Source organism: Oncorhynchus keta, chromosome 9 (genome assembly GCF_023373465.1).
Source record: "Oncorhynchus keta strain PuntledgeMale-10-30-2019 chromosome 9, Oket_V2, whole genome shotgun sequence".
Lineage (NCBI taxonomy): Eukaryota > Metazoa > Chordata > Actinopteri > Salmoniformes > Salmonidae > Oncorhynchus > Oncorhynchus keta.
This window is the reverse complement of record NC_068429.1, coordinates 3,029,281-3,173,459: the sequence shown is the minus strand read 5'-3', so window position 1 is coordinate 3,173,459 and position 144,179 is coordinate 3,029,281. Positions and strand designations below refer to the sequence as shown.

The window sequence follows — 144,179 nt, the reverse complement described above, 5'->3', positions numbered from 1 at the left end:
TAGTTCTGTGAAGAGTAGGCGTACGGTCTTCATTCACACAGCTAGTTCTGTGAAGAGTAGGTGTACGGTCTACATTCACACAGCTAGTTCTGTGAAGAGTAGTTGTACGGTCTACATTCACACAGCTAGTTCTGTGAAGAGTAGGTGTACGGTCTACATTCACACAGCTAGTTCTGTGAAGAGTAGTTGTACGGTCTACATTCACACAGCTAGTTCTGTGAAGAGTAGGTGTACGGTCTACATTCACACAGCTAGTTCTGTGAAGGGTAGTTGTTCACGGTCTACATTCACACAGCTAGTTCTGTGAAGAGTAGTTGTACGGTCTACATTCACACAGCTAGTTCTGTGAAGAGTAGTTGTACGGTCTACATTCACACAGCTAGTTCTGTGAAGAGTAGTTGTACGGTCTACATTCACACAGCTAGTTCTGGGAAGAGTAGTTGTACGGTCTACATTCACACAGCTAGTTCTGTGAAGAGTAGGTGTACGGTCTACATTCACACAGCTAGTTCTGGGAAGAGTAGGTGTATGGTCTACATTCACACAGCTAGTTCTGTGAAGAGTAGTTCTGTGAAGAGGTCTACATTCACACAGCTAGTTCTGTGAAGAGTAGTTGTACAGTCTACATTCACACAGCTAGTTCTGTGAAGAGTAGGTGTACGGTCTACATTCACACAGCTAGTTCTGTGAAGAGTAGTTGTACGGTCTACATTCACACAGCTAGTTCTGTGAAGAGTAGGTGTACGGTCTACATTCACACAGCTAGTTCTGTGAAGAGTAGTTGTACGGTCTACATTCACACAGCTAGTTCTGTGAAGAGTAGTTGTACGGTCTACATTCACACAGCTAGTTCTGTGAAGAGTAGTTGTACGGTCTACATTCACACAGCTAGTTCTGTGAAGAGTAGGTGTACGGTCTACATTCACACAGCTAGTTCTGGGAAGAGTAGGTGTACGGTCTACATTCACACAGCTAGTTCTGTGAAGAGTAGGTGTACGGTCTACATTCACACAGCTAGTTCTGTGAAGAGTAGGTGTACGGTCTGTGACATTCACACAGCTAGTTCTGTGAAGAGTAGTTGTACGGTCTACATTCACACAGCTAGTTCTGTGAAGAGTAGTTGTACGGTCTACATTCACACAGCTAGTTCTGTGAAGAGTAGGTGTACGGTCTACATTCACACAGCTAGTTCTGTGAAGAGTAGGTGTACGGTCTACATTCACACAGCTAGTTCTGTGAAGAGTAGGTGTACGGTCTACATTCACACAGCTAGTTCTGGGAAGAGTAGTTGTACGGTCTACATTCACACAGCTAGTTCTGTGAAGAGTAGGTTCTGTGAAGAGTAGGTCTACATTCACACAGCTAGTTCTGTGAAGAGTAGGTGTACGGTCTACATTCACACAGCTAGTTCTGGGAAGAGTAGTTGTTCACGGTCTACATTCACACAGCTAGTTCTGTGAAGAGTAGTTGTACGTCTACATTCACACAGCTAGTTCTGTGAAGAGTAGGTGTACGGTCTACATTCACACAGCTAGTTCTGTGAAGAGTAGTTGTACGGTCTACATTCACACAGCTAGTTCTGTGAAGAGTAGGTGTACGGTCTACATTCACACAGCTAGTTCTGTGAAGAGTAGTTCTGTGAAGAGTAGGGTCTACATTCACACAGCTAGTTCTGTGAAGAGTAGTTGTACGGTCTACATTCACACAGCTAGTTCTGTGAAGAGTAGTTGTACGGTCTACATTCACACAGCTAGTTCTGTGAAGAGTAGTTGTATGGTCTACATTCACACAGCTAGTTCTGTGAAGAGTAGTTGTATGGTCTACATTCACACAGCTAGTTCTGTGAAGAGTAGATGTACGGTCTACATTCACACAGCTAGTTGTGTGAAGAGTAGTTGTACGGTCTACATTCACACAGCTAGTTCTGTGAAGAGTAGGTGTACGGTCTACATTCACACAGCTAGTTGTGTGAAGAGTAGATGTACGGTCTACATTCACACAGCTAGTTCTGTGAAGAGTAGTTGTATTCACGGTCTACATTCACACAACTAGTTCTGTGAAGAGTAGTTGTACGGTCTACATTCACACAGCTAGTTCTGTGAAGAGTAGTTGTACGGTCTACATTCACACAGCTAGTTCTGTGAAGAGTAGGTGTACGGTCTACATTCACACAGCTAGTTCTGTGAAGAGTAGTTGTACGGTCTACATTCACACAGCTAGTTCTGTGAAGAGTAGGTGTACGGTCTACATTCACACAGCTAGTTCTGTGAAGAGTAGTTGTACGGTCTACATTCACACAGCTAGTTCTGTGAAGAGTAGGTGTACGGTCTACATTCACACAGCTAGTTCTGTGAAGAGTAGGTGTACGGTCTACATTCACACAGCTAGTTCTGTGAAGAGTAGGTGTACGGTCTACATTCACACAGCTAGTTCTGTGAAGGGTAGGTGCACGGTCTACATTCACACAGCTAGTTCTGTGAAGAGTAGGTGTACGGTCTACATTCACACAGCTAGTTCTGTGAAGGGTAGTTGTACGGTCTACATTCACACAGCTAGTTCTGGGAAGAGTAGGTGTACGGTCTACATTCACACAGCTAGTTCTGTGAAGAGTAGTTGTACGGTCTACATTCACACAGCTAGTTCTGTGAAGAGTAGGTGTACGGTCTACATTCACACAGCTAGTTCTGTGAAGAGTAGTTGTACGGTCTACATTCACACAGCTAGTTCTGTGAAGAGTAGGTGTACGGTCTACATTCACACAGCTAGTTCTGTGAAGAGTAGGTGTACGGTCTACATTCACACAGCTAGTTCTGTGAAGAGTAGGTGTACGGTCTACATTCACACAGCTAGTTCTGGGAAGAGTAGGTGTACGGTCTACATTCACACAGCTAGTTCTGTGAAGAGTAGGTGTACGGTCTACATTCACACAGCTAGTTCTGTGAAGAGTAGGTGTACGGTCTACATTCACACAGCTAGTTCTGTGAAGAGTAGGTGTACGGTCTACATTCACACAGCTAGTTCTGTGAAGAGTAGGTGTACGGTCTACATTCACACAGCTAGTTCTGGGAAGAGTAGGTGTACGGTCTACATTCACACAGCTAGTTCTGTGAAGAGTAGGTGTACGGTCTACATTCACACAGCGAGTTCTGTGAAGAGTAGTTGTACGGTCTACATTCACACAGCTAGTTCTGTGAAGAGTAGTTGTACGGTCTACATTCACACAGCTAGTTCTGTGAAGAGTAGTTGTACGGTCTACATTCACACAGCTAGTTCTGTGAAGAGTAGTTGTACGGTCTACATTCACACAGCTAGTTCTGTGAAGAGTAGGTGTACGGTCTACATTCACACAGCTAGTTCTGTGAAGAGTAGGTGTACGGTCTACATTCACACAGCTAGTTCTGTGAAGAGTAGTTGTACGGTCTACATTCACAAAGCTAGTTCTGTGAAGAGTAGGTGTACGGTCTACATTCACACAGCTAGTTCTGTGAAGAGTAGGTGTACGGTCTACATTCACACAGCTAGTTCTGTGAAGAGTAGGTCCACGGTCTACATTCACACAGCTAGTTCTGTGAAGAGTAGGTGTACGGTCTACATTCACACAGCTAGTTCTGTGAAGAGTAGGCGTACGGTCTTCATTCACACAGCTAGTTCTGTGAAGAGTAGGTGTACGGTCTACATTCACACAGCTAGTTCTGTGAAGAGTAGTTGTACGGTCTACATTCACACAGCTAGTTCTGTGAAGAGTAGGTGTACGGTCTACATTCACACAGCTAGTTCTGTGAAGAGTAGTTGTACGGTCTACATTCACACAGCTAGTTCTGTGAAGAGTAGGTGTACGGTCTACATTCACACAGCTAGTTCTGTGAAGGGTAGTTGTACGGTCTACATTCACACAGCTAGTTCTGTGAAGAGTAGTTGTACGGTCTACATTCACACAGCTAGTTCTGTGAAGAGTAGTTGTACGGTCTACATTCACACAGCTAGTTCTGTGAAGAGTAGTTGTACGGTCTACATTCACACAGCTAGTTCTGGGAAGAGTAGTTGTACGGTCTACATTCACACAGCTAGTTCTGTGAAGAGTAGGTGTACGGTCTACATTCACACAGCTAGTTCTGGGAAGAGTAGGTGTATGGTCTACATTCACACAGCTAGTTCTGTGAAGAGTAGTTGTACGGTCTACATTCACACAGCTAGTTCTGTGAAGAGTAGGTGTACGGTCTACATTCACACAGCTAGTTCTGTGAAGGGTAGTTGTACGGTCTACATTCACACAGCTAGTTCTGTGAAGAGTAGGTCCACGGTCTACATTCACACAGCTAGTTCTGTGAAGAGTAGTTGTATGGTCTACATTCACACAGCTAGTTCTGTGAAGAGTAGATGTACGGTCTACATTCACACAGCTAGTTGTGTGAAGAGTAGTTGTACGGTCTACATTCACACAGCTAGTTCTGTGAAGAGTAGGTGTACGGTCTACATTCACACAGCTAGTTGTGTGAAGAGTAGATGTACGGTCTACATTCACACAGCTAGTTCTGTGAAGAGTAGTTGTACGGTCTACATTCACACAGCTAGTTCTGTGAAGAGACTCCATTCCTCTCTTTATTGTAATGGATGTATTACACATTCAATCCTATCCTTTACTTTTTCCCAACCTCCATATTATGATATTGGAGGGGTGTTCACACAGCTAGTTCTGTGAATAGACTCCATTCCTCTTTATGCTTCCTGTCCAACTCAAAGGTCTCTCTTATTTGAACAGATGTGGCCAGACGCAGCGCCCCCCCCCCTTTCCCCCATCTCCGCTGCACCCCAACGACCCTAACGTGCACTTCCTGTGCAGTAAGCTAACACCCAGCACCAGAACAATCCCACTTTGTACCCAATGCTACGCTAGACGTTCCCCTCTATAGTGCTTCCACTGTGGGCTCTATAAGAGAAGAGCTTCTACTGAAGGTGAAGGTCAGAGGGAGACACCATTACTCAGTTTCCTCTCTTACATGTATGACTCTGGTAGTAAAGTTAGGGTTAGATATATTTTTAGTCAAGCGTTAGTCAAAATAAATGAATGTTTATCTCCTGTGTGGTCCAGGGAGTTGTTAAGGTACACTACCTTCCCGAAAGGGTTGACACCCCTCCCCTTCTTCCCCATCTTGTTGTTACAAAGTGGGATTAAAAATGGATTGAATTGTCTTTTTTTGTGTGTGTCAACGATCTACACAAAACATTCTGTCACAGTGGAAGAAATCTTCTAACCTTTAAAAACAAATCTTTACAAATAAAAACATTCATATATCTTAATTAGATAAGTATTTACCCCCCCTCCCTCAGACAGTACATGTTAGAAACACCTTTAGCAGGGATTAAAGCTGTGAGTCTTTCTGGGTAAATCTGTAAGAGCTTTCCACACCTGGATTGCACAATATTAGCCCATTATTATTTTCACAATTCTTCAAGTTATGTCGAGTTGGTTGTTGATCATTGCTAGAAAGCTATTTTCATGTCTTGCCATGGATTGTCAAGCTGATTTAAGTCCAAAATGTAACTACGCCACTCAGGAACATTCAGGAACATGAATGTTGTCTTGGTAATCAACTCCACTGTTGATGTGGCTATGTGTTTTAGGTTATTGTCCTGCTGAAAGGTGAACTCATCTACCAGTGTCTGGTGGAAAGCAGACTGAACCAGGTTTTCTCTAGGATTTAGCCTGTGCTTAGCTGTATTCCATTTATTTCATGTTAGATAACTAATTACCACAGGTGTTTGTAGCATGCTAGATAGCAAATTACCACAGGTGTTTGTAGCATGCTAGATAGCTAATTACCACAGGCGTATGGAGCATGCTAGATAGCTAATTACCACAGGTGTTAGGAGCATGCTAGATAACTAATTACCACAGGTGTATGAAGCATGCTAGATAGCTAATTACCACAGGTGTTTGTAGCATGTTGGATAGCTAATTAGCACAGGTGGTCCCTCTGTCTTTGGTAAACACTCGCTGTAACATCGAGATATCGGCATGTGGGAGCACTAACCCTAACCCCATAAAGGTGTGTATCAATTAAATGTTTTGTTTTCTGGAAATGATTTCTCGCTGATATGAAAGATAAGTTCCTTATGCTTCCAAAACCGTAACGATGCGTGCTAATAATGTTCAGACGGAGCGTTGCTCTGAGCAAAAATCTCCCCTACAGAAGACGCCTTTGGCCAATGACTTTTACGCGTAATTTTAAAAGATCAGATAGTCATGATCAAGGGCCTACGTGAGCGTTTTGTTTTGTAATTGTTTTTACAGTCATGACTGGTTGTGTTTATACCACGTTAAAAGGTAGGCTAATACATTTTAAAAGTTCAACGACATATCAGGGCTACTAAACCCATAGAGATTATATTAAATGAATAGGGATTCTACATGTAGCCTAACTGTATGATTACAGGGGGGGGGGGGCCCACTCCAACCCACTAAACCTGGGTAGGCTCCTCTCCTTCCCCCCTCTCCTAGCTGCTGCTGTGTATGACTGCCAGAGATGGATCAGGTCAAGGTTGGCTTGAAACCCGACCACCTGGGTTCAAGAAGTAATTGTTTACTTTCAAATACCTCAAAACCTTAGCCGCCGCTCTTATCAAGCTTTCCTGTTGAAATCAAATCGATGGAACATATAACCGACCCATCTGACACTCCAGGCAGGCTATCTGAGTATTTTGAAAGAAAACAAACACTACTTGAAAGCAAAGCTGAGGCTGGGTGGAAACATGTCTAACTGTGCTGTAGCAGGGGAACTCCTAGTACCAAGGGAGGATGTAATGGTAGGGCAGATATCTTACTTTTTCCCTCTTTAACTTCCTCTGTAACCTTTCTACAGTGCAGCCAGTATGGGGATAGGAGAGGGTGTAACACTGCTCTATTCTGTCCAGGGGTCCGACCTGTTGACTGGGCTTGGCTACAGACAGTAACCACCTTCCTCCCAACCTGGGGAGAGTGATATCCTGCTGATTCCATGGGATAAGTCATTTAGGTCAAATACATTACAATTCAGGGTGTTATTTTCCTGTAATGAGCATGGGGCTGCCATAATGCTCAACGAAATACCTCTCCTCATACTATATAGTAGTTGATCTGATTAACAAAACAAGGTATTGATGAAATCATCACCCACATGTTCCTGGTTTTCTGACATCATCACCCACATGTTCCTGATTATCTGACATCATCACCCACATGTTCCTGGTTTTCTGACATCATCACCCACATGTTCCTGGTTTTCTGACATCATCACCCACATGTTCCTGGTTATCTGACATCATCACCCACATGTTCCTGGTTTTCTGACATCATCACCCACATGTTCCTGGTTTTCTGACATCATCACCCACATGTTCCTGGTTATCTGACATCATCACCCACATGTTCCTGATTATCTGACATCATCACCCACATGTTCCTGGTTATCTGACATCATCACCCACATGTTCCTGGTTATCTGACATCATCACCCACATGTTCCTGGTTATCTGACATCATCACCCACATGTTCCTGGTTATCTGACATCATCACCCACATGTTCCTGGTTATCTGACATCATCACCCACATGTTCCTGGTTATCTGACATCATCACCCACATGTTCCTGGTTATCTGACATCATCACGGGGCAGCAGGGTAGCCTAGTGGTTAGAGCGTTGGACTAGTAACCGAAAGTTTGCAAGTTCAAATCCCCGAGCTGACAAGGTACAAATCTGTCGTTCTGCCCCTGAACAGGCAGTTAACCCACTGTCCCGAGGCCGTCATTGAAAATAAGAACTTGCCTAGTAAAATAATATCACCCACATGTCCCTTATTATCTGACATCATCACCCACATGTTCCTGATTATCTGACATCATCACCCACATGTTCCTGATTATCTGACATCATCACCCACATGTTCCTGATTATCTGACATCATCACCCACATGTTCCTGATTATACCATCTGACATCATCACCCACATGTTCCTGATTATCTGACATCATCACCCACATGTTCCTGTTTATACCATCTGACATCATCACCCACATGTTCCTGAGTGTACCATCTGACATCATCACCCACATGTTCCTGATTATACCATCTGACATCATCACCCACATGTTCCTGATTATCTGACATCATCACCCACATGTTCCTGATTATCTGACATCATCACCCACATGTTCCTGATTATACCATCTGACATCATCACCCACATGTTCCTGATTATCTGACATCATCACCCACATGTTCCTGTTTATACCATCTGACATCATCACCCACATGTTCCTGATTATCTGACATCATCACCCACATGTTCCTGTTTATACCATCTGACATCATCACCCACATGTTCCTGATTATCTGACATCATCACCCACATGTTCCTGATTATCTGACATCATCACCCACATGTTCCTGATTATACCATCTGACATCATCACCCACATGTTCCTGATTATACCATCTGACATCATCACCCACATGTTCCTGAGTGTACCATCTGACATCATCACCCACATGTTCCTGAGTGTACCATCTGCTCGACGGGAATTCAGTCTTGCCACTACCGTAAAGGCCTGAGTACTGCAGAGTTGGTTGTCCTTCTGGAAGGTTCTCCCATCTCCATAGAGGAACTCTGGAGCTCTGTCAGAGTGATCATCAGATTCACATTAAGTCTCCCCGAATGCTCAGTTTGAACGGGTGGCCAGCTCCAGGAAGAGTCTTGGTGGTTCCAAACTTCTTCCATTTTTCGAATGATGGAAAACACTGTGTTCTTGGGGCCCTTCAATGCTGCAGAACGTTTCCGTTAGGGAGTTGCAGCGATGAGACAAGATCATAATTGGATCGCAATTGGATGTCACAAAATTGGGGAGGAAAAAGGTTTTACTTGCATGGCTTCATTTATTTCCACAATTAACGAATAATAACGTTGGCAGTTCATACGAAGGATTTTTTTTTTTTTTAACGAAGGATTGGTATTAAAAAATAACATTTTTGGCAAGCAATAATTATTTGTTGGCAAACAACTACTGTGATTCATCCAATACATTCCAGCATTACCCCATAGCAACAGATGTAGAATACATTCTATACTCTCCCTAACATCATTACCCCATAGCAACAGATGTAGAATACATTCTATACTGTCCCTAACATCATTACCCCATAGCAACAGATGTAGAATACATTCTATACTGTCCCTAACATCATTACCCCATAGCAACAGATGTAGAATACATTCTATACTGTCTCTAACATCATTACCCCATAGCAACAGATGTAGAATACATTCTATACTGTCCCTAACATCATTACCCCATAGCAACAGATGTAGAATACATTCTATACTCTCCCTAACATCATTACCCCATAGCAACAGATGTAGAATACATTCTATACTGTCCCTAACATCATTACCCCATAGCAACAGATGTAGAATACATTCTATACTGTCTCTAACATCATTACCCCATAGCAACAGATGTAGAATACATTCTATCCTAACATAATTTCCCCATAGCAACAGATGTAGAATACATTCTATACTCTCCCTAACATCATTACCCCATAGCAACAGATGTAGAATACATTCTATACTGTCCCTAACATCATTACCCCATAGCAACAGATGTAGAATACATTCTATACTGTCCCTAACATCATTACCCCATAGCAACAGATGTAGAATACATTCTATACTGTCCCTAACATCATTACCCCATAGCAACAGATGTAGAATACATTCTATACTGTCCCTAACATCATTACCCCATAGCAACAGATGTAGAATACATTCTATACTGTCTCTAACATCATTACCCCATAGCAACAGATGTAGAATACATTCTATACTGTCCCTAACATAATTTCCCCATAGCAACAGATGTAGAATACATTATATACTGTCCCTAACATCATTACCCCATAGCAACAGATGTAGAATACATTCTATACTGTCCCTAACATCATTACCCCATAGCAACAGATGTAGAATACATTCTATACTCTCCCTAACATAATTTCCCCATAGCAACAGATGTAGAATACATTCTATACTGTCCCTGACATCATTACCCCATAGCAACAGATGTAGAATACATTCTATACTCTCCCTAACATCATTACCCCATAGCAACAGATGTAGAATACATTCTATACTGTCCCTAACATCATTACCCCATAGCAACAGATGTAGAATACATTCTATACTCTCCCTAACATAATTTCCCCATAGCAACAGATGTAGAATACATTCTATACTGTCCCTGACATCATTACCCCATAGCAACAGATGTAGAATACATTCTATACTGTCCCTGACATCATTACCCCATAGCAACAGATGTAGAATACATTCTATACTCTCCCTAACATCATTACCCCATAGCAACAGATGTAGAATACATTCTATACTGTCCCTAACATCATTACCCCATAGCAACAGATGTAGAATACATTCTATACTCTCCCTAACATCATTACCCCATAGCAACAGATGTAGAATACATTCTATACTCTCCCTAACATAATTTCCCCATAGCAACAGATGTAGAATACATTCTATACTCTCCCTAACATCATTACCCCATAGCAACAGATGTAGAATACATTCTATACTCTCCCTAACATCATTACCCCATAGCAACAGATGTAGAATACATTCTATACTCTCCCTAACATCATTACCCCATAGCAACAGATGTAGAATACATTCTATACTCTCCCTAACATAATTTCCCCATAGCAACAGATGTAGAATACATTCTATACTGTCCCTAACATCATTGCCCCATAGCAACAGATGTAGAATACATTCTATACTGTCTCTAACATCATTACCCCATAGCAACAGATGTAGAATACATTCTATACTGTCCCTAACATCATTACCCCATAGCAACAGATGTAGAATACATTCTGTAATCTCCCTAACATAATTTCCCCATAGCAACAGATGTAGAATACATTCTATACTGTCCCTGACATCATTACCCCATAGCAACAGATGTAGGGTACATTCTATACTGTCCCTAACATCATTGCCGCATAGCAACAGATGTAGAATACATTCTATACTCTCCCTAACATAATTTCCCCATAGCAACAGATGTAGAATACATTCTATACTGTCCCTAACATCATTGCCCCATAGCAACAGATGTAGAATACATTCTATACTGTCTCTAACATCATTACCCCATAGCAACAGATGTAGAATACATTCTATACTGTCCCTAACATCATTACCCCATAGCAACAGATGTAGAATACATTCTGTAATCTCCCTAACATAATTTCCCCATAGCAACAGATGTAGAATACATTCTATACTGTCCCTGACATCATTACCCCATAGCAATAGATGTAGGGTACATTCTATACTGTCCCTAACATCATTGCCCCATAGCAACAGATGTAGAATACATTCTATACTCTCCCTAACATCATTACCCCATAGCAACAGATGTAGAATACATTCTATACTGTCCCTAACATCATTACCCCATAGCAACAGATGTAGAATACATTCTATACTCTCCCTAACATCATTACCCCATAGCAACAGATGTAGAATACATTCTATACTCTCCCTAACATAATTTCCCCATAGCAACAGATGTAGAATACATTCTATACTCCCCCTAACATCATTACCCCATAGCAACAGATGTAGAATACATTCTATACTCTCCCTAACATCATTACCCCATAGCAACAGATGTAGAATACATTCTATACTCTCCCTAACATCATTACCCCATAGCAACAGATGTAGAATACATTCTATACTCTCCCTAACATCATTACCCCATAACAACAGATGTAGAATACATTCTATACTGTCTCTAACATCATTACCCCATAGCAACAGATGTAGAATACATTCTATACTGTCTCTAACATCATTACCCCATAGCAACAGATGTAGAATACATTCTATACTCTCCCTAACATCATTACCCCATAGCAACAGATGTAGAATACATTCTGTAATCTCCCTAACATAATTTCCCCATAGCAACAGATGTAGAATACATTCTATACTGTCCCTGACATCATTACCCCATAGCAACAGATGTAGGGTACATTCTATACTGTCCCTAACATCATTGCCGCATAGCAACAGATGTAGAATACATTCTATACTCTCCCTAACATAATTTCCCCATAGCAACAGATGTAGAATACATTCTATACTGTCCCTAACATCATTGCCCCATAGCAACAGATGTAGAATACATTCTATACTGTCTCTAACATCATTACCCCATAGCAACATATGTAGAATACATTCTATACTGTCTCTAACATCATTACCCCATAGCAACAGATGTAGAATACATTCTGTAATCTCCCTAACATAATTTCCCCATAGCAACAGATGTAGAATACATTCTATACTGTCCCTGACATCATTACCCCATAGCAACAGATGTAGGGTACATTCTATACTGTCCCTAACATCATTACCCCATAGCAACAGATGTAGAATACATTCTATACTGTCCCTAACATCATTACTCCATAGCAACAGATGTAGAATACATTCTATACTGTCCCTAACATCATTACCCCATAGCAACAGATGTAGAATACATTCTATACTGTCCCTAACATCATTACCCCATAGCAACAGATGTAGAATACATTCTATACTGTCCCTAACATCATTTCCCCATAGCAACAGATGTAGAATACATTCTATACTGTCTCTAACATCATTACCCCATAGCAACAGATGTAGAATACATTCTATACTGTCCCTAACATCATTTCCCCATAGCAACAGATGTAGAATACATTCTATACTGTCCCTAACATCATTACCCCATAGCAACAGATGTAGAATACATTCTATACTGTCCCTAACATCATTACCCCATAGCAACAGATGTAGAATACATTCTATACTGTCTCTAACATCATTACCCCATAGCAACAGATGTAGAATACATTCTATACTGTCTCTAACATCATTACCCCATAGCAACAGATGTAGAATACATGCTATACTGTCCCTAACATCATTACCCCATAGCAACAGATGTAGAATACATTCTATACTCTCCCTAACATCATTACCCCATAGCAACAGATGTAGAATACATTCTATACTGTCCCTAACATCATTACCCCATAGCAACAGATGTAGAATACATTCTATACTCTCCCTAACATCATTACCCCATAGCAACAGATGTAGAATACATTCTATACTGTCCCTAACATCATTACCCCATAGCAACAGATGTAGGGTACATTCTATACTGTCCCTAACATCATTACCCCATAGCAACACATGTAGAATACATTCTATACTCTCCCTAACATCATTACCCCATAGCAACATATGTAGAATACATTCTATACTGTCCCTAACAGCATTACCCCATAGCAACAGTTGAAGGACACACACACACTCACCACTCTTCTCCCACAAACAACCACAAGCTCAAATGTTCAACAGTTGCTGCATCCTGAGCCTCAATGGAAGACTTAATGTCTGAATGCATATACAGTTGTAGCCTTTTGAGAAGGTATGCAAAATTCAGCAAGAATGGGGAGATTTGATGAACCAATGTGAAGTCCTAGCTGATGGAGAACAGATACACCCCCCTCTCGAGAAACACACACAGTCACACTGGTCCCCCATTGTGACCATTTCCCACCAGGGCCACAATAATTTGGCCCCTATCTGATTGTCAGAGTGTGACCCCCCTCCCCATATGTTACTGCTGCCAGCACTGCCACTACCTGGAAGGGGGGCAACCCACCGAAATTCACATTCCTACTGAAACGAGAGTCTCAAACAACTGCAAAATTTCCAACTCAAAATCAAAAAAATGGGGAATGAAGGGTAGGTTTCACCAGCCATCCAAGCGTTGGAAATATCAGGAGGAATTTACCAGTAACGTCACATGTGCCGAAATAACAGGTGTAGACCTTGAAATGCTTACGTAAAAGCCCTTAACCAAGCCCTTTAAGAATTTTTAAGAAATAAAAGTGTTAATAGTAAAAAATAGAAAAGTAACAAATAATTAAACAGCAGCAGTAAAATAACAATATGGAGACTATATACAGGGTATTACGGTACAGAGTCAATGTGGAGGCTATATACAGGGTGTTACGGCATCGAGTCAATGTGGAGGCTATATACAGGGTGTTACGGTACAGAGTCAATGTGGAGGCTATATACAGGGTGTTACGGTATCGAGTCAATGTGGAGGCTATATACAGGGTATTACGGTACAGAGTCAATGTGGAGGCTATATACAGGGTATTACGGTACAGAGTCAATGTGGAGGCTATATACAGGGGGTACCGGTACAGAGTCAATGTGGAGGCTATATACAGGGGGTACCGGTACAGAGTCAATGTGGAGGCTATATACAGGGGGTACCGGTACAGAGTCAATGTGGAGGCTATATACAGGGGTACCAGTACAGAGTCAATGTGGAGGCTATATACAGGGGTACCGGTACAGAGTCAATGTGGAGGCTATATACAGGGGTACCAGTACAGAGTCAATGTGAAGGCTATATACAGGGGTACCGGTACAGAGTCAATGTGGAGGCTATATACAGGGGTACCGGTACAGAGTCAATGTGGAGGCTATATACAGGGATACCGGTACAGAGTCAATGTGGAGGCTATATACAGGGGGTACCGGTACAGAGTCAATGTGGAGGCTATATACAGTGGGTACCGGTACAGAGTCAATGTGGAGGCTATATACAGGGGGTACCGGTACAGAGTCAATGTGGAGGCTATATACAGGGGGTACCGGTACAGAGTCAATGTGGAGGCTATATACAGGGGGTACCGGTACAGAGTCAGTGTGGAGGCTATATACAGGGTATTACGGTACAGAGTCAATGTGGAGGTTATATACAGGGTATTACGGTACAGAGTCAGTGTGGAGGCTATATACAGGGTATTACGGTACAGAGTCAATGTGGAGGTTATATACAGGGTATTACGGTACAGAGTCAATGTGGAGGTTATATACAGGGGGTACCGGTACAGAGTCAGTGTGGAGGCTATATACAGGGTATTACGGTACAGAGTCAATGTGGAGGTTATATACAGGGTATTACGGTACAGAGTCAGTGTGGAGGCTATATACAGGGTATTACGGTACAGAGTCAATGTGGAGGTTATATACAGGGTATTACGGTACAGAGTCAATGTGGAGGTTATATACAGGGGGTACGGTACAGAGTCAATGTGGAGGTTATATACAGGGTATTACGGTACAGAGTCAATGTGGAGGCTATATACAAGGGGTACCGGTACAGAGTCAATGTGGAGGCTATATACAGGGTATTACGGTACAGAGTCAATGTGGAGGCTGTATACAGGGGGTACCGGTACAGAGTCAATGTGGAGGCTATATACAGGGGGTACCGGTACAGAGTCAATGTGGAGGTTATATACAGGGTATTACGGTACAGAGTCAATGTGGAGGTTATATACAGGGTATTAAGGTACAGAGTCAATGTGGAGGTTATATACAGGGGGTACCGGTACAGAGTCAGTGTGGAGGCTATATACAGGGTATTACGGTACAGAGTCAATGTGGAGGTTATATACAGGGTATTACGGTACAGAGTCAGTGTGGAGGCTATATACAGGGTATTACGGTACAGAGTCAATGTGGAGGTTATATACAGGGTATTACGGTACAGAGTCAATGTGGAGGTTATATACAGGGGGTACGGTACAGAGTCAATGTGGAGGTTATATACAGGGTATTACGGTACAGAGTCAATGTGGAGGCTATATACAAGGGGGTACCGGTACAGAGTCAATGTGGAGGCTATATACAGGGTATTACGGTACAGAGTCAATGTGGAGGCTGTATACAGGGGGTACCGGTACAGAGTCAATGTGGAGGCTATATACAGGGGGTACCGGTACAGAGTCAATGTGGAGGTTATATACAGGGGGTACCGGTACAGAGTCAATGTGGAGGTTATATACAGGGGATTACGGTACAGAGTCAATGTGGAGGCTATATACAGGGGGGTACCGGTACAGAGTCAATGTGGAGGCTATATACAGGGGGTACCGCTACAGAGTCAATGTGTAGGCTATATACAGGGGGTACCGCTACAGAGTCAATGTGGAGGCTATATACAGGGGGGTACCGGTACAGAGTCAATGTGGAGGCTATATACAGGGGGGTACTGGTACAGAGTCAATGTGTAGGCTATATACAGGGGGTACCGGTACAGAGTCAATGTGGAGGCTATATACAGGGGATACCGGTACAGAGTCAATTTGGAGGCTATATACAGGGGTACCGGTACAGAGTCAATGTGTAGGTTATATACAGGGGTACCGGTACAGAGTCAATGTGGAGGCTATATACAGGGGGTACCGGTACAGAGTCAATGTGGAGGTTATATACAGGGGTACCGGTACAGAGTCAATGTGGAGGCTATATACAGGGGGTACCGGTACAGAGTCAATGTGGAGGTTATATACAGGGGTACCGGTACAGAGTCAATGTGGAGGCTATATACAATACAGGGGGTACCGGTACAAAGTCAATGTGGAGGCTATATACAGGGGTACCGGTACAGAGTCAATGTGGAGGCTATATACAGGGGTACCGGTACAGAGTCAATGTGGAGGCTATATACAGGGGTACCGGTACAGAGTCAATGTGTAGGCTATATACAGGGGGTACCGGTACAGAGTCAATGTGGAGGCTATATACAGGGGATACCGGTACAGAGTCAATTTGGAGGCTATATACAGGGGTACCGGTACAGAGTCAATGTGGAGGTTATATACAGGGGTACCGGTACAGAGTCAATGTGGAGGCTATATACAGGGGTACCGGTACAGAGTCAATGTGGAGGTTATATACAGGGGGTACCGGTACAGAGTCAATGTGGAGGCTATATACAGGGGGTACCGGTACAGAGTCAATGTGGAGGTTATATACAGGGGGTACCGGTACAGAGTCAATGTGGAGGCTATATACAATACAGGGGGTACCGGTACAAAGTCAATGTGGAGGCTATATACAGGGGGTACCGGTACAGAGTCAATGTGGAGGCTATATACAGGAGGTACCGGTACAGAGTCAATGTGTAGGCTATATACAGGGGGTTTCGGTACAGAGTCAATGTGGAGGTTATATACAGGGGGTACCGGTACAGAGTCAATGTGGAGGCTATATACAGGGGGTACCGGTTAGTCGAGGTAATATGTACATGTAGGTAGAGTTAAAGTGACTATGCATAGATAATAAATAAGAGAGTAGCAGTAGCGAAAAACGGTGAGATGTGGGGCAATGCAAAATGTCTGGGTAGCCCTTTGATTAGCTGTTCAGGAGTCTTATGGCTTGCTGGTAGAAGCTGTTAAGAAGCCTTTTGGACCTAGACTTGGCACTCCGGTACCGCTTGCAGTGTGGTAGCAGAGAGAACAGTCCATGACTAGGGTGGCTGGAGTCTTTGAAAATTCTTAGGGCCTTTCTCGGACACCGCCTGGTATAGAGGTCCTGGATGGCAGGAAGCTTGGCCCCAGTGATGTACTGGGCCATACGCATTACCCTCTGTAGTGCCTTGCGGTCGGAGGCCGGGCAGTTGCCATACCAGGCAGTGATGCAACTAGTCAGGATGCTCTCGATGGTGCAGTTGTAGAACCTTTTGAGGATCTGAGAACCCATGCCAAATCTTATCAGTCTCCTGAGGGGGAATAGGCTTTGTCATGCCCACTTCACTACTGTCTGGACCACAATAGTTTGTTGTTGATGTGGACACCAAGGAACTTGAAGCTCTCAACTTGCTCCACTGCAACCCCATTGATGAGAATGGGGCATGCTCAGTCTTCATGTTCTTGTTGTCCACAATCATCTCCTTTGTCTTGATCACGTTGAGTGAGAGGTTGTTATCCTGGCACCACACGGCCAGGTCTCTGACCTCCTCCCTATAGGCTGTCTCATCGTTTTTGGTGATCAGGCCTACCACTGTTGTGTTGTCGGCAAACTTGATGATGGTGTTGGAGTCGTGCCTGGCCATGCAGTCATGAGTGAACACGGAGTACAGGAGTGGACTGAGCACGCACCCCTTAGCAAAACAGTCATGTAGCTTAGCATCTGCTTCATCTGACCAATTTCTTGTTGACCGACTCACTCGTGCTTCAGTTTTTGCTTATAAGCAGGATTCAGGATGATAAAATTATGATCAGATTTGCAAAATTGAGGGCGAGGGAGAGCTTTGTACATGTGTGGAGTAAAGGTGGTCTAGAGGTTTTTTTCCCTCTGGTTGCACCTTTAACATGCTGGTAGAAATCAGGTCAAAAGGATTTGAGTTTTCCTGCATTAAAGTCCCCGGCCACTAGGAGCGCCACTACTGGATGAGCATTTTCCTGTTTGCTTATGGCCTCATTGAGTGCCAGCATTGGTTTGTGGTGGTATAGTGGCTTGCAAAAGTATTCACCCCTCTTGCCATTTTTCCTCATTTGTTGCCTTACAACCTGGAATTAAAATAGATTTTTGGTTGGTTTGTATCATTTGATTTACACAACATGCCTACCACTTTGAAGATGCAAAATATGTTTTATTGTGAAATAAACAAGAAATAAGACCCCAAAAAATTAAAACTTGAGCGTGCATTACTATTCACCCCCCCAAAGTCAGTATCCTGTAGAGCCATCTTATAAAGTATTGCAGCTGCAAGTCTCTTGGGGAATGTCTCTATAAGCTTGGTACATCTAATCACTGGGATTTTTGCTCATTATTCAAGGCAAGACTGCTCCAGCTCCTTCAAGTTGGATGGGTTCCGCTGGTGTACAGCAATCTTTAAGTCATACCACAGATTCTCAATTGGACTGAGGTCTGGGCTTTTACCAGTCCCTGCCGATGAAAAACATCCCCACAGCATGATGCTGTCCCCACCATACTTCACTGGGGATGGTTTTCTCAGGGTGATGGGAGGTGTTGGGTTTGCGCCTGACATAGCATTTTCCTTGATGGCCCAAAAGCCAAATTTTAGTCTCATCTGACCAGAGTACATTCTTCCATATGTTTGGGGAGTCTCCCACATGCCTTTTGGTGAACACCAAATGTGTTTGCTTGTTTTTTTCTTTAAGCAAAGGATTTTTTCTGGTCACTCTTTTGTGAAGCCCAGCTCTGTGGAGTGTACAGCTTAAAGTGGTCCTATAGACAGATACTCCAATCTCCGCTGTGGAGCTTTGCAGCTCTTTCAGGGTTATCTTTGGTCTATTTGTTGCCTCTCCGGTTAATGCCCTCCTTGTCTGGTCTGTGATTTTTGGTGGGCAGCCCTCTCTTGGCAGGTTTGTTGTGGTGCCATATTCTTTCCATTTTTTGTGAATACATATGTAAAGGGGCTGAATACATATGTAAAGGGGGAGAATACATATGTAAAGGGAGTGAATACATATGTAAAGGGAGAGAATACATATGTAAAGGGGGAGAATACATATGTAAAGGGGGAGAATACATATGTAAAGGGAGTGAATACATATGTAAAGGGGGAGAATACATATGTAAAGAGAGTGAATACATATGTAAAGGAGAGAATACATATGTAAAGGGAGTGAATACATATGTAAAGGGAGTGAATAAATATGTAAAGGGGTGAATACATATGTAAAGGGAGTGAATACATATGTAAAGGGGAGAATACATATGTAAAGGGGGTGAATACATATGTAAAGGGAGTGAATACATATGTAAAGGGGATAATACATATGTAAAGGGAGTGAATACATATGTAAAGGGGTGAATACATATGTAAAGGGGTGAATACATATGTAAAGGGAGTGAATACATATGTAAAGGGAGTGAATACATATGTAAAGGGGGTGAATACATATGTAAAGGGGTGAATACATATGTAAAGGGGTGAATACATATGTAAAGGGGGTGAATACATATGTAAAGGGGAGAATACATATGTAAAGGGAGTGAATACATATGTAAAGGGGTGAATACATATGTAAAGGGGTGAATACATATGTAAAGGGTGTGAATACATATGTAAAGGGGTGAATACATATGTAAAGGGGATAATACATATGTAAAGGGGTGAATACATATGTAAAGGGGTGAATACATATGTAAAGGGAGTGAATACATATGTAAAGGGGATAATACATATGTAAAGGGGTGAATACATATGTAAAGGGAGTGAATACATATGTAAAGGGGGATAATACATATGTAAAGGGAGAGAATACATATGTAAAGGGGGTGAATACATATGTAAAGGGGTGAATACATATGTAAAGGGGGTGAATACATATGTAAAGGGTGTGAATACATATGTAAAGGGAGAGAATACATATGTAAAGGGAGTGAATACATATGTAAAGGGGGATAATACATATGTAAAGGGGGTGAATACATATGTAAAGGGGGTGAATACATATGTAAAGGGGGTGAATACATATGTAAAGGGAGTGAATACATATGTAAAGGGGATAATACATATGTAAAGGGGGTGAATACATATGTAAAGGGGTGAATACATATGTAAAGGGGGTGAATACATATGTAAAGGGGTGAATACATATGTAAAGGGAGTGAATACATATGTAAAGGGGTGAATACATATGTAAAGGGGTGAATACATATGTAAAGGGGGTGAATACATATGTAAAGGGAGTGAATACATATGTAAAGGGGGTGAATACATATGTAAAGGGAGAGAATACATATGTAAAGGGGGTGAATACATATGTAAAGGGGGTGAATACATATGTAAAGGGGAGAATACATATGTAAAGGGAGTGAATACATATGTAAAGGGGTGAATACATATGTAAAGGGAGTGAATACATATGTAAAGGGGGTGAATACATATGTAAAGGGGATGAATACATATGTAAAGGGGGTGAATACATATGTAAAGGGTGTGAATACATATGTAAAGGGGGTGAATACATATGTAAAGGGAGAGAATACATATGTAAAGGGAGTGAATACATATGTAAAGGGGGAGAATACATATGTAAAGGGAGTGAATACATATGTAAAGGGGTGAATACATATGTAAAGGGGGTGAATACATATGTAAAGGGGTGAATACATATGTAAAGGGAGTGAATACATATGTAAAGGGGGTGAATACATATGTAAAGGGAGAGAATACATATGTAAAGGGAGAGAATACATATGTAAAGGGAGTGAATACATATGTAAAGGGAGTGAATACATATGTAAAGGGGTGAATACATATGTAAAGGGAGAGAATACATATGTAAAGGGGTGAATACATATGTAAAGGGAGAGAATACATATGTAAAGGGGGTGAATACATATGTAAAGGGAGTGAATACATATGTAAAGGGAGTGAATACATATGTAAAGGGAGTGAATACATATGTAAAGGGGTGAATACATATGTAAAGGGAGAGAATACATATGTAAAGGGGGTGAATACATATGTAAAGGGGTGAATACATATGTAAAGGGAGAGAATACATATGTAAAGGGAGTGAATACATATGTAAAGGGGGTGAATACATATGTAAAGGGAGTGAATACATATGTAAAGGGGTGAATACATATGTAAAGGGAGTGAATACATATGTAAAGGGAGTGAATACATATGTAAAGGGAGAGAATACATATGTAAAGGGAGTGAATACATATGTAAAGGGGGTGAATACATATGTAAAGGGGAGTGAATACATATGTAAAGGGGGTGAATACATATGTAAAGGGGTGAATACATATGTAAAGGGAGAGAATACATATGTAAAGGGAGTGAATACATATGTAAAGGGGGATAATACATATGTAAAGGGTGAGAATACATATGTAAAGGGGGTGAATACATATGTAAAGGGAGAGAATACATATGTAAAGGGAGTGAATACATATGTAAAGGGGAGAATACATATGTAAAGGGGTGAATACATATGTAAAGGGGGAGAATACATATGTAAAGGGAGTGAATACATATGTAAAGGGAGAGAATACATATGTAAAGGGAGAGAATAAATATGTAAAGGGGGTGAATACATATGTAAAGGGAGAGAATACATATGTAAAGGGAGAGAATACATATGTAAAGGGGTGAATACATATGTAAAGGGAGTGAATACATATGTAAAGGGGTGAATACATATGTAAAGGGGTGAATACATATGTAAAGGGGGAGAATACATATGTAAAGGGAGTGAATACATATGTAAAGGGAGAGAATACATATGTAAAGGGGTGAATACATATGTAAAGGGAGAGAATACATATGTAAAGGGGTGAATACATATGTAAAGGGGAGAATACATATGTAAAGGGGAGAATACATATGTAAAGGGGTGAATACATATGTAAAGGGAGATAATACATATGTAAAGGGGTGAATACATATGTAAAGGGAGAGAATACATATGTAAAGGGGGTGAATACATATGTAAAGGGGGTGAATACATATGTAAAGGGAGTGAATACATATGTAAAGGGAGATAATACATATGTAAAGGGGAGAATACATATGTAAAGGGAGAGAATACATATGTAAAGGGGTGAATACATATGTAAAGGGAGAGAATACATATGTAAAGGGAGTGAATACATATGTAAAGGGAGTGAATACATATGTAAAGGGAGTGAATACATATGTAAAGGGAGAGAATACATATGTAAAGGGGTGAATACATATGTAAAGGGAGATAATACATATGTAAAGGGAGTGAATACATATGTAAAGGGAGAGAATACATATGTAAAGGGGTGAATACATATGTAAAGGGAGTGAATACATATGTAAAGGGAGTGAATACATATGTAAAGGGAGTGAATACATATGTAAAGGAGTGAATACATATGTAAAGGGAGAGAATACATATGTAAAGGGGGTGAATACATATGTAAAGGGGGTGAATACATATGTAAAGGGAGAGAATACATATGTAAAGGGGTGAATACATATGTAAAGGGAGAGAATACATATGTAAAGGGGTGAATACATATGTAAAGGGGTGAATACATATGTAAAGGGAGAGAATACATATGTAAAGGGAGTGAATACATATGTAAAGGGGGTGAATACATATGTAAAGGGAGAGAATACATATGTAAAGGGGTGAATACATATGTAAAGGGAGAGAATACATATGTAAAGGGGTGAATACATATGTAAAGGGAGTGAATACATATGTAAAGGGAGTGAATACATATGTAAAGGGAGTGAATACATATGTAAAGGGAGTGAATACATATGTAAAGGGAGAGAATACATATGTAAAGGGAGAGAATACATATGTAAAGGGGAGAATACATATGTAAAGGGAGTGAATACATATGTAAAGGGAGTGAATACATATGTAAAGGGAGAGAATACATATGTAAAGGGAGAGAATACATATGTAAAGGGGAGAATACATATGTAAAGGGGGTGAATACATATGTAAAGGGAGAGAATACATATGTAAAGGGAGAGAATACATATGTAAAGGGGTGAATACATATGTAAAGGGAGAGAATACATATGTAAAGGGAGAGAATACATATGTAAAGGGGAGAATACATATGTAAAGGGGGAGAATACATATGTAAAGGGAGGTAAAGGGGTGAATACATATGTAAAGGGAGTGAATACATATGTAAAGGGAGTGAATACATATGTAAAGGGAGAGAATACATATGTAAAGGGGTGAATACATATGTAAAGGGAGTGAATACATATGTAAAGGGGGGTGAATACATATGTAAAGGGAGTGAATACATATGTAAAGGGAGTGAATACATATGTAAAGGGAGTGAATACATATGTAAAGGGGGGTGAATACATATGTAAAGGGGATAATACATATGTAAAGGGAGTGAATACATATGTAAAGGGGGAGAATACATATGTAAAGGGAGAGAATACATATGTAAAGGGAGAGAATACATATGTAAAGGGGAGAATACATATGTAAAGGGGTGAATACATATGTAAAGGGAGAGAATACATATGTAAAGGGGTGAATACATATGTAAAGGGGTGAATACATATGTAAAGGGGTGAATACATATGTAAAGGGAGAGAATACATATGTAAAGGAGAGAATACATATGTAAAGGGGAGAATACATATGTAAAGGGGTGAATACATATGTAAAGGGAGAGAATACATATGTAAAGGGAGAGAATACATATGTAAAGGGGGTGAATACATATGTAAAGGGAGAGAATACATATGTAAAGGAGTGAATACATATGTAAAGGGGTGAATACATATGTAAAGGGGTGAATACATATGTAAAGGGAGTGAATACATATGTAAAGGGAGAGAATACATATGTAAAGGGAGTGCATACATATGTAAAGGGAGAGAATACATATGTAAAGGGGGTGAATACATATGTAAAGGGAGAGAATACATATGTAAAGGGGTGAATACATATGTAAAGGGAGAGAATACATATGTAAAGGGGGAGAATACATATGTAAAGGGGTGAATACATATGTAAAGGGGTGAATACATATGTAAAGGGGTGAATACATATGTAAAGGGGGAGAATACATATGTAAAGGGGTGAATACATATGTAAAGGGAGATAATACATATGTAAAGGGAGTGAATACATATGTAAAGGGGGTGAATACATATGTAAAGGGAGAGAATATATATGTAAAGGGAGATAATACATATGTAAAGGGGATGAATACATATGTAAAGGGAGAGAATACATATGTAAAGGGGGAGAATACATATGTAAAGGGAGATAATACATATGTAAAGGGAGTGAATACATATGTAAAGGGGGTGAATACATATGTAAAGGGAGAGAATACATATGTAAAGGGGGTGAATACATATGTAAAGGGAGTGAATACATATGTAAAGGAGAGAAATACATATGTAAAGGGAGTGAATACATATGTAAAGGGGTGAATACATATGTAAAGGGGTGAATACATATGTAAAGGGGTGAATACATATGTAAAGGGGTGAATACATATGTAAAGGGAGAGAATACATATGTAAAGGGAGAGAATACATATGTAAAGGGAGAGAATACATATGTAAAGGGGTGAATACATATGTAAAGGGAGAGAATACATATGTAAAGGGAGAGAATACATATGTAAAGGGGGAGAATACATATGTAAAGGGGAGAATACATATGTAAAGGGAGAGAATACATATGTAAAGGGAGAGAATACATATGTAAAGGGAGAGAATACATATGTAAAGGGAGTGAATACATATGTAAAGGGAGAGAATACATATGTAAAGGGGATAATACATATGTAAAGGGGGTGAATACATATGTAAAGGGGTGAATACATATGTAAAGGGGTGAATACATATGTAAAGGGAGAGAATACATATGTAAAGGGGGTGAATACATATGTAAAGGGAGTGAATACATATGTAAAGGGAGTGAATACATATGCAAAGGGAGAGAATACATATGTAAAGGGGATAATACATATGTAAAGAGGGTGAATACATATGTAAAGGGAGATAATACATATGTAAAGGGAGTGAATACATATGTAAAGGGGTGAATACATATGTAAAGGGAGAGAATACATATGTAAAGGGGTGAATACATATGTAAAGGGAGATAATACATATGTAAAGGGGTGAATACATATGTAAAGGGGTGAATACATATGTAAAGGGGAGAATACATATGTAAAGGGAGATAATACATATGTAAAGGGGTGAATACATATGTAAAGGGGATAATACATATGTAAAGGGGGTGAATACATATGTAAGGGAGATAATACATATGTAAAGGGGGTGAATACATATGTAAAGGGGTGAATACATATGTAAAGGGGTGATAATACATATGTAAAGGGGGTGAATACATATGTAAAGGGGAGAATACATATGTAAAGGGGTGAATACATATGTAAAGGGGATGAATACATATGTAAAGGGGTGAATACATATGTAAAGGGGGTGAATACATATGTAAAGGGGGTGAATACATATGTAAAGGGGGTGAATACATATGTAAAGGGAGTGAATACATATGTAAAGGGGTGAATACATATGTAAAGGGGTGAATACATATGTAAAGGGGATGAATACATATGTAAAGGGGTGAATACATATGTAAAGGGGGTGAATACATATGTAAAGGGGTGAATACATATGTAAAGGGGTGAATACATATGTAAAGGGGAGAATACATATGTAAAGGGGTGAATACATATGTAAAGGGGGTGAACACATATGTAAAGGGGGTGAATACATATGTAAAGGGGATAATACATATGTAAAGGGAGAGAATACATATGTAAAGGGAGTGAATACATATGTAAAGGGGTGAATACATATGTAAAGGGGATGAATACATATGTAAAGGGGTGAATACATATGTAAAGGGGGTGAATACATATGTAAAGGGAGTGAATACATATGTAAAGGGAGTGAATACATATGTAAAGGGAGAATACATATGTAATACATATGTAAAGGGAGTGAATACATATGTAAAGGGAGTGAATACATATGTAAAGGGAGAGAATACATATGTAAAGGGGTGAATACATATGTAAAGGGAGTGAATACATATGTAAAGGGAGTGAATACATATGTAAAGGGAGAATACATATGTAAAGGGAGAGAATACATATGTAAAGGGAGAGAATACATATGTAAAGGGAGTGAATACATATGTAAAGGGAGTGAATACATATGTAAAGGGGTGAATACATATGTAAAGGGAGAGAATACATATGTAAAGGGAGTGAATACATATGTAAAGGGAGTGAATACATATGTAAAGGGAGTGAATACATATGTAAAGGGGTGAATACATATGTAAAGGGAGTGAATACATATGTAAAGGGGTGAATACATATGTAAAGGGAGAGAATACATATGTAAAGGGAGAGAATACATATGTAAAGGGAGTGAATACATATGTAAAGGGAGTGAATACATATGTAAAGGGAGTGAATACATATGTAAAGGGAGAGAATACATATGTAAAGGGGTGAATACATATGTAAAGGGGGTGAATACATATGTAAAGGGAGTGAATACATATGTAAAGGGGTGAATACATATGTAAAGGGAGAGAATACATATGTAAAGGGGGTGAATACATATGTAAAGGGAGTGAATACATATGTAAAGGGGTGAATACATATGTAAAGGGAGAGAATACATATGTAAAGGGAGTGAATACATATGTAAAGGGAGTGAATACATATGTAAAGGGAGTGAATACATATGTAAAGGGAGTGAATACATATGTAAAGGGAGTGAATACATATGTAAAGGGAGTGAATACATATGTAAAGGGAGTGAATACATATGTAAAGGGGTGAATACATATGTAAAGGGAGTGAATACATATGTAAAGGGGGTGAATACATATGTAAAGGGAATACATATGTAAAGGGGAGAATACATATGTAAAGGGAGAGAATACATATGTAAAGGGGAGAATACATATGTAAAGGGGTGAATACATATGTAAAGGAGAGAATACATATGTAAAGGGGTGAATACATATGTAAAGGGAGTGAATACATATGTAAAGGGAGAGAATACATATGTAAAGGGAGTGAATACATATGTAAAGGGGGTGAATACATATGTAAAGGGGTGAATACATATGTAAAGGGGTGAATACATATGTAAAGGGAGTGAATACATATGTAAAGGGGGAGAATACATATGTAAAGGGAGAGAATACATATGTAAAGGGAGAGAATACATATGTAAAGGGGGTGAATACATATGTAAAGGGAGAGAATACATATGTAAAGGGAGATAATACATATGTAAAGGGAGAGAATACATATGTAAAGGGGGAGAATACATATGTAAAGGGAGATAATACATATGTAAAGGGAGAGAATACATATGTAAAGGGGGTGAATACATATGTAAAGGGAGAGAATACATATGTAAAGGGGTGAATACATATGTAAAGGGAGAGAATACATATGTAAAGGGAGAGAATACATATGTAAAGGGAGTGAATACATATGTAAAGGGAGTGAATACATATGTAAAGGGAGTGAATACATATGTAAAGGGAGAGAATACATATGTAAAGGGAGATAATACATATGTAAAGGGGGTGAATACATATGTAAAGGGAGAGAATACATATGTAAAGGGGTGAATACATATGTAAAGGGGTGAATACATATGTAAAGGGGTGAATACATATGTAAAGGGGGAGAATACATATGTAAAGGGGTGAATACATATGTAAAGGGAGATAATACATATGTAAAGGGGGTGAATACATATGTAAAGGGAGTGAATACATATGTAAAGGGGGATAATACATATGTAAAGGGGGTGAATACATATGTAAAGGGAGAGAATACATATGTAAAGGGGTGAATACATATGTAAAGGGGATGAATACATATGTAAAGGGGTGAATACATATGTAAAGGGGTGAATACATATGTAAAGGGGGTGAATACATATGTAAAGGGGGTGAATACATATGTAAAGGGAGTGAATACATATGTAAAGGGGTGAATACATATGTAAAGGGGTGAATACATATGTAAAGGGGATGAATACATATGTAAAGGGGTGAATACATATGTAAAGGGGGTGAATACATATGTAAAGGGGTGAATACATATGTAAAGGGGTGAATACATATGTAAAGGGGGAGATACATATGTAAAGGGGTGAATACATATGTAAAGGGGGTGAACACATATGTAAAGGGGTGAATACATATGTAAAGGGGATAATACATATGTAAAGGGAGAGAATACATATGTAAAGGGAGTGAATACATATGTAAAGGGGTGAATACATATGTAAAGGGGGTGAATACATATGTAAAGGGGTGAATACATATGTAAAGGGGGTGAATACATATGTAAAGGGAGTGAATACATATGTAAAGGGAGTGAATACATATGTAAAGGGAGAGAATACATATGTAAAGGGAGAGAATACATATGTAAAGGGGGTGAATACATATGTAAAGGGAGTGAATACATATGTAAAGGGAGAGAATACATATGTAAAGGGGTGAATACATATGTAAAGGGAGTGAATACATATGTAAAGGGAGTGAATACATATGTAAAGGGAGAGAATACATATGTAAAGGGAGAGAATACATATGTAAAGGGAGAGAATACATATGTAAAGGGAGTGAATACATATGTAAAGGGAGTGAATACATATGTAAAGGGGGTGAATACATATGTAAAGGGAGTGAATACATATGTAAAGGGGAGAATACATATGTAAAGGGAGTGAATACATATGTAAAGGGGTAGAATACATATGTAAAGGGGTGAATACATATGTAAAGGGAGTGAATACATATGTAAAGGGAGTGAATACATATGTAAAGGGAGTGAATACATATGTAAAGGGAGAGAATACATATGTAAAGGGGTGAATACATATGTAAAGGGGGTGAATACATATGTAAAGGGGAGAATACATATGTAAAGGGGTGAATACATATGTAAAGGGGAGAATACATATGTAAAGGGAGAGAATACATATGTAAAGGGAGTGAATACATATGTAAAGGGGAGAATACATATGTAAAGGGAGTGAATACATATGTAAAGGGGTGAATACATATGTAAAGGGGGTGAATACATATGTAAAGGGGTGAATACATATGTAAAGGGAGTGAATACATATGTAAAGGGAGTGAATACATATGTAAAGGGGTGAATACATATGTAAAGGGGGTGAATACATATGTAAAGGGGAGAATACATATGTAAAGGGAGTGAATACATATGTAAAGGGGTGAATACATATGTAAAGGGGTGAATACATATGTAAAGGGGGTGAATACATATGTAAAGGGAGTGAATACATATGTAAAGGGAGTGAATACATATGTAAAGGGGTGAATACATATGTAAAGGGAGAGAATACATATGTAAAGGGAGAGAATACATATGTAAAGGGAGAGAATACATATGTAAAGGGAGAGAATACATATGTAAAGGGAGTGAATACATATGTAAAGGGAGTGAATACATATGTAAAGGGGTGAATACATATGTAAAGGGAGAGAATACATATGTAAAGGGAGTGAATACATATGTAAAGGGAGTGAATACATATGTAAAGGGAGTGAATACATATGTAAAGGGGTGAATACATATGTAAAGGGAGTGAATACATATGTAAAGGGGGTGAATACATATGTAAAGGGAGAGAATACATATGTAAAGGGAGAGAATACATATGTAAAGGGATGAATACATATGTAAAGGGAGTGAATACATATGTAAAGGGGTGAATACATATGTAAAGGGAGTGAATACATATGTAAAGGGAGTGAATACATATGTAAAGGGGGTGAATACATATGTAAAGGGAGAGAATACATATGTAAAGGGGAGAATACATATGTAAAGGGAGTGAATACATATGTAAAGGGGGTGAATACATATGTAAAGGGGTGAATACATATGTAAAGGGAGTGAATACATATGTAAAGGGAGTGAATACATATGTAAAGGGAGTGAATACATATGTAAAGGGAGAGAATACATATGTAAAGGGAGTGAATACATATGTAAAGGGGTGAATACATATGTAAAGGGGTGAATACATATGTAAAGGGAGAGAATACATATGTAAAGGGGTGAATACATATGTAAAGGGGTGAATACATATGTAAAGGGAGAGAATACATATGTAAAGGGAGTGAATACATATGTAAAGGGAGTGAATACATATGTAAAGGGAGAATACATATGTAAAGGGAGAGAATACATATGTAAAGGGGATAATACATATGTAAAGGGGTGAATACATATGTAAAGGGGAGAATACATATGTAAAGGGGTGAATACATATGTAAAGGGGGTGAATACATATGTAAAGGGGAGAATACATATGTAAAGGGGTGAATACATATGTAAAGGGGAGAATACATATGTAAAGGGAGAGAATACATATGTAAAGGGGTGAATACATATGTAAAGGGAGAGAATACATATGTAAAGGGAGTGAATACATATGTAAAGGGGGTGAATACATATGTAAAGGGGGTGAATACATATGTAAAGGGGTGAATACATATGTAAAGGGGTGAATACATATGTAAAGGGTGAGAATACATATGTAAAGGGAGAGAATACATATGTAAAGGGAGATAATACATATGTAAAGGGAGTGAATACATATGTAAAGGGGGTGAATACATATGTAAAGGGGTGAATACATATGTAAAGGGAGATAATACATATGTAAAGGGAGTGAATACATATGTAAAGGAGTGAATACATATGTAAAGGGGTGAATACATATGTAAAGGGGGTGAATACATATGTAAAGGGAGTGAATACATATGTAAAGGGGTGAATACATATGTAAAGGAGTGAATACATATGTAAAGGGGTGAATACATATGTAAAGGGAGTGAATACATATGTAAAGGGGTGAATACATATGTAAAGGGGTGAATACATATGTAAAGGGAGTGAATACATATGTAAAGGGAGTGAATACATATGTAAAGGGGTGAATACATATGTAAAGGGAGAGAATACATATGTAAAGGGAGTGAATACATATGTAAAGGGAGTGAATACATATGTAAAGGGGTGAATACATATGTAAAGGGAGAGAATACATATGTAAAGGGGATAATACATATGTAAAGGGGTGAATACATATGTAAAGGGGAGAATACATATGTAAAGGGGTGAATACATATGTAAAGGGGTGAATACATATGTAAAGGGAGTGAATACATATGTAAAGGGAGAGAATACATATGTAAAGGGGATAATACATATGTAAAGGGGTGAATACATATGTAAAGGGGAGAATACATATGTAAAGGGGTGAATACATATGTAAAGGGGGTGAATACATATGTAAAGGGGTGAATACATATGTAAAGGGGGAGAATACATATGTAAAGGGAGTGAATACATATGTAAAGGGGTGAATACATATGTAAAGGGGTGAATACATATGTAAAGGGAGAGAATACATATGTAAAGGGGATAATACATATGTAAAGGAGAGAATACATATGTAAAGGGTGAATACATATGTAAAGGGAGAGAATACATATGTAAAGGGAGTGAATACATATGTAAAGGGGTGAATACATATGTAAAGGGGGTGAATACATATGTAAAGGGAGAATACATATGTAAAGGGAGTGAATACATATGTAAAGGGAGTGAATACATATGTAAAGGGGTGAATACATATGTAAAGGGGAGTGAATACATATGTAAAGGGGAGAATACATATGTAAAGGGAGTGAATACATATGTAAAGGGGTGAATACATATGTAAAGGGGAGAATACATATGTAAAGGGAGAGAATACATATGTAAAGGGAGTGAATACATATGTAAAGGGGTGAATACATATGTAAAGGGGTGAATACATATGTAAAGGGGGTGAATACATATGTAAAGGGGTGAATACATATGTAAAGGGAGAGAATACATATGTAAAGGGAGAGAATACATATGTAAAGGGAGAGAATACATATGTAAAGGGGTGAATACATATGTAAAAGGAGAGAATACATATGTAAAGGGAGAGAATACATATGTAAAGGGAGAGAATACATATGTAAAGGGGAGAATACATATGTAAAGGGAGAGAATACATATGTAAAGGGAGATAATACATATGTAAAGGGGAGAATACATATGTAAAGGGGTGAATACATATGTAAAGGGAGTGAATACATATGTAAAGGGAGAGAATACATATGTAAAGGGGTGAATACATATGTAAAGGGGTTAATACATATGTAAAGGGAGTGAATACATATGTAAAGGGAGATAATACATATGTAAAGGGAGAGAATACATATGTAAAGGGGAGAATACATATGTAAAGGGGATAATACATATGTAAAGGGGGTGAATACATATGTAAAGGGGAGAATACATATGTAAAGGGGGTGAATACATATGTAAAGGGGAGAATACATATGTAAAGGGAGAGAATACATATGTAAAGGGAGTGAATACATATGTAAAGGGGAGAGAATACATATGTAAAGGAGTGAATACATATGTAAAGGGGGTGAATACATATGTAAAGGGGTGAATACATATGTAAAGGGGGTGAATACATATGTAAAGGGGTGAATACATATGTAAAGGGGGAGTGAATACATATGTAAAGGGGTGAATACATATGTAAAGGGGTGAATACATATGTAAAGGGGAGAATACATATGTAAAGGGGGTGAATACATATGTAAAGGGGGGAATACATATGTAAAGGGGGAGAATACATATGTAAAGGGAGAGAATACATATGTAAAGGGAGAGAATACATATGTAAAGGGGAGAATACATATGTAAAGGGAGAGAATACATATGTAAAGGGAGATAATACATATGTAAAGGGGAGAATACATATGTAAAGGGGGTGAATACATATGTAAAGGGAGTGAATACATATGTAAAGGGAGAGAATACATATGTAAAGGGTGTGAATACATATGTAAAGGGGTTAATACATATGTAAAGGAGTGAATACATATGTAAAGGAGATAATACATATGTAAAGGGAGAGAATACATATGTAAAGGGGATAATACATATGTAAAGAGGGTGAATACATATGTAAAGGAGATAATACATATGTAAAGGGGTGAATACATATGTAAAGGGGTGAATACATATGTAAAGGGGTGAATACATATGTAAAGGGGAGAATACATATGTAAAGGGGGATAATACATATGTAAAGGGGGTGAATACATATGTAAAGGGGGTGAATACATATGTAAAGGGGGTGAATACATATGTAAAGGGGGTGAATACATATGTAAAGGGAGAGAATACATATGTAAAGGGGGTTTTCTGTTTTTTATTTGTTATTTTTGAAACAAGTAATTTTTTTTTATTTCACTTCACCAATTTGGACTATTGTATATGTGTCCATTACATAAAATCCAAATAAAAATCAATTTAAATTACTCTCGGCGAAGGATCCTTACAAGGCACCCGGATCTTCGTCCTCAATACCTCCGTCTCTTTCTCCTGCGAATGACGGGGATGAGGGGGCTTGTCGGGCGCCTGAAGTAAATCCTTCCCATCCAACTCGTTGAAGAAAGATTATTCCTTCTTTACGAGGTGAGTAATCGCTGTCCTCATATCTAGAAACTATTTTCGGTCATAAGACACGGTGGCAGAAACATTATGTACAAAATAAGTTACAAATAATGCAAAACAACATACACAATAGCACAATATCGGGATTGTAAAATGGCTGCCATCTCCTTTGTCGCCATTCTCATTCAATGTGTTCTGGGCTCTGAAAGCAGAAACACCATGCCGATGAATCCATAGACTTTTACCAGAGGAAGGAAGGAGAGCTGGAGGGGCCAAGGGATAACTCAGCAAACCACAATCCCCACCAGAGCTGAAAAGGCATCCTATGAAGTTCAAGACCACAGTCCAAAAAGCCACATACAATGGGGAAAACCCTAATCAAGCCCGCTACAGTGGCCATGTATGGTGCTAAAATAGCCTGTGAGCTTAAACAGTCCTGCTGTATAATGACATTGTTGCTCAGTGTATTAATGACATGGCAAATGATTGACAGGGTGAAGGGAGGGAAACAACATGTTTGGCAGCTAGATGAGTCAGCTTGTATTCATCAGATACAGTTTTGATGGAAAACTTGACGAGGAGATCCACAGATGATGATGCAATCTCTATTGCACTCCACGTTGCCCTTTCCCTCTTGGACAAAAGGAACATCTACGTTAGAATGCTATTCATTGACTCCATTCAACACCGTAGTGCCCTCAAAGCTCATCACTAAGCTAAGGACCCTGGGACTAAACACCTCCCTCTGCAACTGGATCCTGGACTTCCTGAGGGGCCGACCCCAGTTGGTGATGGTAGGTAACAACACATCTTCCACGCAGATCCTCAACACGGGGGGCCCCTCAGGGGTCCGTGCTCAGTCCACTCCTGTACTCCCTGTTCACCCATGACTGCATGGCCAGGCCCGACTCAAACACCATGAATACGTTTTCTGATGACACAACAGTGGTAGGCCTGATCACCGACAACGATGAGACAGCCTATAGGGAGGAGGTCAGAGACCAGGTCGTGTTGTGCCAGGACAACAACCTCTCCCTCAACATGATCAAGACAAAGGAGATGATTGTGGACTACACACACCCCCAGCACACACCCATTCTCATCAATGGGGCTGTAGTGGAGCAGGATGAGAGCTTCAAGTTCCTTGGTGTCCACATCAACAACAAACTAGAATGCCCCAAACACACCAAGACAGTTGTGAAGAGGGCACAACAAAGCCTATTCCCCCTCAGGAAACTTAAAAGATTTGGCATGGGTCCTCTGATACTCAAAAAGTTCAACAGCTGCACCATCAAGAGAGTCCTGACTAGTTGTGTCACCGCCTGTTACGGCAACTGCTCGGCCTCCAACCGCAAGGCACGACAGAGGGTAGTGCATATGGCCCAGTACATCACTGGGGCAAAGCTTCCTGCCATCCAGGACCTCCATACCAGGCGGTGTCAGAGGAAGGCCCTAAACATTGTCAAAGACTCGAGCCAACCTAGTCATAGACTGCTCTCTCTGCTACCGCACGGCAAGCGGTACCGGAGCGCCAAGTCTAGGTCCAAGAGGCTCCTAAACAGCTTCTACCCCCAAGCCATAAGACTCCAGAACATCTAATCAGATGGCTACCCAGACTATTTGCATTGCCCCCCCCCCCCTTTTTACACCACTGCTACTCTGTTTATTATCCATGTCACTTTACCTACATGTACACTCTCGTTGGTTGGCCCTCGCTTCATACTCGTCGCTAAACCCACTGGCAACAGGTCATCTACAAGCCTCTGCTAGGTAAAGCCCCGCCCTATCTCAGCTCACTGGTCACCATAGCAGCATCCACTCGTAGCACACGCTCCAGCAGGTATATCTCACTGGTCACCCCCAAAGCCAATTCCTCCTTTGGTTGCCTTTCCTTCCTGCTGCCACTGACTGGAACGAACTGCAGAAATCACTGAAGCTGGAGATTCCCATCTCCCTCACTAGCTTTAAGCACCAGCTGTCAGAGCAGCTCACAGATCACTGCACTTGTACATAGCCCATCTGTATACAGCCCATCTATCTACCTCATCCCCATACTGCATTTATTTATTTTGCTCCTATTGCACCACAGTATCTCTACTTGCACATCCATCTTCTGCACATCTACCATTCCAGTGTTTAATTGCCATATTGTAATTACTTCGCCACCATGGCCTATTTATTGCCTTAACTCCCTTATTTGCACACTATTTGTATATAGACTTTTTTTTCTTTTTTTTCTACTGTATTATTGACTGTATGTTAGTTTATTCCATGTGTAACTCTGTGTTGTTGTATGTGTCGAACTGCTTTGCTTTATCTTGGCCAGGTCGCAGTTGTAAATGAGAACTTGTTCTCAACTAGCCTACCTGGTTAAATAAAGATGGAGTAAAAATATTTTGATTTCAATTTGGAGTATACTTTACAAATACTCGTAATATATACAAATATACATTGTTTTCCTCTTGGGCAACTGGCTGCTTTGATGTCACACACATACAACAACTCTGTCTCACACACACACACCACACAGACACAGACACAGACACAGACACACACACACACACCTGGGTGTGTGTTCACATCACCACTTCTCCAGCCATATGGACAAAACACCCTCAAACCAACTTTTCACAACCAACTACCATCAAATGTTGTATGTCGCCTAATATAACTTATCATTATAACCAGCTGAAATCATATCAGGTAACCTTTAGTCGATCTCGAGCAATACATTTGAAAAATGACTATTTATATGTGTTACCGTCAAAGGTAAGTGATTGTTCCCTTTTCTAAAAGTTGTCTGTGTTATCAGCATACATTTTCCACGTTTGACTGACACAAATTTAGGGAAAGCTTTGACTATATACAGACTCGGTGAGCATAGCCTTGCTATTGAGAAAGGCCGCCGTAGACAGACATGGCTCTCAGGAGAAGACAGGCTATGTGCCCACAAAATGAGGTGGAAACTGAGCTGCATTTCCTAACCTCCTGCCCAATATTAGAGACACAGATTTCCCTCAGATTATACAGACCCATATAAAATTTGAAAACAAACCCAATTTTGATAAACTCCTATATCTACTGGGTGAAATTCCACAGAGTGCCATCAAAGTAGCAAGATTTGTGACCTGTTGCCACAAGAAAAAGGCAACCAGTGAAGAACAAACACCATTGTAAATACAACCCATATTTATGTTTATTTATTTTCCCTTTTGTACTTTAACAATTTGCATATCATTACAGTGTAATTTTTACTGTTAATTTTGATTGTTTATTTCACTTTTGTATATTATCTACTTCACTTGCATTAGCAATGTTAACATATGTTTCCCCATACCCATAAAGATCAATGTTAACATATGTTTCCCATACCAGTAAAGATCAATGTTAACATATGTTTCCCCATACCAATAAAGAGCAATGTTAACATATGTTTCCCATACCAATAAAGATCAATGTTAACATATGTTTCCCCATACCCATAAAGATCAATGTTAACATATGTTTCCCATACCAGTAAAGAGCAATGTTAACATATGTTTCCCCATACCAGTAAAGATCAATGTTAACATATGTTTCCCATACCAGTAAAGAGCAATGTTAACATATGTTTCCCATACCAGTAAAGATCAATGTTAACATATGTTTCCCATACCAGTAAAGAGCAATGTTAACATATGTTTCCCATACCAGTAAAGATCAATGTTAACATATGTTTCCCATACCAGTAAAGATCAATGTTAACATATGTTTCCCATACCAATAAAGAGCAATGTTAACATATGTTTCCCATACCAATAAAGAGCAATGTTAACATATGTTTCCCATACCAGTAACATATGTTTCCCATGCCCATAAAATGTAGAGAGAGTCTGTCATATCTGAATGAATGTCAGTCTGATCATGACAACACTCCCACACCTTTACAAGTATTCCCTCAACTATATGTTTCTTTGGAATGCTAATTTCATCATGACCACCTCTCCCATCATCGGCTGATCACCAGTTTTCTTAGCTACAGATTGTTAGCCCAGATAATGTGATTTAACCCCTAGAGTCTATTAATGCACGGTGCATCAATCTAAATTACATAACAAATATCCCCATCAAAATCTGTCAGTTTAAGAGGTATCAGGTTTTCTTTTCAATGGATGAGTATCAATCTACTGCATCTGCCAGTGTCACACTTCCCCATCTGTGGTGAAAGGAGACAGAGCTACAGTAGAGTGGTATCTGAACAGACCAGGAGACATCCCATCTGTGGTGAAAGGAGACAGAGCTACAGTAGAGTGGTATCTGAAGGAGTTCACACATATGCTGAGCAGTTGTTGGCTTCTTTTCCTTCAAGCAATCTCAATTGGGTTGTGGTTGGGTGATTGTGGTGGCCAGGTCATCTGATGCAGCACTCCATCACTCTCCTTCTTGGTCAAATAGCCCTTACACAGCCTGGAGGTGTGTTGGGTCATTGTCCTGTTGAAAAACAAATGATAGTCCCACAAAGCCCAAAGCAGATGGGATGGCGTATCGCTGCAGAATGCTGTGGTTGCCATGCTGGTTAAGTGAGCCTTGAATTCTAAATAAATTACATATAGGTTCACCAGCAAACCACCCCCACGCCATCACACCTCCTCCTCCATGCTTCACGGGGGGAACCACACATGCGGAGATCATCCGTTCACCTACTCTGCGTCTCACAAAGACACAGCTGTTGGAACCAAAAATCATCAGACCAATGGATAGATTTCCCCAGGTCTAAAGTCCACTGCTCGTGTTTCTTGGCCCAAACAAGTCTATTCTTCTTATTGATGTCCTTTAGTAGTGGTTTCTTTGCAGCAATTCAACCATGAAGACCAAAAGCTCTTTGGCGAAAACAACATCAGGCTCCAGAGAAAACTTTAATTTCCTCAGAGAGGGAATTCATCATGCAGCAGTCATACACCTGTAAAACGGTAATCAGCAAAATAGAAAATGACAACCTTACATTTACATTACATTTAAGTCATTTAGCAGACGCTCTTATCCAGAGCCAGAACCTTGCAGAACCTTGCAGAACCTTGCATAACATCGATTGCCCTCTCAAGTTGAGATAATAAGAATAACCTCATACAATGAAAACTATATTCACCTGAAGTGATGCTTGATCCGTGCCAGCAGCCTGAAGTAGGGAGTCAGGTGTTGTTGCCAGTCATAAGCTATCCACCAGCACCGTACCATCCTCCAGTCCAACCAGCTGTGGGATGTTGACCCCTGTCACAGTGCTGTCCTTCACAACACCAGCAATCTCTCCACAGATTCCAGAGGGAAGGCAGCTGGACTACACGTACCTCTTAAAAATGTACAAATGATGTGAGATCCATAAAAGTAGTGCCAATCATATTGAAGGTCAATTAAATAATATTGTTGTTTATGCTTTACATACCAAGTGTTGTCATTGATTCCTTGTAGAGACGCCACACTGCAGCTTTTGTCACATCGGACGGCAGCAGCTTTCCACCAACGTGTTTGTGTCCTGGGTGGCGGGTTAGGGGTTAGGGTCCTTGGTAACACTATGGCATTATCCTCTGCGGAGTTGTTGATGAAGTTCACCACTCGCTGCTTGTCCTCATGCCTCAGGTGTGACCTGTGCTTGCTTGGGTCAGCTCTCTATTTGATGGGAGGCATTAGACCATTCTCCTTGTATGAGGAGAGTCAGGTGTGTTCTACAGGTCTTTCTGATGGGAGGTATTAGACCATTCTCCTTGTATGACTGGTGAGGAGAGACAGGTGTGTTCTACAGGTCTTTCTGATGGGAGGCATTAGACCATTCTCCTTGTATGACTGGTGAGGAGAGACAGGTGTGTTCTACAGGTCTTTCTGATGGGAGGCATTAGACCATTCTCCTTGTATGAGGAGAGACAGGTGTGTTCTACAGGTCTTTCTGATGGGAGGTATTAGACCATTCTCCTTGTATGACTGGTGAGGAGAGACAGGTGTGTTCTACAGGTCTTTCTGATGGGAGGCATTAGACCATTCTCCTTGTATGAGGAGAGACAGGTGTGTTCTACAGGTCTTTCTGATGGGAGGTATTAGACCATTCTCCTTGTATGAGGAGAGTCAGGTGTGTTCTACAGGTCTTTCTGATGGGAGGCATTAGACCATTCTCCTTGTATGACTGGTGAGGAGAGACAGGTGTGTTCTACAGGTCTTTCTGATGGGAGGCATTAGACCATTCTCCTTGTATGAGGAGAGACAGGTGTGTTCTACAGGTCTTTCTGATGGGAGGCATTAGACCATTCTCCTTGTATGAGGAGAGACAGGTGTGTTCTACAGGTCTTTCTGATGGGAGGCATTAGACCATTCTCCTTGTATATGACTGGTGAGGAGAGACAGGTGTGTTCTACAGGTCTTTCTGATGGGAGGCATTAGACCATTCTCCTTGTATGAGGAGAGACAGGTGTGTTCTACAGGTCTTTCTGATGGGAGGCATTAGACCATTCTCCTTGTATGAGGAGAGTCAGGTGTTTTCTACAGGTCTTTCTGATGGGAGGCATTAGACCATTCTCCTTGTATGACTGGTGAGGAGAGACAGGTGTGTTCTACAGGTCTTTCTGATGGGAGGCATTAGACCATTCTCCTTGTATGAGGAGAGACAGGTGTGTTCTACAGGTCTTTCTGATGGGAGGTATTAGACCATTCTCCTTGTATATGACTGGTGAGGAGAGACAGGTGTGTTCTACAGGTCTTTCTGATGGGAGGCATTAGACCATTCTCCTTGTATGAGGAGAGACAGGTGTGTTCTACAGGTCTTTCTGATGGGAGGTATTAGACCATTCTCCTTGTATATGACTGGTGAGGAGAGACAGGTGTGTTCTACAGGTCTTTCTGATGGGAGGTATTAGACCATTCTCCTTGTATGAGGAGAGACAGGTGTGTTCTACAGGTCTTTCTGATGGGAGGTATTAGACCATTCTCCTTGTATGAGGAGAGACAGGTGTGTTCTACAGGTCTTTCGGATGGGAGGCATTAGACCATTCTCCTTGTATGACTGGTGAGGAGAGTCAGGTGTGTTCTACTGATGCTGAAAAAAAAATTTCAGATAGAAATATTTTGTCATTATTATACAATAGGTGGCAGTAATCACCGTCAGACACACCTGGTTAACTTGATGAGTCGTGTCATCATCTGGCGAAGCTGAGACTTTTGTTAAGACATGTAGCTTGCCAGCTAAACAATGAACCACAATCCCAATCCATAGAGTACTATCAATACAAACCAAATGTCATAGCTAGCTAAAGTTAACCAAATAGGTTCAATGTTAGCTAGTTAGCCAGGGAGGGAGGGCCAGGGGCAGAGCTATGGAGAGGGGGCCAGGGAGGGAGGGGCAGGGGCGGAGCTATGGAGAGGGGGCCAGGGAGGGAGGGGCAGGGGCGGAGCCAGGGAGAGGGGGCCAGGGTGGGAGAGGCCAGGGAGGATAGAGAGGTGGGGTAGAAAGTTGTTGCGTAGAGAGAGGTAGAGAGATGTAGAGTTGGGGGTAGGTAGAGGTAGAGAGGTGGAGTAGAGAGAGGTAGAGCGAGAGGTGGGGTAGAGAGGTAGAGAGGTGGGTTGTGATAGAGAGGTAGAGAGAGAGAGGTGGGGCAGAGAGGTTGAGATAGAGGAGAAGTAGAGGTAGAGGTGAAGTAGAGGTAGAGGTGGGATAGAGGTAGAGAGAGAGGTGGGGCAGAGAGAGGTAGAGGTGAAGTAGAGGTAGAGGTGAGGGAGAGAGGTAGAGGTGAAGTAGAGGTAGAGGTGGCGCAGAGAGAGGTAGAGGTGAAGTAGAGGTAGAGGTGGGGTGGGATAGAGGTAGAGGTAGAGAGCGAGAGGTGGGGCAGAGAGAGTTAGAGGTGAAGTAGAGGTGGGGCAGAGAGAGGTAGAGGTGGGATAGAGTTAGAGAGAGAGAGGTGGGGCAGAGAGAGGTAGAGGTGAAGTAGAGGTAGAGGTGGGGTAGAGCGAGGTAGAGGTGAAGTAGAGGTAGAGGTGGGGTAGAGAGAGGTAGAGGTGAAGTAGAGGAGGAGGTGGGGTAGAGAGAGGTAGAGGTGAAGTAGAGGTAGAGGTGGGATAGAGGTAGAGGTAGAGAGAGAGGTGGGGTAGAGAGAGGTAGAGGTGAAGTAGAGGTAGAGGTGGGGCAGAGAGAGGTAGAGGTGAAGTAGAGGTAGAGAGGTAGAGGTGAAGTAGAGGTAGAGGTGGGGTAGAGGGAGGTAGAGGTGAAGTAGAGGTAGAGGTGGGGCAGAGAGAGGTAGAGGTGAAGTAGAGGTAGAGAGGTGGGGTAGAGAGGTAGAGGTAGAGAGGTGGGTAGAGAGAGGGAGGGAGGGAGGGGTATAGAGGTGGGTAGAGAGAGGTAGGGAGGGGTATAGAGGTGGAGGTAGAGAGGTGGGGTAGAGAGAAGTGGAGAGGTGGAGTAAAGAGAGGAGGGGGTAGAGGGAGGGAGAGGCAGAGAGGAGGGGGTAGAGAGAGGTAGAGGTAGAGAGAGGTAGAGTTAGAGAGGAGGATGTAGAGAGAGGTAGAGGCAGAGAGCTGTGTAGAGGTAGAAAGGGGTAGAGGCAGAGTGAGGTGTAGAGGCAGAGAGACGAGGGGAGGTAGAGAGAGTTAGAGTGGGCGTTTACAGCCAGTCTGTGTGGAAAGAAGGGTAATTGTTTCCTGGTGTCAAGTTTCTGCTCTTTGCCTGCTTCTCTAAATAATAGGCCCTTTTCCATTCCTCCGATATGAGGGTGGCTGGAGTTCTTTCTAGAAGTACGTGTGGGTGTATGTGTGTGTGTGTAGCAGTTTAGCGTGGCGCTAAAGATGCTAATCAGATTCATGTTTCAGCTGCTGCTCTACCCCATCTCCACTCAGTCTCCCAGTCAGACAGCCCACAGAATGACTCAACTCTGGAGAATGTAGGTTATTCTAACACAAGGCTAGCCTATCCCACTACTGCTACTGCTAGGTTACTGCTAACAAGGCTAGCCTATCACACTACTGCTACTGCTAGGTTACTGCTAACAAGGCTAGCCTATCACACTACTGCTACTGCTAGGTTACTGCTAACAAGGCTAGCCTATCCCACTACTGCTACTGCTAGGTTACTGCTAACAAGGCTAGCCTATCCCACTACTGCTACTGCTAGGTTACTGCTAACAAGGCTAGCCTATCCCACTACTGCTACTGCTAGGTTACTGCTAACAAGGCTAGCCTATCACACTACTGTTACTGCTAGGTTACTGCTAACAAGGCTAGCCTATCACATTACTGGTACTGCTAGGTTACTGCTAACAAGGCTAGCCTATCACAGTACCACTACTGCTAGGTTACTGCTAACAAGGCTAGCCTATCACACTACTGCTACTGCTAGGTTACTGCTAACAAGGCTAGCCTATCACACTACTGTTACTGCTAGGTTACTTTATATTTACTTCACCTTTATTTAACCAGGTAGGCTAGTCGAGAACAAGTTCTTATTTACAACTGCGACCTGGCCAAGATAAAGCAAAGCAGTGCGACACAAACAACAGAGTTACACATGGAATAAACTAACATACAGTCAATAATACAGTAGAAAAGTCTATATACAGTGTGTGTTAATGAGGTAAGATAAGGGAGGTAAGGCAATAAATAGGACATAGTGGCAATTTAATCACAATATACCAATTAAACACTGGAGTGATAGATGTGCAGAAGATGAATGTGCAAGTAGAGATACTGGGGGTGCAAAGGATAAAGATAAATAAATACAATATGGGGATGAGGTAGTTGGAAGGACTATTTACAGATGGGCTATGTAAAGGTGCAGTGATCTGTGAGTTGCTCTGACAGCTGGTGCTTAAAGCTAGTGAGGGAGATATGAGTCTCCAGCTTCAGTGATTTTTGCAGTTCGTTCCAGTCATTGGCAGCAGAGAACTGGAAGGAAAGGTGGCCAAATGAGGAATTGGCTTTGGGGGTGACCAGTGAAATATACCTGCTGAAGCGCGTGCTGCAGGTGGGTGCTGCTATGGTGACCAGTGAGCTGAGATAAGGCGGGGCTTTCCCTAGCAGGGTCTTGTAGATGACCTGGAGCCAGTGGGTTTGGGGACGAGTATGAAGCGAGGGCCAGCCAACGACAGTATAGAGGTCGCAGTGGTGGGTAGGATATGGGGCTTTGGTGACAAAACAGATGGCACTGTGATAGACTGCATCCAATTTGTTGAGTAGAGTGTCTCCTCCTTTGAAGAGGGGGATGATCGCGGCAGCTTTCCAATCTTTAAGAATCTTAGATGATACGAAAGAGAGGAGGAACAGGCTAATAATAGGGGTTGCAACAATTTCGGCAGATAATTTTAGAAAGAGAGGGTCCAGATTGTCTTGCCCAGCTGATTTGTAGTTGTCCAGATTTTGCAGCTCTTCAAAACATCAGCTGTCTGGATTTGGGTGAAGGATAAGCAGGGAGGGGAGGCTTGGGCCAGTTGCTGTGCGGGGTGCAGGGCTGTTGGCTGGGGTAGGGGTAGCCAGGTGGAAAGCATGACCAGCTGTAGAAAAATGCTTATTGAAATTCTCAATTTTAGTGGATTTATCGGTGGTGACAATGTTCCCTATCTTCAGTGCAGTGGGCAGCTGGGCGGAGGTGTTCTTATCCTCCATTGACTTTACAATGTCCCAGAACTTTTTTGAGTTTGTGCTACAGGATGCAAATTTAACCTTAACACTCCTAACTGCCTGTGTATATTGGTTCCTAACTTCCCTGAAAAGTTGCATATCATGGGGGCTATCCGGTGCTAATAGGATGTTTTTGTGCTGGTCAAGGGCAGGCAGGTCTGGAATGAACCAAGGGCTATATCTGTTCCTGGTTCTTAATTTTTTGGTGAGGAAAGCACTTTTAAAGAATAACCAGGCATCCTCTACTGACAGGATGAGGTCAATATCCTTCCAGGATACCTGGGCCAGGTCGATTAGAAAGGCCTGCTCGCTGAAGTGTTTTAGGGAGCGTTTGACAGTGATGAGGGGTGGTCGTTTGACCGCAGACCCATTACGGATGCACGCAAAGAGGCAGTGATCGCTGAGATCATGGTTAAAAACAGCAGAGGTGTATTTGGAAGGTCAAGTTAGTTAGGATGATATCTATGAGGGTGCCCGTGTTTAAGGATTTGGGGTTGTACCTGGTAGGATCATTGATAATTTGTGTGAGATTGAGGGCATCAAGCTTAGATTGTAGGATGGCTGGGGTGCTAAGCATGTCCCAGTTTAGGTCCCCTAGCAGCACAAGCTACTGCTAACAAGGCTAGCCTATCACAGTACTGCTACTACTATGTTACTGCTAACAATTCTCGCCTATTACAGTACTGCTACTGCTAGGTTACTGCTAACAATTCTAGCCTATCACACTACTGCTACTGCTAACAAGGCTAGCCTATCACAGTTCTGCTACTGCCAGGTTAGTGCTATTAAGGCTAGCCTATCACAGTACTGCCACTGCTAGGTTACTGCTAAAAGGCTAGCCTATCACAGTACTGCCACTGCTAGGTTACTGCTAAAAGGCTAGCCTATCACAGTGCTACTACTGCTAGGTTAAGGCTAGCCTTAATAGCACATCACAGTACTGGTACTGCTAGGTTACTGCTAACAAGGCAAGCCTATCACACTACTGCTACTGCTAGTTTAGTGCTATTAAGGCTAGCCTATGACAGTGCTGCTACTGCTAGGTTACTGCTATTAAGGCTAGCCTATCACAATACTGCTACTGCTAGGTTGATGGTATTACTCTGAGCAGACCAGTGGCTCCACAAGGTTATATTGTTGTGAGGGTAGCCTAGCGGTTAGAGCATTGGAATAGTAACCGGAAGGTTGCAAGTTCAAACCCCCGAGCTGACAAGGTACAAATCTGTCGTTCTGCCCCTGAACAAGGGAGTTAACCCACTGTTCCTAGGCCGTCATTGAAAATAAGAATTTGCTCTTAACTGACTTGCCTAGTTAAATAAAGGTAAAAAAGATAAATAAATAAAAGGGGTTGGGTCTGGTCCAATGTAACATGTTACACTGGTCTAATGGAACAGGGAGGTTGTAAACTCTACTCTGAGTTGAGTCATAGTGGCTGTCTAATGGATCAGGGAGGTTGTAAACTCTACTCTGAGTTGAGTCATAGTGGCTGTCTAATGGATCAGGGAGGTTGTAAACTCTACTCTGAGTTGAGTCATAGTGGCTGTCTAATGGATCAGGGGAGGTTGTAAACTCTACTCTGAGTTGAGTCATAGTGGCTGTCTAATGGAACAGGGAGGTTGTAAACTCTACTCTGAGTTGAGTCATAGTGGCTGTCTAATGGAACAGGGAGGTTGTAAACTCTACTCTGAGTTGAGTCATAGTGGCTGTCTAATGGATCAGGGAGGTTGTAAACTCTACTCTGAGTTGAGTCATAGTGGCTGTCTAATGGAACAGGGAGGTTGTAAACTCTACTCTGAGTTGAGTCATAGTGGCTGTCTAATGGATCAGGGAGGTTGTAAACTCTACTCTGAGTTGAGTCATAGTGGCTGTCTAATGGATCAGGGAGGTTGTAAACTCTACTCTGAGTTGAGTCATAGTGGCTGTCTAATGGATCAGGGAGGTTGTAAACTCTACTCTGAGTTGAGTCATAGTGGCTGTCTAATGGATCAGGAGGTTGTAAACTCTACTCTGAGTTGAGTCATAGTGGCTGTCTAATGGAACAGGGAGGTTGTAAACTCTACTCTGAGTTGAGTCATAGTGGCTGTCTAATGGAACAGGGAGGTTGTAAACTCTACTCTGAGTTGAGTCATAGTGGCTGTCTAATGGAACAGGGAGGTTGTAAACTCTACTCTGAGTTGAGTCATAGTGGCTGTCTAATGGAACAGGGAGGTTGTAAACTCTACTCTGAGTTGAGTCATAGTGGCTGTCTAATGGATCAGGGAGGTTGTAAACTCTACTCTGAGTTGAGTCATAGTGGCTGTCTAATGGATCAGGGAGGTTGTAAACTCTACTCTGAGTTGAGTCATAGTGGCTGTCTAATGGAACAGGGAGGTTGTAAACTCTACTCTGAGTTGAGTCATAGTGGCTGTCTAATGGAACAGGGAGGTTGTAAACTCTACTCTGAGTTGAGTCATAGTGGCTGTCTAATGGAACAGGGAGGTTGTAAACTCTACTCTGAGTTGAGTCATAGTGGCTGTCTAATGGATCAGGGAGGTTGTAAACTCTACTCTGAGTTGAGTCATAGTGGCTGTCTAATGGATCAGGGAGGTTGTAAACTCTACTCTGAGTTGAGTCATAGTGGCTGTCTAATGGAACAGGGAGGTTGTAAACTCTACTCTGAGTTGAGTCATAGTGGCTGTCTAATGGAACAGGGAGGTTGTAAACTCTACTCTGAGTTGAGTCATAGTGGCTGTCTAATGGATCAGGGAGGTTGTAAACTCTACTCTGAGTTGAGTCATAGTGGCTGTCTAATGGATCAGGGAGGTTGTAAACTCTACTCTGAGTTGAGTCATAGTGGCTGTCTAATGGAACAGGGAGGTTGTAAACTCTACTCTGAGTTGAGTCATAGTGGCTGTCTAATGGAACAGGGAGGTTGTAAACTCTACTCTGAGTTGAGTCATAGTGGCTGTCTAATGGAACAGGGAGGTTGTAAACTCTACTCTGAGTTGAGTCATAGTGGCTGTCTAATGGAACAGGGAGGTTGTAAACTCTACTCTGAGTTGAGTCATAGTGGCTGTCTAATGGAACAGGGAGGTTGTAAACTCTACTCTGAGTTGAGTCATAGTGGCTGTCTAATGGATCAGGGAGGTTGTAAACTCTACTCTGAGTTGAGTCATAGTGGCTGTCTAATGGAACAGGGAGGTTGTAAACTCTATTCTGAGTTGAGTCATAGTGGCTGTCTAATGGAACAGGGAGGTTGTAAACTCTACTCTGAGTTGAGTCATAGTGGCTGTCTAATGGATCAGGGAGGTTGTAAACTCTACTCTGAGTTGAGTCATAGTGGCTGTCTAATGGAACAGGGAGGTTGTAAACTCTACTCTGAGTTGAGTCATAGTGGCTGTCTAATGGATCAGGGAGGTTGTAAACTCTACTCTGAGTTGAGTCATAGTGGCTGTCTAATGGACACACTCTGTCCTGACATCACTACGTCTCCTGGCTGGAGAGTGATTAGACCAGACCGGCGAGGAAGAGGTGAAACACATTCAGTCACTGACTCCTCAGCATCTGGGCTGTGCAATTTAGACTGACAGACTGAAAAACAGTAATTACATAAAACTCTCTAAAGCCACAAGCAACTCAGAGCAAACTGAAGGAAACAACATTCAACTTGTTGATGATTCCTGACTGACGGCCACTGGGGATGCAATGTGCAAATCAAAGGAAAAGGAAGAACAAAAATACAGGATACCGAGAGACTGAGTTCCCCAGAGAATAGGGTGTCATATGGGACGTACCCTTAGTTCCCCAGAGAATAGGGTGTCATATGGGACGTACCCTTAGTTCCCCAGAGAATAGGGTGTCATATGGGACGTACCCTTAGTTCCCCAGAGAATTGGGTGTCATATGGGACGTACCCTTAGTTCCCCAGACAATAGGGTGTCATATGGGACGTACCCTTAGTTCCTCAGAGAATAGGGTGTCATATGGGACGTACCCTTAGTTCCCCAGAGAATAGGGTGTCATATGGGACGTACCCTTAGTTCCCCAGAGAATAGGGTGTCATATGGGACGTACCCTTAGTTCCCCAGAGAATAGGGTGTCATATGGGACGTACCCTTAGTTCCTCAGAGAATAGGGTGTCATATGGGACGTACCCTTAGTTCCCCAGAGAATAGGGTGTCATATGGGACGTACCCTTAGTTCCCCAGAGAATAGGGTGTCATATGGGACGTACCCTTAGTTCCCCAGAGAATAGGGTGTCATATGGGACGTACCCTTAGTTCCCCAGAGAATAGGGTGTCATATGGGACGTACCCTTAGTTCCCCAGAGAATAGGGTGTCATATGGGACGTACCCTTAGTTCCCCAGAGAATAGGGTGTCATATGGGACGTACCCTTAGTTCCTCAGAGAATAGGGTGTCATATGGGACGTACCCTTAGTTCCCCAGAGAATAGGGTGTCATATGGGACGTACCCTTAGTTCCCCAGAGAATAGGGTGTCATATGGGACGTACCCTTAGTTCCCCAGAGAATAGGGTGTCATATGGGACGTACCCTTAGTTCCCCAAGGAACTGACTCCCCACCCCCTCTACTGACCCTCCATCCCCTTCACTGACCCCCACCCCCTCTACTGACCCCCCACCCCTTCACTGACCCCCACCCCTCTACTGACCCCCTCTACTGACCCTCCATCTCTTTCACTGACCCCCACCCCCTCTACTGACCCCCACCCCCTCTACTGACCCCCCCACCCCTTCACTGACCCCCCCCCCCTCTACTGACCCCCACCCCCTTCACTGACCCCCACCCCCTCTACTGACCCCCCACCCCCTCTACTGACCCCCACCCCCTCTACTGACCCCACCCCTTCACTGACCCCCACCCCCTCTACTGACCCCCACCCCCTCTACTGACCCCACCCCCTCTACTGACCCCCCACCCCTCTACTGACCCCCACCCCCTCACTGACCCCCACCCCTCTACTGACCCCCCAGCCCCTACACTGACCACCCCAGCCCCTACACTGACCACCCTAGCCCCTACACTGACCACCCCAGCCCCTACACTGACCACCCCAGCCCCTACACTGACCACACTAGCCCCTACACTGACCACCCTAGCCCCTACACTGACCACCCTAGCCCCTCCACTGACCACCCTAGCCCCTCCACTGACCACCCTAGCCCCTCCACTGACCACCCTAGCCCCTACACTGACCACCCTAGCCCCTACACTGACCACCCTAGCCCCTACACTGACCACCCTAGCCCCTACACTGACCACCCTAGCCCCTCCACTGACCACCCTAGCCCCTACACTGACCACCCTAGCCCCTACACTGACCACCCTAGCCCCTCCACTGACCACCCTAGCCCCTCCACTGACCACCCTAGCCCCTACACTGACCACCCCAGCCCCTACACTGACCACCCTAGCCCCTCCACTGACCACCCTAGCCCCTACACTGACCACCCTAGCCCCTACACTGACCACCCTAGCCCCTCGACTGACCACCCTAGCCCCTACACTGACCACCCTAGCCCCTACACTGACCACACTAGCCCCTACACTGACCACCCTAGCCCCTACACTGACCACCCTAGCCCCTACACTGACCCCCCACCCCCTCTACTGACCCATACAGTCATGAGTGGAGGTAAACTGACTGTACTAAAGACAGGAGGCTGGTGGTATATTAATAGAAAAGGATGGTTCTCGTGGTAATGGAACAGAATAAGTGGAATAAGTGGAGTGTGTTTATGTAAACACAAACAGAACACAACTAAAGAGATTTATCTAGGTAATGTGTGTTTATGTAAACACAAACAGAACACAACTAAAGAGATTTATCTAGGTAATGTGTGTTTATGTAAACACAAACAGAACACAACTAAAGAGATTTATCTAGGTAATGTGTGTTTATGTAAACACAAACAGAACACAACTAAAGAGATTTATCTAGGTAATGTGTTTTTATGTAAACACAAACAGAACACAACTAAAGAGATTTATCTAGGTAATGTGTGTTTATGTAAACACAAACAGAACACAACTAAAGAGATTTATCTAGGTAATGTGTGTTTATGTAAACACAAACAGAACACAACTAAAGAGATTTATCTAGGTAATGTGTGTTTATGTAAACACAAACAGAACACAACTAAAGAGATTTATCTAGGTAATGTGTTTTTATGTAAACACAAACAGAACACAACTAAAGAGATTTATCTAGGTAATGTGTGTTTATGTAAACACAAACAGAACACAACTAAAGAGATGTATCTAGGTAATGTGTGTTTATGTAAACACAAACAGAACACAACTAAAGAGATTTATCTAGGTAATGTGTGTTTATGTAAACACAAACAGAACACAACTAAAGAGATGTATCTAGGTAATGTGTGTTTATGTAAACACAAACAGAACACAACTAAAGAGATTTATCTAGGTAATGTGTGTTTATGTAAACACAAACAGAACACAACTAAAGAGATTTATCTAGGTAATGTGTGTTTATGTAAACACAAACAGAACACAACTAAAGAGATGTATCTAGGTAATGTGTGTTTATGTAAACACAAACAGAACACAACTAAAGAGATTTATCTAGGTAATGTGTGTTTATGTAAACACAAACAGAACACAACTAAAGAGATGTATCTAGGTAATGTGTGTTTATGTAAACACAAACAGAACACAACTAAAGAGATTTATCTAGGTAATGTGTGTTTATGTAAACACAAACAGAACACAACTAAAGAGATTTATCTAGGTAATGTGTGTTTATGTAAACACAAACAGAACACAACTAAAGAGATGTATCTAGGTAATGTGTGTTTATGTAAACACAAACAGAACACAACTAAAGAGATGTATCTAGGTAATGTGTGTTTATGTAAACACACACAGAACACAACTAAAGAGATGTATCTAGGTAATGTGTTTTTATGTAAACACAAACAGAACACAACTAAAGAGATTTATGTAAACATATCTCGTTTCTGATGCCCCCCTCATCCCTGAAAACATTTCACCTACTGTTGCATAACATTAATCTAGCCATGTTGTTCAAAGCAAACGTTATCAGGAAATCATGCAGATATCTGTTGTCACCTGCTTAATTCAAAATAAAATATGAATTTTAAACTAATTAGGCATGCATGAGCAGCAGTTCTGTCCTAAATTAATTTTCAATTTGACTTGCTATGATGCTGCGTGATGTGATGCTCATTAGCATCACTGTAGACCTAACGTTTGCGTGCCAATACAAGGCTATTAAAAACAATCTTTCTATATATTTAACCTTAGCCTATAATATCACAAAGAAAAATAAAACTACCTAAATTCGAACATATAGGAAGCTAATTGGTAAATAATACAATCGCGTGTCTCTCCCCCTCGCGCTACAAAAAAAAAGAGTGTTTTCAATTATGCGCTCAAGAAAAAAGCGTGACGTCATTACAGCGGTCCAGTCCCGTCGAGTGGCTCTGAGACGCTGCAGAGGAGGGGACGCAAGGAAAGTAGAGAGCCACCAGAACTATGCAATCACAAAAACACACTCGTCTCTATGGACTGTAAAATGAAAATATCACACATCCTCCACTTGGATTGGAAGAAACAACACATGCGACTCTGATGACCAACACAATAACGGAATTCACTTTTTGGAGTTTGGGAGTTCACTCCGAAATAATCTTTTGGCGTTTCAAGCAACAGTTTGTAAATATCGCTGAGACAGAACGACTGTAAGTAGGAATTTATTTGTTTATCTCGAACATGAAACATTTTAATCTCCAACACGTAGCTATAGCTATATACGAGTTGTGTCCGTTTTTCCTTCTCCCTCGCGCACCTTCAGCTGCATCTTCAGGTGTCAATGCAAACGTAGGAAGGTTGTTTTCAAAAGTCGAACTAGTATGTTACCGGCCACAATCAATTGACAACTGTTTAATGGAAGTTACCGCCTATGTCGTGTTCCTGGTCAACGTCTATTTAATATGTCTGGATCTCACGGCAGAACACCGTGCAGCTGAATCATAACTTGATGCGCCTGTGCAGTGCCAGGAAAAGCTATTGCATTTTTACATTAGTTCAATAAATGAATCTTTGTTTTTCCATGGACAAAAAAACAACAGATGAAATGTGGGCTTTGGAAAATGGCAATAACTGTTACCTGGGTTGATCGATTTGGGCAACTTTTTTCACTTTTTCTTAGATGAATCCTTGGTAGACAAATTATTCAGAATAAAACACCTGGGTCCTGTAATCCCCCAGGCTCTATCCTGTCGTCCTGTAATCCCCCAGGCTCTATGATGTCATCCTGTAATCCCCCAGGCTCTATCCTGTCGTCCTGTAATCCTTCAGGCTCTATGCTGTCGTCCTTTAATCCTCCAGGCTCAATGCTGTCGTCCTGTAATCCCCCAGGCTCTATGATGTCATCCTGTAATCCCCCAGGCTCTATGCCGTCGTCCTGTAATCCTCCAGGCTCTATGCCGTCGTCCTGTAATCCTCCAGGCTCTATGCTGTCCTGTCGTCATGTAATCCCCCAGGCTCTATGCCGTCATCCTGTAATCCTCCAGGCTCTATGCCGTCGTCCTGTAATCCTGCAGGCTCTATGCCGTCGTCCTGTAATCCTGCAGGCTCTATGCCGTCGTCCTGTAATCCTTCAGGCTCTATGCCGTCGTCCTGTAATCCTCCAGGCTCTATGCTGTCCTGTCGTCCTGTAATCCCCCAGGCTCTATCCTGTCGTCCTGTAATCCTGCAGGCTCTATGCCGTCGTCCTGTAATCCTGCAGGCTCTATGCCGTCGTCCTGTAATCCTCCAGGCTCTATGCCGTCGTCCTGTAATCCTCCAGGCTCTATGCTGTCCTGTCGTCCTGTAATCCTCCAGGCTCTATGCTGTCCTGTCGTCCTGTAATCCTCCAGGCTCTATCCTGTCGTCCTGTAATCCTCCAGGCTCTATCCTGTCGTCCTGTAATCCTCCAGGCTCTATGCTGTCGTCCTGTAATCCTCCAGGCTCTATGCTGTCGTCCTGTAATCCTCCAGGCTCAATGCTGTCCTGTCGTACTGTAATCCTCCAGGCTCTATGCTGTCGTCCTGTAATCCTCCAGGCTCTATGCTGTCCTGTCGTACTGTAATCCTCCAGGCTCTATGCTGTCCTGTCGTCCTGTAATCCTCTAGGCTCTATGCCGTCGTCCTGTAATCCTCCAGGCTCTATGCTGTCCTGTCGTCATGTAATCCCCCAGGCTCTATGCCGTCATCCTGTAATCCTCCAGGCTCTATGCCGTCGCCCTGTAATCCTGCAGGCTCTATGCCGTCGTCCTGTAATCCTGCAGGCTCTATGCTGTCCTGTCGTCCTGTAATCCCCCAGGCTCTATCCTGTCGTCCTGTAATCCCCCAGGTTCTATGCCGTCGTCCTGTAATCCTGCAGGCTCTATGCCGTCGTCCTGTAATCCTCCAGGCTCTATGCTGTCCTGTCGTCCTGTAATCCTCCAGGCTCTATCCTGTCGTCCTGTAATCCTCCAGGCTCTATGCAGTCATCCTGGAATTCTCCAGGCTCTATGCCATCGTCCTGTAATCCCCCAGGCTCTATCCTGTCGTCCTGTAATCCTCCAGGCTCTATGCTGTCGTCATGTAATCCTCCAGGCTCTATGCTGTCCTGTCCTGTAATCCTCCAGGCTCTATGCTGTCATCCTGTAATCCTCCAGGCTCTATGCCGTCGTCCTGTAATCCCCCAGGCTCTATCCTGTCGTCCTGTAATCCTCCAGGCTCTATGCTGTCGTCCTGTAATCCTCCAGGCTCTATGCTGTCATCCTGTAATCCTCCAGGCTCTATGCTGTCGTCCTGTAATCCTACAGGCTCAATGCTGTCCTGTCGTCCTGTAATCCTCCAGGCTCTATCCTGTCGTCCTGTAATCCCCAGGCTCTATCCTGTCGTCCTGTAATCCTCCAGGCTCTATGATGTCACCCTGTAATCCCCCAGGCTCTATCCTGTCATCCTGTAATCCTTCAGGCTCTATGCTGTCGTCCTGTAATCCTCCAGGCTCTATGCTGTCGTCCTTTAATCCTCCAGGCTCAATGCTGTCCTGTCGTCCTTTAATCCTCCAGGCTCTATGCCGTCGTCCTGTAATCCTCCAGGCTCTATGCTGTCCTGTCGTACTGTAATCCTCCAGGCTCTATGCTGTCCTGTCATCCTGTAATCCTCTAGGCTCTATGCCGTCGTCCTGTAATCCTCCAGGCTCTATGCTGTCCTGTCGTCATGTAATCCCCCAGGCTCTATGCCGTCATCCTGTAATCCTCCAGGCTCTATGCCGTCGTCCTGTAATCCTGCAGGCTCTATGCCGTCGTCCTGTAATCCTGCAGGCTCTATGCCGTCGTCCTGTAATCCTTCAGGCTCTATGCCGTCGTCCTGTAATCCTCCAGGCTCTATGCTGTCCTGTCGTCCTGTAACCCCCCAGGCTCTATCCTGTCGTCCTGTAATCCTGCAGGCTCTATGCCGTCGTCCTGTAATCCTGCAGGCTCTATGCCGTCGTCCTGTAATCCTGCAGGCTCTATGCCGTCGTCCTGTAATCCTCCAGGCTCTATGCCGTCATCCTGTAATCCTCCAGGCTCTATGCTGTCCTGTCGTCCTGTAATCCTCCAGGCTCTATGCTGTCATCCCATAATCCTCCAGGCTCTATGCTGTCCTGTCGTCCTGTAATCCTCCAGGCTCTATGCTGTCCTGTCGTCCTGTAATCCTCCAGGCTCTATCCTGTCGTCCTGTAATCCTCCAGGCTCTATGATGTCGTCCTGTAATCCTCTAGGCTCTATGCTGTCGTCCTGTAATCCTCCAGGCTCAATGCTGTCCTGTCGTCCTGTAATCCTCCTGGCTCTATGCCGTCGTCCTGTAATCCTCCAGGCTCTATGCTGTCCTGTCGTACTGTAATCCTCCAGGCTCTATGCTGTCCTGTCGTACTGTAATCCTCCAGGCTCTATGCTGTCCTGTCGTCCTGTAATCCTCTAGGCTCTATGCCGTCGTCCTGTAATCCTCCAGGCTCTATGCTGTCCTGTCGTCATGTAATCCCCAGGCTCTATGCCGTCATCCTGTAATCCTCCAGGCTCTATGCCGTCGTCCTGTAATCCTGCAGGCTCTATGCCGTCGTCCTGTAATCCTGCAGGCTCTATGCCGTCGTCCTGTAATCCTGCAGGCTCTATGCCGTCGTCCTGTAATCCTCCAGGCTCTATGCTGTCCTGTCGTCCTGTAATCCCCCAGGCTCTATCCTGTCGTCCTGTAAGCCCCCAGGTTCTATGCCGTCGTCCTGTAATCCTGCAGGCTCTATGCCGTCGTCCTGTAATCGTCCAGGCTCTATGCTGTTGTCCTGTAATCCTCCAGGCTCTATGCTGTCCTGTCGTCCTGTAATCCTCCAGGCTCTATCCTGTCGTCCTGTAATCCTCCAGGCTCTATGCAGTCATCCTGGAATTCTCCAGGCTCTATGCCATCGTCCTGTAATCCTCCAGGCTCTATGCTGTCGTCCTGTAATCCTCCAGGCTCTATGCTGTCCTGTCGTCCTGTAATCCTCCAGGCTCAATGCCGTCCTGTCATCCTGTAATCCTCCAGGCTCTATGCCGTCGTCCTGTAATCCTCCAGGCTCTATGCTGTCCTGTCGTCCTGTAATCCTCCAGGCTCTATGCCGTCGTACTGTAATCCTCCAGGCTCAATGCTGTCCTGTCGTCCTGTAATCCTCCAGGCTCTATGCCGTCGTCCTGTAATCCTCCAGGCTCTATGCCGTCGTCCTGTAATCCTCCAGGCTCTATGCCGTCGTCCTGTAATCCTCCAGGCTCTATGCCGTCGTCCTGTAATCCTCCAGGCTCTATGCCGTCGTCCTGTAATCCTCCAGGCTCTATGCTGTCCTGTCGTCCTGTAATCCTCCAGGCTCTATGCCGTCGTACTGTAATCCTCCAGGCTCTATGCTGTCCTGTCGTCCTGTAATCCTCCAGGCTCTATGCCGTCGTACTGTAATCCTCCAGGCTCAATGCTGTCCTGTCGTACTGTAATCCTCCAGGCTCTATGCTGTCCTGTCGTCCTGTAATCCCCAGGCTCTATGCCGTCGTCCTGTAATCCTCCAGGCTCTATGCTGTCCTGTCGTACTGTAATCCTGCAGGCTCTATGCCGTCGTCCTGTAATCCTGCAGGCTCTATGCCAGCGTCCTGTAATTCTTCAGGCTCTATGCCATCGTCCTGTAATCCACCAGGCTCTATGCCGTCGTCCTGTAATCCACCAGGCTCTATGCCGTCGTCCTGTAATCCTCCAGGCTCTATGTCGTTGTCCTGTAATCCTCCAGGCTCTATGCTGTCGTCCTGTAATCCTCCAGGCTCTATGCTGTCGTCCTGTAATCCTCCAGGCTCTATGCTGTCGTCCTGTAATCCTCCAGGCTCTATGCTGTCGTCCTGTAATCCTCCAGGCTCTATGCCGTCATCCTGTAATCCTCCAGGCTCTATGCCGTCGTCCTGTAATCCTGCAGGCTCTATGCCGTCGTCCTGTAATCCTGCAGGCTCTATGCCGTCGTCCTGTAATCCTTCAGGCTCTATGCCGTCGTCCTGTAATCCTCCAGGCTCTATGCTGTCCTGTCGTCCTGTAATCCCCCAGGCTCTATCCTGTCGTCCTGTAATCCTGCAGGCTCTATGCCGTCGTCCTGTAATCCTGCAGGCTCTATGCCGTCGTCCTGTAATCCTCCAGGCTCTATGCCGTCGTCCTGTAATCCTCCAGGCTCTATCCTGTCGTCCTGTAATCCTCCAGGCTCTATGCTGTCCTGTCGTCCTGTAATCCTCCAGGCTCTATCCTGTCGTCCTGTAATCCTCCAGGCTCTATCCTGTCGTCCTGTAATCCTCCAGGCTCTATGCTGTCATCCTGTAATCCTCCAGGCTCTATGCTGTCGTCCTGTAATCCTCCAGGCTCAATGCTGTCCTGTCGTCCTGTAATCCTCCAGGCTCTATGCTGTCGTCCTGTAATCCTCCAGGCTCTATGCTGTCCTGTCGTACTGTAATCCTCCAGGCTCTATGCTGTCCTGTCGTCCTGTAATCCTCTAGGCTCTATGCCGTCGTCCTGTAATCCTCCAGGCTCTATGCTGTCCTGTCGTCATGTAATAATAATATAATAATAATATATGCCATTTAGCTGACGCTTTTATCCAAAGCGACTTACAGTCATGTGTGCATACATTCTACGTATGGGTGGTCCCGGGAATTGAACCCACTACCCTGGCGTTACAAGCGCCATGCTCTACCAACTGAGCCACAGAAGGATCCCCCAGGCTCTATGCCGTCATCCTGTAATCCTCCAGGCTCTATGCCGTCGCCCTGTAATCCTGCAGGCTCTATGCCGTCGTCCTGTAATCCTGCAGGCTCTATCCTGTCGTCCTGTAATCCCCCAGGTTCTATGCCGTCGTCCTGTAATCCTGCAGGCTCTATGCCGTCGTCCTGTAATCCTCCAGGCTCTATGCTGTCGTCCTGTAATCCTCCAGGCTCTATGCTGTCCTGTCGTCCTGTAATCCCCCAGGCTCTATCCTGTCGTCCTGTAATCCTCCAGGCTCTATGCAGTCATCCTGGAATTCTCCAGGCTCTATGCCATCGTCCTGTAATCCCCCAGGCTCTATCCTGTCGTCCTGTAATCCTCCAGGCTCTATGCTGTCGTCCTGTAATCCTCCAGGCTCTATGCTGTCCTGTCCTGTAATCCTCCAGGCTCTATGCTGTCATCCTGTAATCATCCAGGCTCTATGCCGTCGTCCTGTAATCCCCCAGGCTCTATCCTGTCGTCCTGTAATCCTCCAGGCTCTATGCTGTCGTCCTGTAATCCTCCAGGCTCTATGCTGTCATCCTGTAATCCTCCAGGCTCTATGCTGTCGTCCTGTAATCCTACAGGCTCAATGCTGTCCTGTCGTCCTGTAATCCTCCAGGCTCTATCCTGTCGTCCTGTAATCCCCCAGGCTCTATCCTGTCGTCCTGTAATCCTCCAGGCTCTATGATGTCACCCTGTAATCCCCAGGCTCTATCCTGTCATCCTGTAATCCTTCAGGCTCTATGCTGTCGTCATGTAATCTTCCAGGCTCTATGCTGTCGTCCTTTAATCCTCCAGGCTCAATGCTGTCCTGTCGTCCTTTAATCCTCCAGGCTCTATGCCGTCGTCCTGTAATCCTCCAGGCTCTATGCTGTCCTGTCGTACTGTAATCCTCCAGGCTCTATGCTGTCCTGTCATCCTGTAATCCTCTAGGCTCTATGCCGTCGTCCTGTAATCCTCCAGGCTCTATGCTGTCCTGTCGTCATGTAATCCCCCAGGCTCTATGCCGTCATCCTGTAATCCTCCAGGCTCTATGCCGTCGTCCTGTAATCCTGCAGGCTCTATGCCGTCGTCCTGTAATCCTGCAGGCTCTATGCCGTCGTCCTGTAATCCTTCAGGCTCTATGCCGTCGTCCTGTAATCCTCCAGGCTCTATGCTGTCCTGTCGTCCTGTAACCCCCAGGCTCTATCCTGTCGTCCTGTAATCCTGCAGGCTCTATGCCGTCGTCCTGTAATCCTGCAGGCTCTATGCCGTCGTCCTGTAATCCTGCAGGCTCTATGCCGTCGTCCTGTAATCCTCCAGGCTCTATGCCGTCGTCCTGTAATCCTCCAGGCTCTATGCTGTCCTGTCGTCCTGTAATCCTCCAGGCTCTATGCTGTCATCCCATAATCCTCCAGGCTCTATGCTGTCCTGTCGTCCTGTAATCCTCCAGGCTCTATGCTGTCCTGTCGTCCTGTAATCCTCCAGGCTCTATCCTGTCGTCCTGTAATCCTCCAGGCTCTATGATGTCGTCCTGTAATCCTCCAGGCTCTATGCTGTCGTCCTGTAATCCTCCAGGCTCAATGCTGTCCTGTCGTCCTGTAATCCTCCTGGCTCTATGCCGTCGTCCTGTAATCCTCCAGGCTCTATGCTGTCCTGTCGTACTGTAATCCTCCAGGCTCTATGCTGTCCTGTCGTACTGTAATCCTCCAGGCTCTATGCTGTCCTGTCGTCCTGTAATCCTCTAGGCTCTATGCCGTCGTCCTGTAATCCTCCAGGCTCTATGCTGTCCTGTCGTCATGTAATCCCCCAGGCTCTATGCCGTCATCCTGTAATCCTCCAGGCTCTATGCCGTCGTCCTGTAATCCTGCAGGCTCTATGCCGTCGTCCTGTAATCCTGCAGGCTCTATGCCGTCGTCCTGTAATCCTGCAGGCTCTATGCCGTCGTCCTGTAATCCTCCAGGCTCTATGCTGTCCTGTCGTCCTGTAATCCCCCAGGCTCTATCCTGTCGTCCTGTAAGCCCCCAGGTTCTATGCCGTCGTCCTGTAATCCTGCAGGCTCTATGCCGTCGTCCTGTAATCGTCCAGGCTCTATGCTGTCGTCCTGTAATCCTCCAGGCTCTATGCTGTCCTGTCGTCCTGTAATCCTCAAGGCTCTATCCTGTCGTCCTGTAATCCTCCAGGCTCTATGCAGTCATCCTGGAATTCTCCAGGCTCTATGCCATCGTCCTGTAATCCTCCAGGCTCTATGCTGTCGTCCTGTAATCCTCCAGGCTCTATGCTGTCCTGTCGTCCTGTAATCCTCCAGGCTCAATGCCGTCCTGTCATCCTGTAATCCTCCAGGCTCTATGCCGTCGTCCTGTAATCCTCCAGGCTCTATGCTGTCCTGTCGTCCTGTAAATCCTCCAGGCTCTATGCCGTCGTACTGTAATCCTCCAGGCTCAATGCTGTCCTGTCGTCCTGTAATCCTCCAGGCTCTATGCCGTCGTCCTGTAATCCTCCAGGCTCTATGCCGTCGTCCTGTAATCCTCCAGGCTCTATGCCGTCGTCCTGTAATCCTCCAGGCTCTATGCCGTCGTCCTGTAATCCTCCAGGCTCTATGCCGTCGTCCTGTAATCCTCCAGGCTCTATGCTGTCCTGTCGTCCTGTAATCCTCCAGGCTCTATGCCGTCGTACTGTAATCCTCCAGGCTCTATGCTGTCCTGTCGTCCTGTAATCCTCCAGGCTCTATGCCGTCGTACTGTAATCCTCCAGGCTCAATGCTGTCCTGTCGTACTGTAATCCTCCAGGCTCTATGCTGTCCTGTCGTCCTGTAATCCCCCAGGCTCTATGCCGTCGTCCTGTAATCCTCCAGGCTCTATGCTGTCCTGTCGTACTGTAATCCTGCAGGCTCTATGCCGTCGTCCTGTAATCCTGCAGGCTCTATGCCAGCGTCCTGTAATTCTTCAGGCTCTATGCCGTCGTCCTGTAATCCACCAGGCTCTATGCCGTCGTCCTGTAATCCACCAGGCTCTATGCCGTCGTCCTGTAATCCTCCAGGCTCTATGTCGTTGTCCTGTAATCCTCCAGGCTCTATGCTGTCGTCCTGTAATCCTCCAGGCTCTATGCTGTCGTCCTGTAATCCTCCAGGCTCTATGCTGTCGTCCTGTAATCCTCCAGGCTCTATGCTGTCGTCCTGTAATCCTCCAGGCTCTATGCTGTCGTCCTGTAATCCTCCAGGCTCTATGCTGTCGTCCTGTAATCCTCCAGGCTCTATGCTGTCATCCCGTAATCCTCCAGGCTCTATGCTGTCCTGTCGTCCTGTAATCCTCCAGGCTCTATGCTGTCCTGTCGTCCTGTAATCCTCCAGGCTCTATGCCGTCATCCTGGAATTCTCCAGGCTCTATGCCATCGTCCTGTAATCCTCCAGGCTCTATGCTGTCGTCCTGTAATCCTCCAGGCTCTATGCTGTCCTGTCGTCCTTTAATCCCACAGGCTCTATCTTGTCGTCCTGTAATCCTCCAGTCTCTATGCTGTCGTCCTGTATTCCTTCAGGCTCTATGCCGTCGTCCTGTAATCCTCCAGGCTCTATGCCGTCGTCCTGTAATCCTCCAGGCTCTATGCTGTCATCCTGTAGTCCTCCAGGCTCTATGCTGTCCCGTTGTCCTGTAATCCTCCATGCTCTATGCCGTCGTCCTGTAATCCTCCAGGCTCTATGCCGTCGTCCTGTAATCCTCCAGGCTCTATGCTGTCATCCTGTAGTCCTCCAGGCTCTATGCTGTCCCGTTGTCCTGTAATCCTCCATGCTCTATGCCGTCGTCCTGTAATCCTCCAGGCTCTATGCTGTCCTGTCGTCCTGTAATCCTCCAGGCTCTATGCTGTCCTGTCGTCCTGTAATCCTCAAGGCTCTATCCTGTCGTCCTGTAATCCTCCAGGCTCTATGCCGTCATCCTGGAATTCTCCAGGCTCTATGCCATCGTCCTGTAATCCTCCAGTCTCTATGCTGTCGTCCTGTAATCCTCCAGTCTCTATGCTGTCGTCCTGTATTCCTTCAGGCTCTATGCCGTCGTCCTGTAATCCTCCATGCTCTATGCCGTCGTCCTGTAATCCTCCAGGCTCTATGCTGTCGTCCTGTAATCCTCCAGGCTCTATGCTGCCGTCCTGTAATCCTCCAGGCTCTATGCTGTCCCGTCATCCTGTAATCGTCCAGGCTCTATGCCGTCGTCCTGTAATCCTCCAGGCTCTATGCTGTCCTTTCGTCCTGTAATCCCCAGGCTCTATGCTGTCGTCCTGTAATCCTCCAGGCTCTATGCTGTCGTCCTGCAATCCTCCAGGCTCTATACTGTCGTCCTGTAATACTCCAGGCTCTATGCTGTCGTCCTGTAATCCTCCAGGCTCTATCCTGTCATCTTGTAATCCTCCAGGCTCTATGCTGTCATCCTGTAATCCTCCAGGCTCTATCTTGTGTCCTGTAATCCTCCAGGCTCTATGCTGTCCTGTCATCCTGTAATCCTCCAGGCTCTATTTCGTTGTACTGTAATCCTCCAGGCTCTATGCTGTCCTGTCGTCCTGTAATCCTCCAGGCTCTATGCCGTCATCCTGGAATTCTCCAGGCTCTATGCCATCGTCCTGTAATCCTCCAGGCTCTATGCTGTCGTCCTGTAATCCTCCAGGCTCTATGCTGTCCTGTCGTCCTGTAATCCTCCAGGCTCTATGCTGTCGTCCTGTAATCCCCCAGGCTCTATGCTGTCCTGTCGTCCTTTAATCCCACAGGCTCTATCTTGTCGTCCTGTAATCCTCCAGTCTCTATGCTGTCGTCCTGTATTCCTTCAGGCTCTATGCCGTCGTCCTGTAATCCTCCAGGCTCTATGCCGTCGTCCTGTAATCCTCCAGGCTCTATGCTGTCATCCTGTAATCCTCCAGGCTCTATGCTGTCCCGTTGTCCTGTAATCCTCCATGCTCTATGCTGTCGTCCTGTAATCCTCCAGGCTCTATGCCGTCGTCCTGTAATCCTCCAGGCTCTATGCTGTCATCCTGTAGTCCTCCAGGCTCTATGCTGTCCCGTTGTCCTGTAATCCTCCATGCTCTATGCCGTCGTCCTGTAATCCTCCAGGCTCTATGCTGTCCTTTCGTCCTGTAATCCTCCAGGCTCTATGCTGCCGTCCTGTAATCCTCCAGGCTCTATGCTGTCCTTTCGTCCTGTAATCCCCCAGGCTCTATGCTGTCGTCCTGTAATCCTCCAGGCTCTATGCTGTCGTCCTGCAATCCTCCAGGCTCTATGCTGTCATCCTGTAATCCTCCAGGCTCTATCTTGTGTCCTGTAATCCTCCAGGCTCTATGCTGTCCTGTCATCCTGTAATCCTCCAGGCTCTATTTCGTTGTACTGTAATCCTCCAGGCTCTATGCTGTCCTGTCGTCCTGTAATACTCCAGGCTCTATGCTGTCGTCCTGTAATCCTCCAGGCTCTATCCTGTCATCCTGTAATCCTCCAGGCTCTATGCTGTCATCCTGTAATCCTCCAGGCTCTATCTTGTGTCCTGTAATCCTCCAGGCTCTATGCTGTCCTGTCATCCTGTAATCCTCCAGGCTCTATTTCGTTGTACTGTAATCCTCCAGGCTCTATGCTGTCCTGTCGTCCTGTAATCCTCCAGGCTCTATGCCGTCATCCTGGAATTCTCCAGGCTCTATGCCATCGTCCTGTAATCCTCCAGGCTCTATGCTGTCGTCCTGTAATCCTCCAGGCTCTATGCTGTCCTGTCGTCCTGTAATCCCACAGGCTCTATCTTGTCGTCCTGTAATCCTCCAGTCTCTATGCTGTCGTCCTGTATTCCTTCAGGCTCTATGTCGTCGTCCTGTAATCCTCCATGCTCTATGCCGTCGTCCTGTAATCCTCCAGGCTCTATGCTGTCGTCCTGTAATCCTCCAGGCTCTATGCTGCCGTCCTGTAATCCTCCAGGCTCTATGCTGTCCCGTCATCCTGTAATCGTCCAGGCTCTATGCCGTCGTCCTGTAATCCTCCAGGCTCTATGCTGTCCTTTCGTCCTGTAATCCCCCAGGCTCTATGCTGTCGTCCTGTAATCCTCCAGGCTCTATGCTGTCGTCCTGCAATCCTCCAGGCTCTATACTGTCGTCCTGTAATACTCCAGGCTCTATGCTGTCGTCCTGTAATCCTCCAGGCTCTATCCTGTCATCTTGTAATCCTCCAGGCTCTATGCTGTCATCCTGTAATCCTCCAGGCTCTATCTTGTGTCCTGTAATCCTCCAGGCTCTATGCTGTCCTGTCATCCTGTAATCCTCCAGGCTCTATTTCGTTGTACTGTAATCCTCCAGGCTCTATGCTGTCCTGTCGTCCTGTAATCCTCCAGGCTCTATGCCGTCATCCTGGAATTCTCCAGGCTCTATGCCATCGTCCTGTAATCCTCCAGGCTCTATGCTGTCGTCCTGTAATCCTCCAGGCTCTATGCTGTCCTGTCGTCCTGTAATCCCACAGGCTCTATCTTGTCGTCCTGTAATCCTCCAGTCTCTATGCTGTCGTCCTGTATTCCTTCAGGCTCTATGCCGTCGTCCTGTAATCCTCCAGGCTCTATGCTGTCTTCCTGTAATCCTCCAGGCTCTATGCTGTCGTCCTGTAATCCTCCAGGCTCTATGCTGTCGTCCTGTAATCCTCCATGCTCTATGCTGTCGTCCTGTAATAATATAATATCCTCCAGGCTCTATGCTGTCGTCCTGTAATCCTCCAGGCTCTATGCTGTCGTCCTGTAATCTTCCAGGCTCTATGCCGTCATCCTGGAATTCTCCAGACTCTATGCCATTGTCCTGTAATCCTCCAGGCTCTATGCTGTCGTCCTGTAATCCTCCAGGCTCTATGCTGTCGTCCTGTAATCCTCCAGGCTCTATGCTGTCGTCCTGTAATCCTCCAGGCTCTACGCTGTCGTCCTGTAATCCTGCAGGCTCTATGCTGTCCTTTCGTCCTGTAATCCTCCAGGCTCTGTGCTGTCGTCCTGTAATCCTCCAGGCTCTATGCTGTCCCGTCGTCCTGTAATCGTCCAGGCTCTATGCCGTCGTCCTGTAATCCCCCAGGCTCTATGCTGTCCTTTCGTCATGTAATCCCCCAGGCTCTATGCTGTCATCCTGTAATACTCCAGGCTCTATGCTGTCGTCCTGTAATCCTCCAGGTTCTATCCTGTCGTCCTGTAATCCTCCAGGCTCTATCCTGCCGTCCTGTAATCGTCCAGGCTCTATGCTGTCGTCCTGTAATCCTCCAGGCTCTATGCTGTCGTCCTGTAATCCTCCAGGCTCTATGCTGTCGTCCTGTAATCCTCCAGGCTCTATACTGTCATCCTGTAATACTCCAGGCTCTATGCTGTCGTCCTGTAATCCTCCAGGCTCTATCTTGTGTCCTGTAATCCTCCAGGCTCTATGCTGTCCTGTCGTCCTGTAATCCCCCAGGCTCTATGCTGTCGTCCTGTAATCCTCCAGGCTCTATTCTGTCATCCTGTAATCCCCCAGTCTCTATGCTGTCCCGTAGCTCTTACAGATTATTTCAGTCTTTTGCTTAAACATTGGCTTGGACAGATTGATAGTCAACAAACCTACCTGTTTGTTTTTGGCATGTCCCCAAAGTCTACGCCTTGGTGTCGTCTCTCTCTGGCTCTGATAGGGCTGTGTTCAATGCTGGGTGCCGGTCTGAGGTCTCACTAACAATGGTTTGGACATTTGACAAAAGTGATCTGTTTTTTTTCACTTTGTTTTGCTTTGAATCAGAACTACCTTTATTTGCCAATACATTAAGATGTCAGCACCATATCAAATCCATGTACAACGCCTTAAAATGAACTGAATATAGAACATAGAATTTGTCAGATCCTGTCATCTAATACCGAAAGGATGTGGACACCTGCTCGTTGAACATCTCATTCTAAAATCATGGGCATTAATATGGACTTGCCCCCATCCCCCCTTTGCTGCAATAACAGCCTCCACTCGTCTGGGAAGGCTTTGCACTAGATGTTAGAACATTGCTGCTATAACAGCCTCCACTCTTCTGGGAAGGCTTTCCACTAGATGTTGGAACATTGCTGCTATAACAGCTTCCACTCTTCTGGGAAGGCTTTCCACTAGATGTTGGAACATTGCTGCTATAACAGCCTCCACTCTTCTGGGAAGGTTTTCCACTAGATGTAGGAACATTGCTGCTATAACAGCCTCCACTCTTCTGGGAAGCTTTTCCACTAGATGTTGGAACATTGCTGCTATAACAGCCTCCACTCTTCTGGGAAGCTTTTCCACTAGATGTTGGAACATTGCTGCTATAACAGCCTCCACTCTTCTGGGAAGGCTTTCCACTAGATGTGGGAACATTGCTGCTATAACAGCCTCCACTCTTCTGGGAAGGCTTTCCACTAGATGTTGGAACATTGCTGCTATAACAGCCTCCAGTCTTCTGGGAAGGCTTTCCACTAGATGTTGGAACATTGCTGCTATAAAAGCCTCCACTCTTCTGGGAAGGCTTTCCACTAGATGTTGGAACATTGCTGCTATAACAGCCTCCACTCTTCTGGGAAGCCTTTCCACTTGATATTGGAACATTGCGGCGGGTCCAAGAGCTTTAGTGAGGTCGGGTACTGATGTTGAGTGATTAGGCCTGGCTCGCAGGTGGCATTTCAATATATCCCAAAGGTGTTGGATGGGGTTAAGGTTAGGGCTCTGTGCAATCCAGCCAAGTTTTTCCTCTTAGATCTCGACAAACAATTTTTGTTTGGACCTGGTTTTTCTGCACGGGGAATTGTTGCCACACAGTTGGAAGGACAGAATCGTCTAGAATGTCATTGTATGCTGTAGCATTTAAGATTTCCCTTCACTGGAACTAAGCCCGAACCATGAAAAACAGCCCCAGGCCATTATTCCTCATCCACCAAACTTTACAGTTGGCACTATGCATAGTCTTCTCCTGCCATCCACCAAACCCAGATTTGTCCGTCGGACTGCCAGATGATGAAGCGTGATTCATCACTCCAGAGAACGTGTTTTCCACTGCTCCAGATTCCAATGGCGGTGAGCTTTACACCTCCCCAGCCGTCGCGTGCGTGGCAGAACAGTTTTTTTGTAGGACAAACCGTTCCAGATGATTTTGTGAGAAGACCGTTTTTCGTGATGTCTCATGGTCTGTGCAGACACCGCTCTGTCATCTTTCACAGCAGATGCGAAAGTGCGATACAGATGTGGTAGATCGAGACATTTGTTTAGTATTACTCTATTTAGATTTCCGCGGGGGGCGTAGACATCGACCATAGCAGGTTAAGTGTTCAAATCTGACTTCTGAAAATGTATCTGTAATCGGCTTTACAGCCGCTAGTCGAAAACACTGCATGGGTTTCACCATGTTAACACAGTGGGCATCATAGTAAGAAGACCCTGGTATGGGTTTCACCATGTTAACACAGTGGGCATCATAGTAAGAAGACCCTGGTATGGGTTTCACCATGTTAACACAGTGGGCATCATAGTAAGAAGACCCTGGTATGGGTTTCACCATGTTAACACAGTGGGCATCATAGTAAGAAGACCCTGGTATGGGTTTCACCATGTTAACACAGTGGGCATCATAGTAAGAAGACCCTGGTATGGGTTTCACCATGTTAACACAGTGGGCATCATAGTAAGAAGACCCTGGTATGGGTTTCACCATGTTAACACAGTGGGCATCATAGTAAGAAGACCCTGGTATGGGTTTCACCATGTTAACACAGTGGGCATCATAGTAAGAAGACCCTGGTATGGGTTTCACCATGTTAACACAGTGGGCATCATAGTAAGAAGACCCTGGTATGGGTTTCACCATGTTAACACAGTGGGCATCATAGTAAGAAGACCCTGGTATGGGTTTCACCATGTTAACACAGTGGGCATCATAGTAAGAAGACCCTGGTATGGGTTTCACCATGTTAACACAGTGGGCATCATAGTAAGAAGACCCTGGTATGGGTTTCACCATGTTAACACAGTGGGCATCATAGTAAGAAGACCCTGGTATGGGTTTCACCATGTTAACACAGTGGGCATCATAGTAAGAAGACCCTGGTATGGGTTTCACCATGTTAACACAGTGGGCATCATAGTAAGAAGGCCCTGGTATGGGTTTCACCATGTTAACACAGTGGGCATCATAGTAAGAAGACCCTGGTATGGGTTTCACCATGTTAACACAGTGGGCATCATAGTAAGAAGACCCTGGTATGGGTTTCACCATGTTAACACAGTGGGCATCATAGTAAGAAGACCCTGGTATGGGTTTCACCATGTTAACACAGTGGGCATCATAGTAAGAAGACCCTGGTATGGGTTTCACCATGTTAACACAGTGGGCATCATAGTAAGAAGACCCTGGTATGGGTTTCACCATGTTAACACAGTGGGCATCATAGTAAGAAGACCCTGGTATGGGTTTCACCATGTTAACACAGTGGGCATCATAGTAAGAAGACCCTGGTATGGGTTTCACCATGTTAACACAGTGGGCATCATAGTAAGAAGACCCTGGTATGGGTTTCACCATGTTAACACAGTGGGCATCATAGTAAGAAGACCCTGGTATGGGTTTCACCATGTTAACACAGTGGGCATCATAGTAAGAAGACCCTGGTATGGGTTTCACCATGTTAACACAGTGGGCATCATAGTAAGAAGACCCTGGTATGGGTTTCACCATGTTAACACAGTGGGCATCATAGTAAGAAGACCCTGGTATGGGTTTCACCATGTTAACACAGTGGGCATCATAGTAAGAAGACCCTGGTATGGGTTTCACCATGTTAACACAGTGGGCATCATAGTAAGAAGACCCTGGTATGGGTTTCACCATGTTAACACAGTGGGCATCATAGTAAGAAGACCCTGGTATGGGTTTCACCATGTTAACACAGTGGGCATCATAGTAAGAAGACCCTGGTATGGGTTTCACCATGTTAACACAGTGGGCATCATAGTAAGAAGACCCTGGTATGGGTTTCACCATGTTAACACAGTGGGCATCATAGTAAGAAGACCCTGGTATGGGTTTCACCATGTTAACACAGTGGGCATCATAGTAAGAAGACCCTGGTATGGGTTTCACCATGTTAACACAGTGGGCATCATAGTAAGAAGACCCTGGTATGGGTTTCACCATGTTAACACAGTGGGCATCATAGTAAGAAGACCCTGGTATGGGTTTCACCATGTTAACACAGTGGGCATCATAGTAAGAAGACCCTGGTATGGGTTTCACCATGTTAACACAGTGGGCATCATAGTAAGAAGGCCCTGTTATGGGTTTCACCATTTTAACACAGTGGGCATCATAGTAAGAAGACCCTGGTATGGGTTTCACCATGTTAACACAGTGAGCATCATAGTAAGAAGGCCCTGGTATGGGTTTCACCATGTTAACACAGTGGGCATCATAGTAAGAAGACCCTGGTATGGGTTTCACCATGTTAACACAGTGGGCATCATAGTAAGAAGACCCTGGTATGGGTTTCACCATGTTAACACAGTGGGCATCATAGTAAGAAGACCCTTGTATGGGTTTCACCATGTTAACACAGTGAGCATCATAGTAAGAAGGCCCTGGTATGGGTTTCACCATGTTAACACAGTGGGCATCATAGTAAGAAGACCCTGGTATGGGTTTCACCATGTTAACACAGTGGGCATCATAGTAAGAAGACCCTGGTATGGGTTTCACCATGTTAACACAGTGGGCATCATAGTAAGAAGACCCTGGTATGGGTTTCACCATGTTAACACAGTGGGCATCATAGTAAGAAGACCCTGGTATGGGTTTCACCATGTTAACACAGTGGGCATCATAGTAAGAAGGCCCTGGTATGGGTTTCACCACTTTTAACACGATGGGCATCAGTATCACAGGGACGTGAGGCAGGAAGTAGATTAAAGGCACCTCAGTGGTTTTCTAAATGGCATGCCCTTTTATAGGGGTGTGGTCTAAAGTAGTGTGTTATATAGGGCTCTGGTCTAAAGTAGTGTACTATATAGGGCTCTGGTCTATAATAGTGCACTATATATGGAATAGGCCCTGGTCTATAGTAGTGCACTGTATAGGGAATAGGGCTCTGGTCTAAAGTAGTGCACTATATAGGGAATAGGGCTCTGGTCTAAAGTAGTGCACTATATAGGGAATAGGGCTCTGGTCTAAAGTAGTGCACTATATAGGGAATAGGGCTCTGGTCTAAAGTAGTGCACTATATAGGGAATAGGGCTCTGGTCTAAAGTAGTGCACTATATAGGGAATATGGCTCTGGTCTATAGTAGTGCACTATATAGAGAATAGGGCTCTGGTCTATAGTAGTGCACTATATAGGGAATAGGGCTCTGGTCTAAAGTAGTGCACTATATAAGGAATAGGGCTCTGGTCTATAGTAGTGCACTATATAGGGAATAGGCCCTGGTCTATAGTAGTGCACTATATAAGGAATAGGGCTCTGGTCTATAGTAGTGCACTATATAGGGAATAGGCCCTGGTCTATAATAGTGCACTATATAAGGAATAGGGCTCTGGTCTATAGTAGTGCACTATATAGGGAATAGGCCCTGGTCTATAGTAGTGCACTATAGGGAATACGGTGCAATTTGGGACTGTCCCTGTGTTTTTGTGAATGTGACAAATGATGAGTGGTGATAGTGATTGTTGGTGCTGTCAAACCAACCAGATGGGAAGAGCCTGCACCGGCCGGTAGGTCAGATGGAATGCATGTCAGTCACAGGAGAGACCTGCGTCCTGTCCCAGCCTCAACCCCAGCCCCTTCCTAAGCTCTCCCAGGGATGGCTTCATGTTCATTGGGCAAGTAATTTAATTTAATTTTTTTATTTTACCTTTATTTTACTAGGCAAGTCAGTTAAGAACAAATTCTTATTTTCAATGACGGCCTGGGAACAGTGGGTTAACTGCCTGTTCAGGGGCAGAACGACGGATTTGTACCTTGTCAGCTCGGGGATTTGAACTTGCAACCTTTCAGTTACTAGTCCAACACTCTAACCACTAGGCTACCCTGCCGCCCCATGTAATACCCCTCACTGTCTGGTGTATTATATACCCACGTCGGGCACACTCCATGCCCAACTCGGAGGGAGAATAACATGTGGTTACTCTGTAGTAGAGGTCAACCGATTCATCGGAATGGACCATTTCAAGTTTTCATAACAATAAGAAATCGGTATTTTTGGGCGGCAACTTTTTATTTATTTATTTTTACACCTTGGTTATAGTAGTGGTAGTAACTGGTTATAGTAGTGGTAGTAACTGGTTATAGTAGTGGTAGTAACTGGTTATAGTAGTGGTAGTGGTAGTGTCTGGTTATAGTAGTGGTAGTGACTGGTTATAGTAGTGGTAGTGACTGGTTATAGTAGTGGTAGTGACTGGTTATAGTAGTGGTAGTGACTGGTTATAGTAGTGGTAGTAACTGGTTATAGTAGTGGTAGTAACTGGTTATAGTAGTGGTAGTAACTGGTTATAGTAGTGGTAGTGGTAGTGTCTGGTTATAGTAGTGGTAGTGACTGGTTATAGTAGTGGTAGTGACTGGTTATAGTAGTGGTAGTGACTGGTTATAGTAGTGGTAGTGACTGGTTATAGTAGTGATAGTGACTGGTTATAGTAGTGGTAGTGACTGGTTATAGTAGTGGTAGTGACTGGTTATAGTAGTGGTAGTGACTGGTTATAGTAGTGGTAGTAACTGGTTATAGTAGTGGTAGTAACTGGTTATAGTAGTGGTAGTGACTGGTTATAGTAGTGGTAGTGACTGGTTATAGTAGTGGTAGTGACTGGTTATAGTAGTGGTAGTGACTGGTTATAGTAGTGGTAGTGACTGGTTATAGTAGTGGTAGTAACTGGTTATAGTAGTGGTAGTGACTGGTTATAGTAGTGGTAGTGACTGGTTATAGTAGTGGTAGTGACTGGTTATAGTAGTGGTAGTGACTGGTTATAGTAGTGGTAGTGACTGGTTATAGTAGTGGTAGTGACTGGTTATAGTAGTGGTAGTGACTGGTTATAGTAGTGGTAGTGACTGGTTATAGTAGTGGTAGTGACTGGTTATAGTAGTGGTAGTGACTGGTTATAGTAGTGGTAGTGACTGGTTATAGTAGTGGTAGTGACTGGTTATAGTAGTGGTAGTGACTGGTTATAGTAGTGGTAGTGACTGGTTATGGTAGTGACTGGTTCTAGTAGTGGTAGTGACTGGTTATAGTAGTGGTAGTGACTGGTTATAGTAGTGGTAGTGACTGGTTCTAGTAGTGGTAGTGACTGGTTCTAGTAGTGGTAGTGACTGGTTCTAGTAGTGGTAGTGACTGGTTCTAGTAGTGGTAGTGACTGGTTCTAGTAGTGGTAGTGACTGGTTATAGTAGTGGTAGTGACTGGTTATAGTAGTGGTAGTGACTGGTTATAGTAGTGGTAGTGACTGGTTATAGTAGTGGTAGTGACCGGTTATAGTAGTGGTAGTGACCGGTTATGGTTATAGTAGTGGTAGTGACCGGTTATGGTTATAGTAGTGGTAGTGACCGGTTATGGTTATAGTAGTGGTAGTGACTGGTTATAGTAGTGGTAGTGACTACAGTAGTAGTGGTAGTGACTACAGTAGTAGTGGTAGTGACTACAGTAGTAGTGGTAGTGACTACAGTAGTAGTGGTAGTGACTACAGTAGTAGTGGTAGTGACTACAGTAGTAGTGGTAGTGACTACAGTAGTAGTGGTAGTGACCGGTTATAGTAGTGGTAGTGACCGGTTATGGTTATAGTAGTGGTAGTGACCGGTTATGGTTATAGTAGTGGTAGTGACTGGTTATAGTAGTGGTAGTGACTACAGTAGTAGTGGTAGTGACTACAGTAGTAGTGGTAGTGACTACAGTAGTAGTGGTAGTGACTACAGTAGTAGTGGTAGTGACTACAGTAGTAGTGGTAGTGACTACAGTAGTAGTGGTAGTGACTACAGTAGTAGTGGTAGTGACTACAGTAGTAGTGGTAGTGACTACAGTAGTAGTGGTAGTGACTACAGTAGTAGTGGTAGTGACTACAGTAGTAGTGGTAGTGACTACAGTAGTAGTGGTAGTGACTACAGTAGTAGTGGTAGTGACTACAGTAGTAGTGGTAGTGACTACAGTAGTAGTGGTAGTGACTACAGTAGTAGTGGTAGTGACTACAGTAGTAGTGGTAGTGACCGGTTATAGTAGTGGTAGTGACCGGTTATGGTTATAGTAGTGGTAGTGACCGGTTATGGTTATAGTAGTGGTAGTGACTGGTTATAGTAGTGGTAGTGACTACAGTAGTAGTGGTAGTGACTACAGTAGTAGTGGTAGTGACTACAGTAGTAGTGGTAGTGACTGGTTATAGTTTGGAAAATTCCAGAAAATTATGTCATGGCTTTTGAAGCTTCTACATGTTGATGTATTTCAAGGCCTTCAAACTCAGTGCATCTTTGCTTGACATCATGAAAAATGGGAAAAAATGGGAAAATCAAAATAAATCAGCCAAGGCCTCAGAAATCATTTGTAGAATTCAAAAGTCTGGTTCATCCTTGGGAGCAATTTCCCAAACCCCTGAAGGTACCAGGTTCATCTGTACAAACAATAGTACGTGAGTATAAACACCATGGGACCACGCAGCCGTCATACTGCTCAGGAAGGAGACGTGTTCTGTCTCCTAAAGATGAACGTGCTTTGTTGCGAAAAGTGCAAATCAATCCCAGAACAACAGCAAAGGACCTTGTGAAGATGCTGGAGGAAACCGGTACAAAAGTATCTATATCCACAGTAAAAACGAGTCCTATATCGACATAACCTGAAAGGCCGCTCAGCAAGGAAGAACCCACTGCTCCAAAACGCCATGAAAAAGCCAGACTACGGTTTGCAACTCCACATGGGGACAAAGATTGTACTTTTTGTATAAATGTCCTCTGGTCTGATGAAATAAAAATAGAACTGTTTAGCCATAATGACCATCGTTATGTTTGGAGGAAAAAGGGTAGGCTTGCAAGCCGAAGAACACCATCCCAACCGTGAAGCATGGGGGTGGCAGCATCATGTTGTGGGGGTGCTGGTGCACTTCACAAAATAGATGTCATCATGAGGAGGGGAAATGATGTGGCTATATTGAAGCAACATCTCAAGACATCAGTCAGGAAGTTGAAGCTTGGTCACAAATGGATCTTCCAAATGGACAATGACCCCAAGCATACTTACAAAGTTGTGGCAAAATGGCTTCAGGACAACAATGTCAAGGTATTGGAGTGACCATCAAAGCTCTGACCACAATCCTATAGAAAATTTGTGTGCAGAACTGAAAAAGCACGTGCGAGCCAGGAGGCCTACAAACCTGACTCAGTTACACCAGCTCTGTCAGGAGGCCTACAAACCTGACTCAGTTACACCAGCTCTGTCAGGAGGCCTACAAACCTGACTCAGTTACACCAGCTCTGTCAGGAGGCCTACAAACCTGACTCAGTTACACCAGCTCTGCCAGGAGGCCTACAAACCTGACTCAGTTACACCAGCTCTGTCAGGAGGCCTACAAACCTGACTCAGTTACACCAGCTCTGCCAGGAGGCCTACAAACCTGACTCAGTTATACCAGCTCTGTCAGGAGGCCTACAAACCTGACTCAGTTACACCAGCTCTGTCAGGAGGCCTACAAACCTGACTCAGTTACACCAGCTCTGTCAGGAGGCCTACAAACCTGACTCAGTTACACCAGCTCTGTCAGGAGGCCTACAAACCTGACTCAGTTACACCAGCTCTGCCAGGAGGCCTACAAACCTGACTCAGTTATACCAGCTCTGTCAGGAGGCCTACAAACCTGACTCAGTTATACCAGCTCTGTCAGGAGGCCTACAAACCTGACTCAGTTACACCAGCTCTGTCAGGAGGCCTACAAACCTGACTCAGTTACACCAGCTCTGTCAGGAGGCCTACAAACCTGACTCAGTTACACCAGCTCTGTCAGGAGGCCTACAAACCTGACTCAGTTACACCAGCTCTGTCAGGAGGCCTACAAACCTGACTCAGTTACACCAGCTCTGTCAGGAGGCCTACAAACCTGACTCAGTTACACCAGCTCTGTCAGGAGGCCTACAAACCTGACTCAGTTACACCAGCTCTGTCAGGAGGAATGGGCCATAATTCACCCAACATATTGTGGTTAGCTCGTGGAAGGCTACCCAAAACATTTGACCCAAGTTAAACAGTTTAAAGGCAATGCTACCAAATATGAATTGAGTGTATGTAAACTTCAGACCCACTGGGAATGTGATGAAAGAAATAAAATCTGAAATAAATCATTCTCTCTACTATTATTCTGACATGTCACATTCTTAAAATAATGTGATCATCCTAACTGACCTAAAATAGGGAATTTTTACTAGGATTAAATGTCAGGAATTGTGAAACTGAGTTTAAATGTATTTGGCTCAGGTGTATGTAACCTTCCGACAACTGTACCTTCTTTAGGCACTGTAGGTAAGTCAAAATGAGATTTTGCTCATGAGGTGTTTGTGACAAAACAGACATTGTGACACAGCGTGACTAACAGATATCTCACTAGGTTGTATTACCTCCCAGCAGTATTGAAAACGGGACTTTTCCGTCTTTTCTGAATTTTCCTGCTTTAAAACTCAACAGAGGAACTCAGTCAGCAAAGCAATGCACTGGTTGAGTTAAACACAGGCTCTCTCTCTCTCACACACACACACACACACACACACACACACACACACACACACACACACACACACACACACACACATAGTACATGTCCAGTGTATTCAGGCCAGCGCTCTAGAGTTGAATTGGCTGATTCTCTTCTCCCCCAACACCCTGGCAGGAAGTAATGGGCCTCTGGGCTGTGCCTTTGAGCACGTGCCGGTTTTGTGAAAAAGCCTGGAGCCTCAGCGTGAGTCTTGTAATCGAATCCTTATCATTTACGCACAGCGATGTGGATGGTCATCCTATATGTTCACATTCCTTACAGTGTCTCTATAGCGCGCAGCGTGACAAAAACTATTCTTCAACTATACTGAAAAAATAACAACAGGGTCGTTGTTTTTGCATCGCTGCAATTTATCATATGTGATTGTCCTGGTCTCTGTGTTGAAGGTACCATTTATCATATGTGATTGTCCTGGTCTCTGTGTTGAAGGTACCATTTATCATATGTGATTGTCCTGGTCTCTGTGTTGAAGGTACCATTTATAAACTAACCCTGTTTTGACCCCAGGAGGAGTAGCTACTTTGGCAGCAGCTAATGTGGATCCTAATTAATAGTAAATAAACAAACATTTGAAAGCAACATGTAAAGTGTTGTCACATGTTTCATGAGCTGAAATAAAAGATCCCAGAAATGTTCTATACGCACAAAAAATACATGTTTCTCTCAAATATGATGCATAAAATTTGTTTACATCCTTGTTAGTGAGCATTTCTCCTTTGATAATTCATCCACCTGACAGGTGTGGCCTTATCAATAAGCTGATTTAAATAGCACAATCATTACACAGATGCACCTTGTGCTGGGGACAATAAAAGTCCACTCTAAAATGTGCAGTTTTGTCACACAACACAATGGCCACAGATGTCTGACGTTTTGAGGAGCGTGCAATTGGTATTCTGACTGCAGGAACGTCCACCAGAGCTGCTGGCAGAGAATTTAATGTTAAATCATCTACCATAAGCCACCTCCAACATTGTTTTAGAGAATTTGGTAGTATGTCCAACTGGCCACACAACTGCAGACCACAAGTAACCACGGCAGCCCAGGACCTCCACATCTTCCTCCTTCACCTGCGGGCTGAGACCAGCCACCCGGACAGGAAACTGTTTTACACAACCTAATCATGTCTACACAAACTGTCAGAAACAGGCTCAGGGAAGCTCATTTTGTTCTGTATAAGTTAGGGGGGAGGGTTGGGGTGGGGTCCTGTCTAAATACTATAAACTGTGGAATTCATGGGCTGTGCCTGAAATGGAGGACTTTGGGGGTTGGGTGTGTTAGCACGACTTAGTGTTATATCTGTCAGTATGTAAAACATTTCCATCTGTTCTGCTTTTATGAGTACGGCCTGACGCTATTTCAGATCCCCCTTCTTAACAGCTGTTTTGTAAAATAATGATGTAAAATCTTCCAACCTTCTGCATGGCTCTTGCTCAACACCGAAACAGCTGTGGTGGAAGTTATTAACAATCTGCTGTTGATTGCAGATTCTGGATCTCCCAGCATCCTCTTTTTGTTTGTTTGTTTCTTGAGCGGATGGTCGGGGGGGCAGGAACATAATTACAAATCATTTGTAGACTGCAAATTGACCGCAAGAAGCCCAAACAAATATGTTTGACTAAAACACAATCATTAGAAACTTACATTTCTATACGACCACGTGTCTCTATTACGCGTTGGAATACTTGGGAAAAGATTTCTTAATTAAAATCACTTGGAGCTGATTTACTGTTGTTTTTACAGTCTATTGACCATCAATAACAAATAAATAAAACATTTGCTCAACTTTTGGGGGGATAAATAAAACGGCCCGTGGGACACCAGTTGGGGAACTCTGCCGTAGAAAACACCATCCTCCTGCGGTGTCTCAGAGAGCACACTGCTGCTGTCTCTAGACCACACCATCCTCCTGCGGTGTCTCAGAGCACACTGCTGAATATGCCATAGCATCCTCCTGCGGTGTCTAAGAGAGCACATCCTCCTGCGGCATCTCAGAGAGCACATCCTCCTGCTGCGTCTCAGAGCACACTGCTGCTGTCTAGACCATAGCATCCTCCTGCAGCATCTCAGATAGCACACTGCTGCTGTCTCTAGATCAAATCAAATCAAATGTATTTATATAGCCCTTCGTACATCAGCTGATATCTGAAAGTGCTGTACACTTTGAGATATAGACCACACCATCCTCCTGCGGTGTCTCAGAGCACACTGCTGAATATGCCATAGCATCCTCCTGCGGCGTCTGAGAGCACATCCCCCTGCGGCGTCTAAGAGAGCACATCCCCCTGCGGCGTCTAAGAGAGCACATCCCCCTGTGGCGTCTCAGAGAGCACATCCCCCTGCGGCGTCTCAGATTGCCCATCCCCCTGCGGCGTCTAAGAGAGCACATCCCCCTGCGGCATCTCAGAGAGCACATCCCCCTGCGGCATCTCAGAGAGCACATCCCCCTGCGGCGTCTCAGAGAGCACATCCCCCTGCGGCATCTCAGAGAGCACATCCCCCTGCGGCGTCTCAGAGAGCACATCCCCCTTTGGCGTCTCAGAGAGCACATCCCCCTGCGGCATCTCAGAGAGCACATCCTCCTGCGGCTTGTCAGAGAGCACATCCTCCTGCGGCGTCTAAGAGAGCACATCCTCCTGCGGCGTCTAAGAGAGCACATCCCCCTGCGGCGTCTAAGAGAGCACATCCCCCTGCGGCGTCTAAGAGAGCACATCCCCCTGCGGCGTCTAAGAGAGCACATCCCCCTGCGGCGTCTAAGAGAGCACATCCCCCTGCGGCGTCTCAGAGAGCACATCCCCCTGCGGCATCTCAGAGAGCACATCCCCCTGCGGCTTCTCAGAGAGCACATCCCCCTGCGGCGTCTAAGAGAGCACATCCCCCTGCGGCGTCTAAGAGAGCACATCCCCCTGCGGCGTCTCAGAGAGCACATCTCCCTGCGGCGTCTCAGAGAGCACATCTCCCTGCGGCGTCTAAGAGAGCACATCCTCCTGCGGCGTCTAAGAGAGCACATCCCCCTGCGGCGTCTCAGAGAGCACATCCCCCTGCGGCGTCTAAGAGAGCACATCCCCCTGCGGCGTCTCAGAGAGCACATCCCCCTGCGGCGTCTCAGAGAGCACATCCCCCTGCTGCGTCTCAGAGAGCACATCCCCTGCGGCATCTAAGAGAGCACATCCCCCTGCGGCGTCTCAGAGAGCACATCCCCCTGCGGCGTCTCAGAGAGCACATCCCCCTGCGGCGTCTGAGAGCACATCCCCTGCGGCGTCTCAGAGAGCACATCCCCCTGCGGCGTCTAAGAGAGCACATCCCCCTGCGGCGTCTTAGAGAGCACATCCCCCTGCGGCGTCTAAGAGAGCACATCCCCCTGCGGCGTCTAAGAGAGCACATCCCCCTGCGGCGTCTCTAAGAGAGCACATCCCCCTGCGACGTCTCTAAGAGAGCACATCCCCCTGCGGCGTCTAAGAGAGCACATCCCCCTGCGGCGTCTAAGAGAGCACATCCCCCTGCGGCGTCTAAGAGAGCACATCCCCCTGCGGCGTCTAAGAGAGCACATCCCCCTGCGGCGTCTAAGAGAGCACATCCCCCTGCGGCGTCTCAGAGAGCACATCCCCCTGCGGCGTCTAAGAGAGCACATCCCCCTGCGGCGTCTCAGAGAGCACATCCCCCTGCGGCGTCTCAGAGAGCACATCCCCCTGCGGCGTCTAAGAGAGCACACGGCTGTCTCTGGAACAATTGGTTCTCCTATCCCTCCAATGGGAAGCAATACATCACTGGAGAGTCCAGATCGGAGGAGTCTGCAGTCACATGCAATGTCCCACCATGATGTCCCACCATGATGTCCCACCATGATGTCCCCACCATGATGTCCCCACCATGATGTCCCACCATGATGTCCCACCATGATGTCCCACCATGATGTCCCCACCATGATGTCCCCACCATGATGTCCCACCATGATGTCCCACCATGATGTCCCCACCATGATGTCCCCACCATGATGTCCCCACCATGATGTCCCACCATGATGTCCCACCATGATGTCCCACCATGATGTCCCACCATGATGTCCCACCATGATGTCCCACCATGATGTCCCCACCATGATGTCCCACCATGATGTCCCACCATGATGTCCCCACCATGATGTCCCACCATGATGTCCCACCATGATGTCCCACCATGATGTCCCACCGGCTATGTTTCTGTCCGTCATTTACAAGCTCCCTCTCGGCCAAATCCTCAGATTCCGTAACACCAACTTCCACGGCTGTTAAGCTACACTGACGATACCCAGGTATATATTACCATCTCAGCACTCAGCTGCCGAGATGACGTCATCGTATGGATGAAATTACTTCCTCCAGCTGCAAGACTTGAGGCGATGTTTATTTGAGACACCCAAGCAGGTCAGCAGTGCTGGAAACATCTGCCCTACAATTGTTGGTCAAGACATCCATCTGTTCCCGGTCATATCCAACCTGAGAGTCAAGTTTGATCCTTTTCTGTCCTTTTTAATGCTCATATTGAACATGTCTGCTAAAGATAATGTTTCCATCTGTGAAACTTATCCACGCCTTCATCTTCTCCCGGGTTGCCTACGGCAGTACTCTGTTCGGAGGGAGGGGGGGGGCTACCAGACAAATGACTTCAGAGGCTACAACTTCTCCAGAGTCCTGACCAGGAAGTCAGCCCACATCAACCCCATCCTTTCTGAACTCCAGTGAATACCAGTCAACTATGGGATTAACTTTTAAAATCCTCAAAGTGTTGAAAGCCTTGAATGTATTGACTCTCATTTCTATCAATGAGCACTCCACTGCTTGTCTTACTGAATACTCAGTAAATTAGCAGGAACACTTAAGAGCAGTCCCCATTTTTTTGTGTGTGTGTGTTAAGTGTTTCTTTCATCCACACGTCTGTCATTAATCGGGATACATCCCAAATTGCACCCTATTCCCTACTAGTGCACTAGTTTTTACCAGATACTATAGGTTGCAATTTGGGACTCTGTCTTGAGGGAGCATTGTGTGCGAGCGTTGCAAAATAAATTTACGTAAGCATGTTATTCAATCAATTCATCCTAACTGCTCACGCGATCCTGCAGGTGAAGAAGCTGAATGTGTTCCCATGGTTACACGTGGTCTGCGGTTGTGAGGCCGTTTGGACGTACTGACAAATTCTCTAAAATGACATTGGAGGCGGCTTATGGTAGAAAAATACTCTTCCTGGGGTCCACACATGGGACCAACACTTTACATTTCAGAACAACTTCTCAGATACAACTTCGACCTGGCCAAGATAAAGCAAAGCAGTGCGACACAAACAACAGAGTTACACATGGAATAAACACACATACAGTCAATAAGAATAGAAAAGTTTATATACAGTGTGTGCAAATGGAGTAAGGAGGTAAAGGCAATAAATCGGCCATAGTAGCGAAGTAATTACAATTTAGCTAAATCTTCGCTGGGGTGATAGTAGAAATACTGTAGATAGAAATAATGTAGTAGACTGTAGTAGAAATACTGGTGTGCAAAAGAGCAAAAAAGTCAAACAATATGGGGATAAAGTAGGTGGATTGGGTGGGCTATTTACAGATGGGCTGTGTACAGCTGCAGTGATCGGTAAGCTGCTCAGATAGCTGATGCTTAAACTGAGTGAGGGAGATGGGAGTCTCCAACTTCAGCGATTTTTTTTAAAATTCATTCCAGGCATTGGCAGCAGAGAACTGGAAGGAAAGGCGGCCAAAATAAGTGTTGGCTTTGGGGATGACTAGTGAGATATACCTGCTGGAGCGCGTGCTACGGGTGGGTGTTATGGTGACCAGTGAGCTGAGATAAGGCGGAGCTTACCTAGCAAAGACTTATAGATGACCTGGAGCCAGTGGGTCTGGCGACGAATAAGTAGCCAGGGCCAGCCGACGAGCATACAGGTCGCAGTGGTGGGTGGTAATGGGGCTTTGGTGACAAAACGGATGGCACTGTGATACACATCCAATTTGCTGAGTAGAGTGTTGGAGGCCATTTTGAAAATGACATCACCGAGGATCAGTAGGATGGTCAGTTTTTTTACAAGGGTGTGTTTGGCGGCGTGAGTGAAGGTGGCTTTGCTGTGAAATAGGAAGCTGATTTCTAATTTTGGATTGGAGATGTTTTAATGAGTCTGGAAGGAGAGTTTAAAGTCTAACCAGACACCCAGGTATTTGAAGTTGTCCACATATTCTAAGTCAGAACCGTTCAAAGTAGTGATACTAGTTGTGTGTGTGGTGAGGGCAGCAAACGGTTGAAAAGCATGCATTTGGTTTTTCTAGCGTTTTAAGAGCAGTTGGAGGGCACGAAAGGAGTGGTGTATGGCATTGAAGCTTGTTTGGAGGTTAGTGAACACAGTGTCCATAGAAGGGCCAGATGTATACAGAAGTGTATTGTCTGCGTAGAGGTGGATCAGGGAACCACCAGCAGCAAGAGCGACATCATTGATATATACATAGAAAAGAGTCAGCCTGAGAATTGAACCCTGTGGTACCCCATAGAGACTGCCAGAGGGCCGGTGAACAGGCCTTTTCCGATTTGAAATCTATCTGAGATGTAGTTGGTGAACCAGGCAAGGCAGTCATTTGAAAAACCAAGGCTGTTGAATCTGCCTATAAGTTTCGTGATTGACGGTCGAAAGCCTTGGCCAGGCTGACGAAGACTGCTGCGCAGTACTGTCTTTTATCGATGGTGGTTGTTATGATATTGTTTAATACCTTGAGCGTGGTCGAGGTGCTCCCGTGACCAGCTCGGAAACCGGAGAAGGTACAGTGGGATCCAAAATAGTTTGGCCTGTTTGTTGACTTGGCTTTCGAAGACTTTAGGTTTAAGCTGGGGAGGCAAAAAGTTGTCAAATTTTTGTAGCTGCGTGGGGTGCTTTCAATTTTTTTGGCGCTTGTTGGAATACTTTTGTCAATTTTATTATCATATTTTTTAATATATTTTTTAAATGTTAAGGATTTTTTGTGGCCAGATGAGGAAAGACATGCCAAAATCTGTAGAGATGCTTGTTGAAATTCTTGATTATCGTGGATTTATCGGTGGTGGTAGTGTTTCCTAGCCTCAGTGCAGTGGGGTCTGAGCTGGGAGGAGGTGCTCTTATTCTCATCATGGATGTTTAGTGTCCCAGCAACTTTTTGTGCAGTTAGAAAAATAAAAATGGTTGTAGATTTCTGTTAGGAAAGCAAAGGCTCGGGCTTTTAGAAACTGACTGTGTGTTTTTATATAGGTTCCATTTTGCAATATGTTTCTTCCCTGAAAAGTTGCATATTGATGAACGGGGGCTATTCGATGCTAATGATGTTTTCAGTATACCACAGGATGTTTTTGTGCTGGTCGAGGGCAGTCTGGCAGTGAACCCAAGGGCTTTATCTGTTCTTAGTTCTACATTTTTGAACGGGGCATGCTTATTTATGATGGCGAGAAATTACTTTGAAAGAACAACCAGGCATTGTCACGCCAAGGTGACTTAGTATTTTGTGTTTTCTTTAATTATTTGTTCAGGCCAGGGTGTGACATGGGTTTATTGTATTGTCGTGTTGGGGTTTTTGTAGGCATTGGGATTGTGGTTGGTTAGGGGTGTGTCTCGTATAGGCTTGGCTGCCTGTCCGAGGCGGTTCTCAATCAGAGTCAGGTGATTCTTGTTGTCTCTGATGGGGAACCGTGATTTAGGTAGCCATTAGGTGGTTTTACACTTTGTATTTCGTGGGTGATTGTTCCTGTCTCTGTGTAGTGTTCACCAGATAGGCTGTATTAGGTTTCAGGTTCCGTTTGTTGTTTTTGTATTTATTAGTTATTTCATGTATCGTTCCGTTTTTCTTCATTAAAGACATGAGTAACCACCACGCTGCATTTCGGTCCGACTCTCTTTTGACAAACGAAGAACAACGTTACAGGCATCCTCTACTGACAGGATGAGGTCAATATCCTTCCAGGATACCTGGGCCAGATCGATTAGAAAGGCCTGCTCGCAGAAGCTCCCTATAACACGTTTGACAGTGATGAGGGGTGGTCATTTGACTGCTGACCCATTACGGATGCAGGCAATGAGGCAGTGATTGCTGAGATCCTGATTGAAAACTGCAGAGGTGTTCATTTAGAAATGGGCAAGTTGGTCAAAAATAAAAATATGGATAATATCTATGAGGGTGCCCATGTTTACAGATTTAGGGTTGTACCTGGTGGTGATTCCTTGGTCATTTGTGTGAGATTGAGGGCATCCAGCATAGATTGTAGGATGGCCGAGCAGGTGTTAATAAGCATATCCCAGTTTAGGTCACCTAACAGTACCAACTCTGAAAGATAAATGGAGGGATGAACGATCAATTCACATATAATGGTGTCCAGGTGCATTTGCAACTGGGGGCCGAGGGGTCTATAACAAACTGCAACAGTGACTTATTTCTGGAGAGATTAATTTTTAAAACCAGAAGCTCGTGCTGTTTGGGGACAGACCTGGAAAGTATGACAGAACTTTGCAAACTATCTCTGCAGTAGATTGCAACTCTTCCCATGTCCATTGGCAGTTCTATCTTGATGGAAAATGTTGTAGTTGGAAATCTCAGAATTGTTGGTGGCCTTCCTAAGCCAGGATTCAGACATGGCTAGGACATCAGGGTTGGTGGAGTTTACCATATGAAATTTGTGCTAAAGCAGTGAGTATAACAGACTTTGGGAGGAGACTTTCCATGATGTTGACATCATGTCCAAAACCAAGGCCTTTACGGTTACAGAAGTCAACAAAAGTAGAGTGCCTGGGTGCACACAGGGCCTGGGTTAACCTCTACATCACCAGAGTAGGATGAGGGTACGGCTAAAGGCTATCAAAACTGGTCGTCTAGGGGCGTTAGGGGCAGGGAAATAAAGGAGCAGATTTCTGGGCTTGGTAGAATAGGATTCAGGGCATAATGTACAGACGGGTATACATTTACTAAGACTTCAGTATTTTTTTCATGTGGGACCCCATGGCAAAATGAATATAATTGCAGGACATTATAATTGCTTTTTTAAAATCGTATGTTATAAAATTGCAAAGTTCTCTCTGCCCTCCGGAATTGCAGAAAACTTCCAGAAAACATTTTCTTTACGGCAAAATGATTACATTTGCAGGAAATTAAATGATCTGAAGAGGTGGGCGACGTCTAAAATGTTTTGTCGTGAGATGGGGGCACTGTCTGTCTTGTCCCCCTTCCAAGTTGTCTGTGAACCTTTTGATGGGACTGTGATTGAAGTGAAGGGAGGACAAAATGCTTCTATGAGACTTAACTGTGTGCAGACAGTCCACTATCTCCATCAATGGGATAAAAAGACCAGGCGGTGTGCATCTCAAATGGTACTCCATTCCCTATATAATGCACTACTTCTCACCAGATAAACATGGGCCATTTGGGACACGTCCATTTGTCTTCTCTTGTAGACAGGACCACCCTGGAGCACCCTGTGTCTAGTACTGATGAGGTCACAGCCTGCCTATTATCCTGTCGCTCCCAGAAGAGACAGAACAAAGGAACTCTTATCTGGTCGTGGGATACAATTAAACACAGCCATTCCATTAGAATCAATGGAGGCGTTCCCAAAATGGCTCTATTCCGTATTTAGTGCACTACTATAGACTGTCACACTGGGCTACTAGAGTGCCATTTGGGACACAGTTGAATGCTTCCATCTGCCCAGGAAAAACAAAGGTTATACATGGATAATACATATGACTGGAGAGGAGAGGAGGTATGGCTGTCATAACCCATATGACTGGAGGAGGAATGTATTCCTATGGGGAGGAAATATGGCTGTATTACATATGACTGGAGGAGGAGAGGAGAGGTATGGCTGTATTACATATGACTGGAGAGGAGAGGAGGTATGGCTGTATTACATATGACTGGAGGAGACATTATGAGATCGCCTGCTCTCTGTGGAGAACCACACTATGGCTGTATTACATATGACTGGAGGAGGTCACACAGAGGAGGACTATGGCTGTATTACATATGACTGGAGAGGAGAGGAGGTATGGCTGTATTACATATGACTGGATCAAACTGCAGGCAGGTAGGAGGTATGGCTGTATTACATATGACTGGAGAGGAGAGGAGGTATGGCTGTATTACATATGACTGGAGGGGTAGGCAGAGGAGGTATGGCTGAGGGCCATTACATATGACACTGGAGGAGGAGAGGAGGTATGGCTGTATTACATATGACTGGAGAGGAGAGGAGGTATGGCTGTTGATTACATATGACTGGAGAGGAGAGGAGGTATGGCTGTTTACATATGACTGGAGAAAAGGAGAGGAGGTATGGCTGTATTACATATGACTGGAGAGGAGAATTCACAGGAGGTATGGCTGTATTACATATGACTGGAGAGGAGAGGAGGGCTATGGCTGTATTACATATGACTGGAGAGGAGAGGAGGTATGGCTGTATTACTTGTGTCTCTGAGACTTTTCTAAATGACTGGTCAAAGGAGAGGAGGTATGGCTGTATTACATATGACTGGAGAGGAGAGGAGGTATGGCTGTATTACATATGACTGGAGAGGAGGCAGGAGGTATGGCTGTGTGATTATATATGACTGGAGAGGAGAGGAGGTATGGCTGTATTACATATGACTGGAGGAGGAGAGGAGGTATGGCTGTATTACATATGACTGGAGGGAGAGGAGGTATGGCTGTATTACATATGACTGGAGAGGAGAGGAGGGCTCTATGGCTGTATTACATATGACTGGAGAGGAGATTTACTATGGAGGTATGGCTGTATTTTTACATATGACTGGAGGAGGAGAGGAGGTATGGCTGTATTACATATGACTGGAGAGGAGAGGAGGTATGGCTGTATTACATATGACTGGAGAGGAGAGGAGGTATGGCTGTATTACATATGACTGGAGAGGAGAGGAGATAAATGGCTGGTATGGCTGTATTACATATGACTGGAGAGATAACTGCCAGAGGCAGGTATGGCTGTATTACATATGACTGGAGAGGAGAGGAGGTATGGCTGTATTACATCATGACTGGAGAGGAGAGGAGGTATGGCTGTATTACATATGACTGGAGAGGAGAGGAGGGATATGGCTGTATTACATATGACTGGAGAGGAGAGGGAGGTATGGCTGTATTACATATGACTGGAGAGGAGAGGAGGTATGGCTGTATTACATATGACTGGAGATTTTGAGAGGAGGTATGGCTGTATTACATATGACTGGAGAGGATTGGCTGTAATCCTTTCAGTACCAGTCTAAAGTTTGGACATCTACTCATTCAAGGGTTTTCACTAGCTTTTCTTTAATATGGACTATTTCCCATTTGTAGAATAACAGTGAAAACAAACTATTTAGTAACACATGGAATCATGTAGTAACCAAAAGAGTGTTAATCAGATCAAAATATATTTGAGATTTTTGTTGGCAAAGTAGCCACCCTTTGCTATGATGACAGCTTTGCACACTCTCACCATTCTCTCAACTTTAGCTCACCATTCTCTCAACCAGCTGTATTTCGTGTATTGTTCCATTCTCTGAAAAGTTGCAACCAGCGTACCATTTTTTGTGCTCTCAACCAGCGCTTTACCATTCTCATCAACCAGCTGCATTTCGGTCACCATTCTTTCAACCAGGCATTGTCACCATTCTCTCAACCAGCCAGATCGATTCACCATTCTCTCAACCAGCGGTAATATCAGAGTCATTTCTCTCAACCAGCGGTTCACCATTCTCTCAACCAGCGTCACCATTCTGAAAACCAGCGGTGTCACCATTCTCTCAACCAGCAACAGTGACACCATTCTCTTTTTGACAACCAGTTTGGGGACAGTCACTGGAAATTCAGATCTCAACCAGCGTCCATTAGAAAGGCCTTCCCCCATTCTCTCAACCAGCGTCACCATTCTCTCAACCAGGCGTTGATTCTCTCAACCAGCGTCACCCATTCTCTCAACCAGCGTCAAAACTCAACCAGCGTCACCATTCTCTCAACCAGCGTGACCATTCTCGAACTGTTTGAGGACAACCAAAGGAACTTTGCACCATTCTCAGTCAACCAGGCAGTTCTACCATTCTCTCAACCAGGATTCGACATGGCTAGGACCATTCTGGAGTCAACCAGACTTTGGGACTTCATGTTGACATCTCAAAACCAGCTTTTACGGTTACACCATTCTGGGTCAACCAGCCTGGGTTAACCTCTACATCACCATTCTCTAAAGGCTATCAGCGTCTAGGGGCCATTCTGGGCTCAACCAGACGGGTATACATTTACTAAGACTTCAGTATTTTTTTCATGTGGGACCCCATGGCAAAATGAATAGAATTGCAGGACATTATAATTGCTTTTTTAAATCTTATGTTATAAAATTGCAAAGTTCTCTTCTCTCAACCAGAAAACATTTTCTTTACGGCAAAATGATTAGATTTGCTGAAATGATCAACCAGCGTGAGATGGGGGAGCACCATTTTGCCCCCCTCTGTGAACCAGCTGTGTTGACCAAAATGCTTCTATGCAACCAGCTTCACCATTCTCTCAACCAGCGGTGTGCATCTCAAATTCTCCATTCAAATGCACTACTTCTCACCATTCTCTCAACCAGCTTCACCATTCTCTCAACCAGCGGGACACAGTCACCATTCTCTCAACCAGCCACCATTCTCTCAACCAGCTCACCATTCTCTCAACCAGCGTCACCATTCTCTCAACCAGCGTCACCATTCTCTCAACCAGCGTCACCATTCTCTCAACCAGCTGGAGGGAGGAGGAGGTCACCATTCTCTCAACCAGCTGGAGGAGGAGAGGAGTCACCATTCTCTCAGGAGGAGGAGGTATGGGCCAGACTGGAGGAGGAGAGGAGGTATGGCACCATTCTCTCAACCAGCTGTCACCATTCTCTCAACCAGCTTCACCATTCTCTCAACCATGACTGTCACCATTCTCTCACAGACTGGAGCTAGAGGAGAGGAGGTATCTCTCAACTGTATACAGCTGGAGGAGGAGAGGAGGTATGGCTGTATTACATATGACTGGAGGAGGAGAGGAGGTATGGCTCATATGACTGGAAGGAGAGGAGGTATGGCTGTATTACATATGACTGGAGGGAGGAGAGGAGGTATGGCTGTATTACATATGACTGGAGGAGGAGAGGAGGTATGGCTCAATGACTGGAGGAGGAGGGAGGTATGGCTGTATTACATATGACTGGAGGAGGAGAGGAGGTATGGCTGTATTACATATGACTGGAGAGGAGAGGAGAGGAGGTATGGCAACATATGACTGGAGCTGTATTACACCTGGAGGAGGAGAGGAGGTTCTGTATTACATATGACTGGAGGACCAGCGTCACCATTCTCATCTGGAGGGAGAGGAGGTATGGCTGTATTACAGCTGGAGGAGGAGAGGAGGTATGGCACCATTCTCTCAACCAGAGGAGAGGAGGTATGGCTGTACATATGACATATCTCTCAACCAGACTGGAGGAGGAGAGGGAGAGGAGGTCACCTGGATTCTCTCAACCAGCTGGAGGAGGAGAGGAGGTCACCATTCTCTCAGACCAGCTGTCACCAGGGAGAGGAGGTATGGCTGTATTACATATGACTGGAGAGGAGAGGAGGTATGGCTGTATTACATATGACGTCACCATTCTCTCAACCAGCTGTCACCATTCTCTCTGGAGAGGAGAGGAGGTAATCCTTTATTACAGCTGTCACCATTCTCTCAACCAGAATAACACCATTCTCTCAACCAGTGTTAAAGTTTGGACACCATTCTCTTTTCAACCAGCTTCACCATTCTCTCAACCAGCGTCACCATTCTCTCCAACCAGCGTCACCATTCTCTCAACCAGCGTCACCATTCTCTCAACCAGCGTCACCATTCTCTCAACCAGCGTCACCATTCTCTCAACCAGCGTCACCATTCTCTCAACCAGCGTCACCATTCTCTCAACCAGCGTCACCATTCTCTCAACCAGCTTCACCATTCTCTCAACCAGCGTCACCATTCTCTCAACCAGCGTCACCATTCTCTCAACCAGCGTCACCATTCTCTCAACCAGCGTCACCATTCTCTCAACCAGCGTCACCATTCTCTCAACCAGCGTCACCATTCTCTCAACCGGCGTCACCATTCTCTCAACCGGCGTCACCATTCTCTCAACCGGCGTCACCATTCTCTCAACCGGCGTCACCATTCTCTCAACCGGCGTCACCATTCTCTCAACCGGCGTCACCATTCTCTCAACCGGCGTCACCATTCTCTCAACCGGCGTCACCATTCTCTCAACCGGCGTCACCATTCTCTCAACCGGCGTCACCATTCTCTCAACCAGCGTCACCATTCTCTCAACCAGCGTCACCATTCTCTCAACCGGCGTCACCATTCTCTCAACCAGCGTCACCATTCTCTCAACCAGCGTCACCATTCTCTCAACCAGCGTCACCATTCTCTCAACCAGCGTCACCATTCTCTCAACCAGCGTCACCATTCTCTCAACCAGCGTCACCATTCTCTCAGCCAGCGTCACCATTCTCTCAACCAGCGTCACCATTCTCTCAACCAGCGTCACCATTCTCTCAACCAGCGTCACCATTCTCTCAACCAGCGTCACCATTCTCTCAACCAGCTCACCATTCTCTCAACCAGCTTCACCATTCTCTCAACCAGCGTCACCATTCTCTCAACCAGCGTCACCATTCTCTCAACCAGCTTCACCATTCTCAACCAGCGTCACCATTCTCTCAAACCAGCGTCACCATTCTCTCAACCAGCGTCACCATTCTCTCAACCAGAGTCACCATTCTCTCAATCAGCGTCACCATTCTCTCAACCAGCGTCACCATTCTCTCAACCAGCGTCACCATTCTCTCAACCAGCTTCACCATTCTCTCAACCAGCGTCACCATTCTCTCAACCAGCTTCACCATTTTCTCAACCAGCGTCACCATTCTCTCAACCAGTGTCACCATTCTCTCAACCAGCTTCACCATTCTCTCAACCAGCGTCACCATTCTCTCAACCAGCGTCACCATTTTCTCAACAAACTTAATGAAGAATGCTTTTCCAATGCTCTTGAAGGAGTTCCCAGATATGCTGAGCACTTGTTGGCTGCTTTTCCTTCACTCTGTGGTCCAACTGATCTCAAAACATCTCAGTTGGGTTGAGGTCGGGTGATTGTGGAGGCCAGGTCATCTGAGGCAGCACTCCATGACTCTCCTTCTTGGTCAAATAGCCCTTCTACAGCCTGGAGGTGTGTTGGGTCATTGACCTGTTGAAAAACAAATGATAGCCCCACTAAGCACAAACCAGATGGGACGGCGTATCGCTGCAGAATGCTGTGGTAGCCATGCTGGTTAAGTGTGCCTTGAATTCTAAATAAATCACTGACCGTATCACCAGCAAAGCACCCACACACCATCACACCTCCTCCTCCATGCTTCATGATGGGAACCACACATTCTGAGATCATCTGTTCACCTACTCTGCATCTCACAAAGACACGGGCGGTTGGAACCAAAAATCTCACATTTGGACTCATCAGACTAAAGGACAGATGTCCATCGGTCTAATGTCCATTGCTTGTGTTTCTTGGACCAAGCAAGTCTCTTCTTGTTATTGGTGCCCTTTTAATAGTGGTTTACTTTGCATTTACATTTAAGTCATTTAGCAGACGCTCTTATCCAGAGCGACTTACAAATTGGCCTTTGCAGAAATTCAACCATGAAGGCCTGATTCACACAATCTCTGAACAGTTGATGTTGAGATGTCTGTTACTTGAACTCTGTGGCCCATTTAATTGGGCTGCAATTTCTGAGGCTGGTAAATCTAATGAACTTATCCTCTGCAGCAGAGGTAACTCTGGGTCTTCCTTTCCTGTGGCGGTCCTCATGAGAGCCAGTTTCATCATAGCGCTTGATGGTTTTGTGACTGCACTTGAAGAAAGCGTTGTTGAACATTTTCATTATTGACTGACCTTCATGTCTTAAAGTAATAATGGACTTTTGTTGGTCTTTGCATATTTGAGCTGTTTTTGCCATAATATGGACTTTTACCAAATAGGGATATATTATGTATACCATCCCTACTATCCCTACTTTGTCCCAACACAACTGATTGGCTCAAACACATTAAGAAGGAAAGAAATTCCACTTTTAACTTTTAACAAGGCACATCTGTTAATTTAAACACATTCCAGGTGACTACCTCATGAAGCTGGTTGAGAGAATGCCAAGAGTGTGCAAAGCTGTCATCAAGGCAAAGAGTGGCTATTTGTAGAATGACAAAGTGAAAACAGGTTTTAGAAATTTTTGCAAATGTATTGAAAATGACAAACAAATACCTTATTTACAAAATTATTCAGACCCTTTGCTTACGAGACTCAAAATTGAGCTCCGGTGCATCTTGTGTCCATTGATCGTCCTTGAGATGTTTCTACAACTTGATTGGAGTCCACCTGTGGTAAATTCAATTAGTTGGAAATGATTTGTGAAGATGCACACCTGTCTAGATAAAGTCCCGCAGTTGACAATGCATGTCAGCGAAAAAAACAAGCAATGAGGTAGAATGAATTTTCCGTATTGTGTCGAGGCACACATCTGGGTGAGGGTACCAAAATATTTCTGCAGCATTGAAGTTCCCCAAGAACACAATGGTCTCCATTCTTAAATGGAAGATGTTCAGAACCATCAAGTCGCTTCCTGTCTGGCCGCCCAGACAAGCTGAGCAATCAGGGGAGAAGGTCCTTGGTCAGAGAGTTGGCTACATAATTCCATATGTGTAATTTCATAGTTTTGATGTGTTAACTATTATTCTGCAATGTAGTAAATGGTAAAAATAAAGAAAAGCCCTTGAATGAGTTGGTGTCCAAACGTTTGACTGGTACTGTACATTTAAATATACATGTTTACATACATTGAACTTCTCTATCTATCACATAACAATGTGTTACTGAGCTCTTCATCCTTCATCTCTTTACCCTCAGCCACTCAGACCACTCTCTTTACCCTCAGCCACTCAGACCAGCCACTCTCTTTACCCTCAGCCACTCAGACCACTCTCTTTACCCTCAGCCACTCAGACCACTCTCTTTACCCTCAGCCACTCAGACCACTCTCTTTACCCTCAGCCACTCAGACCACTCTCTTTACCCTCAGCCACTCAGACCACTCTCTTTACCCTCAGCCACTCAGACCACTCTCTTTACCCTCAGCCACTCACCCTCAGCCCTCAGACCACTCTCTTACACTCAGCCACTCAGACCACTCTCTTTACCCTCAGCCACTCAGACCACTCTCTTTACCCTCAGCCACTCAGACCACTCTCTTTACCCTCAGCCACTCAGACCACTCTCTTTACCCTCAGCCACTCAGACCACTCTCTTTACCCTCAGCCACTCAGACCACTCTCTTTACCCTCAGCCACTCAGACCACTCTCTTTACCCTCAGCCACTCAGACCACTCTCTTTACCTCAGCCACTCAGACCACTCTCTTTAGACCCTCAGCCACTCAGACCACTCTCTTTACCCTCAGCCACTCAGACCACTCTCTTTACCCTCAGCCACTCAGACCACTCTCTTTACCCTCAGCCACTCAGACCACTCTCTTTACCCTCAGCCACTCAGACCACTCTCTTTACCCTCAGCCACTCAGACCACTCTCTTTACCCTCAGCCACTCAGACCACTCTCTTTACCCTCAGACCAGACTCTCTTTACCCTCAGCCACTCAGACCACTCTCTTTACCCTCAGCCACTCAGACCACTCTCTTTACCCTCAGCCACTCAGACCACTCTCTTTACCCTCAGCCACTCAGACCACTCTCTTTACCCTCAGCCACTCAGACCACTCTCTTTACACTCAGCCACTCAGACCACTCTCTTTACCCTCAGCCACTCAGACCACTCTCTTTACCCTCAGCCACTCAGACCACTCTCTTTACCCTCAGCCACTCAGACCACTCTCTTTACCCTCAGCCACTCAGACCACTCTCTTTACCCTCAGCCACTCAGACCACTCTCTTTACCCTCAGCCACTCAGACCACTCTCTTTACACTCAGCCACTCAGACCACTCTCTTTACACTCAGCCACTCAGACCACTCTCTTTACCCTCAGACCACTCTCTTTACCCTCAGCCACTCAGACCACTCTCTTTACACTCAGCCACTCAGACCACTCTCTTTACCCTCAGCCACTCAGACCACTCTCTTTACACTCAGCCACTCAGACCACTCTCTTTACCCTCAGACCAGACTCTCTTTACCCTCAGCCACTCAGACCACTCAGACCACTCTTTACCCTCAGCCACTCAGACCACTCTCTTTACCCTCAGCCACTCAGACCACTCTCTTTACCCTCAGACCACTCTCTTTACCCTCAGACCACTCTCTTTTACCCTCAGCCACTCAGACCACTCTCTTTACCCTCAGCCACTCAGACCACTCTCTTTACCCTCAGCCACTCAGACCACTCTCTTTACCCTCAGCCTCAGACCACTCTCTTTACCCTCAGCCACTCAGACCACTCTCTTTACACTCAGCCACTCAGACCACTCTCTTTACCCTCAGCCACTCAGACCACTCTCTTTACCCTCAGCCACTCAGACCACTCTCTTTACCCTCAGCCACTCAGACCAGACCCTCTCTTTACCCTCAGCCACTCAGACCACTCTCTTTACCCTCAGCCACTCAGACCACTCTCTTTACCCTCAGCCACTCAGACCACTCTCTTTACACCTCAGCCACTCAGACCACTCTCTTTACCCTCAGACCACTCTCTTTACCCTCAGCCACCAGACCACTCTCTTTACCCTCAGACCAGACCACTCTCTTTACCCTCAGACCACTCTCTTTACCCTCAGCCACTCAGACCACTCTCTTTACCCTCAGACCACTCTCTTTACCCTCAGCCACTCAGACCACTCTCTTTACCCTCAGCCACTCAGACCACTCTCTTTACCCTCAGACCACTCTCTTTACCCTCAGCCACTCAGACCACTCTCTTTACCCTCAGCCACTCAGACCACTCTCTTTACCCTCAGCCACTCAGACCACTCTCTTTACCCTCAGCCACTCAGACCACTCTCTTTACCCTCAGCCACCAGACCACTCTCTTTACCCTCAGCCACTCAGACCACTCTCTTTACCCTCAGCCACTCAGACCACTCTCTTTACCCTCAGCCACTCAGACCACTCTCTTTACCCTCAGACCACTCTCTCTTTACCCTCAGACCACTCTCTTTACCCCTCAGACCACTCCCTTTACCCTCAGACCAGACCACTCTCTTTACCCTCAGCCATTCAGACCACTCTCTTTACCCTCCAGCCACTCAGACCACTCTCTTTACCCTCAGCCACTCAGACCACTCTCTTTACCCTCAGCCACTCAGACCACTCTCTTTACCCTCAGACCACTCAGACCACTCTCTTTACCCAGCCACTCAGACCACTCTCTTTACCCTCAGACCACTCTCTTTACCCTCAGACCAGACTCTCTTTACCCTCAGCCACTCTCAGACCACTCACCCTCAGACCACTCTCTTTACCCTCAGCCACTCAGACCACTCTCTTTACCCTCAGCCACTCAGACCACTCTCTTTACCCTCAGCCCTCTCTTTACCCTCAGACCACTCTCTTTACCCTCAGACCACTCTCTTTACCCTCAGACCACTCTCTTTACCCTCAGCCACCAGACCACTCTCTTTACCCTCAGCCACCAGACCACTCTCTTTACCCTCAGACCACTCAGACCACTCTCTTTACCCTCAGCCACCAGACCACTCTTTTCAGCCCTCAGACCACTCAGACCAGACTCTCTTTACCCTCAGCCACTCAGACCACTCTCTTTACCCTCAGACCACTCTCTTTACCCTCAGCCACTCAGACCACTCTCTTTACCCTCAGCCACTCAGACCACTCTCTTTACCCTCAGCCACTCAGACCACTCTCTTTACCCTCAGCCACTCAGACCACTCTCTTTACCCTCAGCCACTCAGACCACTCTCTTTACCCTCAGCCACTCAGACCACTCTCTTTACCCTCAGCCACTCAGACCACTCTCTTTAGACCCTCAGCCACTCAGACCACTCTCTTTACCCTCAGCCCTCAGACCACTCTCTTTACCCTCAGACCACTCTCTTTACCCTCAGCCACTCAGACCACTCTCTTTACCCTCAGCCACTCAGACCACTCTCTTTACCCTCAGCCACTCAGACCACTCTCTTTATACCCTCAGCCACTCAGACCACTCTCTTTATACCCTCAGCCACTCAGACCACTCTCTTTACCCTCAGCCACTCAGACCACTCTCTTTACCCTCAGCCACTCAGACCACTCTCTTTACCCTCAGCCACTCAGACCACTCTCTTTACCCTCAGCCATTCAGACCACTCTCTTTACCCTCAGCCACTCAGACCACTCTCTTTACCCTCAGACCACTCTCTTTACCCTCAGACCACTCTCTTTACCCTCAGCCACTCAGACCACTCTCTTTACACTCAGCCACTCAGACCACTCTCTTTACCCTCAGCCATTCAGACCACTCTCTTTACCCTCAGCCACTCAGACCACTCTCTTTACCCTCAGCCACTCAGACCACTCTCTTTACCCTCAGCCCTAAGACCACTCTCTTTACCCTCAGCCACTCAGACCACTCTCTTTGCCCTCAGCCACTCAGACCACTCTCTTTACCCTCAGACCACTCTCTTTACACTCAGCCACTCAGACCACTCTCTTTACCCTCAGCCTAAGACCACTCTCTTTACCCTCAGCCACTCAGACCACTCTCTTTACCCTCAGCCACTCAGACCACTCTCTTTACCCTCAGACCACTCTCTTTACCCTCAGCCACTCAGACCACTCTCTTTACCCTCAGCCACTCAGACCACTCTCTTTACCCTCAGACCACTCTCTTTACCCTCAGCCACTCAGACCACTCTCTTTACCCTCAGCCACTCAGACCACTCTCTTTACCCTCAGCCACTCAGACCACTCCCTTTACCCTCAGACCACTCTCTTTACCCTCAGCCACTCAGACCACTCTCTTTACCCTCAGCCACTCAGACCACTCTCTTTACCCTCAGCCACTCAGACCACTCTCTTTACCCTCAGCCACTCAGACCACTCTCTTTACCCTCAGACCAGACCACTCTCTTTACCCTCAGCCACTCAGACCACTCTCTTTACACTCAGCCACTCAGACCACTCTCTTTACGCTCAGCCACTCAGACCACTCTCTTTAACCTCAGCCACTCAGACCACTCTCTTTACCCTCAGACCACTCTCTTTACACTCAGCCACTCAGACCACTCTATTTACCCTCAGCCCTAAGACCACTCTCTTTACCCTCAGCCACTCAGACCACTCTCTTTACCCTCAGCCACTCAGACCACTCTTTACCCTCAGACCACTCTCTTTACCCTCAGCCACTCAGACCACTCTCTTTACCCTCAGCCACTCAGACCACTCTTTTACCCTCAGACCACTCTCTTTACCCTCAGCCACTCAGACCACTCTCTTTACCCTCAGCCACTCAGACCACTCTCTTTACCCTCAGCCACTCAGACCACTCTCTTTACCCTCAGACCACTCTCTTTACCCTCAGCCACTCAGACCACTCTCTTTACCCTCAGCCACTCAGACCACTCTCTTTACCCTCAGCCACTCAGACCACTCTCTTTACCCTCAGACCACTCTCTTTACCCTCAGCCACTCAGACCACTCTCTTTACACTCAGCCACCAGACCACTCTCTTTACGCTCAGCCACTCAGACCACTCTCTTTAACCTCAGCCACTCAGACCACTCTCTTTACCCTCAGACCACTCTCTTTACCCTCAGCCACTCAGACCACTCTCTTTACCCTCAGCCACCCTCAGACCACTCTTTTACCCTCAGCCACTCAGACCACTCTCTTTACCCTCAGCCACTCAGACCACTCTCTTTACCCTCAGCCACTCAGACCACTCTCTTTACCCTCAGCCACTCAGACCACTCTCTTTACCCTCAGCCACTCAGACCACTCTCTTTACCCTCAGACCACTCTCTTTCCCCTCAGACCACTCTCTTTACCTTCAGCCACTCAGACCACTCTCTTTACCCTCAGACCACTCTCTTTACCCTCAGCCACTCAGACCACTCTCTTTACCCTCAGCCACTCAGACCACTCTCTTTACCCTCAGCCACTCAGACCACTCTCTTTACCCTCAGACCACTCTCTTTCCCCTCAGACCACTCTCTTTACCTTCAGCCACTCAGACCACTCTCTTTACCCTCAGACCACTCTCTTTCCCCTCAGACCACTCTCTTTACCTTCAGCCACTCAGACCACTCTCTTTACCCTCAGACCACTCTCTTTACCCTCAGCCACTCAGACCACTCTCTTTACCCTCAGCCACTCAGACCACTCTCTTTACCCTCAGCCACTCAGACCACTCTCTTTACCCTAAGCCACTCAGACCACTCTCTTTACCCTCAGCCACTCAGACCACTCTCTTTACCCTCAGCCACTCAGACCACTCTCTTTACCCTCAGACCACTCTCTTTACCCTCAGCCACTCAGACCACTCTCTTTACACTCAGCCACTCAGACCACTCTCTTTACGCTCAGCCACTCAGACCACTCTCTTTAACCTCAGCCACTCAGACCACTCTCTTTACCCTCAGACCACTCTCTTTACCCTCAGCCACTCAGACCACTCTCTTTACCCTCAGCCACTCAGACCACTCTCTTTACCCTCAGCCACTCAGACCACTCTCTTTACCCTCAGACCACTCTCTTTCCCCTCAGACCACTCTCTTTACCTTCAGCCACTCAGACCACTCTCTTTACCCTCAGACCACTCTCTTTACCCTCAGCCACTCAGACCACTCTCTTTACCCTCAGACCACTCTCTTTACCTTCAGCCACTCAGACCACTCTCTTTACCCTCAGACCACTCTCTTTACCCTCAGACCACTCTCTTTACCCTCAGCCACTCAGACCACTCTCTTTACCCTCAGCCACTCAGACCACTCTCTTTACCCTCAGCCACTCAGACCACTCTCTTTACCCTCAGCCACTCAGACCACTCTCTTTACCCTCAGCCACTCAGACCACTCTCTTTACCCTCAGCCACTCAGACCACCTGTTTGGTTTCCATGTGCCCTATATATTTTTCAATTGTGCTGTGATGTTTTACATTTTTGTCAAAGATCAAAACCTTTACGAGTATTTTATATTTATTATATATATTTACTATCCGTTTCTTTCAGCCAATCCTCAGTCATTTTTGTCAGTGCTGAGCATGATGAGCCCTTTCCTATAAGCATTTTCTTTTGTAAATTAACTAACTTTGTATTTAATCAAATACATTTTTTCCCAAAAGTTTACACTGCACTGGTAACAGGCTGATTGATCGGCTGTTTGAAATATTAAAGGGTGATCTGCTATTCTTGGGTAGCTGAATGACCTTTGACTCCCTCCGGGTCTGAGGGCGCACACAGTTTTCTAGGCTTAAATTGAAGATGTGGAAAACAAGTCACAATGTATTCCTCTACCAATCTCAGTAATGTACCATCCAAAAAGACTTTTGACCATCTAGAATGGCCTTTTCTATTCACTTTGGAAGCGTTCAACTTTACATCCTAAATAATAATAATAATAAAAATGTTTATACAAATGTCCCGAAGCAAAAATATACAAAAATAAAATAATAGATTATCTGATGAAAGGGGCATAAGACCCGCAGAAATAATTTGACCCAAACGTTAACAGGTAAACAATCAAATAAAATGATTTACTCCTGATATACCTGACCAATACTGAAAACTCGATGTCCCCCTTGCTAGAAATATTTTCAGAATATTCTAAAAGCTCTCCATTAAAAAAATGTACGTGGAAAAAACAGAAATAATGGCAATAGGAAAAATGAAAAGAATAACTCCCCATCTACAGCTTTAAGTGGACCACAATAATAAAGGTTAGAAGGCTTAAGGAAGGACTAAACCCTTTTTTAAAATGACACTCAAACTTAGAAGGCTTAAGGAAGGACTAAAATGACACTCAAATCTAACTGCCTGTAGCTCAGGACCTGAAGGATATGCATATTCCTGATACCATTTAAAATGAAACACTTTGAAGTTTGTGGAAATGTGAAATTAATGTAGGAGAATATAATACATTAGATCTGGTAAAAGATCATGTAAAAATGTGTTCTATTTGTTTTTTTGTTCCAAAGGACCATACGTTGAGATTGGATTGTACGTGTAATGTAGATGTTGTCCACAAGATGGCAGCATTGTGTGTGCAAAGTTTCAGACTGATCCAGTGAAGAATTACATCACGACACAATATTTTGCATCAATTTTGCACAAATGTGCTGAATTGGTCAATTTATACATTCTCAACTAAATAGAGACTAACTATAGAAAACTTACAAACATGCTATGGTAATACATTTAACATGCTATGGTAATACATTTAACATGCTATGGTAATACATTTAACATGCTATGGTAATACATTTAACATGCTATGGTAATACATTTAACATGCTATGGTAATACATTTAACATGCTATGGTAATACATTTTTGTTTAGTTTACACATTCCCAGGAAAGTCATACACGATGGATCATTAGCTTCCATACAGATAAGACACTAACCTTCACACATCTAGATGGCCGGGTGGGTGTGGTGCCAGAGACGGCAGGGGTTCAAGCTGTAGAACCCAGTTCCTACATTTGAGTGTAAAAATAGATTTTTATCAAACAAAACTATGCTGCATTTTTATCTCTGGGACCCTCAGGGTGGCAAATCAGAGCAAGATTACTGAATGTATCAAACCAGTTGCTGTGATTTGTTATTTTTGCACTATCCTCAAACAATAGCATGTTATTTGTTTTTGCTGTGAAATCTACTGTAACACTGCAGTTAGATTAACAAGAATTTAAGCTTTCTACCCATATAAGATATGTCAATGTCCCGGAAAGATGGCTGTTGTTTACAATCTCATTCTAGTCTCATTATCTCATATTAAGCAACGACTGTCTTGGTTGAGGGACACCAATCCCGTAGAGGTTAATAAGTGACAAATATATAAAGATAACTTTATTCCATTTTACTCAACAATATGAAAGCAGATCTAATTAAATGGAACATTCTGCCCATAAATCTTAAAGGTAGAATAAACCTCTTGAACGGCATGGCAAGTTTTTAGATTTATTCTTGATAATACCGAAGATGTTCTTTAAAAAAAAAAAAAGGTATACTCGATCATAATACTTTTTATAATCAAACTCATCGAATAAATAGGAACGTTTTATGTCTTCCAGAGTCTGTGGGTTTTAACCTTCCGGATTTGGAATTGTATCAACTCACCACCCAGGGACTTGCAACATCTAGTCACTAAAGAGGAACAACGGGTACATATTAAAGATGCTCATCTCCAGAATATGTTGTCTATTTTGAAAGGATACAGCTGAGAACATGAACAAGTTCACTACAATATGGAGGAAAATGAAACCAATATCGCTCCCTACAAACACAACCCTATGGAACGATCCTTGGATTGATTTTCACAATTCACTGATACGTTGACCCACATGGAAGACTAAAGGCATAGAAACCGTACATGACTTGTTAACAGGAAATACATACATTTCCATGACAGAATTAAAAATCAATTTTGGACTGACTAATGTGCTTTTCAGAAAGTATTCACACCCCTTGACTTTTTCCACTGTGTTGTTACGTCTGAATTTAAAATTGATTATATTGAGTTTTTTTTGGTCACTGGCCTACATACAATACCCCATAATGTCAAAGTGGAATTATGTTTGTCAAAAGTTTTACAAATTAATAAAAATTGAAAAGCTGAAATGTCTTGAGTCAATAAGTATTCAACCCCTTTGTTATGGCAAGCCTAAATAAGTTCAGGGGTAAAAAATCTGCTTAACAAGTCACACAATAAGTTGCAAGGACTCTGTGTGCAATAATTGTGTTTAAAATTCATTTTGAATGACTATTTGATCTCTGTAACCCACACATACTGTACCCCACAATTATCAACCACAAAGACCAGGGAGGCTTTGCCTTGCAACCTGTTGGTAGATGGGTAAAAAAAGACATTGAATATCCCTTTGAGCACGGTGAAGGTATTAATAACACTTTGGGGTTATTGATACAATATCCAGTCACTACAAAGATACAGGCGTCCTTCCTAACTCAGTTGCCCGGAGAGGAAGGAAACCATTCAGGGATTTCACCATGAGGCCAATGGTGACTTTAAAACAGGTACAGTTTATTGGCTGTGACAGGAGAAAACTGAGGTTGGATCAACAACATTGCAGTTACTCCACAATACTAACCTAATTGATAGAGTGAAAGGAAGGAAGCCTGTACAGGATAAAAATATATTTCAAAACATGCATCCTGCGCTAAAGTAATACTGCAAAAATGTGGGAAAGCACTTCACTTTTGTCATGCATACAAAGTGTTATGTTTAGGGCAATTCCAATACAACACGTTACTGAGTACCACTCCATATTTTCTAGCATAGTGCTGCCTGCATCATGTTATGGGTATGCTTGTAGTCGTTAAGGACTGGGGAGTTTTTCAGGATAAAAAAATTAACTGAATGGCGCTAAGCACATTTTAAAATCCCAGAGGAAAACCTGGTTCAGTCTGCTTTCCACCAGACACTGGTAGATGAGTTCACCTTTCAGCAGGATGATAACCTAAAACACAAGGCCAAATCTAGACTAGAGTTGCTTACCCACCTTGCAGCAAAATATTTTATTGCCCCCTCTTGACGGTGGAGAAAAATTACAATAGAGAAAATGTTGCAGTTTTAAAGGCCCAGTGCGGTCAAAAATGTGATTTTCTTTGTTTTATATACAGTGCATTCAGACAGTATTTAGACCCCTTTCCCTTTCCCAAATGTATTAAAAGTAAAAACATGAATACCTTATTTACGTAAGTATTCAGACCTTTGCTATGACTTATACCATGCTAATATGATATCTGAGTGCCAGGTCACGGCCCCTCCAGTTGTTATTTGTCCTAGATTACTACTAGCCCCCGTCTCCCTAACAACCTACTGTGTCTCTCTAACCCCTTTCTCCTCTCCTCCATACCCCTAACAACCTATTTTGACTCCCTCAGACCCACTGTGACTCCCTCGGACCCACTGTGACTCCCTCGGACCCACTGTGACTCCCTCGGACCCACTGTGACTCCCTCGGACCCACTGTGACTCCCTCGGACCCACTGTGACTCCCTCAGACCCACTGTGACTCGGACCTACTGTGACTCCCTCTGACCCCTGTCTCCTCTCCTCCAGATCCCCTAGCAAGCCTTCAAGATGGAGGAGGAACAGTGCTTCTACAATGAGTCCATTGCCTTCTTCTACAACCACAGTGGAAAGTACCTGGCTACAGAGTGGAATACCGTCAGTAAGCTGGTGATGGGGCTGGGTATCACAGTATGTATCTTCATCATGCTGGCTAACTTGCTGGTCATGGTGGCTATATACGTCAACCGCCGCTTCCACTTCCCTATTTACTACCTGATGGCCAACCTGGCGGCCGCGGACTTCTTTGCCGGCCTGGCGTACTTCTACCTGATGTTCAACACGGGCCCGAACACGCGGCGCCTCACGGTCTCCACGTGGCTGCTCCGACAGGGTCTCATCGACACGTCCCTCACGGCGTCCGTGTGTAACCTCCTCGCCATCGCCATCGAGCGCCACATCACCGTTTTCCGCATGCAGCTACACACGCGCATGTCCAACCGGCGTGTGGTGGTGGTGATTGTCGTCATCTGGACCTTGTCTATCGTCATGGGAGCCATCCCGTCGGTAGGGTGGAACTGTATCTGTGACATCGGCACGTGTTCTAGCATGGCTCCGCTGTACTGTAACTCCTACCTGGTGTTCTGGGCCGTATTCAACCTGGTCACCTTCCTGGTCATGGTGGTGCTGTACGCTCACATCTTTATGTACGTGAGACAGAGGACCATGAGGATGAGCAGACACAGCTCTGGGCCACGCAGGAACAGAGACACCATGATGAGTCTGCTGAAGACTGTCGTCATCGTATTGGTAAGAACCTCCACTACCTTCACACCAGAAACTATATGTTAGATACTAGTACTGCGTAGGACCATGCAGGAACTGAGACATCATGATGAGCCTGCTGAAGACTGTCAGGATTGTACTGGGTAAGACCTTACCCTTGACATCCCATAATAACATAACACAGTATCCCTGTAAAACTGAGGAACCTGGAGTAAGGATTAGGGATGTTGTCATGACCGTATTACTGCCATACTGGAAGTCGTCAGTCACGATCGCAGTAAAATTCTACGTGACTGTTGAGCCCAGGTAATCCCCTCTATTGTTCCTCCATCAGGTCCTAATGGCCTGGTACTCAGGGCTCTATTGTCCCTCCATCAGGTCCTAATGGCCTGGTACTCAGGGCTCTATGGCCTGGTACTCAGGGCTCTATTGTCCCTCCATCAGGTCCTAATGGCCTGGTACTCAGGGCTCTATGGCCTGGTACTCAGGGCTCTATTGTCCCTCCATCAGGTCCTAATGGCCTGGTACTCAGGGCCTATGGCCTGGTACTCAGGGCTCTATTGTCCCTCCATCAGGTTCTAATGGCCTGGTACTCAGGGCTCTATGGCCTGGTACTCAGGGCTCTATTGTCCCTCCATCAGGTCCTAATGGCCTGGTACTCAGGGCTCTATGGCCTGGTACTCGGGCTCTATTGCCTAGTACTCAGGGCTCTATTGTCCCTCCATCAGGTCCTAATGGCCTGGTACTCAGGTCTCTATTGTCCCTCCATCAGGTCCTAATGGCCTGGTACTCAGGGCTCTATGTCCTGGTACTCAGGTCTCTATTGTCCCTCCATCAGGTCCTAATGGCCTGTTACTCATGGCTCTATGGCCTGGTACTCGGCTCTATTGCCTAGTACTCAGGGCTCTATTGTCCCTCCATCAGGTCCTAATGTCCTGGTACTCAGGTCTCTATTGTCCCTCCATCAGGTCCTAATGGCCTGGTACTCAGGTTTTTTGGCCCTCTAACCTAATCTGAAAGCAATGAAATTGAAAATTGCAAACACTTATTATCAAAACAGTATTGTGCTTTAAAACTCACCTCGCTGTGATTGATCAATTTGAAGGAAGAAGGGCAAGCGGGTTGATTTGTAAAACATGGTCGTTGGATGGATGTTGTTTCAAAGCCTAACACAAAGAAATGGACAGCGCTTTCTAAGGTGATGATTCATTTAAATCACCAATATTAGGGCTTATGTATAAGCCTATAAATGAGCCCAACCGCCCACCCCCTCCTAAAATGTTCATAATTAATTGGGTGACACATTTACCTATAGCTCCAGAATCTCTCCACCATGTGTTTCCATCTCCTCCTCTTCTTCATTCCTTCCTCCAGAACATCTCTCCACCACGTGTTTCCATCTCCTCCTCTTCTTCATTCCTTCCTCCAGAACATCTCTCCACCATGTGTTTCCATCTCCTCCTCTTCTTCATTCCTTCCTCCAGAACATCTCTCCACCATGTGTTTCCATCTCCTCCTCTTCTTCATTCCTTCCTCCAGAACATCTCTCCACCACGTGTTTCCATCTCCTCCTCTTCTTCATTCCTTCCTCCAGAACATCTCTCCACCATGTGTTTCCATCTCCTCCTCCCTCTTCTTCATTCCGTCCTCCAGAACATCTCTCCACCATGTGTTTCCATCTCCTCCTCTTCTTCATTCCTTCCTCCAGAACATCTCTCCACCATGTGTTTCCATCTCCTCTTCTTCATTCCTTCCTCCAGAACATCTCTCCACCATGTGTTTCCATCTCCTCCTCTTCTTCATTCCTTCCTCCAGAACATCTCTCCACCATGTGTTTCCATCTCCTCCTCTTCTTCATTCCGTCCTCCAGAACATCTCTCCACCATGTGTTTCCATCTCCTCCTCTTCTTCATTCCTTCCTCCAGAACATCTCTCCACCATGTGTTTCCATCTCCTCCTCTTCTTCATTCCTTCCTCCAGAACATCTCTCCACCATGTGTTTCCATCTCCTCCTCTTCTTCATTCCTTCCTCCAGAACATCTCTCCACCATGTGTTTCCATCTCCTCCTCTTCTTCATTCCTTCCTCCAGAACATCTCTCCACCATGTGTTTCCATCTCCTCCTCTTCTTCATTCCTTTCTCCAGAACATCTCTCCACCATGTGTTTCCATCTCCTCCTCTTCTTCATTCCTTCCTCCAGAACATCTCTCCACCATGTGTTTCCATCTCCTCTAGAGGTCGGCCAATTAGGGACGATTTCAAGTTTTCATAACAATCGGTAATCAGCATTTTTGGACACCGATCATGGCCGATTACGTTGCACTCCACGAGGAGACTGCGTGGCAGGCTTACTACCTGTTATGCGAGTGCAGCAAGGAGCCAAGGTAAAGTGCTAGCTAGCATGAAACGTATCTTATAAAAAAAAAAAAAACAATCAATCTTAACATAATCACTAGTTAACTACACATGGTTGATGATATTACTAGTTTAACTAGCTTGTCATGCGTTGCATATAATCGATGCGGTGCCCGTTAATTTATCAATGATTCACAGCCTACTTCGCCAAATTGGTGATTTAGCAATCGCATTAGCGAAAAAGCACTGTCATTGCACCAATGTGTACCTAACCATAAACATCAATGCCTTTCTTATAATAAATACACAAGTATATATTTTTAAACCTCCAATAATCGGTTACGGTATCGGCGTTGAAAAATAATATTCGGTCGACCTCTAATTTCCTCCCCTCTTCTTCATTCCTTTCTCCAGAACACAGAGAAGGGCTGTCAACAGTTTAATGAAATATGTGTCCTTGTGAAAACATGTTACTATTGATGTTCCCGAACAGATTTCACTTGGTTTCCCACATTAATCACTGGGTAGCTGCATGAACAGGGTTGGTGAGCCCATGGCATACAGAGTACTGGGTAGCTGCTGGAACAGGGTTGGTGAGCCCATGGCATACAGAGTACTGGGTAGCTGCTGGAACAGGGTTGGTGAGCCCATGGCATACAGAGTACTGGGTAGCTGCTGGAACAGGGTTGGTGAGCCCATGGCATACAGAGTACTGGGTAGCTGCTGGAACAGGGTTGGTGAGCCCATGGCATCCAGAGTACTGGGTAGCTGCATGAACAGGGTTGGTGAGCCCATGGCATCCAGAGTACTGGGTAGCTGCTGGAACAGGGTTGGTGAGCCCATAGCATACAGAGTACTGGGTAGCTGCATGAACAGGGTTGGTGAGCCCATGGCATCCAGAGTACTGGGTAGCTGCATGAACAGGGTTGGTGAACCCATGGCATCCAGAGTACTGGGTAGCTGCATGAACAGGGTTGGTGAGCCCATGGCATCCAGAGTACTGGGTAGCTGCTGGAACAGGGTTGGTGAGCCCATAGCATCCAGAGTACTGGGTAGCTGTATGAACAGGGTTGGTGAGCCCATGGCATCCAGAGTACTGGGTAGCTGCTGGAACAGGGTTGGTGAGCCCATAGCATACAGAGTACTGGGTAGCTGCATGAACAGGGTTGGTGAGCCCATGGCATCCAGAGTACTGGGTAGCTGCTGGAACAGGGTTGGTGAGCCCATAGCATACAGAGTACTGGGTAGCTGCAGGAACAGGGTTGGTGAGCCCATGGCATCCAGAGTTTAGGTGGAATATCACCTGTTGCACAACAAAATAACCAGACTGGCCTACCCAGCATGAGGGAAACAAGGGGTTCTCCATTCCACTATACATACAGACAACATGCATTTCCCCCTGCCCCTGTTCCTGCCAATTTTGATAATGGGCCACTCTAAATTTAAACTGGGCAGGCAGAATAATGAGTTCTTAACGGACTTGTTTAGTTAAATAAAGGTTAAATAAATAATGTTTAATAAACAAGAGCTACGGACAACAAACACACTTGCAGTTTATCGATGTTCTTCCATGTCTGGTGAGTATGCAGGCCATGTCACCCATTGAGCATGTTTGGGATGCTCTGGATCGACGTGAATGACAGCTTTTTCCAGTTCCCGCCAATATCCAGTAATTTCACACTGTGAGACAACATTCCACAGGCCACAATCTGATCAACTCTATGTGAAGGAGATGTGTCACACTGCATGAGGCAAATGGGGTCACACCGGACTGTTTTTCTGAGCCACGCCCCCTACCTTTTCTTTAAGGTAACTGTGACCAACCGATGCATATCTGTATTCCCAGTCATGTGAAATCCATAGATTAGGGCCTAATTTATTTATTTCAATTGACTGATTTCCTCATATGAATTGTAACTCAGTAAAACTGTTGAAGTTGTTGCATGTTGCGTTTTCATAGCGTTTTAGTTAGGTCCTAGCAAAGAGAGATGGACTCTTAAGCTTCCTGCTTCCTGTTAATGTGTCAGGGTTGTGGAGTTGAACAATACAACTGATTGTCCGGGACAACTGCAGTGCCTGACACCATAGCAGCCCCCGCTGCCAGACATGTCCCAGTGTCTGCAAAGCACGGCATAACGTCACATTGTTGAAGCACCAGAACCAGTCTTTACAGTAGTACAGGTCATAGGTCATAGCAAAAGCCAAGCCATGAACCCCAGTACAGTGGAGGAGGCCGGTGGTTTGTCAGACTTACCATTCCAGCGTTATCTCAGTCCCTTTCTCACCGGACTGAAGACAATTTTAAAGTCAAGCACATCCAATCGTTGTTTTTTTTCTGTCAGATTTGTCGCAATCAACTAACACTACAATTTGTTTTCTAAAATGACAGAGCTCTAAGTTAGATAAATTGACCACCAGGTACAATGGTGAAATCTATTGTATTTTGTAGAATGAGTTGTGAGGTTCTCAGTATCACAATATATCACTACTCAAAGCTATTGTTTGCTTCAGCTGCCTACCATTTACTAATGATGTGTATATTTCTGAGGAAGCACGGTGGGTGGATTTGGAAGTTTTCTCTCTCTTCAGCTGAAGTGAGTTTATTTTAATAGTTGGAGGGAAACTTAACATATTTCCAAGTAACACATCTGGAAAGCAGATGAGGGCAGATTACAGCTTTCGGCTTAAAATGTGTCCTGATTTCTCCTGGGAACATCTATCAGAGAAAAGAGCAGGATCCCCAACTAGCACCAACCCATCTGCCCATAAACACACCCCACATGATAATCTGTTCTGGGAATAGTGTGCACTACGTTTGACCAGGGCTCTGAAGTGTAATACAAAGGGACGAAGATATAATAACTAGGAACATCCACATTCACCTGTCACTTCTTATTGGCTAAGGAAGACCAGTATCACTGTGATGAAGAGCCACTCAGGTGTGAAACAAACAAGAGTTTTATTAGTACCAGGTGTGTTTCCCAGCAGCTCCTAAAGATGACAGAGATGGAGCTATGGGACCTGGGCTGGCTGACACGGACACTCACACTAACACTCACTCACTCACACTAACACTCACACTAACACTCACTCACTCACACTAACACTCACACTAACACTCACACTAACACTAACACTCAGACTAACACTAACACTCACACTAACACTCACACTAACACTCACTCACTCACACACTAACACTCACTCACACTAACACTCACTCACACTAACACTCACTCATTCACTTATTCACTCACACTAACTCTCACTCACTCACTCACACTAACTCTCACTCACTCACTCACACTAACTCACTCACACTAACTCTCACTCATTCACTCACCCACTCACACTAACTCTCACTCACTCACTCACTCACTCACTCACTCACTCACTCACTCACTCACTCACTCACTCACTCACCACTCCACCACCACCACTCACTCACACTAACATTCACTCATTCACTCACTCACCACTCACTCACCACTCACTCACCACCTCACTCACTCACTCACTCACCACCACCACCACCACCACTCACTCACAACCCAGGACTGTAACCTGAATCATTGATTGTCCTTGTTAACGAATCTCTGTAATGACACCAAATGTAAAGTTTCAGATTACTGAATAACTCTGTCTAATTCACTGTTATATCACTCTTTCACACGCGCACACAGAGGGGGAGAGAGAAAGACAATAATACCGTTCTAGATTCAGACAAACTGCCTTTGAAACAATGAGTTGTGTGTTTCTGCCCTGTGAATTCAGAACAAATGACCAGAGCCCTGGTCGTAGGGCTCTGGTCGTAGGGCTCTGGTCAAGGGTAGTGCTCTATGTAGGAATAGGGTGCCATTTGGGGCACAGACACTAGCCAAGCCCTCCCATCTCTGGCCTGCCTGCCTTAGACCATGGGCCAAGCCCTCCCATCTCTGGCCTGCCTCCCTTAGACCATGGGCCAAGCCCTCCCATCTCTGGCCTGCCTCCCTTAGACCATGGACCAAGCCCTCCCATCTCTGGCCTGCCTGCCTTAGACCATGGGCCAAGCCCTCCCATCTCTGGCCTGCCTGCCTTAGACCATGGGCCAAGCCCTCCCATCTCTGGCCTGCCTGCCTTAAACCATGGACCAAGCCCTCCCATCTCTGGCCTGCCTGCCTTAGACCATGGGCCAAGCCCTCCCATCTCTGGCCTGCCTGCCGTAAACCATGGACCAAGCCCTCCCATCTCTGGCCTGCCTGCCTTAGACCATGGGCCAAGCCCTCCCATCTCTGGCCTGCCTGCCTTAGACCATGGGCCAAGCCCTCCCATCTCTGGCCTGCCTGCCTTAGACCATGGACCAAGCCCTCCCATCTCTGGCCTGCCTGCCGTAAACCATGGACCAAGCCCTCCCATCTCTGGCCTGCCTGCCTTAATCCATGGACAAGCCCTCCCATCTCTGGCCTGCCTGAACCATGGACCATGTCCTCCCATCTCGGTTTGACAGCTGTAAAGTCTCCTGAGCACAACTCGTCCGCTTCATTCTGTCTTTCCATGTCTACACTTCTGCAGTCTGCCTAGTTCTGCAAAGCTGTGGATCCAACATAGCTGTTTCCTTAACGTCAGCTATTCTTCCCTGCCTCCAACATGGGACAAAATATACATGACAAACAATTACATTTAACATTAAGACATTACAAACATTGAACTAGTAGACGTTACAGAGAAAATACCTAGCATGTAATACACTTAACATTTTATGTGATTTAGTATCTGTCCAGACATACGATCGATAGCGTTAGATGTTATTTTGTTGTTTTCTTGAAGGTGGATTTACTTTTTATCTTATTTTGTAAAGCATTCAATTTAGTGATGGCCTTGTATTAAATTGGAGATTTGTCCTTGGTCTGAGGGGTGTCAGATTACCTGAACTTGCCTGTCTGGTTTGGTGCTTATGTTATTGCTAGTAGACATTAATTGGTCTGAAATATATATATATTTTTACATTCTTAAAAAAAATCAAGACTGGACACTAATTTGCTTTCATCAGGAAACCATGAGCAGTTCAGATGCATTGAGTTGAAGTTTTAGTGGAAGCCATGAGATTAAGATTCATTGGGTTGATGTTTATTCGACCGCTATTATTATATTATATTATTATTATATTATATTATATTATTATTATACAGGTATGTAGGTCATCTACCTACGTTATACAGGTATGCAGGTCATCTACCTACGTTATACAGGTATGTAGTTCATCTACCTACGTTATACAGGTATGTACCTCATCTACCTACGTTATATAGGTATGTAGGTCATCTACCTACGTTATACAGGTATGTAGGTCATCTACCTACGTTATACAGGTATGCAGGTCATCTACCTACGTTATATAGGTATGTAGGTCATCTACCTACGTTATACAGGTATGCAGGTCATCTACCTACGTTATATAGGTATGTAGGTCATCTACCTACGTTATACAGGTATGCAGGTCATCTACCTACGTTATATAGGTATGTACCTCATCTACCTGCATTATATAGGTATGTAGGTCATCTACCTACGTTATACAGGTATGCAGGTCATCTACCTACGTTATATAGGTATGTAGGTCATCTACCTACGTTATATAGGTATGTAGGTCATCTACCTACGTTATACAGGTATGCAGGTCATCTACCTACGTTATATAGGTATGCAGGTCATCTACCTACGTTATACAGGTATGCAGGTCATCTACCTACGTTATACAGGTATGCAGGTCATCTACCTACGTTATACAGGTATGCAGGTCATCTACCTACGTTATACAGGTATGCAGGTCATCTACCTACGTTATACAGGTATGCAGGTCATCTACCTACGTTATACAGGTATGCAGGTCATCTACCTACGTTATATAGGTATGCAGGTCATCTACCTACGTTATACAGGTATGCAGGTCATCTACCTACGTTATACAGGTATGCAGGTCATCTACCTACGTTATATAGGTATGCAGGTCATCTACCTACGTTATACAGGTATGCAGGTCATCTACCTACGTTATACAGGTATGCAGGTCATCTACCTACGTTATACAGGTATGCAGGTCATCTACCTACGTTATACAGGTATGCAGGTCATCTACCTACGTTATACAGGTATGTAGGTCATCTACCTACGTTATACAGGTATGCAGGTCATCTACCTACGTTATACAGGTATGCAGGTCATCTACCTACGTTATATAGGTATGTAGGTCATCTACCTACGTTATACAGGTATGTAGGTCATCTACCTACGTTATACAGGTATGCAGGTCATCTACCTACGTTATACAGGTATGCAGGTCATCTACCTACGTTATACAGGTATGTAGGTCATCTACCTACGTTATACAGGTATGCAGGTCATCTACCTACGTTATATAGGTATGTAGGTCATCTACCTACGTTATACAGGTATGCAGGTCATCTACCTACGTTATACAGGTATGCAGGTCATCTACCTACGTTATACAGGTATGCAGGTCATCTACCTACGTTATACAGGTATGTACCTCATCTACCTACGTTATACAGGTATGTAGGTCATCTACCTACGTTATACAGGTATGCAGGTCATCTACCTACGTTATACAGGTATGCAGGTCATCTACCTACGTTATATAGGTATGCAGGTCATCTACCTACGTTATACAGGTATGCAGGTCATCTACCTACGTTATACAGGTATGCAGGTCATCTACCTACGTTATATAGGTATGTAGGTCATCTACCTACGTTATACAGGTATGCAGGTCATCTACCTACGTTATACAGGTATGCAGGTCATCTACCTACGTTATACAGGTATGCAGGTCATCTACCTACGTTATACAGGTATGTACCTCATCTACCTACGTTATACAGGTATGTAGGTCATCTACCTACGTTATACAGGTATGCAGGTCATCTACCTACGTTATACAGGTATGTAGGTCATCTACCTGCGTTATACAGGTATGCAGGTCATCTACCTACGTTATATAGGTATGTAGGTCATCTACCTACGTTATACAGGTATGCAGGTCATCTACCTACGTTATATAGGTATGTAGGTCATCTACCTACGTTATACAGGTATGCAGGTCATCTACCTACGTTATACAGGTATGTACCTCATCTACCTACGTTATACAGGTATGCAGGTCATCTACCTACGTTATACAGGTATGTACCTCATCTACCTACGTTATATAGGTATGTAGGTCATCTACCTACGTTATACAGGTATGCAGGTCATCTACCTACGTTATACAGGTATGTAGGTCATCTACCTACGTTATATAGGTATGCAGGTCATCTACCTACGTTATACAGGTATGCAGGTCATCTACCTACGTTATACAGGTATGCAGGTCATCTACCTACGTTATACAGGTATGCAGGTCATCTACCTACGTTATACAGGTATGCAGGTCATCTACCTACGTTATACAGGTATGCAGGTCATCTACCTACGTTATACAGGTATGCAGGTCATCTACCTACGTTATACAGGTATGCAGGTCATCTACCTACGTTATACAGGTATGCAGGTCATCTACCTACGTTATATAGGTATGTACCTCATCTACCTACGTTATATAGGTATGTAGGTCATCTACCTACGTTATACAGGTATGCAGGTCATCTACCTACGTTATATAGGTATGTAGGTCATCTACCTACGTTATATAGGTATGTAGGTCATCTACCTACGTTATACAGGTATGCAGGTCATCTACCTACGTTATATAGGTATGCAGGTCATCTACCTACGTTATACAGGTATGCAGGTCATCTACCTACGTTATACAGGTATGCAGGTCATCTACCTACGTTATACAGGTATGCAGGTCATCTACCTACGTTATACAGGTATGCAGGTCATCTACCTACGTTATACAGGTATGCAGGTCATCTACCTACGTTATACAGGTATGCAGGTCATCTACCTACGTTATATAGGTATGCAGGTCATCTACCTACGTTATACAGGTATGCAGGTCATCTACCTACGTTATACAGGTATGCAGGTCATCTACCTACGTTATACAGGTATGCAGGTCATCTACCTACGTTATATAGGTATGCAGGTCATCTACCTACGTTATACAGGTATGCAGGTCATCTACCTACGTTATACAGGTATGCAGGTCATCTACCTACGTTATACAGGTATGCAGGTCATCTACCTACGTTATACAGGTATGCAGGTCATCTACCTACGTTATACAGGTATGCAGGTCATCTACCTACGTTATACAGGTATGCAGGTCATCTACCTACGTTATACAGGTATGCAGGTCATCTACCTACGTTATACAGGTATGCAGGTCATCTACCTACGTTATACAGGTATGTAGGTCATCTACCTACGTTATACAGGTATGCAGGTCATCTACCTACGTTATATAGGTATGTAGGTCATCTACCTACGTTATACAGGTATGCAGGTCATCTACCTACGTTATACAGGTATGCAGGTCATCTACCTACGTTATACAGGTATGCTGGTCATCTACCTACGTTATACAGGTATGTACCTCATCTACCTACGTTATACAGGTATGTAGGTCATCTACCTACGTTATACAGGTATGCAGGTCATCTACCTACGTTATACAGGTATGCAGGTCATCTACCTACGTTATATAGGTATGCAGGTCATCTACCTACGTTATACAGGTATGCAGGTCATCTACCTACGTTATACAGGTATGCAGGTCATCTACCTACGTTATATAGGTATGTAGGTCATCTACCTACGTTATACAGGTATGCAGGTCATCTACCTACGTTATACAGGTATGCAGGTCATCTACCTACGTTATACAGGTATGCAGGTCATCTACCTACGTTATACAGGTATGTACCTCATCTACCTACGTTATACAGGTATGTAGGTCATCTACCTACGTTATACAGGTATGCAGGTCATCTACCTACGTTATACAGGTATGTAGGTCATCTACCTGCGTTATACAGGTATGCAGGTCATCTACCTACGTTATATAGGTATGTAGGTCATCTACCTACGTTATACAGGTATGCAGGTCATCTACCTACGTTATATAGGTATGTAGGTCATCTACCTACGTTATACAGGTATGCAGGTCATCTACCTACGTTATACAGGTATGTACCTCATCTACCTACGTTATACAGGTATGCAGGTCATCTACCTACGTTATACAGGTATGTACCTCATCTACCTACGTTATATAGGTATGTAGGTCATCTACCTACGTTATACAGGTATGCAGGTCATCTACCTACGTTATACAGGTATGCAGGTCATCTACCTACGTTATACAGGTATGCAGGTCATCTACCTACGTTATACAGGTATGCAGGTCATCTACCTACGTTATACAGGTATGCAGGTCATCTACCTACGTTATACAGGTATGCAGGTCATCTACCTACGTTATACAGGTATGCAGGTCATCTACCTACGTTATACAGGTATGCAGGTCATCTACCTACGTTATACAGGTATGCAGGTCATCTACCTACGTTATATAGGTATGCAGGTCATCTACCTACGTTATACAGGTATGCAGGTCATCTACCTACGTTATACAGGTATGCAGGTCATCTACCTACGTTATACAGGTATGTAGGTCATCTACCTACGTTATACAGGTATGTAGGTCATCTACCTACGTTATACAGGTATGCAGGTCATCTACCTACGTTATACAGGTATGCAGGTCAGCTTTGCACATCGCCATTAAACTAGACATCGGGCCAATGTTGACATTTTCAGCCCATATCGTCCAATTCCGATACGGTCGCCAATATATCGTTCATCCCTACTTGTGGGATATGCATGGGTGTCCAAGCTGTGCGCTTGTAGTTTAAACACCTCTTCTGGATAGGACCCTATATACATAATTTCAAAAGGATTTTCTGATGAACAATTAGCCTTTTTAAAATGATTAACTTGGATTAGCTAACACAACGTGCCGTTGGAAAACAGAAGTGATGGATGCTGATAATGGGCCTCTATACACCTATGAAGATATTCTATTAAAAATCAGTTGTCTCCAGCTACAATAGTCATTTACAACATTAACAATGTCTACACAGTATTTCTGATCAATTTGATTAATTTTAATGGTAAAAAAATGTGCTTTTCTTTCAAAAACAAGGACATTTCTAAGTGACCCCAAGTGTGTGTGTGTGTGTGTGTGTGTGTGTGTGTGTCTTTGGCATCATTAAAGGTGAAGACTGTTATTTTATCACATCAATTCTCTGTAATTATTATTACGTGATTAAACTAATCATGTAGATGTAATTAACTAGGAAGTCGGGGCACCAAGGAAAATCTTCAGATTACAAAGTTATAATTTTAATATCTGATCAATTAATGAGTTATTCTTCACCTCAAGTCAGTCTCATTTCAAACGCCGTAGAATTCTTGATTATCTGCATGAACCCAGCCTAAACTATGAATCATCACCAATTGGCTTAATCATTTATCTACTAACTAACTAATCAAACAGTAGATATTGGTAACAATGATAGGGAAGATTCCCAAGTGGGCCGATATGACGGCTTGGTGGTTCATAATGATGGCTGACCTTCATGGGCTGATTTGTTGTGTAACTTAATGTAGAATAGTGAAACAACGTCGGTTACCTTTTGGAGTGAAGATTGTACAGAAACTGACCGGGTTAAGCAACGTTTTCCTGGACCGTGTTAGGATATAACAACTGATTTTAATCAAACAAAACTATGCTACATTTTATCTCTGAGACTCTCAGGATGATAAATCGGAGACAGATTACTGAATGTAAGTACATTGTTTACCGTCAAGAGGTGAATGTATCAAACCAGTTGCCTTTAAGTGTTTTGTCGTGTCCTCAACCAATAGCTGTTTGTTTTGCTGTGACAGCTACAGTAGATTGGACCCTGCAGATTAACACAGCTTTTTAAAGCTGCTGATGATATGTCTACATCCCGGAAAGTTGGCTGTTGTTTACAATGCCGTTCTACTCACATTATTGAGCAAAACCGGTCCCGATTTTGAGACGGTGATCCTGCAGAAGTTAAACTGGACACCTTGGTGCATTCAGCATGTCAATACTTCTTACAAAAACAAGTAGAAATGAAGTCGACCTCCTCCTCCACTTTGAGCCATTATTAACGCTAGCTCTCCGTGTTCATTTAAGGGCCCTCTTTGTGCCACCTGACCACTACAGGAATGACGGAGTCCATCCAAATCATCTTGGCTCCTGGACTCTGTCCACGCATTTCAAGGCTGAGTTGAAACAATGACTGGTAAATGATCCAGAAACAGCTCAGTTGATCCCTACCACCGTGACAATGAGTCATCATAATGCTGCATCAAATGCACTTGATCCTAGGGGCATTGGCAAACACGATGTAAGTAATTTAATTTATGTACCCCCAATTGCACCGAGTACATTTGTTTATCCTACAGCTATTGTAAGCAGTAATCGTGAGCCTATAAACCAAAGTTACACTGTTAGCACTGAGGCGGTGTGCAATAGTAGGAAGACCACTTTATGCAGCTCACCCTGCACTATCAGCTCCTATGTAAATAACATGAGTAAGTCTACCTCTGATAAGCTTCCCAGTAAAGCATTAACAACAATCAAGCAACCCAGAAAGTGCTAAAAATAAATAGCCCATGAGTTCTCAATTTGCAGAACGTTTGCCAATCAGTTGTGCAGCCAGACTTATTTGCCATTCCTTTTGCCTCATCCCTCTCAAACATACAATGTTAAAATTCCTCATGAATTCATTTAGATTTAAGTTTTTACAGCTGCTTTTCCAGCCGTCTTGAAGGAGGTCCCACATGCTTTTCCAGCCGTCTTGAAGGAGGTCCCACATGTTTTTCCAACCGTCTTGAAGGAGGTCCCACATGCTTTTCCAACCGTCTTGAAGGAGGTCCCACATGCTTTTCCAGCCGTCTTGAAGGAGGTCCCACATGCTTTTCCAACCGTCTTGAAGGAGGTCCCACATGCTTTTCCAGCCGTCTTGAAGGAGGTCCCACATGCTTTTCCAACCGTCTTGAAGGAGGTCCCACATGCTTTTCCAACCGTCTTGAAGGAGGTCCCACATGCTTTTCCCCAACCGTCTTGAAGGAGGTCCCACATGCTTTCCCAGCCGTCTTGAAGGAGGTCCCACATGCTTTTCCAACCGTCTTGAAGGAGGTCCCACATGCTTTTCCAACCGTCTTGAAGGAGGTCCCACATGCTTTTCCAGCCGCCTTGAAGGAGGTCCCACATGCTTTTCCAACCGTCTTGAAGGAGGTCCCACATGCTTTTCCAACCGTCTTAAAGGAGGTCCCACATGCTTTTCCAACAGCCTTGGAGTTCCCACGTATGCTGAGCACTTGTTGGCTGCTTTTCCTTCACTCTGCGGTCCAACTCATCCCAAACCATCTCAATTGGCTTCAGGTTGGGTGATTGTGGAGGCCAGGTCATCTGATGCAGCACTCCACTCAAATAGCCCTTACAACTCTGTGTCGTTGTATGTGTCGAACTGTTTTGCTTTATCTTGGCCAGGTCGAAATTGTAAATGAGAACTTGTTCTCAACTTGCCTACCTGGTTAAATAAAGGTGAAATAAAAAAAATAAAACACTAACACATCCTGGAGATGTGTTTTGGGTCATTGTCCTGTTGAAAAAAGAAATGATAGCCTCATTAAGCGCAAACCAGATGGGATGACGTATCGCTGCAGAATGATGTGGTAGCAATGCTGATAAAGTGTGCCTTGAATTATAAATAAATCAGACACTGTCACCAGCAAAGCTCCATCACACCTCCTCCTCCATGCTTCACCGTAGGAACAACACATGCAGAGATCATCCGGTCACTTACTCCAGGGTAGTGGGTTCGATTCCCGGGACCACCCATATGTAGAATGTATGCACACATGACTGTAAGTCGCTTTGGATAAAAGCGTCAGCTAAATGGCATATATTATATTATTATTATTATTATTACTCTGCATCTCACAAAGACACGGCGGTAGGAACAAAACATGAAACATTTGGACTCGTCAGAACAAAAGACATGATGTCCATTGCTCGTGTTTCTTGGCAAATGTCTGCTTATTGGACACAAAGTAGTGGTTTCTTTGCAACAATTTGAGCATGAAGGTCTGATTCACGCAGTCTCCTCTGAACAGTTGATGTGTCTGTTACTTGAACTCTGTGAGGAATTTTTTTTTTTGTGACTGCCCTTTAAGAAACTTTCAAAGTTCTTGACATTTTCCGTATTGACTGACCTTCATGTCTTAAAGTAATGATGGAATGTTGTTTCTCTTTGCTTATTTAAACTGTTTTTGCCATAATATGGACTTGGTCTTTTATCAAATAGAGCTATCTTCTGTATACCACCCCTACCTTGTCACAACACAACTGATTGGCTCAAACGCATTAAGAAGGAAAGATATTCCCCAACTTTTAAAAAGGCACACCTGTTAGTTGAAATGCATTCCAGGTGACTCCCTCATGAAGCTGGTTGAGAGAATGCCAAGAGTGTGCAAAGCTGACATTAAGGCAAAGGGTGGCTACTTTGAAGAATGTCAAATATAAAATATGTTTTGATTTGTTTAACACTTTTTTTGGTTACTACATGATACCATATGTGTTATTTCATAGTCAACTGTTATTCTACAATATAAATAATAACGCTTGAATGAGTAGGTGTGTCCAAATGGTGGCTTCTACCACTAGCACGGCCTACTGTAGCACGGCCTACTGTAGCACGGCCGACTGTAGCACGGCCTACTGTAGCACGGCCTACTGTAGCACGGTCTACTGTAGCACGGCCTACTGTCCTGTAGCACAGCCAACTGTAGCATGGCCTACTGTACTGTAGCACGGCCTACTGTACTGTAGCACGGCCTACTGTAGCACGGTCTACTGTAGCACGGCCTACTGTAGCACGGCCTACTGTCCTGTAGCACAGCCAACTGTAGCACGGCCTACTGTACTGTAGCACGGCCTACTGTACTGTAGCACGGCCTACTGTAGCACGGCCTTCTGTAACACGGCCTACTGTAGCACGGCCTACTGTAGCACGGCCTACTGTAGCACGGTCTACTGTAGCACGGTCTACTGTAGCACGGTCTACTGTAGCACGGCCTACTGTAGCACGGCCTACTGTAGCACGGCCTACTGTACTGTAGCACGGCCTTCTGTAACACGGCCTACTGTAGCACGGCCTACTGTACTGTAGCACGGCCTTCTGTAACACGGCGTACTGTAGCACGGTCTTCTGTAACACAGCCTACTGTAGCACGGCCTTCTGTAACACGGCCTACTGTAGCACGGCCTTCTGTAACACGGCCTACTGTAGCAAGGTCTTCTGTAACTCAGCCTACTGTAGCACGGTCTTCTATAACACAGCCTACTGTAGCACGGCCTTCTGTAACACGGCCTACTGTAGCACGGCCTTCTGTAACACAGCCTACTGTAGCACGGCCTTCTGTAGCACGGTCTTCTGTAGCACAGCCTACTGTACTGTAGCACGGTCTTCTGTAACACAGCCTACTGTACTGTAACAGCCTACTGTACTGTAGCACGGCCTACTGTAACACGGTCTACTGTACTGTAGCACGGCCTACTGTAGCACGGCCTACTGTAGCACGGCCTACTGTACTGTAGCACGACCTACTGTAGCACAGCCTACTGTACTGTAGCACGGCCTACTGTAACAGTCTTCTGTAACACAGCCTACTTTAGCAAGGTCTTCTGTAACACAGCCTACTGTAGCACGGCCTTCTGTAACACGGCCTACTGTAGCACGGCCTACTGTACTGTAGCACGGCCTACTGTAGCACGGCCTACTGTAGCACGGCCTACTGTACTGTAGCACGGCCTACTGTAGCACGGCCTACTGTACTGTAGCACAGCCTACTGTAGCACGGCCTACTGTAGCACGGTCTACTGTACTGTAGTACGGCCTACTGTAACACGGCCTACTGTACTGTAGCACGGCCTTCTGTAACACAGCCTACTGTAGCACGGCCTTCTGTAACACAGCCTACTGTAGCACAGTCTTCTGTAGCACAGCCTACTGTACTGTAGCACAGTCTTCTGTAACACGGTCTTCTGTAACACAGCCTACTGTACTGTAACAGCCTACTGTACTGTAGCACGGCCTACTGTAACACGGCCTACTGTAGCACGGCCTACTGTACTGTAGCACGGTCTACTGTAACACGGTCTTCTGTAACACAGCCTACTGTACTGTAACAGCCTACTGTACTGTAGCACGTAGTAGCACGGCCTACTGTACTGTAGCACGGTCTACTGTAGCACGGCCTACTGTACTGTAGCACGGCCTACTGTAGCACGGCCTACTGTACTGTAGCACGGCCTACTGTAGCACGGCCTTCTGTAACACAGCCTACTGTAGCACGGTCTTCTGTAGCACAGCCTACTGTACTGTAGCACAGTCTTCTGTAACACGGTCTTCTGTAACACAGCCTACTGTACTGTAACAGCCTACTGTACTGTAGCACGGCCTACTGTAGCACGGCCTACTGTACTGTAGCACGGTCTACTGTAGCACGGCCTACTGTACTGTAGCACGGCCTACTGTAGCACGGCCTACTGTACTGTAGCACGGCCTACTGTAGCACGGCCTTCTGTAACACAGCCTACTGTAGCACGGTCTTCTGTAACACAGCCTACTGTACTGTAACAGCCTACTGTACTGTAGCACGGCCTACTGTAACACGGCCTACTGTAGCACGGCCTACTGTACTGTAGCACGGTCTACTGTAACACGGTCTTCTGTAACACAGCCTACTGTACTGTAACAGCCTACTGTACTGTAGCACGGCCTACTGTAGCACGGCCTACTGTACTGTACACGGTCTACTGTAGCACGGCCTACTGTACTGTAGCACGGCCTACTGTAGCACGGCCTACTGTACTGTAGCACGGCCTACTGTAGCACGGCCTTCTGTAACACAGCCTACTGTAGCACGGTCTTCTGTAACACAGCCTACTGTACTGTAACAGCCTACTGTACTGTAGCACGGCCTACTGTAACACGGCCTACTGTAGCACGGCCTACTGTACTGTAGCACGGTCTACTGTAACACGGTCTTCTGTAACACAGCCTACTGTACTGTAACAGCCTACTGTACTGTAGCACGGCCTACTGTAGCACGGCCTACTGTACTGTAGCACGGTCTACTGTAGCACGGCCTACTGTACTGTAGCACGGCCTACTGTAGCACGGCCTACTGTACTGTAGCACGGCCTACTGTAGCACGGCCTTCTGTAACACAGCCTACTGTAGCACGGTCTTCTGTAGCACAGCCTACTGTACTGTAGCACAGTCTTCTGTAACACGGTCTTCTGTAACACAGCCTACTGTACTGTAACAGCCTACTGTACTGTAGCACGGCCTACTGTAGAACGGCCTACTGTAGCACGGCCTACTGTACTGTAGCACGGTCTACTGTAGCACGGCCTACTGTACTGTAGCACGGCCTACTGTAGCACGGCCTACTGTACTGTAGCACAGCCTTCTGTAACACAGCCTACTGTAGCACGGTCTTCTGTAGCACAGCCTACTGTACTGTAGCACAGTCTTCTGTAACTGCCTACTGTACTGTAGCACGGTCTTCTGTAACACGGTCTTCTGTAACACAGCCTACTGTACTGTAACAGCCTACTGTACTGTAGCACGGCCTACTGTACTGTAACACAGCCTACTGTAGCACGGCCTACTGTAGCACGGCCTACTGTACTGTAACACAGCCTACTGTAGCACGGCCTACTGTAGCACGGCCTACTGTACTGTAACACAGCCTACTGTAGCACGGTCTTCTGTAACACGGCCTACTGTACTGTAACGCAGCCTACTGTAGCACGGCCTACTGTACTGTAACGCAGCCTACTGTAACACAGCCTACTGTAGCACAGCCTACTGTAGCACGGCCTACTGTAACACAGCCTACTGTAGCACGGCCTACTGTAACACAGCCTACTGTAGCACGGCCTACTGTAGCACGGCCTACTGTAACACAGCCTACTGTAGCACGGCCTACTGTACTGTAACACAGCCTACTGTAGCACGGCCTACTGTACTGTAACACGGCCTACTGTAGCACGGCCTACTGTACTGTAACGCAGCCTACTGTACTGTAACACAGCCTACTGTAGCCCGGCCTACTGTACTGTAACGCAGCCTACTGTACTGTAACACAGCCTACTGTAGCACGGCCTACTGTAGCACGGTCTTCTGTAACACGGCTCAGCTCAGTTTTGGGTGAAAATTTGTGTTGACGTTTTAGCTTTTTATCTCAGCGAGACTGAAACAAACCTACTCAGAGACTAATGTGTCCCAAATGGCACCCTATTACCTACATAGTGCACTATGTAGCGAATAGGGTGCACGATGTAGAGAATAGGGTGCACTGTGTAGAGAATAGGGTGCACTATGCAGAGAATAGGGTGCACTGTGTAGAGAATAGGGTGCACTATGCAGAGAATAGGGTGCCATTTGGGACGTCGACATAAATATTAGAAACGATATTAAAAACATCATAATGGCTTCCTGTAATAGAGAAACAGGACACCATTTACTGCATTTACCCCCAGTGCCATTTTCAAACAGAATTATTGAAAGTGCCTTTTAGACCAAATTAGTTCAGGAAATCGTTTCCATTTCTGCAGAAGAGGGTGACGATTTAGTCATTCAGAACCATTTCTATAAGAGATCTATGAGGAAGTGCTGCTGTTGATGAGAATGATGATGAGGCAGAGATTGTTCCTTTCAGCACATTGTATCATCTGTTTGTTATACGGGTGCCTTTGTGATATACCCTAGTAGGACACCAGACCACAGAGTAGTGAATGGCCAATAGCGAGAGTTCTATAGCAGCATACTAGAACAGCTTTCAGAGGACATGAGAGGAACAGATGTGTTATTTTAACTCTCCCAGTCTGACATCTGAAGAGAGTTAGACTGAGATATGATATGTTGGAAACAATGTGACTGTTCCTAACTGAATAGACAATGTGACTGTTCCTAACTGAATAGACAATGTGACTGTTCCTAACTGAATAGACAATGTGACTGTTCCTAACTGAATAGACAATGTGACTGTTCCTAACTGAATAGACAATGTGAATGTTCCTAACTGAATAGACAATGTGACTGTTCCTAACTGAATAGACAATGTGACTGTTCCTAACTGAATAGACAATGTGACTGTTCCTAACTGAATAGACAATGTGACTGTTCCTAACTGAATAGACAATGTGACTGTTCCTAACTGAATAGACAATGTGACTGTTCCTAACTGAATAGACAATGTGACTGTTCCTAACTGAATAGACAATGTGACTGTTCCTAACTGAATAGACAATGTGACTGTTCCTAACTGAATAGACAATGTGACTGTTCCTAACTGAATAGACAATGTGACTGTTCCTAACTGAATAGACAATGTGACTGTTCCTAACTGAATAGACAATGTGACTGTTCCTAACTGAATAGACAATGTGACTGTTCCTAACTGAATAGACAATGTGACTGTTCCTAACTGAATAGACAATGTGACTGTTCCTAACTGAATAGACAATGTGACTGTTCCTAACTGAATAGACAATGTGACTGTTCCTAACTGAATAGACAATGTGAATGTTTCTAACTGAATAGACAATGTGAATGTTCCTAACTGAATAGACAATGTGAATGTTCCTAACTGAATAGACAATGTGAATGTTAATTTTCTGTTTTTCTCTGGTTTGTGTTTTCTTTTCTCAGGGGTGTGTTAGGGTTGGGCTGTGTTGTGTTTTAGTCTCTGTTCATCCCTGCCATCTGGTATAAATTAGTCCTCATCATGTTCCCACAACTTCCCAGGTCTCAGTAAATAGGAGGGAGAAGTGTTCTCACACAGCCTCTCTCCCCTTTCATACAGCCTCTCTCCCCTTTCATACAGCCTCTCTCCCCTCTCACACAGCCTCTCTCCCCTTTCATACAGCCTCTCTCCCCTTTCATACAGCCTCTCTCCCCTCTCACACAGCCTCTCTCCCCTTTCATATAGCCTCTTTCCCCTTTCATACAGCCTCTCTCCTCTCTCATACAGCCTCTCTCCTCTCTCATACACTCTCTCTCCCCTCTCACACAGCCTCTCTCCCCTTTCATACAGCCTCTCTCCCCTTTCATACAGCCTCTCTCCCCTCTCACACAGCCTCTCTCCCCTTTCATACAGCCTCTCTCCTCTCTCATACAGCCTCTCTCCTCTCTCATACACTCTCTCTCCCCTCTCATACAGCCTCTCTCCTCTCTCATACAGCCTCTCTCCCCTCTCATACAGCCTCTCTCCCCTCTCATACAGCCTCTCTCCTCTCATACAGCCTCTCTCCCTCTCATACAGCCTCTCTCCCCTCTCATACAGCCTCTCTCCCCTCTCATACAGCCTCTCTCCTCTCTCATACAGCCTCTCTCCTCTCTCATACAGCCTCTCTCCCCTCTCATACAGCCTCTCTCCCCTCTCATACAGCCTCTCTCCCCTCTCATACAGCCTCTCTCCCCTCGCATACAGCCTCTCTCATACACTCTCTCTCCCCTCTCATACAGCCTCTTCCATACAGAATCTTTCCTCTCTCCCCATTCACAACCTACAGCTGTATACTACACCGGCTCTGATGCTCGTCAGATGTGACAGGGCTTGCAAACTATTATAAAACGTATATATAAAAAGAGAAAGCCAGACGAGAGTTGCCCAGTGATGCAAGCCTACCAGACGGGCTAAATGCCTTTTATGCTTGCTTCGATGCAAGCAACACTGAAGCATGCATGAGAGCACCAGCTGTTACGGACAATTGTCTGATCACGCTCTCCGTAGCCGATGTGAGAAAGACCTTTTTTAAGAGGTCAACGTTCACAAGGGCGCAGGGCCAGACGGATTACCAGGATGTGTACTCAGAGCATGCGCGGACCAACTGGCAAGTGAGTTCACTGACATTTTCAACCTCTCCCTGACCGAGTCTGTAATACCTACATGTTTTAAGCATACCACCATAGTCCCTATGTCTAAGAAAGCGAAGGTAACCTGCCTAAATGACTAACGTCCCGTAGCACTCATGGCTGTAGCCATGAAATGCTTTCTTAGGCTGCTCATGGCTCACATCAACACCATTATCCCTGAAACCCTGGACCCACTCCAATTCGCATACCACCCCAACAGATCCACAGATAACACAATCTCAATTGTACTCCACTGCCCTTTCCCACCTGGACAAAAGGAACGCCGATGTGAGAATGCTGTTAATTGACTACAGCTCAGCGTTCAACACCATAGTGCCCTCAAAGCTGATCACTAAGCTAAGGATCCTGTGACTAAACACCTTCTGCAACTGGAGCCTGGACTTCCTGACGGGTCGAGAGTTTCAAGTTCCTTGGTGTCCACATCACCAACGATCTATCATGGTCCAAACACACCGAGACAGTTGTGAAGAGGGCACAACAATGCCTTTTCCTTTGGCATGGGTCCCCAGATCCTCAAAAAGTTATACAGCTGCACTATCGAGAGCATCCTGACTGGTTGCATTACAACCTGGTACGGCAACTGCTTATCATCCTACTGCGATACGAAGAGTAGTGTGTATGGCCCAGTACATCACTGGGGGCAAGCTTCCTGCCATCCAGGCTTCCTGCCATCCAAGCTTCCTGCCATCCAAGGCAGTCACCCCAGTCATAGACTGTTCTCTCTGCTACCGCACGACAAGCGGTACTGGAGCGCCAAGTCTAGGTCCAAAAGGCTCCTTAACAGCTTCTACCCCCAAGCCATAAGACTGATGAACAATTAGTAAAATGGCCACCTGGACTATTTACATTGACCCCCCCTTTGTTTTTACACTGCTGCTACTCACTGCTTATTATCTATATATTGTCACTTGACACACCCCTACCTATATATACAAATTAACTACCCTACCTACATTTACAAATTAACTAATATTGTCTCAACTCTAATTCCTGAACTGCATTGTTGGTTAATAAGGGCTTGTAATTACGCATTTCATGGTATTTACCTGTTGAGCGCATGTGACACATAACATAAAATTTGACAGATGTCTCTCTCCTCATTCACAATTCACAGCTGTCAATTCAATTGGTTTTATTGGCATGGGAAATATACTGTATGTTTACATTGCCAAAGCAAGTGAAAAGAATAATAAACAATATAAAATGCACAGTAAACATTACACTCAAAGTTCCCCCCCAAAAAAGAGATATTTCAGATGTCATTGTTTCTCTCTCATTCCATTCACAACCCACAGCTGTCTTCTCTCTCTCCCTCTCCCTCCCTCTCTCTCCCTCCCTCTCCCTCTCCCTCTCCCTCTCCCCTCTCCCTCTCCCTCTCCCTCCCTCCCTCCCTCCCTCCCCTCCCTCCCTCCCTCCCTCCCTCCCTCCCCCCCCCTCCCTCCCTCCCTCCCTCTCCCTCTCGCCCTCTCTCTCTCTCCTCTCCCTCCCTCCCTCTCTCTCCCTCTCTCTCTCTCTGTGTCTCTGTCCTGTCGGTTGGGAGAACCTAAATGTTATTTAGGGTTCCAGGTAGAACATGGGAGTCGGCTGCTCTTCTCTTACAGCTTGTTTAACTCCTGAGAGCCTCTCTCTGAATATCTGAGACATGAGGTGTACAGCCAGACCCGCTGAGACCCGCTGAGCAGAACATAAAGCAGAGAGAAAAGCTTTAACAAAACATCTGCTCTCTTACAAAGTCTGAATATTGTTATTTTTTTAACAGAGATTTTCAGCTGAATGTTATCGTAGAGCGTAAATCTTCATGCATCTTTGTCTTTGGGTATAATCAGAATGTTATGTTGATAAAAGCAGAATGTGTAAATGATGTTGCTGTGATGGTCAAGAACATGTTGTCTTTAGTTGGAGATAAGAGGAGGATCATTTTGTGTCAGAGGAACCAAGGAGAGTCCTTGACCTTAACAGAGAACTACTAACTATATATGCGTCCTATTTGGGACACACGTACTCATCCCAGGGTTTTTTTAAAAATGTATTTTTACTATTTTATACATTGTAGAATAATAGTGAAGACATCAAAACTATGAAATAACACATGGAACTATGTAGTAACCAAAAAAAGAGTTAAACAAATCATAATATATTTTAAATTTGACATTCTTCAAAGTAATCACCCTTTGCCTTGATGACAGCTGTTCATTCTCTCAACCAGCTTCATGAGGTAGTCACCTGGAATGCATTTTAATTAACAGGTGTGCCTTGTTAAAAGTTCATTTTTGGAATTTATTTTCCTCCTTTAAAACTTCTTAAGGCTAGGGGGCAGTATTCAGAAGTTTGGATGACTGAGGTGCCCAAAGTAAACTGCCTGCTACTCAGGCACATAAGCTAGGATATGCATATAATTGGTAGTAGTTTCTAAAACTGTGAAAATAATGTCTGTGAGTTTAACAGAACTGATATGGCGGGTGAAAACCCAAGTTTCTTTTGTTGAGGTGTCTGCCCATTCAAATGCTTGTTTATGGGGAAATCAAATGAATATCTCCCAGATTGCAGTTCCTAGGGCTTCCACTAGATGTCAACAGTCTTTAAAAAGGGTTTCAGGCTTGTGTTTTGAAAAATGAACCAGAATTTGTAGTTTTTCAAGGTGGCTCTCGTTTTTGACTGTAGTCTTGTGCCGCGCGTGGATGAGGGCGTGGATGAGGGCGTGGCTGAGGGCGTGGATGAGGGCGGCCACTTCGTTATTTATCTTCGGTAATAAACATACTATTCTCAGTCTTAAATTGTATCATTTATTTACATATTAGGGTACCTGAGGATTGATTAGAAACGTTATTTGACTTGAAGTTTATTGGTAACTTTTGGGATTCCTTTGTCTGCATTTTGAACGAGGGGAACCGGTGGATTACTGAATCAAGTGCGCCAACTAAACTGACTTTTTTGGGATATAAAGAAGGACTTTATCGAACAAAACAACCATTTATGTAGCTGAGACCCTTTCCCAGCACCCCACCTTTCCCAAAGAGCTTAATGCGTTTGAGCTTATCAGTTGTGTTGTGACAAAGTAGGGGTGGTATAAATATATATGTATATATGCCATTTAGCAGACGCGTTTATCCAAAGCGTGCATACAAGTGTGCATACATTCTACGTATGGGTGGTCCCTATAACAGGGTTCTACGCTAACTTTCTCCCCAAGGAGTACATGTGCTCCTAAATGAAAAAATGTAGGCGCACAGTGAAAAATGTAACAGAGTTTATTAACAATTTATTACATACATATTTATACTGCGTGTGTGTGTGTGTGCGAGTACTAAGGGACACACATCTGTGGGGTCACCACATACCACCAAAATCACACATTGACCCATGACCTATGCCTACTAGACGCAAAGGATGTCAGTTGTCCAGCTGGTTTTGTATGTTGTCCGTCTGTCACGCTTAGAGGTCAGCCAGCGGTCCACGGCAGGAGTGGGATCCAACTCCTCGATAGAAGGCCCCTCCAGGCTGATCCTCATCAGGTCTTCGTTGGTGGAGATCACAAGGCAGCTTCTTGTCGAATTCTTAATCCGGTTCTGCGCAGAGAAGCCTCGCTCTCACTTGGCAGCTGAAATGGGCAGAACCTGCTTAATAAGCTGCACCAACTCCAGTATGTTCGAGGGAAAAGATGATCTTTCAATTTCATTTAAACTCTTACCATGAACTTATCAAACCAACCATAGGATAGCACTCAGGACTGTTAGTCGACTTTGTAATCGTGCCTGTAGGGATCCTTTGTCAACATGGCCTCCCACAGGCCACTGTAGGACTTGTCCTTGAAATTGTGGCTGACCAGGATTTTCAGCCCCTGCCACTCATCCTGGATTGCAGCTATGTTGCACCCTGATCTACAGGATTGAACAGAGCAAGTGAGTTTGCAAAATATGCTAACATAACATTGTCTCTCTCATATGGCAATGCAGTGCCAAATAAATTCTTACCTCTCTAGAGGCTCCTTGAAATGTCTCATCAGTTCTGCCTCGAATGACAACACAAAAAAAATATATATATAATTATACAAAAGTTTTTCTGACAAACTAAATTAAATTATCCCAAATATGAATAACGGTTAAACTGTAAAACAAGACTATAAAGAGGAAAAATGTATCATGAGAGTGCTCAAGGGTCTGTTGTCCGACCATGTGATTGACTGGCTTCCCATCCTCCAACAAGCGCAGGTAGACAATCTCTCGTTCGGTGTTGGATATATCAGCGCAGGTAGACAATCTCTCGTTCGGTGTTGGATATATCAGCGCATGTAGACAATCTCTCGTTCGGTGTTGGATATATCAGCGCAGGTAGACAATCTCTCGTTCGGTGTTGGATATATCAGCGCATGTAGACAATCTCTCGTTCGGTGTTGGATATATCAGCGCAGGTAGACAATCTCTCGTTCGGTGTTGGATATATCAGCGCATGTAGACAATCTCTCGTTCGGTGTTGGATATATCAGCGCATGTAGACAATCTCTCGTTCGGTGTTGGATATATCAGCGCATGTAGACAATCTCTCGTTCGGTGTTGGATATATCAGCGCATGTAGACAATCTCTCGTTCGGTGTTGGATATATCAGCGCAGGTAGACAATCTCTCGTTCGGTGTTGGATATATCAGCGCAGGGAGACAATCTCTCGTTCGGTGTTGGATATATCAGCGCATGTAGACAATCTCTCGTTCGGTGTTGGATATATCAGCGCAGGTAGACAATCTCTCGTTCGGTGTTGGATATATCAGCGCAGGGAGACAATCTCTCGTTCGGTGTTGGATATATCAGCGCAGGTAGACAATCTCTCGTTCGGTGTTGGATATATCAGCGCATGTAGACAATCTCTCGTTCGGTGTTGGATATATCAGCGCAGGTAGACAATCTCTCGTTCGGTGTTGGATATATCAGCGCAGGTAGACAATCTCTCGTTCGGTGTTGGATATATCAGCGCAGGTAGACAATCTCTCGTTCGGTGTTGGATATATCAGCGCAGGTAGACAATCTCTCGTTCGGTGTTGGATATATTAGCGCAGGTAGACAATCTCTCGTTCGGTGTTGGATATATCAGCGCATGTAGACAATCTCTCGTTCGGTGTTGGATATATCAGCGCATGTAGACAATCTCTCGTTTGGTGTTGGATATATCAGCGCAGGTAGACAATCTCTCGTTCGGTGTTGGATATATCAGCGCATGTAGACAATCTCTCGTTCAGTGTTGGATATATCAGCGCATGTAGACAATCTCTCGTTCGGTGTTGGATATATCAGCGCAGGTAGACAATCTCTCGTTCGGTGTTGGATATATCAGCGCAGGTAGACAATCTCTCGTTCGGTGTTGGATATATCAGCGCATGTAGACAATCTCTCGTTCGGTGTTGGATATATCAGCGCAGGTAGACAATCTCTCGTTCGGTGTTGGATATATCAGCGCAGGTAGACAATCTCTCGTTCGGTGTTGGATATATCAGCGCATGTAGACAATCTCTCGTTCGGTGTTGGATATATCAGCGCAGGTAGACAATCTCTCGTTCGGTGTTGGATATATCAGCGCAGGTAGACAATCTCTCGTTCGGTGTTGGATATATCAGCGCAGGTAGACAATCTCTCGTTCGGTGTTGGATATATCAGCGCAGGTAGACAATCTCTCGTTCGGTGTTGGATATATCAGCGCAGGTAGACAATCTCTCGTTCGGTGTTGGATATATCAGCGCAGGGAGACAATCTCTCGTTCGGTGTTGGATATATCAGCGCAGGTAGACAATCTCTCGTTCGGTGTTGGATATATCAGCGCAGGGAGACAATCTCTCGTTCGGTGTTGGATATATCAGCGCAGGTAGACAATCTCTCGTTCGGTGTTGGATATACAGTGGGGCAAAAAAGTATTTAGTCAGCCACCAATTGTGCAAGTTCTCCCACTTAAAAATATGAGAGAGGCCTTTAATTTTCATCATAGGTACACTTCAACAATGACAGACAAAATGAGGGGGAAAAAATCCAGAAAATCACATTGTAGGATTTTTAATGAATTTATTTGCAATTTATGGTGGAAAATAAGTATGCATGTAAAAACAGATGCTATTCTGTTGTAGCTTAGACCCTAATTTACATCCAGGTTTTTGTGTCGTGCCGCCATCGGTTGAGACACAGCATGCTCTTGACTACAGGGTGGGTGTCATTTCAATCATAAAAACACAATTCATAGAATGGACATATGCCTTCAGAACACTGTAATTTACCTGGTGCACCATTGAAATTAAATAGAATGTCAACTTTGTAATTACTACCACGAAGATGGCGTCCTGTCCACCCACCATCAAATGCCAACTTTAAATGGTCATGTCCAATGTTCCCTCTAACGTTTTGGGGCAATGAGCAAATTGTAGGTTTTGTGACAGGAAACTTGAACGTTGTGAGAATTGTGTGCAACTTCCGGTGAGCGTTCCGGAGGCTGTACCCTTAGTTTCAGTAGCCAATAGGCTGTACCCTTAGTTTCAGTAGCCAATAGGCTGTACCCTTAGTTTCAGTAGCCAATAGGTTGTACCCTTAGTTTCAGTAGCCAATAGGCTGTACCCTTAGTTTCAGTAGCCAATAGGCTGTACCCTTAGTTTCAGTAGCCAATAGGCTGTACCCTTAGTTTCAGTAGCCAATAGGCTGTACCCTTAGTTTCAGTAGCCAATAGGCTGTACCCTTAGTTTCAGTAGCCAATAGGCTGTACCCTTAGTTTCAGTAGCCAATAGGTTGTACCCTTAGTTTCAGTAGCCAATAGGCTGTACCCTTAGTTTCAGTAGCCAATAGGCTGTACCCTTAGTTTCAGTAGCCAATAGGCTGTACCCTTAGTTTCAGTAGCCAATAGGCTGTACCCTTAGTTTCAGTAGCCAATAGGCTGTACCCTTAGTTTCAGTAGCCAATAGGCTGTACTCTTACAGTTTCAGTAGCCAATAGGCTGTACCCTTAGTTTCAGTAGCCAATAGGCTGTACCCTTAGTTTCAGTAGCCAATAGGCTTTACCCTTAGTTTCAGTAGCCAATAGGTTGTACCCTTAGTTTCAGTAGCCAATAGGCTGTACCCTTAGTTTCAGTAGCCAATAGGTTGTACCCTTAGTTTCAGTAGCCAATAGGCTGTACCCTTAGTTTCAGTAGCCAATAGGTTGTACCCTTAGTTTCAGTAGCCAATAGGCTGTACCCTTAGTTTCAGTAGCCAATAGGCTGTACCCTTAGTTTCAGTAGCCAATAGGCTGTACCCTTAGTTTCAGTAGCCAATAGGCTGTACTCTTACAGTTTCAGTAGCCAATAGGCTGTACCCTTAGTTTCAGTAGCCAATAGGCTGTACCCTTAGTTTCAGTAGCCAATAGGCTGTACCCTTAGTTTCAGTAGCCAATAGGCTGTACCCTTAGTTTCAGTAGCCAATAGGCTGTACCCTTAGTTTCAGTAGCCAATAGGCTGTACCCTTAGAGTTTCAGTAGCCAATAGGCTGAACCCTGACAGTTTTAGACAGTAGCCAATAGGCTGAACCATGACAGTTTTAGACAGTAGCCAATAGGCTGCACCCTGACAGTTTTAGACAGTGGCCAATAGGCTGAACCCTGACAGTTTTCTATAAGAGGTGTTAAATACAGGCCTACAGTAGTCTATATGAGGTGTTAAATACAGGCCTACAGTAGTCTATATGAGGTGTTCAGGCCTACAGTAGTCTATATGAGGTGTTAAATACAGGCCTACAGTAGTCTATATGAGGTGTTCAGGTCTACAGTAGTCTATATGAGGTGTTGAATACAGGTCTACAGTAGTCTATATGAGGTGTTCAGGCCTACAGTAGTCTATATGTGGTGTTCAGGCCTACAGTAGTCTATATGAGGTGTTCAGGTCTACAGTAGTCTATATGAGGTGTTGAATACAGGTCTACAGTAGTCTATATGAGGTGTTTCAGGCCTACAGTAGTCTATATGAGGTGTTTCAGGCCTACAGTAGTCTATATGAGGTGTTAAATACAGGTCTACAGTAGTCTATATGAGGTGTTAAATACAGGCCTACAGTAGTCTATATGAGGTGTTAAATACAGGCCTACAGTAGTCTATATGAGGTGTTAAATACAGGCCTACGGTAGTCTATATGAGGTGTTAAATACAGGCCTACAGTAGTCTATATGAGGTGTTAAATACAGGCCTACAGTAGTCTATATGAGGTGTTAAATACAGGTCTACAGTAGTCTATATGAGGTGTTCAGGCCTACAGTAGTCTATATGAGGTGTTCAGGCCTACAGTAGTCTATATGAGGTGTTCAGGCCTACAGTAGTCTATAAGAGGTGTTAAATACAGGCCTACAGTAGTCTATATGAGGTGTTCAGGCCTACAGTAGTCTATATGAGGTGTTCAGGCCTACAGTAGTCTATATGAGGTGTTCAGGCCTACAGTAGTCTATATGTGGTGTTCAGGCCTACAGTAGTCTATATGAGGTGTTGAATACAGGTCTACAGTAGTCTATATGAGGTGTTAAATACAGGCCTACAGTAGTCTATATGAGGTGTTCAGGCCTACAGTAGTCTATAAGAGGTGTTAAATACAGGCCTACAGTAGTCTATAAGAGGTGTTCAGGCCTACAGTAGTCTATATGAGGTGTTGAATACAGGTCTACAGTAGTCTATATGAGGTGTTAAATACAGGCCTACAGTAGTCTATATGAGGTGTTCAGGTCTACAGTAGTCTATATGAGGTGTTGAATACAGGTCTACAGTAGTCTATATGAGGTGTTAAATACAGGCCTACAGTAGTCTATATGAGGTGTTCAGGTCTACAGTAGTCTATATGAGGTGTTAAATACAGGCCTACAGTAGTCTATATGAGGTGTTTCAGGCCTACAGTAGTCTATAAGAGGTGTTAAATACAGGCCTACAGTAGTCTATATGAGGTGTTAAATACAGGCCTACAGTAGTCTATATGAGGTGTTAAATACAGGTCTACAGTAGTCTATATGAGGTGTTCAGGCCTACAGTAGTCTATAAGAGGTGTTAAATACAGGCCTACAGTAGTCTATATGAGGTGTTAAATACAGGCCTACAGTAGTCTATATGAGGTGTTCAGGCCTACAGTAGTCTATATGAGGTGTTCAGGCCTACAGTAGTCTATATGAGGTGTTCAGGCCTACAGTAGTCTATATGAGGTGTTAAATACAGGCCTACAGTAGTCTATATGAGGTGTTCAGGCCTACAGTAGTCTATATGAGGTGTTAAATACAGGTCTACAGTAGTCTATATGAGGTGTTAAATACAGGCCTACAGTAGTCTATATGTGGTGTTCAGGCCTACAGTAGTCTATATGTGGTGTTAAATACAGGCCTACAGTAGTCTATATGAGGTGTTCAGGCCTACGGTAGTCTATATGTGGTGTTAAATATAGGCCTACAGTAGTCTATATGAGGTGTTAAATATAGGTCTACAGTAGTCTATATGAGGTGTTCAGGCCTACAGTAGTCTATATGAGGTGTTCAGGCCTACAGTAGTCTATATGTGGTGTTCAGGCCTACAGTAGTCTATATGTGGTGTTAAATACAGGCCTACAGTAGTCTATATGAGGTGTTCAGGCCTACAGTAGTCTATATGAGGTGTTAAATACAGGCCTACAGTAGTCTATATGAGGTGTTAAATACAGGCCTACAGTAGTCTATATGAGGTGTTCAGGCCTACAGTAGTCTATATGAGGTGTTCAGGCCTACAGTAGTCTATATGAGGTGTTCAGGCCTACAGTAGTCTATATGAGGTGTTCAGGCCTACAGTTGTCTATATGAGGTGTTGAATACAGGTCTACAGTAGTCTATATGAGGTGTTAAATACAGGCCTACAGTAGTCTATATGAGGTGTTAAATATAGGCCTACAGTAGTCTATATGAGGTGTTAAATACAGGTCTACAGTAGTCTATATGAGGTGTTCAGGCCTACAGTAGTCTATATGAGGTGTTCAGGCCTACAGTAGTCTATATGAGGTGTTAAATACAGGCCTACAGTAGTCTATATGAGGTGTTAAATACAGGCCTACAGTAGTCTATATGAGGTGTTAAATACAGGCCTACAGTAGTCTATATGAGGTGTTGAATACAGGTCTACAGTAGTCTATATGAGGTGTTGAATACAGGTCTACAGTAGTCTATATGAGGTGTTTCAGGCCTACAGTAGTCTATATGAGGTGTTAAATACAGGCCTACGGTAGTCTATATGTGGTGTTCAGGCCTACAGTAGTCTATATGAGGTGTTAAATACAGGCCTACAGTAGTCTATATGAGGTGTTCAGGCCTACAGTAGTCTATATGAGGTGTTCAGGTCTACAGTAGTCTATATGAGGTGTTCAGGCCTACAGTAGTCTATATGAGGTGTTAAATACAGGCCTACAGTAGTCTATATGAGGTGTTAAATACAGGTCTACAGTAGTCTATATGAGGTGTTAAATACAGGCCTACAGTAGTCTATATGAGGTGTTAAATACAGGTCTACAGTAGTCTATATGAGGTGTTAAATACAGGCCTACAGTAGTCTATATGAGGTGTTAAATACAGGCCTACAGTAGTCTATATGAGGTGTTCAGGCCTACAGTAGTCTATATGAGGTGTTCAGGCCTACAGTAGTCTATATGAGGTGTTAAATACAGGCCTACAGTAGTCTATATGAGGTGTTAAATACAGGCCTACAGTAGTCTATATGAGGTGTTAAATACAGGTCTACAGTAGTCTATATGAGGTGTTGAATACAGGTCTACAGTAGTCTATATGAGGTGTTTCAGGCCTACAGTAGTCTATATGAGGTGTTAAATACAGGCCTACAGTAGTCTATATGAGGTGTTAAATACAGGCCTACAGTAGTCTATATGAGGTGTTAAATACAGGCCTACAGTAGTCTATATGAGGTGTTCAGGCCTACAGTAGTCTATATGTGGTGTTCAGGCCTACAGTAGTCTATATGAGGTGTTCAGGCCTACAGTAGTCTATATGAGGTGTTCAGGCCTACAGTAGTCTATATGAGGTGTTCAGGCCTACAGTAGTCTATATGAGGTGTTCAGGCCTACGGTAGTCTATATGAGGTGTTAAATACAGGCCTACAGTAGTCTATATGAGGTGTTAAATACAGGCCTACAGTAGTCTATATGAGGTGTTAAATACAGGTCTACAGTAGTCTATATGAGGTGTTCAGGCCTACAGTAGTCTATATGAGGTGTTCAGGCCTACAGTAGTCTATATGAGGTGTTTCAGGCCTACAGTAGTCTATATGAGGTGTTAAATACAGGCCTACAGTAGTCTATATGAGGTGTTAAATATAGGCCTACAGTAGTCTATATGAGGTGTTAAATACAGGTCTACAGTAGTCTATATGAGGTGTTCAGGCCTACAGTAGTCTATATGAGGTGTTCAGGCCTACAGTAGTCTATATGAGGTGTTAAATACAGGCCTACAGTAGTCTATATGAGGTGTTAAATACAGGCCTACAGTAGTCTATGAGGTGTTAAATACAGGCCTACAGTAGTCTATATGAGGTGTTGAATACAGGTCTACAGTAGTCTATATGAGGTGTTGAATACAGGTCTACAGTAGTCTATATGAGGTGTTTCAGGCCTACAGTAGTCTATATGAGGTGTTAAATACAGGCCTACGGTAGTCTATATGTGGTGTTCAGGCCTACAGTAGTCTATATGAGGTGTTAAATACAGGCCTACAGTAGTCTATATGAGGTGTTCAGGCCTACAGTAGTCTATATGAGGTGTTCAGGTCTACAGTAGTCTATATGAGGTGTTCAGGCCTACAGTAGTCTATATGAGGTGTTAAATACAGGCCTACAGTAGTCTATATGAGGTGTTAAATACAGGTCTACAGTAGTCTATATGAGGTGTTAAATACAGGCCTACAGTAGTCTATATGAGGTGTTAAATACAGGTCTACAGTAGTCTATATGAGGTGTTAAATACAGGCCTACAGTAGTCTATATGAGGTGTTAAATACAGGCCTACAGTAGTCTATATGAGGTGTTCAGGCCTACAGTAGTCTATATGAGGTGTTCAGGCCTACAGTAGTCTATATGAGGTGTTAAATACAGGCCTACAGTAGTCTATATGAGGTGTTAAATACAGGCCTACAGTAGTCTATATGAGGTGTTAAATACAGGTCTACAGTAGTCTATATGAGGTGTTGAATACAGGTCTACAGTAGTCTATATGAGGTGTTTCAGGCCTACAGTAGTCTATATGAGGTGTTAAATACAGGCCTACAGTAGTCTATATGAGGTGTTAAATACAGGCCTACAGTAGTCTATATGAGGTGTTAAATACAGGCCTACAGTAGTCTATATGAGGTGTTCAGGCCTACAGTAGTCTATATGTGGTGTTCAGGCCTACAGTAGTCTATATGAGGTGTTCAGGCCTACAGTAGTCTATATGAGGTGTTCAGGCCTACAGTAGTCTATATGAGGTGTTCAGGCCTACAGTAGTCTATATGAGGTGTTCAGGCCTACGGTAGTCTATATGAGGTGTTAAATACAGGCCTACAGTAGTCTATATGAGGTGTTAAATACAGGCCTACAGTAGTCTATATGAGGTGTTAAATACAGGTCTACAGTAGTCTATATGAGGTGTTCAGGCCTACAGTAGTCTATATGAGGTGTTCAGGCCTACAGTAGTCTATATGAGGTGTTTCAGGCCTACAGTAGTCTATATGAGGTGTTAAATACAGGCCTACAGTAGTCTATATGAGGTGTTCAGGCCTACAGTAGTCTATATGAGGTGTTAAATACAGGCCTACAGTAGTCTATATGATGTGTTCAGGCCTACAGTAGTCTATATGAGGTGTTAAATACAGGCCTACAGTAGTCTATATGAGGTGTTCAGGCCTACAGTAGTCTATATGAGGTGTTAAATACAGGCCTACAGTAGTCTATATGAGGTGTTCAGGTCTACAGTAGTCTATATGATGTGTTCAGGCCTACAGTAGTCTATATGAGGTGTTCAGGCCTACAGTAGTCTATATGAGGTGTTAAATACAGGCCTACAGTAGTCTATATGAGGTGTTTCAGGCCTACAGTAGTCTATATGAGGTGTTCAGGCCTACAGTAGTCTATAAGAGGTGTTAAATACAGGCCTACAGTAGTCTATATGAGGTGTTAAATACAGGCCTACAGTAGTCTATATGAGGTGTTCAGGCCTACAGTAGTCTATATGAGGTGTTAAATACAGGCCTACAGTAGTCTATATGTGGTGTTCAGGCCTACAGTAGTCTATAAGAGGTGTTAAATACAGGCCTACAGTAGTCTATATGAGGTGTTCAGGCCTACAGTAGTCTATAAGAGGTGTTCAGGCCTACAGTAGTCTATATGAGGTGTTAAATACAGGCCTACAGTAGTCTATATGAGGTGTTCAGGCCTACAGTAGTCTATATGAGGTGTTAAATACAGGCCTACAGTAGTCTATATGAGGTGTTCAGGCCTACAGTAGTCTATATGAGGTGTTCAGGCCTACAGTAGTCTATATGAGGTGTTCAGGCCTACAGTAGTCTATATGAGGTGTTCAGGCCTACAGTAGTCTATATGAGGTGTTCAGGTCTACAGTAGTCTATATGAGGTGTTCAGGCCTACAGTAGTCTATATGAGGTGTTCAGGCCTACGGTAGTCTATATGAGGTGTTAAATACAGGCCTACAGTAGTCTATATGAGGTGTTAAATACAGGCCTACAGTAGTCTATATGAGGTGTTAAATACAGGCCTACAGTAGTCTATATGAGGTGTTGAATACAGGCCTACAGTAGTCTATATGAGGTGTTCAGGCCTACAGTAGTCTATATGAGGTGTTCAGGCCTACAGTAGTCTATATGAGGTATTGAATACAGGTCTACAGTAGTCTATATGAGGTGTTCAGGCCTACAGTAGTCTATATGAGGTGTTCAGGCCTACAGTAGTCTATATGAGGTGTTCAGGTCTACAGTAGTCTATATGAGGTGTTCAGGCCTACAGTAGTCTATATGAGGTGTTAAATATAGGCCTACAGTAGTCTATATGATGTGTTAAATACAGGCCTACAGTAGTCTATATGAGGTGTTGAATACAGGCCTACAGTAGTCTATATGAGGTGTTCAGGCCTACAGTAGTCTATATGAGGTGTTCAGGCCTACAGTAGTCTATATGAGGTATTGAATACAGGTCTACAGTAGTCTATATGTGGTGTTCAGGCCTACAGTAGTCTATATGAGGTGTTCAGGCCTACAGTAGTCTATATGAGGTGTTCAGGCCTACAGTAGTCTATATGAGGTATTGAATACAGGTCTACAGTAGTCTATATGAGGTGTTAAATATAGGCCTACAGTAGTCTATATGAGGTGTTGAATACAGGCCTACAGTAGTCTATATGAGGTGTTGAATACAGGCCTACAGTAGTCTATATGAGGTGTTCAGGCCTACAGTAGTCTATATGAGGTGTTGAATACAGGCCTACAGTAGTCTATATGTGGTGTTCAGGTCTACAGTAGTCTATATGAGGTGTTAAATACAGGCCTACAGTAGTCTATATGAGGTGTTCAGGCCTACAGTAGTCTATATGAGGTGTTAAATACAGGCCTACAGTAGTCTATATGAGGTGTTCAGGCCTACAGTAGTCTATATGAGGTGTTAAATACAGGTCTACAGTAGTCTATATGAGGTGTTAAATACAGGTCTACAGTAGTCTATATGAGGTGTTCAGGCCTACAGTAGTCTATATGAGGTGTTCAGGCCTACAGTAGTCTATATGAGGTGTTAAATACAGGCCTACAGTAGTCTATATGAGGTGTTCAGGCCTACAGTAGTCTATATGAGGTGTTAAATACAGGCCTACAGTAGTCTATATGAGGTGTTCAGGCCTACAGTAGTCTATATGAGGTGTTCAGGCCTACAGTAGTCTATATGAGGTGTTCAGGCCTACAGTAGTCTATATGAGGTGTTCAGGCCTACAGTAGTCTATATGAGGTGTTGAATATAGGCCTACAGTAGTCTATATGAGGTGTTCAGGCCTACAGTAGTCTATATGAGGTGTTAAATACAGGCCTAAAGTAGTCTATATGAGGTGTTAAATACAGGTCTACAGTAGTCTATATGAGGTGTTAAATACAGGTCTACAGTAGTCTATATGAGGTGTTCAGGCCTACAGTAGTCTATATGAGGTGTTCAGGCCTACAGTAGTCTATATGAGGTGTTAAATACAGGCCTACAGTAGTCTATATGAGGTGTTCAGGCCTACAGTAGTCTATATGAGGTGTTAAATACAGGCCTACAGTAGTCTATATGAGGTGTTCAGGCCTACAGTAGTCTATATGAGGTGTTCAGGCCTACAGTAGTCTATATGAGGTGTTCAGGCCTACAGTAGTCTATATGAGGTGTTGAATATAGGCCTACAGTAGTCTATATGAGGTGTTCAGGCCTACAGTAGTCTATATGAGGTGTTAAATACAGGCCTAAAGTAGTCTATATGAGGTGTTAAATACAGGTCTACAGTAGTCTATATGAGGTGTTAAATACAGGTCTACAGTAGTCTATATGAGGTGTTCAGGCCTACAGTAGTCTATATGAGGTGTTAAATACAGGTCTACAGTAGTCTATATGAGGTGTTAAATACAGGTCTACAGTAGTCTATATGAGGTGTTAAATACAGGTCTACAGTAGTCTATATGAGGTGTTCAGGCCTACAGTAGTCTATATGAGGTGTTAAATACAGGCCTAAAGTAGTCTATATGAGGTGTTTCAGGCCTACAGTAGTCTATATGAGGTGTTAAATACAGGCCTACAGTAGTCTATATGAGGTGTTCAGGTCTACAGTAGTCTATATGAGGTGTTCAGGCCTACAGTAGTCTATATGAGGTGTTCAGGCCTACAGTAGTCTATATGAGGTGTTAAATACAGGCCTACAGTAGTCTATATGAGGTGTTAAATATAGGCCTACAGTAGTCTATATGAGGTGTTAAATACAGGTCTACAGTAGTCTATAAGAGGTGTTAAATACAGGTCTACAGTAGTCTATATGAGGTGTTAAATACAGGCCTACAGTAGTCTATATGAGGTGTTAAATACAGGCCTACAGTAGTCTATATGAGGTGTTAAATACAGGCCTACAGTAGTCTATATGAGGTGTTAAATACAGGTCTACAGTAGTCTATATGAGGTGTTCAGGTCTACAGTAGTCTATATGAGGTGTTAAATACAGGCCTACAGTAGTCTATATGAGGTGTTAAATACAGGCCTACAGTAGTCTATATGAGGTGTTCAGGCCTACAGTAGTCTATATGAGGTGTTAAATACAGGCCTACAGTAGTCTATATGAGGTGTTCAGGCCTACAGTAGTCTATATGAGGTGTTCAGGCCTACAGTAGTCTATATGAGGTGTTCAGGCCTACAGTAGTCTATATGAGGTGTTGAATACAGGTCTACAGTAGTCTATATGAGGTGTTAAATACAGGCCTACAGTAGTCTATATGAGGTGTTCAGGCCTACAGTAGTCTATATGAGGTGTTCAGGCCTACAGTAGTCTATATGAGGTGTTAAATACAGGCCTACAGTAGTCTATATGAGGTGTTCAGGCCTACAGTAGTCTATATGAGGTGTTAAATATAGGCCTACAGTAGTCTATATGAGGTGTTCAGGTCTACAGTAGTCTATATGAGGTGTTCAGGCCTACAGTAGTCTATATGAGGTGTTCAGGCCTACAGTAGTCTATATGAGGTGTTGAATACAGGTCTACAGTAGTCTATATGAGGTGTTCAGGCCTAAAGTAGTCTATATGAGGTGTTAAATACAGGCCTACAGTAGTCTATATGAGGTGTTAAATACAGGCCTACAGTAGTCTATATGAGGTGTTCAGGCCTACAGTAGTCTATATGAGGTGTTAAATACAGGCCTACAGTAGTCTATATGAGGTGTTCAGGCCTACAGTAGTCTATATGAGGTGTTAAATACAGGCCTACAGTAGTCTATATGAGGTGTTCAGGCCTACAGTAGTCTATATGAGGTGTTAAATACAGGCCTACAGTAGTCTATATGAGGTGTTAAATACAGGCCTACAGTAGTCTATATGAGGTGTTAAATACAGGCCTACAGTAGTCTATATGAGGTGTTCAGGCCTACAGTAGTCTATATGAGGTGTTCAGGCCTACAGTAGTCTATATGAGGTGTTAAATACAGGTCTACAGTAGTCTATATGAGGTGTTCAGGCCTACAGTAGTCTATATGAGGTGTTCAGGCCTACAGTAGTCTATATGAGGTGTTCAGGCCTACAGTAGTCTATATGAGGTGTTAAATACAGGCCTACAGTAGTCTATATGAGGTGTTCAGGCCTACAGTAGTCTATATGAGTTATTGAATACAGGCCTACAGTAGTCTATATGAGTTATTGAATACAGGCCTACAGTAGTCTATATGAGGTGTTCAGGTCTACAGTAGTCTATATGAGTTATTGAATACAGGCCTACAGTAGTCTATATGAGGTGTTCAGGTCTACATTAGTCTATATGAGGTGTTAAATATAGGCCTACAGTAGTCTATATGAGGTGTTCAGGCCTACAGTAGTCTATATGAGGTGTTCAGGCCTACAGTAGTCTATATGAGGTGTTCAGGCCTACAGTAGTCTATATGAGGTGTTCAGGCCTACAGTAGTCTATATGAGGTGTTCAGGCCTACAGTAGTCTATATGAGGTGTTCAGGCCTACAGTAGTCTATATGAGGTGTTCAGGCCTACAGTAGTCTATATGAGGTGTTAAATACAGGCCTACAGTAGTCTATATGAGGTGTTGAATACAGGTCTACAGTAGTCTATATGAGGTGTTCAGGCCTACAGTAGTCTATATGAGGTGTTCAGGCCTACAGTAGTCTATATGAGGTGTTGAATACAGGTCTACAGTAGTCTATATGAGGTGTTCAGGCCTACAGTAGTCTATATGAGGTGTTGAATACAGGTCTACAGTAGTCTATATGAGGTGTTCAGGCCTACAGTAGTCTATAAGAGGTGTTCAGGCCTACAGTAGTCTATATGAGGTGTTCAGGCCTACAGTAGTCTATAAGAGGTGTTAAATATAGGCCTACAGTAGTCTATATGAGGTGTTAAATACAGGCCTACAGTAGTCTA

The 144,179-nt window shown here is 44.4% G+C and overlaps 1 protein-coding gene across 1 annotated transcript; it reads left to right on the top strand.

Annotated features, from left to right (window-relative positions):
- The first annotated feature begins 52,129 nt into the window (after positions 1–52,129).
- Positions 52,130–128,807, top strand: LOC127931873 (lysophosphatidic acid receptor 1-like). The gene is made up of 4 exons (XM_052526012.1): positions 52,130–52,372; positions 102,975–103,733; positions 104,678–104,691; positions 128,720–128,807. Exons 2-4 carry the CDS (start codon positions 102,996–102,998, stop codon positions 128,805–128,807), a joined length of 840 nt encoding a protein of 279 aa, XP_052381972.1. The 5' UTR covers positions 52,130–52,372; positions 102,975–102,995.
- The last annotated feature ends 15,372 nt before the right edge of the window (positions 128,808–144,179 follow it).

Coding starts and splice junctions, on each gene's coding strand:
- LOC127931873 (XM_052526012.1), top strand. CDS start 102,996: ATGGAGGAGGAACAGTGCTTCTACAATGAGTCCATTGCCTTCTTCTAC.